The sequence below is a fragment of the Lathamus discolor genome, chromosome 5 (assembly GCF_037157495.1).
Source record: "Lathamus discolor isolate bLatDis1 chromosome 5, bLatDis1.hap1, whole genome shotgun sequence".
Classification (NCBI taxonomy): domain Eukaryota; kingdom Metazoa; phylum Chordata; class Aves; order Psittaciformes; family Psittacidae; genus Lathamus; species Lathamus discolor.
In genome coordinates this window covers 86,104,265-86,248,443 of record NC_088888.1, presented here as the reverse complement: position 1 = coordinate 86,248,443, position 144,179 = coordinate 86,104,265, and the positions used below count along the sequence as shown (strand labels likewise).

Below are 144,179 nucleotides of genomic sequence, written 5' to 3'. Positions count from 1 at the left end.
GAAGAGATGCCATCCAGAGGGACCTTGACACGCTTGTGAGGTGGGCTGATTCCAACCTCATGAAGTTCAACCATGACAAGTGCAAGGTCCTACACCTGGGTCTGAGCAATCCCAGGCATGGCTACAGATTGGGCAGAGAAGAGATTCAGAGTGGCCCTGAGGCGAAGAACTTGGGGGTGCTGGTCAATGAGAAAATTAACATGAGCTGGCTTCAGTGTGCCCTCGCAGCCCAGAAAGCCAACCGTATCCTGGACTCCATCAAAAGGAGCGTGACCAGCAGGTCGAAGGAGGTGATCCTGCCCTACTCTGCTCTTGTGAGACCTCACCTGGAGTATTGTGTGCAGTTCTGATGTCCTCAACGTGAAAAGGAGATGGAACTGTTGGAACAAGTCCAGAGGAGGGCCACAAGGATGATCAGGGGACTGGAGCACCTCCCGTATGAAGAGAGGCTGAGAAAGTTGTGGCTGTTCAGCCTGGAGAAGAGGAGGCTGCATGGAGACCTCATAGAAGCCTTCCAGTACCTGAAGGGGGCCTATAGGGATGCTGGGGAGGGACTCTTCATCAGGGACTGTAGTGATAGGACAAGGGGTAACAGGCTAAAACTTAAACAGGGGAAGTTTAGATTGGATGTAAGGAGGAAGTTCTCTACTGTGAGGGTGGTGAGGCACTGGAATGGGTTGCCCAGGGAGGTTGTGAATGCTCCATCCCTGGCAGTGTTCAAGGCCAGGTTGGAAGAAGCCTTGGGTGACATGGTTTAGTGTGAGGTGTCCCTGCCCATGGCAGGGGTGTTGGAACTAGATGATCTTAAGGTCCTTTCCAACCCTAACTGTTGTGTGATTCTATGATTCTAAGGTTAACCACGCATGTCTTTGTTGCATTATTTGTTTTCCCTCCAAAGGGTCCTTAGTAACTGAAAGCACAAAGGGAATATTTATTTACTGTTCCTGTCTGGCTCAATCCCACCTTTTCTCTAGTGACACAATGGTCTAAACATTTCTCTAAATCTAGCGAACAAATGTAAAAACAACAAAAACAAAATCATTTACCCTCACTGAACTAATTCTTGCTGGGTGTTGATAAAGTATCTCTGCTTTGGGTACGAAAGCAGTATTCAGCCTTCTCCTCTGTGGTCATGCTGTGAACTCTCTCTAATCCTGAAAGACAAACAAGAAAAACACCTGAAACTCCCATTTCTGAACTTTTTTCTCTACATCCTTTTATAAGCCACAGCTGTTCCTTCCAGAGCAATCCTGTTTCAGGTGGCCAAATAGGGCTGCAAGGCAAGCAGATTCACTGAAGTTGGCTTTGGTTAGCATCAAAACTAGCAGTTAACATTCAGATGAGGATTAGCCAACTGCCCTGCATGCCAAATGGAAAAAAGAGATGAAACAAACTGTTCTATATTCACATTTGAACTTCACATCGTATATTTCTTCCAACAGAAAGAGAGCAGAAGAGAAAGGAGGGGACAGCCAAAGTTGCATTAGCTTAGGTCTCAAAGCTGCAGTTCTCTTGAGTCACACAGGAAGGTACACTTTCCACTATGGAGCTTCTCAGGCAATTTACAGTTACTGTCATTTACAGATGTAACATTATAGAAAACACCCAATTTGTTAGAGGAGCTCAAACCTACAGACTTGTTCAGAGCATACTTACAGCCAAAGGTCAGCACAGAAATATTTGTGAGATTCTTCTGGTGTGTGAATACCTGCTACAGCTGGTACAGCTCATGCTTGATTTAGAGCAGAGACTCAACTGCCCATCTTCCACATCTACAGTGAGTGTTTACTACTATTTGCTATTTTTCACTGGCTGAAAGAAACCCTAGACATTAGCTACCTAAGCAGCTGGCCTGAATTAGGTTTTTAACTCCAGCAGAAGAAACATAGAGGAGGAGAGATCTAGATCTGGCACAAGCACATCAGATTAGGAACAGCACTGCAATATTACAGTTCTTTAAAAACACAGACCAAGATGAATTTGCAGCAGCTAACTCTACTAGCAAAACACAAAAGAGAATCCATGTTTAGCATTTAGCCTGCAGAAAAATTACTATTCCTTTTAATATTATCAGACTCATTAAGCCTTTTATTTGGTTGAAAATCCAAACAGAAACGAACTGAACTACCTTGCCAAAAATCTTTGTCAGGGAAGCACAAATAGCTGCTATTTACAGATAACATAACAAAGCAAGTAGATTAGAAACATATTTCTCCCAGAAAAAAAACCCTACATAGGAGCAAAATAAAAACAAAATAAAATAAAAAAAAAAAAAAAGCCTGAAAAGAACAAAACCAACTAGTTTATTCCAAGATCTGGCAGTATTTTCAATTTATGCAACAAGATGGATGTGTGCAAACAGAAATCAAGACTTCATGGCTTCCAGTTTTAGCCTCTGAAAAGGCTTAGCCAGATGAAAAGGCAGTTCAGTGAGAAAACAAAATGCATCAGTTTATCCCTTGATTAACTCTCTATGATTGCATGGGTATATTGGAAAAACACAGATTGCTGTCTTATTCAAAAATTATAATGTGATCACTGAATTAGAGATAATGTTGCAAATCATCCTGATGAAGAAGCAGAAATGAAGGTCTACATTTGATTTTAAACCTGACATTTTTTCTTGATTCTTTTGCCTAGTCAGACAGCTTTAGTTCTTTCCTATGTAGATTTATAATTAACAACTCTGTAATTCGTAGCATATTTTCGTTATTTTTCTCACTCACAAGGACCCACATGCAAAGCACAATATATTAGGGATAAGATAAAGCTGCCATATTGGGGATCTAGGGACTATTTTCATTAGGAGGTGCAAACATTCAGTGTCTTCCCACACCTGTGCAATTACATCTTTACACAGAGCAGACACCAGCTTGCCTTGAAGTAATAATTATCCCAAAACAGAAAGCAGAAAAATCAAAGCAGCTCTAGCTTTCTGCAGCATGTGCCAAAACATTGCCCTGTGTTGAAAATTACTGTCTTTGTAAGGGTCAGTTTTCTTCTGCAAGTTTCAACCTGACTGCAGCAAGCTACTTCAGGATGAAAAATCGAAAGAGTTTTTAAATGCAACTCATTAGAAGTTTACTTTAGACAGCATTTTTTGTAAAAAGACTGCAAAGCTATTTTGTAGGAGGTTTTATTTGTGCAGTGCTTACTCTAGCATACATACGTAATAAACCACTATAAGCAATGGCATAGACTGACCTTTAAGCTTCACAAGAGTCATACTGAACAAGAGCTGGTCATAACTGTATTTTTAATTGCATTCCCTTTTTAATTACCATTTAATCAAACAAATGTCTTTTATAATGCTGCCCACATCCTCTTAAGCAATCAGTGCACTTTTTTATATATACAACCTTACCAAAAAGGTCACAACAAAAGTAAGCCATTAAGTTATCACAGATAAGCCTGGAAGTAATTATGTAAAGCAAAACAAATCCTGACAGATGAATTAAACAAATCAAAGTTCATTGTTGAGAAGGACTAGAGCCTGACCCAGTAACCTCCTGTGTTTGTTCCTCAGATTCCATGAGAAGAGAAAAAGAGGTCCTCAGAAACCCAAGATAAGAAAGATTAGTATTAAATATGTTTATTAGCATGGCAGTCCTTCATGACCAAGGAGCGTTGGAGCCCATCGTACTAGACATTGTAGAGCTAGAGAGCAACAAGTATACTGTCGTCGTCAGAAAGCCACTCTACTAGTTCACCTCAAATTTACCCAAACTAGAAATTATCTGTTAAAAATGGCATCTTTTAAAAATTTCATTAGGATAACTTAAAAAATTATTTACACAGAAATTATTTCCATTGCATGAACTCACAAATGTTCAGAAAACCTTTACGACACACCTGCACTGAAAGGTACAATAGGTTTTAGTTTGTTTAGATCAATAAGTTGATTCCAGGAAGTTAGTTTCAAATGATGGAAGATTTTCTGCTCTAGGATGTTAGATTTTAAATAGTAAAGACAAAAAAAAAATCAAAATTTTGTACACCAGATGGCAATGTATTCTTAAAAATGGCTGAATAAACTTTTTCATGGAGATCATTAGAACATTGCTGCCTTTTTCCAGTACTATGCTGATTAACCTGTCACTGGGAAAAGAGACCAACCAAGAAGACATTAATCCACCTGCATTGTTGAACAAATTTGACTCTCCACCTGAAACTCTTAGCAGAGACCTTTTTTTCCAACAGGGTAGAATTCAACTTCCTCTTTCTAAAGGGCAATTTTTAGTATTACATACTCCTATTGCTTAGGGTGAGATTTTTGGATATATATGAGCCATTGTATCACAGGCACCTTTTTTTGAGAATTTTTAGAACAGTCAAATGAAAAAGGATGCTCAGAACAAAAACCTGTAGTAAAACAGCATTAGTGTTCAGATGCAAGCCAGCAAGTCTACAGGGATTCATCTGACAACATTCAACCTTGTATTAAACCCTGTTATCTTCAAAAAGTTGTCAAAGGAAGGTAAAAGCCTAAAACTCTCCTTCTATGTAAAATAAGAAAAGTAAAGCTTGCATGTATTTCTTAGCAGTAACATAGCTAAAAGCTAAGCCACACTGACACAAACTTTGCATGGTAACTGTGTTTCATAGCCCTAGAAATAGTGGCTTTAACCTAAATTCATATAAGTATTTAACATACTACCGTAATGATTAAAACTGTTTCTCACAGAAATTCCTTTCTGCATCTCTATGCAGTGAATTGTTTTCACTTTTGTTCCTTCAGCAGGGAAGAAAACTGAAATGAGTCTTTAAACATACTAATGAGAACTATGCCAGTCCCCATGGAGAGAAATCCAAACAAATGTGTTCCAGCAACTGAAATTTCACCATCTCCAGACACAAACATTCCCTTACAGTTCATATGATCTTTGTCTCTCAGTAGCAGGGGCTTATGTGTCATCAGACATTCAGCATGAACCCAAGCTTTTTTCCAAGGACTTGATCAGATACAAGCTTTCTACAGTCTGGGAAACTTTCTGATTGTCTCTTCCAAAGGTCCCATCTTAGTCACCCTGCTGGAAGCCAGTATTAATTCAGCTTATCACAATAGCTCTGTTGAGTGTGTGGGTTCCTGTTTTCCACCTTTCATCAGCTCCACCCAGCTAGACCACAGACCCACTTGCTACAGATTTGTAACCTGACACATATCAGAGTCTCATTCCAGAAGAAATCAGAATTCCTGCTTTTTCCTTAGGGTATTGCTGCTCAGAGAATCTTGTGTCCCTGGTGTTATCCTGAGTCACAGCACATTCCACTCGTTCATTGAAGAGCTGCAGGTCGCATTTTCTTCCTAATTTATACACAACGAGTATGGGGTTTATTGCTACTCTTGCTTCTTGAGGGATGCATTGCTTTCTGGTTGTTTCAGCTTCACTTAAAAATAAATCTTTTCTACAAGAAAGCCTTTGCAGGCCACTATGTCCAAAAATTCTTCATACACTTGGGAATGTAATGGACAATTGTAGGCCACATTCATTTATCTTAACTTTTGAAATGAAAATCATGGTTGTGTGCTTGAAGTTAGGAGGACAGCATCTCTCTGTACTCTATGGGCAAGATTGGGAAGGCCATCTGAGGCTCTTGAAGGATTTTAGGTGACATGATTTGCTTCTGAAACTGCTTTACTAGTAATCAGTGTCTGTTTCATACGTGTCGCGGTCTAAGTCCAGTCAGCACCTAAGTACCACACAGCTGCTTGCTCATTGCCTCCCTGCCCCAGGTGGGATGGGGAGGAGTCAAAAAAAAAAATACAAAAAAGGTAAAACCCATGGGTTGAGATAGGAACAGTTTAATGATAGAAACAATGTAAAATATAATAACAACAGTAACAACCTTAAGAAGAGAAAGAGAGAGAGGAATAAAACAAGCAAATGAACAAATAAACCAACAACAAGTGATGCACAATACAATTGCTCACCACCCACCAACTGATACCCAGCCTGACCTGAGCAGCAATTGGTCCCTTCCAGGTAACTGCCCCCAGTTTATATAGTGCGCATGATATGCTGTGTCATGGAATACCCCTTTGGATAGTGTGGGTCAGGTGTCCTCTCTCTGCTTCCTCCCAGCTTCTTCTGTTCCTCCTCACTGCAGAGCATGAGACTCAAAGTCCTTGATCAGGGTAAGTGCTACTCAGCAACAACTGAAACATGGTGTGTTATCAGCATTGTTCTCAGACTAAAGTAAAAACTAAAGCACTGCATCAGCTACTGGAAAGAAAATTAACTTTATCCCAGCAGAACCCAGGACAATCTAAGGGTGTACACTTACCTCTTTTCCAAAACTCCTGAGAAATATGTATAACTTGAAAGTAAATAGTAATGGCTATAAGGGAAAAAATAAATCAGGCAAAGAACTGTGAACCTTTCACTCACTTGGAAGATCAGATGGTGAATAACTCCCTCCTGCAAATGTCTAGAAAATTAAAATCTCACCAGCAACTGAAGTGCTCAGCTATTTACAGTTAGTTTGAAAGTGTCTAGCCATATAAAAGACAAGCTATATGAGTAACCTATGGTTTTGATTCAGTAGTTGAACTCTTCCCCCCCAGCGATACATACAGAGATGTGTACACCACCTGTTTTGGTTAACTCCCCATTTTGTTATGGGGTTTTCTCCATGTTGCCCGCACAGTTTACAAGCTATCTTGCTCCTGACATGCCCTTAGGTGCTGACCAACCAGACCCCCTTGCTCCTCCAGGGCCTTTGGGCAGAGTGAAAGTCACTCTAGGGACGCTGCAACAGACTGCATGGGTAGGATCTCAGCAGCTCTTTCTCTCTCTGTGTATTCTAGTTCCAGGTCATGTGAAACTACAGGAAATAATTGTAAAAAAAAAAAAAAAATCTGCTAAGAGTGACAATGTAACTTTCAGAATATGTCAGGCACCCTCCAAATGGAACAATCGTGGGACTAAGTTAGGAGTGATTATCTCTTTAAACTCATCTTCCTTTCAGAACTAGTGCATTCCAGGAGTCATATACCAGGAACTATTGTTAAGGTCATGATGTACCTCTCTCAAGTCATGGCACACATGCAGGAGCCACAGGTACACACAAAGATAATCCTTTAAAAAAAAAAAAAAAAAAAAAAAGAAATCAAACCAAAAAAATCCATACCCAAATAAAACCTTATGATTTCAAAAACATGCTCCTTTTTCTCCATTTTTAGCATATATTAACAAACATGGTATTTTTTTCCCCTGTTTCTCCTTCAAAATATCTCTCACAGTTATTTAAAAATTGGGCCCAGAAAGTGAATTGTAGGGGATGCCGTCTCAGTTTTGCTAACACAAATGCTAATTCTTCCTGCTTACTTCAGTCAATAAACAAATAACTTTGGGTTTCATTGGTACGAGGAATTATGTCTTACAATTATTGACCAAAAGTGCATTTAAAGAATGAATTCTATGTGCCTCGATAGTGGAAATTACATACTGTTTTCAACTAATTTATTCATATGTTGTCCATATGGCTATAAGTTTTAAACCTGTCCTGGACACTTACAAATATTTTTCAATAAATCCTCTATGTTATTCACCCTCTCTACTCTCCCTAATACTGGGATTTCTTGATTTTTGTTTAAAAGTTATATATTTTTAAAGTGTCAGTTATACATACCATTCCCTCTATGCTACAATAATCTTAAGGGATTTTGAATACAATTTTGTCTTTAGGTGTGCAATCAGAAACCTACCAAGCCTCAAGGGGAGTCCAACTTCTGTTTTCAGAGAATAAAAAATTAAATTGTTCATATATTTGATTTTAATAGAACAATATGCATTGTAAGATTTATTTATCTTCTAGGTTATTTTTCAAACAGGGAAATACACATCTATTAACAGAAATTAAAAAAAAAAAAAGTACATACGGTGAGCATTGTGTGCAAATTCAGTGCAATTCCACTGGTTGTGAAGCACATACAAAGAGTCTAGGTCAAAGAAATAGAAGCTGAGCCTATTTTTAACCCAGCTCTAGCTACTTTGTCCTCATATACTTGTAGCAGTCCAAAATAAAATCTAACCTCTTACATAAACGGGCCAGAGTCCAAGCCAATATTTTCCTCCTATTCTGCAACATTTCTGACCCCATAACTTGCTTCATAAAGCCCTAACATACATAACCAATGCTACAGGCCTATTAAGATAACACACAGTGTATTTTCATTACAGCTACCTGTGCAGCTATAGGAAGGATATACCTGAATCTTAATCTATTCCACTCAGGTACTCATTACAGTCCAACTATAATGACAAGAGAGCTTAACTTAGATGGCAAAACCTAGCTGGGAACCTGCTTAAAACTGCTGGCATCTGATTAATACTGCCTTCACTGTGGCTAAGGCTGTTACTGGTACCCAAGCCAATTAGTCTAAGCAAGCTCAGCTGTGCCTGCACAGGCAGGGTTACATTTTAATGGCATGAGGATTTTTAATAGTTTGATCATGTATTTGAAAAGTACTGGGGAATAACTGAAGCAATTGTTGAATGAAATTCAGAAAGCTAAGAGTGACAAGTTTATACTTGTTATAGCATTTCTTCTTTTTGAATTTCATTTTTTTACCCTTACGCTTCCTCCAGGTAACTCTTCTCAGTGAGCAGACTTTGCCAGAGAAAGAAAAATAACCTGGCAAAGAAACTTATGTGATGCCATTATTAAAGTGGGTCATGGCTCAGGTAACATCCATTCAGAATAACTAAAGCACTCACCCAGTCCTCCCATTGCAAGTCCATCTTTTCAAGGGTCTGAAATTGGTTGTGAAAGGTTATTACTCGCTGTTGAGAATGTGGGCCTTTTGCATCAGGTCCTCGCAAATGGAGACTCTGTAGAAGACATAGAACCTGCACCTTCATAACCTGCCTATAGTTTCATTTTATAGCACATGGTAATTAGTCTGTACCAAAGAAATTACCATCATCTGTAATTTACTTCACCTTATAATGATCAGATGCATTTGGTAGAAAGAGAAAACTGTATACTACTGAAATACATTATTTTAATACTGTAGTGAAACTGTTTATCATGAGGTAAATGGATAGACCCAAGTGTGCAATGACAGCTTTGGAATATGGTATTCAGCAATTTCCATTTAGATAAAACAATGCAACATTTCCTAACTAAGGAACAAGGTTTTCTTTATTTCAGAAATCAGATGTTGAAGAGAGATGATGTGATGCATTTAACACTAAAAAAACCCTGTTGCTTTCCCAGTAGATTTTAGGAAATGATTTAAGGACTATACTGTACTACACTGTGAATTGTAGTTCATCTATCCTGATTCCTCTGACCATTGTGTTTTTGAGAAGATCTGAAAACCAGGCTGTAAACAACTGTTTATTCTATCAACAACTGAGTTTATAGAAGAGTAGTCTTCTTTGCTAGTATTCTTTGAAGCAAAAGAAGAAAAAAATTAACTGGAAATTATTTTATATGTAAAATTTAAGTTAAATGGTACTGACTAGTTATTGCACTCTCACTTCCTAAGTTTGCAGTAAATCATGGCAGTAAGTTCAAATGCTTGAAAAACTTCTAGAAGGAAGTGCAATTTCTTATTAACTGAATCTCATGGTCCATGTGAATGCTGTAATTTCCCCTCTTTTCATTTCTACGCTATTGTGAGTTCCCTTAGCACCTGCAAAATAGTTTGCAATGCTTCCCTGAGCTGAGACCTGCAGGGAGGAAATTCACATCACCAAAATTCAAGCAAATGGCTTTGTTTTGCTAACATCTGTATACAGCAAATAGAGAGAAACAAGCACCCCCAAAGGGCAATTCTGAATAGGAGCAATGGATTATCTCCTATAGTAGTGTCTCTCTTTGGCACAGGAGTCAAATTTAAGCTTCTCTTTTAATACTTTTCTTTCTTTTATGGTTTCCTAGATATGGGAGACAGCCCTCTAACTTAGGGAGATGCCTGCAGTTGACAGAATAAGCCATATGTCACCTCTCAAAGGTTTTCTAGTAATACAGATTATATCGCGTTTTCATGGCTTCAGCTCAAGATACTTTCACTGTTTAGCGATATTATAACAGTCTTTGTCACAACCATGTAAAACAATATCTCATTTTTCTTTACAAATAAAATAAGGTGTTTCTTTGGGCACCTTTTTTTTTACATCGATTGTTAAATAAGTGTTCAATATAACGAAAATTGAAAGAGGATAACACATTATAATGAAGCCAAGTATGTCCCTGTAACAATTTCATTCTAGTCTTCAAAACCCAGGTGAAAAGAATGACCTTTGTCTACTGCTACAATAACACTAGTTCTGGAATCTTTCTCTAAAAAATGTGTAGGATTGCTCTGCAGATATAAGTTCAAACAACAAATGGTTTGATATAATTTAAATCAACTTATGGTGGTACAGGGGAAAAAAAATAATCAAAAACCTGTATTTGTCCAAATCTTTTGTGACATTCCTGACATGAATAAGAGGATCTAGCTCGTCAAAATTTTTCTTACCTATCAGGCACTGATTTCTTTATTAATGTAGGGTTACAGTTCCTTATATCTTTATTGTGCTGCATAGGTAAAAAGCTGAAGATCTAAGCAATCAGCAACTCCACTGAAGTCAGTTTACCTGGGAAAACTTTTATTACCAAATAAAACATTCTTAGTAACAAAAGTATTGATCCTGATGCTCAGGGGCATGGTTTGCTAAAGTCACCCTGCAACACAGCTGTTAGTTCTGAGCTCTTGGCCAGAAAAAGTGATCCTGAAAACTGTGTCACATTAAGTACGTCACGTGGGTCAGACAAAAATGTTTCTATGCTGCAAATCAAGGGTTTAGTGCATAATACATTAACTATACATTGTTAAACACAGAGCAATGGAAACTTGCAGTTAATTTGCAAAGTAAGGGAAGAGGAAGACCCTACAATAAACACTTGTCCACTTTGTTCAACATCATCAATAAATGATCCAGCAGTGCAGTTCCTATTTAAGAGTATAATGTTCTTACATATAGTCTCATGACAGAACAAGTCAAATAAACTAGGGGCCACTACACACTTCTCTTGTCTCCTGTCACTCTTCTCACTGATGTTCACATATAACCACACGGGCCTACTGCTGGGAATACCTATTGTCCAGGGTGTGATCACTTCCCAGGGCAGTAAAGAAATTAGTGTTATCACTCAGCAGAGAACGTGTTTTGCCCATAACAAGTATTTAAGAACCAAGAAAAGGAAGTACTTTTTCACACAACACGTAATTACATTTTGGAACTCTTTGCCACAGGATGTTGTTATGGCCAAAAGCACAAATGGAGTTAAAGAAAAGATTAGACAAATTCATAGAGAAAGGGTCCACCAGTGGCTATTAAAATACGATGGTCCAGATGCTGCCTCTATCTCAGGAAATCCCTAAGCTATTGATTGCCAAAAGCTGAAGAGAGAGGAAGGGACATATAACAGCTAGATAAGGCTCAGTACTAGTGTGTTATTCTTTTGTCTGGATATTTGTGGGGGGAAAAAAATCAGTCTAATATGGTATACTATCAGTCCTACCCAGAGACTTTCGACTGGGAGGTATCCAAAGTTAAGCAAATTTGACAAAGATCTCATCGAGTTGGTGGAAACAGGCAGATCAACAGAAGACAGATTTTTTAAATGCCTCAAAGCTGCAGCATCAGCTCAGATTTTGTTAAATATCTACCCAAGACACAGACATGTAGGAGATCCAGCTGCATTGAAGCTCTTCACTGAGCTATGTGCAATTATAATTTCTAAATACTGCATAACCTATTAAAATAGTAGTGAAGCATATAATGAATACTTCAACACTCAATGAAGATTTAAGATCACATAAAAACCCTAAATAATCCAAGCCCCAGAGTCAATCCAGCTGCTAAAGTGCAATCAATATATGCCATGAAACAAAGCAAGGAGAAGAACCACTCTTTAAAACAGTAAGAAAAAAAGCTGTTTATATTTGAAAGTCAAAATATACATTTTGCATTACCATTCATTTGCAGTCACATGCCATAAAGTCACATCTGCTCCAAATGTTCTATTCCTTCTCTTTGAACTCTTTTGAAATGTTTCCTTGGTCTTTTTAAAGGAGTGTAAAAGTGGACTCAGACAACCAATTCAAGATCTGTTTTGTTTCTTGCCAAGATTGCCTTCCAGATTATTAAGAGGGCCTCAAAATTTAGCTAAACAAAATAATAAGTGTTGGGGAAAAAAAAAAAAAGAAAAAAGATTCATGTAAAAAACATGTTTCTTGGCAAAAAAGAAAGGAAACTAATAGGAGACAAAGGCAATAACTGAATTACTTCCTTATAGAAATAAGCATGCATGAATGTCAACACTGATTCCTTGTAGTCAGCACATACAATGTGAAATTATTGTGTTGTACAGTATACATGGCAGACCACTATAGACAAAACCATTTGAAAAAGTCAATGCTGGTTCACGACTTCACCTTTTATCCAGCAAAACATCTTCACGGCATTCACAAGAAAGCTGGAGAGTCTACAAACAATAGAAATAAAAATCTGCCTTGTTAGAAGTTATTTCCTATTGGGACTCTAAACCTGAACACAAAGAATCAGTATAGAAAGACTACAATACTTGGGCAGGAAACCATCAAGCCTATGGGATCACTTTTTGGATTGACTTTGATTTCAGTACATTTATTTCTGAATCTGAAAATTTCTATCCAGTTGTAGTCCAAACCCACAAGTTCATGTTTTAATATTACATCAGAAGTGTCTTATATACCGCCCAACCTACAGTATTTTAGAAACGGAAATAAATCAATGAGAAAGCCCTGAAGACTAAAACTTATTACAAATGGCTCAATCCTAAAGCTTTTTCTTGTAGTCTCACTAAAAAATTGAGTAAGGCAACTCGTGTTCAACTGTGAAGGCTCTGAACACTCTAGGGAAAATGAGGAGTGGATAATTGTTGCTAACATATCATTTACATGTTGTGAGCTATTCCCCACTGGCCATACTGAAGGCTGCACTAATTCATGGCTTCAGGCACAAAAGAGGTGAGGACTCTGGATGCTAACCTGACATTCAGGGAATACAGAATGTCAAGACGTGAGATAGTAAACTTTTTTTTTTAACCAAATAACAAAAATCATCTACAATTGTCTGTCAGACAATCTATTTGTCAATACAAAGAAAGCTTTCTTAGTGGAAATATAATACTGAAACCGTTTTAGGAATATAACCATTCCAGTGCCTTGAGGGCCCAGCGAGTGCGTCGCTACATGTGCACAAGACAGACAGCTGCAGTTTCATGCCAGTACCAATTTTCTTGCACTTCTACACTACAAAACTTACATCCCGCTCCAACTCAGAAGGAAATGTCTGATTAAGACTCGAGTCCTTAATATTCAGCAAAAGCAGTACTTAGGGGAAACCACACATATGTCACTAAGATGAATATCTGCTAAGATACTCCTGTATCATTTCACATTGATTTCAAAAGAATTTCTACTTAAAGTAAAAGCCCATCAATTTCCAGTTCTCCAGCAATCGTATAATTGCCTGATGTAAGCCTACTGGAGTCTACTTGAGTCTTTCCAACTGCTTTAATATGTCTGGGGATGAAATATATCAAATGAACTGACTAGGTAGTAATGCTAGAGCAGATTGCCTATGACTCCAAATGAGCTTCCTGTCAGTTTCCCACAACTCTTCTCCCCAAACAGCTCTCTGATTAGGAAACAGCAACAGCTACACTCTGCTGACTTTGTAAAAGGCTGTGACTACCATGCATACACTGTGAGTTGAAGGCTTTGTTTTGATAAGTGTTTGAAGGATAGTAGCTTAATTATTTTCCAGGGGCTTATGTTATGAAATATGGGATTAAAATATTTAAGTCAAAAGCAAATGTGTTTTACATTATTTTGTTTCTTAAATAAGACGTCTCTAAAAAGGAAAACATTTTCATTCTTTTCACTAATACAAGTAAGTCAATTCATTTGTCTTCACAGGCATCCAGTGCATATGCAGACATCACTGCACGGTCTTGGAAGCCAAGTATTCTTTCTTTTGGAATAAATAATGCATTTAAGATAGTGAAGGCTGTGTGGAGATCTCATAGCAGCCTTCCAGTACCTGAAGGGGGCCTATAGGGATGCTGGGGAGGGACTCTTCATCAGGGACTGTAGTGACAGGACAACGGGTAATGAGTTAAAACTTAAACAGGGGAAGTTTAGATGGGATATAGGAGGTTCTTTCCTGTTAGGGTGATGAGGCACTGGAATGGGTTGCCCAGGGAGGTTGTGAATGCTACATCTCTGGCAGTGTTCAAGGCCAGGTTGGACGAAGCCTTGGGTGAGATGGTTTAGTGTTAGGTGTCCCTGCCCATGGCAGGGGGGTTGGAACTAGATGATCTTAAGGTCCCTTCCAACCCTAACTATTCTATGATTCTATGATTCTATGAAATTCTGAATTACAAAGAACAAATGCCAGAATAAAGTTTAAGTAAGTAACATTATCAGAATAGGTAATCTCATCATAAGTACCATTAATTTAATACTGACATTCCTGAGTCACGTGCTGGATAAGAACTGAAGTACTGGCCACCTATTCCAGAATATTAGCAGAGGTGACTCTGTAAACTATGTTTTCTGCCATTGGGCTTATTTGTTTGAATATTAATTTTACTCAAGTAGTCTCTGTATTCACATAAATCAACAGATCGGGGAGCACCTTCAACAATTACATTTAATTGCACCCTCAAGAAATCTTCCATTCATTACAGAGGGCTCGTTTTAGGCAAGGTTATATAATGTACAGTTTGGGTGTGAATATGTGAATAACAAGGTAAAGTCAACTCCACCAATGGGGAAAAAATGCAGATTATGAGATTTTCAGCCTAATGGGATTCCATACAAATATTCAAGCCTATATACATCCCTGTATGCGCCTGTAAACCTCTCAAAATCTGTTCTAATAAGATGAAATGCCATTGGATGTCAGGCTTCTAAAGCTTATGTCCCACTTATAAGGAAATTTCAACTGTGCTTGCATTCAGTTTTTTAGTTTGTATCCCAAGACTGACTTTAAATAAGTATAGAACACTTATTGAAAGCATTTATTGATTACAATCCCAAATCCTCAGAATCCAATATTTTCAAAGAAACATATATTATCCTCGATTTAAACTGAAGCAGCTTTCAGTATCACACACTGTAATTATTCTCACAGAAGCTACGAATCAACATTGCAAAGTTACTAAAGAAATACTGCATCTGCATCTGAGAAGTTTTTCACAAGCAACTCATAAAGCAAACAGAAGGATGATGTTCACATTAAAAAAAGCTTGAGAAATTTCCATTGCCTTCTGTTTCTGAATTAAACTGTGCCAAGTCAAAAATGCCTCATCTTAACTGACTTAAACTGGAAGACAAGAATTATCACTTACATCTATACCACCTTCGTGATCTCTATGTCTGCTACCTTCATGATCCTTAATGCGTGCTTTGCACCAGCTGGTGTCTTCCCTCCACACTAGCAGCATAATAATGCATATTTGCCCCAGTTCCACAGGTCCTTGTGCCTGCTCACATGCAAGCCTTTCCACTCACTCACACTAGACACATCATGGACTTTTACACAGACTACATTTTAGACTTCTGGGGTTTATTTTTTATTTCAGGAAGCGTTTTCAGGCTGAGCTGAAAGCCTCCAGTGAGAAGTCACACAGCAACGTACCCAGGGGGACAGTATTGTGGACTTCTCAGTTGCACATGCTGCCTCAGATGTAGGTCTTCAGTCAAACTGTCTTTTGCTGGTTTATGTGACCACTCTCTGAGCAAGAAACATTTTAACATGCCAGAGGTAAACCATTCCAAATGCTGTGTTCGAGAGAACTGCATGTTCCACTCCAAAATAGATCTCAGATGTTTTCTAGCATGTGTGCTGTGCTACGTTATTTCTAACTAATGTAGGAGGATCATGGGTAAATTCATACTGACAGGGTAGGTGTACGATACATATGCTTGCCCATATAGGCACAGAACATTTTCAGATCACAGTGGGATCCTATTAGCACATCATCTCAGTTTGCCAGAAAACTATTATGTTGCAATGAATCCCTGAACCTTGTTAATTTTACAATGCAGAATAGAAGAAAATTACTCTTCAAACTCTTTGCTTCACAGAAATAAGCAAAACCAGCTATTACTTTTAGTTAAGATAAGCATTTTTTCATTTTTTTTTTCCATAGTATGCACATTCGTCAGCTTCAGATTCCAGTTACATAGATCCATTCAAATAGGATATAAAACTAGGAAAAAACCCTCACACAAGTCCACCAAATTCTGGCTGAATCAAAGTAAGTTTTATATAAATATTGTCCCAAACTATAAATTATTCTAAGGCTTGAGCCAACTCTAGTTTCCAGAGTACTTAAAACTTGGCCCCAACTTGGTGGAATATGACCAAGAATCACCAAAAGATTGGCAAAACCTCGGGAGCCTGGCCTGAGAATATAACAAAAGCCAAAATCCAGAGCGGTTCACACTGACAAGGTGTCAGTGCATTTTAATGTTACTGAGAGTGACTGCCTCTCCATGTACTTCTTTATCAGATTGTAACTTGTATACATCTGAAAAACATTAGTGGAAAATGATCGCAGAATGGTACCATAAAATACAATGTTTAATCAAAATAGGGTAAAAGCCTTCATATGACAAAAATAGGGCTTGTTGCAATTATTATTATTTTGGTTACAAATGAAAGTGTCATGTTTAGAAATACCAGAAAACACAGCACATCTGGGATCTGAGTTTCTTCTCTGTGCATAGCACTTTTAATAGCTCTCATTCCATGATTTCCCACAACTCCTTCTGCACATGCCTGACTAACAGCGATGCACAAAGAGGCTACCTGCTGCGCATCAAGTGATTCAAGCAGCTTTGCTGTGTGATACAAAGTAGCTGGATGTGTAAAACCATTGGTGTAAACTCAATCAGGTACTTGCATTACTAAGGTACTAATATCCAAGCAGGTCATTAAGACATACTGTAGCTTTAGCATTGATCAGGTCAGACAATGTCTAGAATATCTAGCAATTAGATGGCACTTTTTAATTCTTAGGTCAGAAAAAAATCGTACATAAATACACTGATTTTAGACTGTAGAGAGGAAAGTGAAGGTGACAAAGTAATTCCAGAGTGGAAATTTAGCCTCTGAAGTTTGTAATGCACTAGTCATGGGAATTGCTTAGTTAGGGACATGATGAGAAAAGAACACATATAAGCAAAGATTCACATAAAATAGGCCAGTGGTCAGGACTGGCTGACAAGAAGTCCCACTAATTTGGAAAAGGAATGGAGTCACAGTCATTTTAGTGTGAGTTATTTTCATAAAGAGCATCATCACCTTCACTGTTCCATCATTATGTACCCTTCCATATCTTTGAAAAAAGATATGAATTAATTTTAATGACAAAGAGATTACATAGTCTCTTCAGTTTGGACAGAGATAACAAAAGGCAGATGTGTTAAAGGTCCATAGAAACATGAAATATGTAGAGAAGTTGAATAGAGAAGCACTATTCACTGTTTTTCTTAGTATAATAATCAGGGAGTACCCAATTTATTTACCAGCCAGAAAGTTTAAAGCAAACAAAGGAAGTAATTTTTAACACATAATTAAATTTCATGCAAAATGAAATTGTGGAACCCATTATCACAGGATGCTGTGGAGGTCAAAAGTCCGAAGGTTACAAAAGGCATTAAAAATAATTATTCTCATGGAGAATAGATCCATCAGAGGCTACATAGCATGATAGTCCAGAGCAGACCCACAGTTCAGGAAATGCTTACAACCACTGGTTGTCATGAATGAAGAATTTGTTACAGGACACTGAACCGGTTAAGCATACTCTTTCTATCAAACTATAAAGAATCTGCTACTGGTCACTGCAAGGCACAAAGTAATAGGCATGATGGACAGATGATCTAATTCAGTATGGCATTACTTATATTCTTTTCTGCTTGTTCTATGAATGAAAAGTAAATACTGAGTAATTGCCATTTTGACTTGACAGAATCTTAAAAATGAATTTGATAAAAGGCCGTACAAGATGCACAATAATGATCCGATTCTCTCTGGAGCACCAAGGCCTGAAAAGTGAATAGTTCCCTTTTTCTTCTTGGTTACAGTTTTCTTCTTGGTTAAGAACTCAAGAGGAAAAATCTGTGTTCCTTTTATGCTCCTCAAAAACAGCACATTTTGAATGAGCTATGTATTTCTCTGCCTAATTCACATAATCAACTTCCAAAAGTAATTTTTGTGCTTTTCACTCTAGTAGTAAGGATTTGACTAGCTATCTATACCATTGTGGATTGCAGCATCTATCTTTAAAAGCAGGTTTTCCTCAAAGAACCCAATGACATGTCTGAAACACTGACACATGTTGGAGAGTGCCAAAGAAACAGACTATGCTGCATATTGCCATTATTGCAGGGAGCATTTCAACTGCAAAGCAGTATATTTATAATTACATGTTTAAAATAGATATTATAAATGAACTTAGAGCACATAATGTTAAAATACAGCCCAAGGCTACAATAAAGTGTCTTAGTAAGGAAAGTTCCAGTTCTCCTTACCATGTTTACAGAAAGAAGTGCTATGTTTTAGTATTAGGCAGAAAAGTAAGTTTCCATAGGCAATGAGTATAGCAACAAGTAACAAGGTGCATTTTGGTAGCCAGCACATGTGGTAGTTCTATTAGCTTGGAGTTTTCAAATAAGAATCCCCAGAGATCAGCTGCACACAGGAGCTGCTTAATTTTGTGTAAGTTACATGTACTTTTTTCCAATTCAGCAAACTGTGCAAATAATTTGGCTAGAAATTAGATGGTTCCTGGCAATTTTAAGTGCTTGGAAGGACATATGCTAAGTAACTTTTTAGTTTGTTTTGCCCTTAATGTATTTGAACATTTAAATGGGGGAGGGGAGAAAAAAGAATAAAAGAGAGAAAAATTAGCAAATATTAGAGTATATTACAATAAAATAATTGTCAGTGTAATAGCTAATAACCAATTCTGATCAATAAGGTTATTTGCAAGTTCTGAGGACTTCAATGACTATAATGGTGTTCTGAGATCACCTTTTGATTTTGATAGATGGATGACATTGCTTTGTTCCTTCATGGTTAATTTGGAACATTCTATGACGAAACTACACTATGATGTAAATTCTTGCAGATTAGGTAGGATACACTTTGGTTAATAATTAAAGGTATCAAAAACCAAACCAGAAACCAAAGCATTTTGCTTCTTTGTCACATGCAAATAGTTTTACTAGTAGGATACTAGCTATTGCTTTGGACAAGAGTAGCTGTTAGTGTCACAAGTAGATCTGAGTATTCACAATATTTACACTTGATGTCCTGATCTGGCAGCAGCAAAGCTAAAGTAGAAGGGCACTAAATGTAGAGAATTCAATGTAACCAAAAGCACAACTGGTTCAACCAGCACCAAATATGAACATGCTCTAAAATAGGTTTGTACAAGCTCACAAAACACAGACATTTGTAGCAGATTGCATACCCCAAGGCACATTTTGTACAGGAATGTGTGGTGTCTATGGAACCGTTCCAGAGTATCTATTAGTTGCCCAGGGCTAGGCTTAATCTATTTTCCTCTTCTCTCCCCTCCCTCAAGAATACCACAGCTAGAAAATTAGATTTGTGTGAAGGGACTGTGCCCTCCAACAACGTAAAAGGTCAATAAAGGGAAATGTTCCTAACCAATCATCTCCATTACCTCCGCCTTGATTAATGCACTGGTGATGAGTGGGTTTATAGCAATAACTCAGATTTCTGTTCCTACCATTGTCTGTTGCTCCTGGGCGTCTTCTCTGCTTTCGTTTCTTGTCCCCTCTGCATCATGCCTTTAACATAACCAGTATTTCAGCCTCTTCATCAAATGATAAGAATCTATAAAACATCTATAAAAATATACTTTTTGGGTACAGAAGATTAATAGAAAATAATAGCTGCTGCCATCACATAAGATAAAAAGTACTGTCCATAACTAAATGGCCCCAATAAAGATTTTGATCTAACTTCAAAGTTAGATCTAACTTGACCTAACTTCAAAGTTGGAGCTCCTTTGACTAGAGAGACCAGATGACTTCCAAAGGTCCATTCTAACCTGAATTATTCTGTGTTTCTCTGTCCTGTAAAGAGATCATGGCTACTAACATTCACTAAAACTGCCAAAGGTGAGATCCATTTACATTAACCACTTTTTTGTATGTATTTTCATAATCACTATTTTTTAAGAACATACTGTAGGTTCCAATGAGCATTTCCCTCTCTGAAACCACCTAAAGAAAGCTGTGGTAAAAGAAAGAAAGTGAAGAAGCAGCTGCGGAGGAGTTTCCTGTCAGAGTTATGGAACAGGAAAATGAAGATCACAATAATATGCTAGGACAAAACTGATGTAGCCTCAGTGTTTCATTGCAGGCACTTTTTTGGCAAATCTTCCACTACTTTTATGAAAGCTGTGTGCAAATAGGGATTCCAGTAAATATAAGCATGTACTGATCAGGGTATTTTAAAGACTGGGTCTTCTATCCACTGAAGTTCAGGAAGGAAAGGGAAATAAAAACATCCATTACAAGAGTTGCTATTCGTATACCCTCAAAGCTTGAGAAGGAAGGGGGCAGACTGAAACATGAGAAATATACATTTGCATGAAGCAGAAAAGATCGGAAGTGTGAAGGCTGTAGGTTATCTAGGGAATCTGAAGCAACTCCATCAGGAGAGAAGGAATGTGGCTGCTCCTTGGGCAGGAAATGCTGCTTGCTTAGCCCCATCAGGCAGTGCCAGTAACTGATTGCTATCTTGGTGACCGATAAGGAATCTACCCTACTGATTAAAAAAAAAAAAAAAAAAGAACCACACCAAAATGCCTTAAGGACTCTGCTGCTTCTTTGTAGTGATGCTTATACATTTCAAAGAGCGTCGCTTCTGGGACTCAGTACTGAGGAAGCTGGAAGAATGGAACTGCTGACTTGTGAAGTATCAAAACATGCAAAGGGCCCCATATCACTACAGAAAAGCTGCCAGGGCTCATCTGAATCACAGACTACTCCAACACATTACTAACTCACACAGGCACTGATGGTTCCTCAGGGACTAAAAGTGAACAGATCAGAAGTTACTAGTGCTGGAGGCTTAGATTATAATCTCCTCAACTCTTTGATATCTGTGAAAAACCTTGGACAATGACTGACCTCTTTTGGATAGTACGATATATACACATGCTTTTGGGGCTAGAAGGACAAAATAAGAGGACTTAGCAGAGAGAAGAGAAAATATACCCTGTTTATGTGTATACCTATTCTGGTAGCACTCTGGCTTCATTCACTATGCTACAAAGAAACTGCTGCATAGAGACGGTGTGACACCCAAAATCAAAGGAAATAAACTCTTTTGATACAGTCATCTGAAACTCCTGAAGAAACTTCAGCCATTGCTGATTATTGATTAAAGTGGCATGAAAATCAGAAGGAAAAAAAAAGAAAAGGTCACTTGTCAAGTTGCTGAAGGTCTCTGGAGTGTTTTCACTTCTGAACTGTACCTCGCAAATCTTTGGAAGAACATCACTCGTCATGCCAGGGAATTTTCTAGCAATTCACTGACACGAAAACATTCACTAACAGTGTTTAACTTTCCAGTGCAGATTCAGCTGGATAGAAGGATTTGTCTTTCCTGCTTTTAATATACCTCCAGTGTAGGTGCTACTCCCAACAACAGTAATCCTTAGTACTCAGTAAACAAAACCAGGCACTTTTAGAAAAGTTTTAATCTAACATAATTTGGTTATTTACTTTAAAATGAGAAAAAGTCACAGCCTATTTCTCTCTCCTGACTAGAGATGATTATAAGTTCAGCTACAAATGTCTGCATACGGATTTCACATGAAAAACAATCTAAGTGTGATGAGAAAAATCTTGGATACCATTACGATTGACTCTTATATTGGATTCCCAGAACTTAAGGCATAAGCAAGTCAAGGACGAGAATCTAGAAAGCAATTCTTGTTAGGGTGACCATGAAGATGCCAAGTCATTACTCCCTGTATTGATTTCAGACCATTCCTGCAATTTAGCAATGCCATTTTGAATTACAGTCATGATTTTTCTAATGTCTGCCAGTTGTCTGTCTTCTGCAAACATCTTGTTTTTCTCCAGTGCCAAGTACAGGTCACACATGAAAGGTTAGAAAGGCACCAACGCCAGAGGAGGCTGGTTTCACCTCACTGATACATCACCTTAAGAGCCAGCTACCAGAAATATTTCATTGATTCTAGGCTTCCGTACAAGTTTTGTATCCACCTCACAATCAGTCACACTTCCTAATGTCTTCATGACAGTCCCATGTTGGCCACATTAGGAACTGTCGTGGTTTAAACCCAACCACAAACCTCGTTCACTCACTCCCCCCGCTTCTTGCCCTCCGCCTGCTCCTGGAGGGACGGAGAGGAGAATCGAAAAGAATGCAACTCCCACGGGTTGAGATAAGAACAGTTTAGTAACTAAGGTATAACACAAACCACTGCTGCTACCACCAATAATAATAATGATAAAGGAAATAACAAGGGAAGAGAATACAACACCTCAGCACCAGCCAACCGATAACTCCCCCCACTCCCCACAGCTGAGCACTGACCGATACCTCGTCCAACCCTGCAGTCCCAGCCATTCCAGGTCACACTCAGTTACATCCTGGGCATGACGTGCTGTGGTATGGAATACCTCTTTGGTCAGTTTTGGGTCAGGCGTCTTGTCTCTGCTTCTTCCCAGCTTTCCCTCCTCCCTGGTAGAGCATGAGGCTCAGAAAGTCCTTGGCCAGACCAAACATTTGAGCAGCAACTGAAAACATCAGCATTATCAGCTCTCTTCCCAGGCCAAAAAATGAAAACATAGCACTGCACTAGCTCCTAAGAAGGAGAAAAATGACTGCTACTGCTGAACCCAGGACAGGAACCTACATAAGATAAGCTGTATCATAAATGATGTTTCCTTTTGTTCATTTGAATAGTTGTTCTACGAAGGAATGATATCAGATTTGCCTGAGAAGATGTCTTATTGACAAGCAATGATTTGCATTTTTGTGATTTACTATTTTCTCAGAAAATAGGCCCCACTCAAAGCTACCTTTTCTTCTATGTTAAATGTAATTACTTTTTGCCAGTTCTCTAGCATTCCCTAAACTTCCACGAGTTTCCCAAGAAGAGCACAGTGATTCAAATATTGCTTCATCTTGCTGCCTACGTACACTCTGTAGTGTCATAACATGCTATATTAATTTATCTGAATATTCACTGATTTTTCTCCTTTTGTGTCCCATATTCTTATTAAAATTTATAATAAGTGCAATAAAACATTTAATTTTGACTGAACTTTCTATTAACCTAGTTTTCTTTTTTTTGTCTCTTGATAATTATGTCTTTGAATCTTCACCTTTCTGATTTTACACCTGCACACTTATGCCTCACACTTATGCCCCTTTTTAGAGCACAGAAATATGCCATTTCCTGCTTTCAGTGGGATTTCTTCAGTTTTCCAGTCCTTGAAGAATACTTTATATTTCCTGCATCTTACTATATTTCCTTTTTTAATCTGCATCAGAGTACCATCAGGTATATCTTCAAAGCACAGAGTATACTTCTTAAAGATAAAATTGACATATTTTATGTATATCATTTAAGGTTCTGAAATACAGAAGAAATATGAAGGGTTTCTTGTTTAAAGATGCTCTCTGAGATACTCAAAAGTCACTTGACTTGGATGATAACATTAATACTTTATAGCACATTTGGACTGTGTAACACAGAAGTCACAAAGTCTCCATCATGGTTATTATTTTCATGCTTTCATAAAGTTTGTGTAATTTAAGCATGCTCTTGGGAAGAAATAGAAAAAGTATGAAACTTCAAGCAAAACAGGATATGACTATGTGACTGCCAAAATATTGGCAGAAAATCCATAAAGAGTAACTATGGAGTTTCCTGAGTGATTAACAGGACAAAAATTAAAATGCAGCTACGAAAATATGTAACAAGCACAGTGTATATTCAGAATGGAATAGAATGGAAAAATCCCTCTCCTCTTCGCACAGATCTCCTTCTACTTCAGCTTCATCAAGGAGAACATTTAAATAGGAGGACTCATTAAAAATGAAATAAAAGGCTGAAAAAAGTTTTCAGGTATGACACAGACATTTTAAACAGCAAATCAGCATCTTAGCAAAGAAAGAAAAATAAGTATAGGTGATTATCAGAAAAGGAAAAAATACAAATATTCAAAGTAAGAAAATTAGTTAAATAATTAAATGAATATCCAATCAGAGGAAAAATATTAAAATTTTAAACGTAAAACCAGATCAAGACAACCAAAAATCATTAATAAGAATGCAGATAAGGATGATCATGGGAGTGTAGCATGCCTGAATCTTCAAAGCTTCTCAGCAAAACTCCTTGCCACACTGAAGAAAAGGAACTATCATGCACTAAGAGAAAAATTCTCCTAACAGATAAGTAATTGGTTAAAAGAAAGAAAGAAAGTTAGTAATAGATAAATACACCGAGATGGGGAGAATCTGCTCTCAGGCCTTTTTTGCTGCTCAACAATTTCAGAAGTTATGTGGAAAATCTAATAAATAATGAGTTCACAAATGTTGCCAAGTTCACAGATGACACAGATGTACTCAGGACCAACAAACCTAAAACTGGCTGACTAGAGCAATAAAACATTTTCACTAGAAAGAGTTACCAGGCAATTAAGCTGCCTGAGCATGAAAGCCATAATCTAATAAGTGAAAAACTAATCCTAAACCCAGATACAGAAATGTGTGTCCGAATTTCTTCTTCTCAAAGACCCCAGTCACTTGGAATATATTTGTGAAAACATTAACTCCAAGCTCAGCCACAGTCAAAAGTCAAATATGGTTTGGAATAACTAAAATAAAAGAAGAAAACACATCAGGTAACAGTAAACATAATATAGAAAACATAAAACATGCATCATGCCATGACATCATGCCTTTTAGGATATCATACAACTAGGAAAAGCCCAGGGAAAGAGGGAATGAAGATGATACGGAAAGACTCCTGTACAAAAGACCATTAAGTAGTTTAGGGCCTGAAAAAGAGATATTTGAGGAAGGATACAGTAGTGCCCTACAAAATCATGAACAGCATGGAAAAGTTGAGCAGTTTACTTCACAGAGTTTAGAAGTTCAGTGAGGAAACCATATCCAGTTTGGAGAAAATGTGGGGGGCTGGATGAGCAAATGAAACAGCTGAGTGAGAAACCAGACACAAGCAAAACCACTCTTTGCAGTTTCCATCACAAAAATGATGCCTTTCATTGTCATACATCTCTTGTTTTGCCAAAAAAAAAATGAAGACAAGAAAAGGGGGAGAGGGGAGGAAGAAAACTCCAACTACTAAACCCAACTGCTTTTCATTTCATGTAGATTCTGTCTCATAATTAAATTATAAGTAATAATTATTTATCTCTGCAACTTCTGAACTAGTTTTTTCATGTGTGTTACTTAACAAAGTTTTGGCGAAGCAGAGAAGGCTTTGGGCCTTCTGACTGCCTTTTCTAATATCTCCCATTTGTATATACATATGCATTTTATTTGTTTGACTGTAATGGGTTTATCTGCTTTGTTGGCTTCCCCTTATGCCCCTTTTCTTTTGTATTTTTTTTTTCTTCAAAAGCTGTGTTTGATTTTTCAGGAATGAAAAAACACCAGGTTGTGAACCAAAGGAAACAATATAATAGTCTTTCAGGATGGAATTGTAGGAGGAATTTTATAGGAGGACAATTATAAACCGCAGGGTGAAGATTTTTGTCTTTTATGCATAGAACAATTTAGCTCATTTGAGCCCAGGCCCAGGACTGGAACTGGCCAGAACTACAAAACAAATAATTGAGTGTTTCAGTCAAACATTCAAAGAAACAAAACCTGCAATCCTGAAATCCCCCTTAGCCAGCCCATGCAGAGAGCAGCCCAGCCTCAGCGCTGCCGCACCTTCTCCTTTGAAGTTACCCAAGCATTTAGACAGCAGTGGCACTGCTTCTTAAAAGCAGATGTGAAGTTGATCTGGTGCCCAAATTCAAGCCTTATATTCACGTCGTGGTTTAAGCTCAGCCGGCAAACCAGGAACATGCAGCCACTTGCTCACTCCCTCCCTTTCCTCCCCCCACTTCCAAAGGGATGGGGAGAAGAATCGAAAGAATGTAACTCCCACGGGTAAGATAAGAACACTCATAGAATCATAGAATAGTTAGGGTTGGAAAGGACCTCAAGATCATCTAGTTCCAACTCTCCTGCCGTGGGCAGGGACACCTCATACTAAATCATCCCACCCAAGGCTTCATCCAACCTGGCCTTGAACACTGTCAGGGATGGAGCATTCACAACCTCCCTGGGCAACCAATTCCAGTGCCTCACCACCCTAACAGGAAAGAATTTCCTCCTTATATCCAATCTAAACTTCCCTTGTTTAAGTTTGAACCCGTTACCCCTTGTTCTGTCACTACAGTCCCTGATGAAGAGTCCCTCCCCAGCATCCCTATAGCCCCCTTCAGATACTGGAAGGCTGCTATGAGGTCTCCACGCAGCCTTCTCTTGTCCAGGCTGAACAGCCACAACTTTCTCAGCCTATCTTCATATGGGAGGTGCTCCAGTCCCCTGATCATCCTTGTGGCCCTCCCCTGGACTTGTTCCAACAGTTCCATGTCCTTTTTATGTCGAGGACACCAGAACTGCACACAATGCTCCAGGTGAGGTCTCACAAGAGCAGAGTAGAGGGGCAGGATCACCTCCTTCGACCTGCTGGTCACGCTCCTTTTGATGCAGCCCAGGGTACGGTTGGCTTTCTGGGCTGCGAGCGCACACTGAAGCCGGCTCATGTTCATTTTCTCATCGACCAGCACCCCCAAGTCCTTCTCTGCAGGGCCGCTCTGAATCTCTTCTTTGCCCAGTCTGTAGCTGTGCCTGGGATTGCTCCAACCCAGGTGTAGGACCTTGCACTTGTCATGGTTGAACTTCATAAGGTTGGCATCAGCCCACCTCACAAGCTTGTCAAGGTCCCTCTGGATGGCATTCCTTCCCTCCAGCATATCAACCGGACCACACAGCTTGGTGTCATCGGCAAACTTGCTGAGGGTGCACTAAATCCCACTGTCCATGTCAGCTATGAAGATGTTAAACAAGACCGGTCCCAACACTGATCCCTGAGGGACACCACTCCTTACCGGTCTCCAGCCGGACATCGAGCCATTGACCACAACTCTTTGCGTGCGGCCATGCAGCCAGTACTTTATCCACCGAGTGGTCCATCCATCAAATTGATATCTCTCCAATTTAGAGAGAAGGATGTGGTGTGGGACTGGTCCGTAATTCCCCGGGTCTTCCATTTTCCCCTTCTTGAAAATGGGGGTTATATTTCCCTTTTTCCATTTGTCAGGAACTTCACCTGACTGCCATGATATTTCAAATATGATGGCCAGTGGCTTAGCAACTTCATTCGCCAGCTCCTTCAGAACCCGCGGATGGATTCCATCAGGTCCCACGGACTTGTGCACATTCAGATTTTTAAGATGGTCTCGAACCAGATCCTCTCCTACAGTGGGCCCAAGGTCTTCATTCTCACAGTCCTTGCATCTACCTTCTGAGAACTGGGTGGTGCAGTCAGAGCCTTTGCCAGTGAAGACCGAGGCGAAGAAGTCATTCAGAACCTCAGCCTTCTCCAAATCCTGTGTAGCCAGTTCTCCCGAAATCTTCCTCAGGGGGCCTATGTTGTCCCTAGTCTGGTTTTTATTTGCTACGTACCTGTAGAATCCCTTCCTGTTATCCTTAACATCCCCAGCCAAGTTCAATTCTAACTGGGCCTTAGCTTTCTTAACCTGGTCCCTAGCTTCCCGGACAACATCCCTGTATTCTTCCCAGGCTGCCTGCCCTTGCTTCCACATTTTATAAGCCTCTTTTTTCCTTTGAATTTTCCTCAGCAGCTCCTTATCCATCCAAGGAGGTCTCCTGGCCCTCCTGCTGCACTTTCTTCTAGCTGGGATGCAGCACTCCTGAGCTTGTAGCAGGTGATCCTTGAATAGGGGAAAGGGACCTGGGGGTCCTGGTAGATAGGAGGATGACCATGAGCCAGCAATGTGCTCTTGTGGCCAAGAAGGCAAATGGCATCTTAGGGTGCATTAGAAAGGGAGTGGTTAGTAGGTCAAGAGAGGTTCTCCTCCCCCTCTACTCAGCCTTGGTGAGGCCGCATCTGGAATATTGCGTCCAGTTCTGGGCCCCTCTGTTCAAGAAGGACAGGGAATTGCTTGAAGGAGTCCAGCGCAGAGCCACAAAGATGATTAAGGGAGTGGAACATCTCCCTTATGAGGAGAGGCTGAGGGAGCTGGGTCTCTTTAGCTTGCAAAAGAGGAGACTGAGGGGTGACCTCATCAATGTTTACAAATATGTGAAGGGTAGGTGTCAGGATGATGGAGCTAGGCTTTTTTCAGTGATATCCAGTGATAGGACAAGGGGCAATGGGTGTAAACTGGAACATAGGAAGTTCCACGTTAACATCAGGAAGAACTTCTTTACTGTAAGAGTGACAGAGCACTGGAACAGGTTGCCCAGGGGGGTTGTGGAGTCTCCTACACTGGAGATATTCAAGGCCCGCCTGGACAAGTTCCTGTGTGATGTACTGTAGGATACCCTGCTCTTGCAGGGGGGTTGGACTAGATGATCTTTTTAGGTCCCTTCCAACCCTTGGGATTCTGTGATTCTGTGATTCTGTGAATATCAACCAACAGTCTTGGGCCCCCCTGCCCTCCAGGGCTATAAGATATAACACGAATCACTGCTGCTACCACCACCAATAATAATAATAAGAGGAATAACAAGGGGAGAGAATACAACTGCTCACCACCCGCCAACCAATATCCAGCGTGACCCGAGCAGTGACCTAGCCCTTCTGGGTAGCTGCCCCCAGTTTATATACTGGGCATGATGTGCTGTGGTATGGAATATCTCTTTGGTCAGTTTGGGTCAGGTGTCCTGTCTCTGCTTCCTCCCGGCTTCCCCTCCTCCCTGGCAGAACGTGAGACTCACAGAGTCCTTGGTCAGAGTAAACATTACTGAGCAGCAACTAAAACCATTGGTGTTATCAGCTCTGTTCCCAGGCTGAAAGTCAAAAACACAGCACTGCACCAGCTACTAAGAAGGAGAAAAATGACTGCTACTGCTGAACCCAGGACACTTCACCATCCGTGTGTGGGCACAAGAAGGTGGTTTTGGCACAAAACAGCTTTGCTGGCCCCACAGTGGGGTCTGCACCTGGCCCAGTTACCTCCAAACAACTCAGGTGCCCCAAAGGAGAGTACCATGCTCTCAGACCTCCCCACCCTGCCCCGGGAGGGGGACAGAAACTCCCCTCTCTTCCCCACTTGACAGCATGTGCTGTCAGTTCCAATTCTGGTTGTGTGGGAGGCGGCATAAAGGCAGCAGGCTCGACCTAAGGATTCAGGCTCCAGGATGCAGGGCAGTAGCAGCAGAAGATATGCCAGGAGCCCTCTGACACCAAGAAAGTAGATAATCAGCACATTGCATATTTCTCAGCTAGGGAGGATTTCTGGGCTAGGTTGTCCTCTGCAGAAATCCTGCTCCAACCCTTATTCCAGGACCCCACTACAATCATGTCTGCTATTCACAATCTATCTCCTTCAAAGCCCATCTACAAGTGGTCTACAGCAGCATCCATCATGGCCCAGGCAACAGGAGAAACATCTAGAAATCAGGAAGGAGTTTTTAATTTCTTGTCTTGAAAACACTCAGCTCCCAGCCAAAACACCAGCTTAAAAACTATTCATGAGTGCTGTCACTCTTTAACTCATGCCACAATGTTCATATCTGCATCAGGGAAGAAGCACAGCACAGCGCTCTGACTTTTAAGACATTTAACTGCAAGTACTACAGTCACTTCTCTTTTCAAAACCTGCTTCTGCAGGCAATGGACATTCAAACATATGTAAACTTCTGTGGGAGCAGGAGTAGGATTTCTACTGTCCCATAGACAGCTTCTGGCTTGATGCCCCATAGTCTGGGCTGTACAGGTATTCTCTTCCTCCTGCTCTTTGCAGCTCAATCAAGCCCTTCAATCTCAAGCAGGAATCAAATGCTCAAACCTGTATTTTGGAGGAGTGCTTCAAAAACTAGCCCACTTTATAGGAGAGGGAAATGGCAGTCTTATTTGTACGTATCAAGAGAAAACCTTCACATGGCTAACTTCAGATGTGACTAACTGGATGGATGTTTTGCCCTTCTCCTTTACACCAAACGAGTTGCCTCCAGGGCAGAATCCAAGGCTGATCTCTTCCTAAAACTTTCCCTTTCAGCACACTCTCAACAGCTCTTTACTGGCTCAGGAAATCCAGGTACTGGCTCTGAAGGCAGCTTCTATAGGCAACTGTCTATACTGTATCTGGTTCAATTCCCTTCCACCCCTTAAACCCCATTCATGTCATCTCTCTGAGTGATTATACACACTCTCAGAGTGGCATGGGCAGTGAGCTCAGAGAATTTTCACTTCTTTGGATGTTTTCACTTCAGGCTGTTTTCCTGACTGCTCAGTGTGAACCTCAAGCTTTGTCTTCGGTCAGTGTGGAAAAAAACTTTCTTCCAATTTTAATCCAGCCCCTGCTTTCTTTTAGTTATACCATCTGATTCATGGTTTCAGGGACTCAGGCTTATACATTTACTTGTAGTATGAGAAGATTAATTCATATGCCAAAGAAGTAGGAAATACTTGGTTACTGATTAGCATCCTCTCCTAATTTGAAGAAATGTGTTAGAAAACCAGCATAATAATTACATCTAGAAAGGCAAATATCCCTTCAGACCTGGAATTTACCCTTTCCTTACATGACAGACACTTGCTGTAATGAGAAGCAGGGGAACTATGCCTGCAGTATTCCTTCAGCTGTAACTCTGGGAACGTTTGAAGTTCTGAGGTTTCAGGACAGGCTTTTGTACGTGCTTTTCCTCTCCAAATTCTGTGTTATTTTTCACAATGAAAGCATACATTCAGTCCTAAACAATCTGCAATGCTAAATTGCCACTGTCTTACAGCCATCATAACTTCATGTATATTGATTTTGGTGCCATCTTATGTTGAATGAGCTTTCAAATGAGGAAGGTATTGCAGAGGTAACTTGATCATACATATTAGAACTGGTTATACTTTTTTTGAGTTAAATGAACATTTCTGAACTGCTTAGAAATGTTTGCATATAAAATTAATGAGCTGCATCTCTTTTCTGAGTGAATTGAACACTTAGGTAAAGTACAAACACAAGAAACTGTCTTTGTCTTCTGTACAGACAGAGCTTCAATCATCTTAAGCAGTTTGAGAAGCCCGTTTCATGGTGAAGTACATAATTTACTGAATATGTACAGAAAGGTGAAATTTTAATAGAGCTGAAGTTCATTCACTACCTTTTTTCACAATAAAAAGAAGGCAGAGAACAGGTCCACCTCATCAAATAGCATTTTCAGGCAACGCGTAAAAGTGCTTCTCATGGTACCAAAGTCTCTTGAATTATACTTTGTCTGAACATAGTTTAAAACCAAATATTATGTTTTAAATCACAAAGGAATTTCTCCCACAGTCAGGTAAGTCATGACCAATACTGGAAGAAGGGGAAAGAACTTGCCTCTCTACTACATGGAGAATTGCTCATTAGAAAGTTGTTCCTAGCTTTTTCTAGGAATGCAACCAAACAACTGTGCAGCTCCTTCAGGCATCTAAATCACTAATTACACTTCTGCTTATCCACCCTTTTTTTTTTTTTTGTTTTTTCCTGTGACCATTGTTCTGTAACACTAAGCATAAGGCAGAGTGAGAAAGTAAGAAAGATAGCATTATAGTACAAATAGCTGCATTGGAATGGTTTCTTTTGTTTTAGAAATGTTGCATTAAAGCAAAATCACTCTTTTAGTTTCAAGTAACTTGTCAAAGGCAGATGTCAGTATCTTATTAACAAAATTCTTCACAAAACCAGGGCTTCCAGGCAGACAATGTATTTCCAACCCACTGTTTCTAACCTTTCTGATTCTCAGTTCTATCATACGGTGGATAAAGAACTGGCTGAATGGCCACACACAAAGAGTTGTGATCAATGGCTCAATGTCCAGCTGGAGACCAGTAATGATCGGTGTCCCTCAGGAACCAGTGTTGGGACCGGTCTTGTTCAACATCATCTTTGTCAGTGACATGGACAGTGGGAATGAATGCTCCCTCAGCAAGTTTGCCAATGACACCAAGCTGTGTGGTTCGGTTGATACGTTGGAGGGAAGGAATGCCATCCAGAGGGACCTTGACATGCTTGTGAGGTGGGTTGATGCCAACTTTATGAAGTTCAACCATGCCAAATGCAAGGTCCTTCACCTGGGTTGGAGCAATCCCAGGCACAGCTACAGGTTGGGCAGAGATTCAGAGCAGCCCTGCGAAGAAGGACTCGGGGGTGTTCGTTGATGAGAAAATGAACATTTTCAGTGTGCGCACACAGCCCAGAAAGCCAACCACATCCTGGGCTGCATCAAAAGGAGCGTGACCAGCAGGTCAAAAGAGGTGATCCTGCCCCTCTACTCTGCTCTTGTGAGACCTCACCTGGAGTATTGTGTGCAGTTCGGGAGTCCTCAACATAAAAAGGACATGGAACTGTTGGAACAAGTCCAGAGGAGAGCCACGAGGATGATCAGGGGACTGGAGCACCTCCCGTATGAAGATAGGCTGAGGAAGTTGTGGCTGTTCAGCCTGGAGAAGAGAAGGCTGCGTGGAGACCTCATAGCAGCCTTCCAGTATCTGAAGGGGGCTATAGGGATGCTGGGGAGGGACTCTGCGTCAGGGACTGTAGTGACAGGACAAGGGGTAACGGTTTGAAACTTAAACAAGGGAAGTTTAGACTGGAGATAAGGAGGAAATTCTTTCCTATTAGGGTGGTGAGGCACTGGAATTGGTTGCCCAGGGAGGTTGTGAGTGCTCTATCTCTGGCAGTGTTCAAGGCCAGGTTGGACAGAGCCTTGGGTGACATGGTTTAGTGTGAGGTGTCCCTGCCCACGGCAGGGGGGTTGGAAGTAGATGATCTTAAGATCCTTTCCAACACTAACTATTCTATAATTCTATACAGGGTGATAGCTTTCTTTAAAAATTAGTATGGAAATACAGTAAGAAGTAAAAGGTGGTTAATGGTGAAGTAATTCGTAAAACTAATTGTTTCTTTTTATTCTTCAATTCCAGTACTTGTTTCAGAAACCTTGTCTGGAGCCCATTGAAGTTTGATGAATCTGTAGCTGATTTTTTTCAGCACTGAATTCCTATTACTGAGCACCATGTGATCTCATTCACCGCTGATTCCGCCTAAAAGATTGAATAACTTTGTCCTAGTTTTTATTTCAGAGGAAAATTTGAAAGAAAGAAACAAAAAACAATAAAAAGTTTTCATTAACAGTTATACAAGTATATGAGATTGGCTGCTTGTGTTCTAGATCACAATTATTATATCTGTAAAAGCTGGAAGCATTTGTAAATGTTTCTTCAGTTTCATAAATTTGTTGGCTGGATTATTTTGTTACTGATCTCAATAATCTCTGTGTTGACCAGAAGTTCAGAGTTTAGCTTTGTTAGTTGGTGGTTTGCTGGTTTGTTTGTCTTCTGTAGAAAAGGGCCTGGGACTCGGCTGCATCGTCTAAACTGGTATTTTAAAAGAAAAATATCCTTACTACAAAATATGATGTCTCAGCGATATCTTTAATTGAACACTTTCACATAAAGAAAGGCTTTTGCATGAGTAGAATATAATTTGCTAGTGAAAACCACATGAGAATTTTATCCCAGCAGAGAAGTTTGCAAGTTTGACAGAGCTGTTATAAACATTGTTTCCTACATACAGCTGGTAATATTTATTCTGCTCTTTAGATGGCCACAAGTAAGGAAAGCACTTATACATGTCCAGTTTGAAGCCTACAAGTGCTTCCAGGACTATTAGCCCCAAAGAGTATACTCGTACACTTGCATGTACAGACGTAACCCATCAATTCAGTGATCTGAAGGATGAGCAATAATGAAAATAAGGAAAGGAAGTAATTTCTGTGGGCTGTTACTGAGCTATCAGATATGTGAGAAGACCTCATTCCAGCCTCTTGCACAAGCTGCGCACTGGCCAAGATTCAGGTATCTCCAAGCCAACCATATACCACATATATACAGACATTGCATGTGGGCAAGTGAATTGAGTCCCAGGTGGGTCATGGATGGCCTTCTGAATCTAAACAGATGTGAAACATCTCCTGGAGGCCAGGCTGGCGCACTCCACATACACAAGAACTGCAGAACAGAAGACTGACAGAGAAGAGATACACTGACCTCACTTGTAATGCAGATATGAAATTAGAGAAATTATAGAATCATAGAATAGTTAGGGCTGGAAAGGACCATAAGGTCATCTAGTCCAAATCCTTCATTTAACTTGAAATTTCTCCCACAGAATTAGGCAAGTGATTCCAGAAAGACTCTGAAGAACAGGGAGAGAGGGGAAGTGGAAAAAATATATGTACAAGAAAAATGAGCAGATGAGGTCTAAAATCAACATGCCAAAGTGCACAAGCATGTGTCTTTTGATGATCCAGCATGGCAAACAAGTTGCTGAGCATCAGGGATACACTGGAACAACTCCCATAACCGCAAAAGAATTCCCATTAGTATACTTGCTATAAAAATTAATTTCCATTTGTCAACACCCAGTGCCCAGGGCTCTCAGGGCACTTCAACATATGACAATTTGTTTAAACATTTGTTTTACACATTTAGATGGAGGAGCATTTTGTTATGTATGTATAAAGCTCTGCACAATCCAAATATTTTTACTGGGAACTGAAATTTCACTTCTTCCAAACACAGTATTTCTCTACCTCACACAACAGATGGAGTAAATATAAGAAATGGCTGTAATGCTAAGAAAAGGTTCTTCTCAATTCTGGAGAATTTATAGCTGATGTTAAGATTTTTCTACTTGACTTCCTTGAGGTCAATGGTACATAATACCATTAAGGTTTACATTGCATAATTTTGCAAGGAATAAATGTTTATATCATCTTCATTGATATATAACAGAGCATTCTCCAGACCTAATGAAAGTTTCTTCTTCACAGGCATTTCAGTATTAGAATTAACTACTGAGTTTGACCTTATTTTTCTCTAACATGAGCTCTCTACTCAGGTTATCTATTATTCCCATGGTAATAAACTCTTTCTGAATATCTTGATAGAGTTTTTAATTTGAGGGTGAGAAAAGGAACTACTCCATTATGTCTCAGATAATCCACATTATATGAAAGGCAACTGCATTACCAGAAATGACAGCATTTTCGGACTACATTCCCAAAGGTTTATTTAAAAACTTTAGAACCTAAGTACAGAATTGCGTGGGAAATGCTTTTAATTTCACAGAGATGTAATATTTCAAGACCAAATTGTTTCATTTTCAAGTTGAAGTTAAGAGTTTACAAATTGAACACACAAGCCTTTGTCTACTCATTCTCATCAGTACTCCAGGAACTGGCATGGAGAAGCAGAGAGGACTTTGCATCAATTGAGTATCTTTAGTGATTTCAACAACTCACATGAGAACTCAGTTCTCACACAGCTGGGAGCTATTGGCATTCTGTCACACTCACAGAGGAACAATATCATTCTTTATTCAACTGCTGAAGACCATATTCAGTTTCCATTTTGACAAAAGATCTTGCTTGAACAAAGAAAAACCTTTAATTTGAAAATATCTGCCTAAAATATCTGCTCAGGCACTTACTTTGGTACAGCTCAGGTAACAAATAGTAGAAGAAATTCTACATTGGGCAACCTGTTCCAGTGCCTCAGCACTTCTATTGCGCATTTGTCACAATTGTATATTGCACAATATAACTCATATTGCATAAATATATTGCAATTCATTAATGTGCACCTAGTTACAGCTCTATCCAATTCTAGCTTGTTTAATAAAATAAAAAAAACAACATTCAGCTTCAATTTTTAAGCAGGAAGGGATATAAATAAAGGTTTTGAGCTGTATTTGCTATATCTACATTGTAGAAAACAGAATTCAAACAGGCAAGAAGTTTATTCCTGAGAGTAACTGTTTTTACTACCAGATTCTCCCACCTCTGGTAACTTTTCTACTTTCTGCAAAGTAGAAAAGAGCAGTGCTCCCAGAAAGGTGAAGGTTTCCCCTGTTGATATCTCAGAGCTCCTTCCCACCACACAGCTAAAGACAACACTGGATATGTTGAGCCCTTCTGCTAGCAGATCAGTTACCTGCACCTCTTGCAAGCAGTCCACTCCCTCTCACACAACTCAGCAACCAGGTAAGTCACAGGGAGGATGATAACATAGTGGTAATGGTATATGTACAATGCTCTCGACAGCCAGGCCACAGCCTGTGCCTCTTCCAGTAACTCGCTTTATACCTCAAGACCCAAGGAAATACTTGGCTTTTGCACCTCCTATTTACAAGAACATTGTAAGAATGGCAGGAGAGACCGAAGTAGAAGGAAGACGTGGATAAAGATACACACACTCAGTACATTGTGACACAGGTTAAAGAAAGCTGAAATGTAATTTAAAAAAAGAAAATTAAAGTGAAATTTAAAAAAAAGTAATTTGCATGAAGAGGGAAAAAAACCCAGAACAAATAAAGTATCTATCACATGAAAGAAATTAGAGAATATACTGTAGGGACCCTGTGAATGGACAATTTACATGTGTGTGCCTAAGTAGATAGGCCATGGGTGATGTGGGAGAGGAGAGCAGAAGGAAAGAGAGAAGAAGCCAATAAAATCATGAAACTTCCATGGACTGCACTTTGCAGGAGATCACCATATAGATATAACTTAGCCTTTAAATGGTAAAAAGAAAAAAAAAACATCCATCCCAAAATGCAAAGCATACATCCATTTTCTTGGACTTCATACTGTGACTATTAACGGCATAAAATTCATAATTTTGATGGAATTTGCCTCTCTAGTTTTAACATTGTCCTTCTTGCCTTCTACTCTGCTTAAAGGCTAAGAGTTAATCTCCAAAAGAAATTAGCTAGGTAGCAGTTATTTTCTCTTTTATAACATCAATGTTGCTTCTCTAATCACCTTCCTATACCATATATAACTAGGAGAAGAGACAAGAAGGTTTTGCCTATTTTTTTCTCCAGCTGACTCTGGGCAGCAGAACATACATTTCTACAGCAGGTATTTTGTTCCTGGCTAGATGGCTGCACAGCACTCCCAGAGATAGAGAGCCTACACTGTTCCAGCTACATATGTAATATATGCATATAAAATATTCATACAAAGTCCACAAGGAGAAAGATAGCCACTATTTATTAGCTGTTATCCATTTTCTCAAGTGATCTGTAAGGCCGAATAGTTTGCTATCAACTTAGCTGAAAACTAACTCTTCTGCAAATGGAACACTTATTGAAGGCAAACCTGTCATAAGCTGAATATGCATCAAAATTCTCCATGTGTAGTCCTGCCACAGAGCCATTCTTTGTTGTCAGAAACTTTTAACATCCCAAAACACTTAGTTCTAATTCCTATTTTCCACTTTAATGCTTTCACCCTTTTCCATTACAGCTGGGAACTTAGTTCAGCTGTAGTACATTCAGCAGCAACACCCCCAAGCCTGCTCGGAATTATTTTCTCATGATTCTTATCATGTGCAGGCTCAGCAAGAGCTCAGCTCATGACAGTCAGGAGCTGGAGTCTCCCCTCTAGGAGTCACCAGAATGTCCACAGCCATTATCACATTCCCTCTTCATCCGGTTTTTAATAACTGATGTTACAGTGGTCGGGACTATGCTGTCAACTTCTCAACCTGTCATAGTGATACACTAGTAAGTTACTATCAAAGTATTATCCCAAGGCTTCTCAAGCCTTTGTCAATATTCACATAATGCGAAGGCATCCTTAAGGCAATGGTGTCATTGTAAGGAAATATGATATTGATCTATTTCTATGGTGAGCTTTATAAAATTTACCTTCCCATGGCAGACCCTGCTTGAGTTTACCCACCAAACAAGTGAGTTTTCCTACTTATTACCTACTATATCTACCTGTCAAAGGAGCATTAATAGTAACTTTTAATAGCTATTTACTTTTGGTACTTTGTGGGTACCACCAGTAACTGCCAGTGTATCAGCTCAACTAGTATATGGCAGCCATTCCAACAAACACGCGTGTGGACAAAAGGTTTGATTCACAGTTTTGCAGCAATCTGTTTCAGTGAATACGGTAAATGAATACTGAATTCTGTGTGTTTCCCTTAGCTTGAGTAAGAATGAACTGCCTGTGAGAAAGCTGATGGCTGCTGGATTCCTGGGTGTAAGAGATGCTCTGGTGCAGGGGCAAAAAAGAAAGCATGGAGGATTTTATGAATGCCAGTTCAGCCCCTTCCTTTAGAAGGCAAATGAACCCAGCACAGATGGCTTTGGATATTCAGTACAAGATTTATGTGACCACAAAACACAAAGCCAGATTCTTTTTCCTCAGCTCTAGGTTTGGAGTTTTTTCTAAGAAGCATTGTAAAAGGATTTACTATGTATATAAAAAATATTTCTTTAAACTTCCATAACACAAAGACTGTTAAGTGCTTTCATTTGCCTATCAATTTCCGAAGTAGGAGTTAGATAGTATCAGGCTGGAACAGTTGTTATGATCTCTTGAATTCTCATCCACAACTTTGGTCCCAGCTGCTGGAGATCCCTGGTGCTAGGCACTGACACATTTGCCTTGAGCTTTCACTTCTGGGAGGTCTGTCACTTCATATCAAGGGGGTGTTATACCCATAGGGTAATTTCTCATAATTTTCTCTGAGGACAGGGAGAAACACAGTTCATTCAAAATGTATTATATTCGAATACAGGAATAAAGTGAATGACCTTTTCGTTCTCCTTCATTTACTACCCAGGCTACTGTACTGCTTAAGCCAGTTCTTTCTTCAGGCTCCCTCTTGTCTATATTAAAGGTAGCATACACTCCCATGTCAATAAGAGCTTCACATACCTTGAAGAGTCATGTTCCAGTTAGAAGAGAGCTTTTTATTTTCCCCTTCCTCTCTCAGCTAGCATTATATTTTTCAACAGCTCAAGAGAGTTTTTTCAAGACACAGTTTCTAGGCATTATTGCCTTATTTGCATCACAGTTCATATGTAATTTCAATGTCATAGAGATACCATTGATTTTTTTCATGCTTAAAAAAAAAGGAAAACCTAAAAAACAACAAATGGAACACTCTCTGGAGTTTACGAGGTTACAACATTGGAAAGATACTTTTTGCAGGCATTATGGACATACAATGCCATAACAGTCACGTGGCTAAATTTTTTGATGAATTCTCACCTACCTTTTCCTTAAGTGGAAGAATACTATGTACTTTTACCAGTGACAAGAGGAAATTCATCAAAAAAGCGTCAGAAAACCAATACAAAGCACTTAAATATTTCTTCAAGTCTATGGCAGATAACCAAGGAACCTCCAACCTGTCCAATATACCTTCTGGAGAGCTAGCTGACTAGCCAGACCCATTTCTGGGAGACTATCATTTAATGCTTGCGTCTTTTGCTAAAAAACAGAAGAATAACACAGAATAATACAGTATACTGGATCATCACCAAAATATTTCTTTGTTACCAAAAAAGCACGTTATGCAAAATGTGCAAATACGGGGAGGGGGAAGCTGCTCGTTAAGAAAAACTCAGGAATCACATTGTAATGATTTTCCCATTGTAAAAATGGACAGTCAGATGCACTGATAAGGAATTTCACACACCTTGAGGAATTAACGCATCTTGAGTTTTCTGTGAAATGAGATTCTCTAGTTCTGAAAGATGCACAGCCACTGATTCTCTCAGCTCCTCCTCTAAGAGGCCAACCAACCCTGAAATATGCTGTCTACACCTGAAGCTGACACTGACACCAACACCTTGGCTCTGAAGCAGTAGCAGGACTGTGATAATTCAGTTCTTCTTACAAGACAACTAAATTTTATTTTTTCTTTTTTAATTGGAAGACTATTGTATCTTTCAGTTAAACTGATGAAGAACTGAGAACATTTACATGTGTATATGTGTATACATATACACATACACACACACACACCATATATACATGTATATATATATATATATATATATATATTCACCAAATAAACCTTCACACGTGGAAGCCATCTGTGACATCTGGCCTTTACTAAATTATATATATGTGTATAAAGACACATCACTCCCTATGTATTTACTTCAAAATTCCTCAAGAAGATCATGATTCTCAAAGGTGCAAATGGCTGAGCTCCATACACCAGTAATCTTTCATTAACAAACTGAGTTCTTACAGTAGTAGTTTGCGATGCTGTACCTTTATGTCCAAGTACATGCCTCAGTATCTAAGAGGCAATAGTAATCAGTGAGCATAGTTAAATGGTAAGTTTTAAATCCATTTAACAAACACACAGATATAATGAGTTGAAGCCATATTAAAACTTAGTGTAGTTCCTCTACCAACACCAACAAGCATCAGACCAACCAGGCAGTGTATTTTTTAACTAAAGGTTGGACAGCAAGATGCTACTAAAAATAAGTCCAGAAATTCTTTTTACATTTTGCCCTCTAGCTTAAAAACAAGCCCAAGATCCAGTTTTAAAGCCTTATCATCAGATGAGTAAGTAAATGTCAGAGTCTGTCATAACTGTTTCCAGACAATATCTGGTAATTAAATGGTGACATGTTTCATGGTGTTGTTTGTTTTTTTTTTTATTGGCAGCTTCCGATCAACACCCACAAGAGCTAGATATAGTTTTCATGAATAGTAAATAAGGGCCTTTCTCCTGTGGGTCATTACTCAGATAATACTCAAGTTTATACCATTTGCTTAACCTCTTTAGAATTAGTTGAATATCTGGGAAAAATACTCACATGCTCAACTAAAGAATCCAATTAAGACATGGTCTCATCACATACATTTACTCTATAATCCCACTATATCAAACAAAGTAAAAAAATAAAATGATTGAGAAATCAGCTAAATTCTGAATTGATAAAATCTGATAAGGAGCAATAATCTAAACCACAGGTTCCAGCTCCTTTTCAAACTGGCAACCTGTCACTAGTGGGGTCCCCCAGGGATCGATAATGGGCCCAACACTGGTTATTATCTTAATAAGTGATCTGGAAGGTAGGATCAAGTGTACACCACATTTTTAAGGGTGGTGACAAAGATGAAGACTCCATTTTACAAGGAATCACACGGAAAAGATGAGGGGTAATGAGCACATTGCTCCTACAGAGATTCCAGTTGGACAGAAGAGGAAAATTTTTCACAATGAGAACAATCAGCCTTTGGAGTAATCTCCCCAGGGAAATGATGGATTCCCCTACACTTTTAAGATTCAGCTGGACAGGGTGCTGGGCCATTTTGTCTAGACCACAGTTTTGTCTAAATAGTTTGAACCACATGATCATTGAGTTCCCTTCCAAACTGGTATTCTATAATTCTGTGATTCCATGAAGATACAATTAAGGGAACAATAAAATTAATAAAAAAATAAGGCAGATGAAAGGTATTCAAAGGGAAATACTGGCACAGATAAAAAGTGGATTGGTTCGAGAATAGGTTTTTAGATCAACAACACTGTCTTCTGTAGTGAGCTTGCCCATGCTAACAAAGACTGAATCAAAAGAAAGCAAGATCAGAACACAGGAATTAGTTTGGAATCAGAACAGTAAAAACACCCTGTTATTTTCTACATGAAGGAGTCCTGGTTTTCAGTTTTTATTTACTGCAGTTCTGACTTGCTCTTTTTTTCAGGAAAAAAAAAAAAAAAAGCTTGCCTCCCAGGCTTGCCAGTCACATGATACATCTTACTGGAAAAGGCATCTTAATGTGGATTTAAATTAACATGCAGTGTGAACAGCTTCAAAAAGTTCTACAAACATGTTGGAATCCTGATACTTTCCTGACCTTGCAACGTGTTTCACTTCCAGCTCCCAAAAAATAAACAGTGTGAGAGTGAACACAGCAAAATAAGAGGTTCCTAGATTTTTTCTTCCACAAATTCAATCAATGCTTGTTCATATGAACGAAGCAGGAAGGTGCTGCTCCCAGGGTGTTTTCTCCAGAGGAAATGGAAGGACACTGGGCAAAAAACCCACAGCTGTAAGGTGGAAAGATGCACGGTGGAGGGATGCAAGGCATCACTCTTTTCTGTGACACAGGACACAGGCAACTCTTTCAACTGCTCATCAAACTACCATCAGTTCTTCATAAAATTTTATTTTACCTTGAATGTCAAGCATATTACCAATCTCTGATAGCAAGACAACAGAAAAACAACACATTAGAAAAAGCCACTTATAAAGCGTCGGTTAAGATCAATACAAAACTCTGCCTTAATTTAAGAAACAGATTTTAAATTCTCATGGGAATTGTGCCTTTGCTCTTTATGTAAAAGCAAGCAATACACCTCATTAGCAAAGCATACAATGAAAATTACACATAGCTCGTTTAAAATGCAAAAAGAATCAGCATAACAAACACTGCATCAGCCAGCAGTTAGACCTTTCTTGTAAACCTGCTTCTCCGGTTTGGCAACTGCAGTCCTTGGGGAGAAACAGCAAAGGGTATATAACTTAATTACACAGAACCGTTACATCGGGGTTATGCAAGCATTTTAAATATTTATCTCGGTCAAATCATAGCTACAAGTCAGCTATAACAGGTTTGGGGGGGCGAGTTATTATTTTTTAATGCTATTTTCATATAAATTGAATCACCCACATGAAACCTTTTTCACCTTTTGCAGCTGACAGTACCATTTTCAATCAAAACTTGGCCCTACTGAACCAGTAGTTTTACCCTTGCACTTCACCTTGGTTTTAAAGCAGAGTTGCATGGCAAATAGGTGATATTGCTTCCATAATAAGTCCAAATATTTATCTTAATTTATAAAACTCTGATATATGCTTTTGCTCACAGAACACTGAGCTATGACATATGAAATGTACACAAGCCAATAAGATTCACACACACACGAAGTCAAAGCCAGCCACATTCTTTTAAATATTGTTTATGTTGGCTGCATGTGAAAAATTTCACAGTAATTTATACCTGACCAATACCAATTAAGGCCTAATCCTGCTCCCAGTGGTGTCTCCAGCAATTTTGCAAAGGACTTCAGTGGTAACAGGAGTATGACGGGACATAACAGTATGACTTAAATACTAAATATCAAATACTATAGTGAATTTTACTTGTATTAAAACTGGTGATCTCTTTAAAACCAATAGAGATATAGTTGATGCAAGTTGTAAAAAATTCTTTGAGTTCCTTTTCTAAAGGATTGCATAACCTTTGGGATCCTTATTTTTAATGTTAATAATGTCTGAAGTACTTTTGTTCTGGCTTTTGGGATTATTGCTGGTCACCTTCCTGAGACTTGAAAGACCATAAAAGACAAGCACCATACCTATTCCTCTAAATTATTGTACCACAAATTAATAATTCGGTCCCTTTCTGAATGGATCTCTCCCCACAATTACACTAAAACACAGTGATGGGTCACACATTCCAGGGGGTCCAACTGGTCCTGGAATTCCTGGACTGCCACGATCGCCATCTTTACCGGGCTGCCCACGCTCTCCAGGACGTCCTTCCTTACTCATACCTGGTGGACCTTCAGGACCTTAATGACACACATGCAATAAAAAACTACATTATACAGTATTTATATTAAAATGAAAACAAGAGCAACCATGGACCCAAAACCCCCCAGCACTTTGCGAAGTGTATAGATAAAGAAAACTTCATTTTCTAAAAAAGACACTTCTTGTCACAAATTGCTTATATATTTACATAAACCACATGATACCTTATTAAGACTTTTTTTCTTAAAGCACATGGAAAACACTTTAAATAAAAATAGGTTTTAAAAGGAAATATAAACATCTACTTTAGCACACTGTTATACTTGATCATATAATTGGGAACCACCACGGCATTAAGCAGTGTCCTCCTATTTCTATTCATTTCTCTGCCTTTGGATCAGGCCCTAATATCTCTTCCAAAAGCTCAACTTTGCATTTTGCATGAGTACGCAATTGTTGTTAGAAAGAACATTTAGAAATGCGCTAGAACAGTTAGAAATACACTATGCGGTTAGAAAGAACATTTTCCTTCACTAAGCAATGTTTACAAGTCACATGATTATATCAGGGCTCAGTTTTCAAACAGTGGCTGGCTTCAAGATCCATCTATGAAGAAACAGCAGTCTTGGATACCAATCTCTACTAGACCTATCTTATATTAAATAATGTGTTTTATGACAATTTAAAGGGCATGTAAGAGACAGAAATTAGCCATAAAACATATATGGTAATTAAGATGTGTAATAACTATCCCCTTTTTAAAAAAAAATTATACCAACACTTTTTCAAAACAACTTTTTTTTTTTTTTTTTTAATTTTCAACATGCACTGAATCTGCACATCTGAACCATCAATGCCTCACCTGGAGGTCCTGGGGGGCCTTGGATCCCAGGAGCCCCAATTCCTTGATTTCCTTTTGCACCATTTTTCCCTGGCAGTCCTGTGAATTGGCAAATACATGTATATCCATCATATTTGAAAAATCATGGCAGTCAGGTGAAGTTCCCAACAACTGGAAAAAGGGAAATATAACCCCATTTTCAAGAAGGGGAAAATGGATGACCCAGAGAACTACAGACCAGTCAGTCTCACCTCTGTGCCTGGCAAAATCTTGGGGCAGATTCTCCTGGAAGGCATGCTAAGGTACATGAAAAACAACAAGGTGCTTGGTGACAGCCAGCATGGCTTCACTAAGGGGAAATCCTGCCTGACCAATTTGGTGGCCTTCTATGATGGGGCTACAGAACTGATGGACAGGGGTAGAGCAGTTGATGTCATCTACCTGGACTTGTGCAAAGCATTCGACACTGTCCCACACAACATCCTTGTCTCTAAATTGGAGAGACATCAATTTGACAGGTGGACCACTTGGTGGACAAAGAACTGGCTGGATGGCCGCACTCAAAGAGTTTTGGTCACTGGCTCAATGTCCAGCTGGAGACCAGTAACAAGTGGTGACCCTCAGGGATCAGTGTTGGGACCGGTCTTGTTTAACATCTTTGTCGCTGACATGGACAGTGGGATTGAGTGCGCCTTCAGCAAGTTTGCCAATGATACCAAGCTGTGTGGTTCGGTTGATACGCTGGAGGGAAGGGATGCCATCCAGAGGGACCTTGACACGCTTGTGAGGTGGCTGATGCCAACCTTATGAAGTTCAACCATGACAAGTGCAAGGTCCTACACCTGGGTCGGAGCAATCCCAGGCACAGCTACAGACTGGGCAAAGAAGAGATTCAGAGCGGCCCTGCAAAGAAGGACTTGGGGGTGTTGGTCGATGAGAAAATGAACATGAGCCAGCTTCAGTGTGCACTCGCAGCCCAGAAAGCAAACCATATCCTGGGCTGCATCAAAAGGAGCGTGACCAGCAGGTCGAAGGAGGTGATCCTGCCCCTCTACTCTGCTCTTGTGAGACTTCACTTGAAGTAATGTGTGCAGTTCTGGTGTCCTGAACATAAAAATGGAGTGGAACTGTTGGAACAAGTCCAGAGGAGGGCAACAAGGATGATCAGGTGACTGGAGCACCTGCCGTATGAAGATAGGCTGAGGAAGTTGGGGCTGTTCAGCCTGGAGAAGAGAAGGCTGCTTGGAGATCTAATAGCAGCCTTCCAGTGTCTGAAGGGCGACTATAGGGATACTGGGGATGGACTGTTCATTAGGGACTGTAGTGACAGGACAAGGGGTAACAGGCTAAAACTTAAACAGGGGAAATTTAGATTGGATATAAGGAAGAAATTCTTTACTGTAAGGGTGGTGAGGCACTGGAATGGGTTGCCCAGGGAGGTTGTGAATGCTCCATCCCTGGCGGTGTTCAAGCCTGGGTTGGACAGAGCCTTGGGTGGTATGGTTTAGTGTGAGGTATCCCTGCCCATGGCAGGGGGGTTGGAAGTAAATGATCTTAAGGTCCTTTCCAACCCTAACTATTCTATGATTCTACAATGTTACGATCTTTGCACACTAAGAATATTTTCATCCAATGAATTGAAGTCAGCATTTTGTAATACGTCTTAAATAAAAAGACGTAATAATTCAAAAGCAAAAAGTGGGATGTAAAATAAGCATTTCTTTGTAACCTGCACATCATAACTGGGCTCTAAATTATCTTCATTTCTACTGAATTAAGAGGTGATTTAGCACCTGTTACACACACAGCCACTATGAGTTGAGGGAATAGATGAAGGGCAATTAAGAAATTTCCTGTCATTGCCTTTTCATTGGCAAAGTTTTTGAGAAGTTCTATGAAGGAAGTTTAAGGTGTTCACCACAGTTCCTGTAGAAGGTGGAATATATAGACAATCATCTTTACAACATATGGTAGAATTAAATCTCCACCAAAGAAACACTGAGAGGGGCAAAATATGTACTCTCTTACAATGGCAAAAAAAAAAAAGTTTCTTCATAGAAACAGATATCTCTTTTCCCAACTCTAACAGAAGAGCCAGAGCTGTAAGTGCCAGCTCCAGAGGATATCTGCACATTCTCCTATTGCAGATGAACTTATAAAAGCACTGCAGAAAAATCATCATTACATCCAAAATTAATTTGATGTGCTAGGTCATAGTTAATAAGTCACAAAGAAACCAAATATTTACCAACCATTTGCCTGCCAACCTTGGCACATTACTAGTTAGGTGTATTTCATACAGTTTTCCTGATTATTTTGATACCATAGGAAACAGAGGTGATGCTGGGACCAGTTACCAAGTTACGGACTTCATGAAGTCTCTTGGTCTAGTTGCAGAGTATATATGCATGCTTAAAGTCTGCAAATACATCACAGAAATCAGCTGGAATGCTCAGGTGGATGATTTACCTGAAAGTGTAAATGTTAGCTTTCCTAAAAAGAAATCAGAATATTTAAGAAGAGCATGAAGGAAGGGGTAAAAGTCTTTGTCAAATAAAAAGAGCAAAAGGAGAAAACCCCAGGAAACCAGAGTGAGCATAAAGTTTGTTGCATGCCAAAAACAAGCCTATAGGGTAGCAGATAGTGAATAGCCAGAGAATAAATACTGTTCTTTAAAACAGCAGAAACAGACATTTGGAAGAAACCAGAAAACATGGAAATGTTGAAATCCATTTGATCTATACAAAATAATCTAAATGCAGTTAAAAATATTTATGTGAGACTAAGAACTCTCTAAAATGACCAAAACAAAGTTTGACTATAGCAGAACTGAACACTAGCTATCTCATTGCATTCTTGTATTTTATCTTCTTCTGACATACATTCTTTGTAAGAGGTGAAACATTCACACTGCACCATGTACTCAGTTATACTTTGTGATACCAACCCACCTCTTCTCTTAGATCACCCTGCACTAATCCCATGCGAAAACTCAAAGCAGAAAACAAAGTCATAAAGGCCATTAGCACAATGACACATGCACACAGTACCTCTTGTCCCACGAGCCCCAGGGCGACCCGGGATGCCCATCAGCCCTGGAATGCCATCATTTCCTGGTAAACCAGGAAACCCTCTTGGACCTTCAGGGCCTCTTGGACCTGGTGGTCCTGGAAGTCCTTGGGAAGTGCTTTGAGACTGACAGTGGTTACAGTTTTGCAGCCTTCCACTCTGGAGGATGGCAGGCAACTGGGCTGGAAGAATTAAAACAAAAAAATTGCTTAGAGTGTTGGAACAATAAGATATAAAAATATTTCCCCCTAGTCACTCATACAAGACCAGCTTCTTCTCTTTAGAGAATATGATAACTTTAGGAAACAAGATGGTAAAGTATGGAACCTGTGGAATACATTTCCACACCTGTAGAAAAACTATCAATCAGCAATGTCAATTTTACTTTCAAGAAAGTATCTTTATAGAATCCTAGAATAGTTAGGGCTGGACAGGATCTTAAGATCATCTACTTCCAACACACTTGCCATGGGCAGGAACGCCTCACACTAGACCATGTTGCAAGACGCTCTGTCCAACCTGGCCTTGAACACTGCCAGGGATTGAGCATTAGATGATCTTAAGGTCCTTTCCAACCCTAACTATTCTAGGATTCTATGATTCGCAACTTTCTTGGGCAACCTGCTCCAGTGCCTCACCATCCTCACAGTAAAGAAATTCTTCCTTACATCCAATCTAAACTTCCCCTGTTTAAGTTTCAACCCGTTACCCCTTGTCCTATCACTACAGTCCCTAATGAAGAGTCCGTCTCCGTCATCCTTGTAGGCCTCTTTTGAAACTGGAAAGCTGCTATGAGGTCTCCACGCAGCCTTCTCTTCTCCAGGCTGAACAGCCCCAATTTTTTTGGCTTGTCTTCATATGGGAGATGCTCCAGCCCTCTGATCATCCTCGTGGCCTTAAATGTATATTTATTTATTATAATTATATTTGTATCATAATTATCAGAAAACTTCTTTAGCACTTTAAACAAGGGAAGAAAAGAGGCTTTCAAACTTACTTCTCAGCACATCTGAGCACACCTGTCGAATAAATTCTTCTGAAAATTCTCGTGCCTGAATTAAACAGAGAACAGTTAAAAAAGACAGTATGCATTTGTTTGGGGGCTTTAAGACACCCAAAATGACGAGTCTGAGGTCCTATACATACAGGTTTTCCATCTGATCCAGGTGGTCCCGCGGGTCCTCTATCTCCCGGCTGACCTCTGAGACCAGGAGGTCCAACCAAACCTGGCAGACCAGATTCTCCTTTTTGACCGTTGATGCCTCGAATGCCTGGATCTCCTTTCTCACCCTTCTAGAATGGAAACCAATGAAAAGCCAATCATATCTTCACAGACCATGGGGAAGCTAGGTAGCACCAAGCACACAAATTCTGAGAGAATCTTCATTGATTATCCTCATGAAATTAATATAAGTTGTCACTGAAAATTAACTTGATACTGATGAGATTATCTGACTTAAATTTATGGAAGTTTTCAGCTTTTTAATAACTGCGTCTGATAAAATTATTTACCAAATATAACTAGAAATAAACCAGCTTTTGCTTGTTTGTTTGTTTTTTACTTTAAGGACCCATTTTACTTAATAATTAATAAAAACTAAAATAGTCTTCTTAATTAACATATAGAAAGAAAGGCTTTATTCATTTTTTTGAGAATTAGATAATTTGTTAGTATGTTAACATCCTTAGAAGGTTGGAAAATTAGAATTGAAATTCTGGCATCACTGAAGTTCTTGGCAGACTTCCTGTAATAATCAAGACTTTTACCCCATGTTATTAGCATATAAGACAAAGGAAAAAAGCAGGTTTTATTTTAGTTAGGGTACTTACATATACATACGACTAATACCAACTGTAGACCATTTGCTTCACTGGTAAAGGTTAAAATACAATTGGAAAATATTTTTATTATCTTCATCAAAGTAATGGTTTTTCTATGCATGGAATTAGCTATTGCAATAGTTCAAGTGGAACTCCTCTCTGTGCTGGAGCCAACAAACCATCAGTACAATGCAATTTGGTACAGGATCAAGACTAAAGTTAGCATACTATGTTTGCTCACTGTTGTGTTTTTTCTTTCCATTTTTGCACAGCTTCCGCATAATGTTAACAGTTGCTTCAAAATTTTCTTTCACCCTTTCCGACCATCAAAGATGGAATTATGGAAATAAGGCAGCAATATGGCAAAACTTATTGAAGCAAATAATGCAAATTTAAGAAGCACTCAGGCAGTCTCCATAAACTTACACTGATTTTTAAGTTGTGGTATTTATACTATTTTGTATCATTCTGTATAGTACTTATCAAAATTATTTACATCAGGAAAAATCCAAAGCTTTCTGGCTTGATCTGAATGAGTAACAATGCTCAGGGCTGTCCACATGACAGGGTTGCAAGCTTCAAATTCGGTATTGGATTACTCAGTCGGATGCAGACAGACAGGCACTAAAGTAAGGCAAGTATTTTTAACTCTTAAGAAAAAAAGAGAAATTATACAAAATGTGACAGATGTCAGTCAAGGGACTAAGAGTAGTGCTGGAAAGATGTTCTACCAGTAAGATGGCATGCATGAACTGAAGAGCAATCCATACCCTCTTCCCACTTCAGAAGTTCTACACTACCTCAGAATTTACTTTTTCCAAGGATGTATACGTATTTTATTTCCTGGATACAGTCCCTTTGAGTGATGTAGTCATAGAATTTATACTCTTAGTTACACCATGTAGATTTGTACTTGTTCTTTTCTATTACATCATTAGAAATGTTTTTTTCATTTAACAAAGTCAGCAAGGCTCAGAGATAAACATATGGAGCAGATGCAGCTATCTAGGGCTATACTAGAGACTATATGTGCTGGGATCTGAAAATCATGCTGTTCTTGTAGCCAGAAGTTGTTTGCTTTAATTTTAATTACTTTTACAGCTCCGGACTATGTTTACATAAAAGACATCTGACTTCCAAGCTGATTTATTTGGACTAAATATTAAAAGGCCTAGAAAGCATTAAGAACCAGTGAAATATTGTGAAAGTGGCACCAACTGTAGAAAAACATTACAGGCAAGAAACCAGTATAGAAACAGCAGGACAAAATGCTGGAATCATCAGCACAACTGCCTGCAGAACTTGCCAAAAAGCAAATTAAACTGCTGATGGAACATTTTCTAGAGTATACCTTGGTCTTGTAACACTCAGCCACATCCCATGTGTGGCACTGTTTTTTGACCATTGCTATTAGCAAAAAAATATAAAAAAGAAAGAAAAGAAAAGCACTCAGTAAGTGCTGAGAATTACAGAGCGAAGAAACTTTTCTTTGAGGAGTCAGAGTCCAACAAAAGACAACATATTTTATAAAAGTATAAACTCATTTTATAGGCCTGATAAGTAAATACCATGGCATCATTGTATCTTAGCATAGAGTAAGAATTATTATTTATTTATTATAAGAATTAGTAGTATTAAAATGATTTTTCAGAAGTAATTATTATTACTATGATTTCTGATACTTAAAAAGGCTAGTTCTATAGTATGGAAATAGGATTGGGAACATACATTTTACAGATTTACACATAAACTGCAAAGAAATGGAATAATTTTGTAATACTATACTTGTCATTACAAAATACTTACCTCTCCTTGTTCTCCACTCAATCCTTCTAGTCCCTTTAGGAATTAATAGGAAAAAAAAAAAAAGTTGAGCCAAATTACTTGAAATAAAAAAGACAGTATTTTTGTCTTTTGTTTTCAAGAAGTAATCACAAAAGTCAATTTTTAAAGATTCTGTGATTGCTATTCATACAAAAAAAAAGCAACTGTATGGAAGGATGGAAAATGTATACCGTGGTAAATTAACACTTTAATAATACTTTCAATATCATATACCAAAAGGATAATTTGGGAATATATCATACATATTATAAACACATAGACACTATATAGACATATAGACAAAATAAATAAAATTGTATTCTACCAAAAGGAAACACTTGAGTTTACCTGTTTAATACCATCTCACTTGGCAGAAATCAAGTTCAATGCATTTGAAATGCAAACCCAGTTTGAAAGCCAGATTTTGCATGTTGGCAAATGATTTCAGTGTCATTTCTGCCACATGGTTCAATGGTGTTATTGATTAAGTTCCATGGTAAGACGGTAGTTCATTGCAGGCTTTTTCACTTTTCTGATATACTGTTATGGACAAGGGAATGCACCTTTGAGAAGTCCTGAAGGTCTGAGAAACCTTGGAAAGACCTAGTGCTGTCTACCAGAAGTATTTGAATGACTGTTTTTTTTGGTTGCGGACCAAACCAGATAAGCATGGGAAACAATTTTAGACCAAGCATGTATTATTTTTTCAGCTTTCTCCAGAAAAAAAAAAAAAAGGAAAGCAATTCAGTTTCATCATTTTATCTAAAAAAAAATTTAATGTTTTCTTTCACTTTGTTTTATGCTATGATTAGAATAATAAATATATGAAAAATTTCTCCATTATTTGCAAAAATGATAAAACAAAGTTTGATTTGTAAAATGTTAGAGTTGGACATTACATTTGGTTAAAATCAGTGACTAGCCTTTTAGTTTAAACTATTTCTTAAAAAAGTATCTGCTCAGCTTTACTACTGGATTCCTGTCAACTTACATACCCCTGAGAGTGATAAAATTAGGCTAACATACAGCATGGATCTCCTGCCCATGCCTCAGTGGAACCAGCTCCTTCTGGCTAGACAGGAAGCTGTATCCATGTTGTAATTCTGAAAAAAGCAACCATGACTTCCTTCCAAGTCTCATTTTAGATATGTACCTCTGACAAATACTTCTTTGTTTAGACATGACATAGACGATGGAGTTAACAAGTATTTATAAATACTAACAGTTATTTGCTGTTGTGTAACAAGATAGCCAACTATGACACAATTAGAATACATTGGCCCAGAGTTAAAGAGAAACAACTGGATCTCACTGATTTTCAGCTGAAACAGGAAACATCTGTAATTTATGAGTGCAGAAGATGTCAATAATGCTCCCAGTATAGTCTAGGAGGTAATCAACTACATGGAAGAGTAGCATGGTACATGTAAAATCTTAACAACCCAAACATCACTCTTACAGCCTTGCCACAGAAGCCACTTCGTGCTGTTATCTGCATTTTATATTTATAGCTTCATGAAAATTTTCAATGTTTAAGGACTTCATAAAATAATCCAGAAAAATGTACTTCTGGTCTGTTTCTCAATATACATCCCAGAACCACAGAAGCATGTAGGCTGGAAGGGAGACCTCCACGGGTTCAACTTCTTTTTCAGAACAGATCCAGCCACAGCAGGCTGCTCAACACCCTGTCCAGACAGGTTTTGTCACAGCCACTGTAAGCAGCTTTCTCCAAAAGCAAAATGCTTCTCCTGTATATCAAGCTGGGATTTCCTGCTTTCCCACTTGTGCCCATTTCCTCTCATCCTTCCACTGTGCACAGCTGAAAAAAGTATGGTTCCATCTTCTCTGTGTTGGGTTTATTTTAAACATATTAAGGTTATTTAAGAGGAAATTTATACAACTATGTAATCACTTTATACATAACTACATATCACCTGATGCAAAGACGTATCCTTGTTGATGGAAATAACCTTAAGAAACAAATATGAATCACAGCTCTCTTGAACGAGGACTGCTATTAGAACAGTACCTGTAAGCCTGGATTTCCTTGTCTTCCCTTTTCTCCTTTCAGTCCCTTCACGAAAGAAGCACATGTTCTTAAAATACACATTTATCTGGGAGACATAATTAAACTATCAAAAATAACACAAACAGGTTAAAATCTAAAATCTCATCCTAAACCAGGCCAAATCAATCTGAAAAGTTACTCTTTAAGAGTTCAGACCAGAAATTGCAGAAGGATAAAATTTCTACTCTGAACACAGAGGAGCCAAATTAAGATCTGGATTGTAACACGATTATTTTTTTGTTTGTTTTAGGTATTTCCATGACTTTTAGATAACAAGGTAACTCATTAGAATACAGCAGGTAGGCAGTTGCTACTGCTCAAGCAAACCTTCTGTGGAGCTTAGCCTTAAAAAAAAAAGCTCCTCAATGAACACCTCAGACTTGTAATACGAGTATTGCCAGATGGTTTCGTTAGAAACAAAGTTGAGTACCTGCATACCATTTTCACCTTGGTTTCCTTTGTCCCCCTGTAAAATATTAGAAGTCTCCATTGTAACTTGATCCATCTCAGAGATATGTAGTCTGTGTTTTAACATAGTAAATACAAGAGATGCATCTAATAGCTTTTATTTATACTAGTGAAAACAAATCAGTTTGTCCCCATGTACACAAACACTGAGAAAAGTACAGAAAGTTATACTAAGAAGGGAATCTGTCACAGAACTATGAAAAAGAAAAGTGGACACTCATATACCAAGTTCAAATTACAAAAATACAACATAATGAGGTGGAAAATCCAGCATGATTTTATCCACTCAGTGTATGGGAGTGAAAAGGATGTAGGCACGGAAGAGGAGCAGTATTGCTGATGGGTTAAATTTCATCTGAAAGATAACACTACATATGCTTGCCTTCACCCATACAGAACTGAGTATAAATAATTTCTGTAATACTTATTATAAGCCCATTGAATGCAGAAGTTACACATGACATGCCAAAGAAAAAATATCTTTTTCATCAGAAAAAAAAAAAAAATTATATTTTGCTCCAGTTCTTATGGAAGGCTCCACAAAAGACTGTACAATAGACTTTAGAGACGTGGCACTTGCTAGAAGATATAAAAGTAAATATAGAACCATGGATCATACTATTAGGTACTATAATTCATAATGGAAATTTCATTAATACCCATGTCATAGCATTTTATGTTAACAGATTCTTCATTTAGGCCACTCTCTATGAAAAATAACTTTTCCCACAGAATGGGCCTTCCAAAATATACCAACTATTCTCTAATAATAACGGCGTATTTAGGAAAAGGAGTTCCTTTAATGATGATCACTTGTAAGAAAATCACTTCCAATAAAACATGAAATTAATGTAAAACCGGAAAGAAACCTTACCTTTATACCCTGGGTACCAGGAATACCTGGGTAGCCTGGTTCACCTGGAGCCCCTGGTATTCCTAGTTCTCCCTGAATAATACAGTAACTGTGTCAGTGATGTGCTCTGTAAAAACATATATTTCATGTATTCTCAATACAGTACATACTTTGGCTACGATATTTTGAAATTTTGTAACTGAGGGCGATTGAAATGTCTGAAGAATTCATGAAGGGATGTTGAATACAGAGAAGCCACAAAAAGGACTCCTAACTCTAAGCTCCAGTTTCCAGTATCTGTCTTTTTTAATTGCCTTTTAACACAGTTAATATTGATTTTTCAAAATTACACAAATAAAACTATCTGAAGAAATGGCAATGTTTGCAGGTTTGAACTTCACGAACAGCTGACTTACATTGCCTAAAATCTAGTATAAAATTAGTAAGAATCAAATGGATTCTGATGCAATTTTATTTTAAATACTGCTTTATATTGAAATAAAATGCCTGTAACTGATCATGGAAAAACATGGAAAATCATGGAAAATCAGTATATAATAGAGAAGTAAATTAATCCCTTCTTTAACTACAGTACTTACAGATTCATATTTACCTTGGCTCCTGGTGATCCTGGTTTCCCCTGCATTCCAGGTTCTCCTTTATCACCCTATATAACAATATAAGAGTGTGGCTGATATATCCATGCGTTTTGTCACGTGTGGTATGACTAGCAAACAAAACCAGACACTGCTGGGAAATTTGCTCTTGAAAATAGGCACAGGTAGTGACTGAAAGGCTAAAGTTATGCTCCCTTGCATTAAACCTGAAGTTTCAACTTTCTCACAGGAAAGATGAGATGCGGATGACAAAATGTGGTCTGCCAGCCTCTGCTCACCTGTTCCTTCTCTACTTGCCTAATTTCCCTTGCCCAGTCATACCATGTTCGTGTATTGACATCACATTTCCACCATCTTATTTAATAAAACTCTGAGAAACCTCAGACCTGTCTGAGCCAAAATACGTATTTATGTTTTGGCCTATGGAATTAGGAATATACTCAGGACAAGGATTTTCATTAAAATCTAAAAATTATTGATTACTTCATAATGCTTTTGCTTAAGAATGAGGTTATTAAGAATGATTCAGAGAGAATCAAACTGTATTCTGAATGAGAGATACAAAGCAAAAACATCCTTCACAAATGAAAATGAAGCTAATTAATTTTAGTCATTTCATAGGTATTCAATCTTCTTGACAATAGCAAACATTGACCACTTTGAGAAATGTTAGCTTCAGTATACAATTTTAAATAAATATGTACTTTTGGATATAAAATTACGCATGTGTGGAAATTGAGCTAAATGTAAATACAAAATTCAGGAAATGGATTCTAGATTCCTAAATTTTCTCTAGGACATAAAATTTGGTGCTTACTGACCAAAACTCATCTTGGAGCAAATTAAAAGGTTACACTAACAGATCTGAATTTCTAGTATCTCTTTCGGTTTCTGAGAACATGGGTCAAATTAATTCTTGCTGTAGCTGCAGTGCAATCAAAAAAGTTACATCTGAAATAAATTTGGCTCCTTGGGTGGAAAAAGCAGCACATAACATTTTTTAACACAATTAAAATATAAATAAATGTAACATAGGCAGAAAGTTCTGATGTATACTGAGAATTATCTGGCTCCCAAGACTGCAGAACATTTTCCAGGACTCAAAACTGAAACGATGTCTCATGACTATTTCTGCAATTGTTCCAAACCTCATGGGATGACAGGCACCATATATTGAGCTATATTAAGCTGTCTTGAGACTGATCATATATGGTAATACAGGGAAATCATACAGCAAATCACCAATATTTAATATGCAAAAAAATGAGCTGCAAAATCCTGATGTTTTGTCATCTCTAAAGCAGTCATTCATCAAATCACAAGCAAATTAATACAAACAGTTACCTTAGGCCCAGGAGCTCCAGGTAGACCAAATGAGCCTTCTGGTCCCATCAAACCCTATTTATTTGTGAAAAAGACAATGACATTTCTGTACTAATCTAGAGGAGTAATGTCATCAGTATAGTGTAATAGTATGATTAGTATTAGCATTATATTACCATAGTGAAATAAGTAGACCAGGAAACATAACGTCTCATCATATCGCAATGCAGGCTGTAGCTCTGATACAGCACAGTGGATTATTTAGACCTTCTGTGGCCTAAGGAAGGGCTACTGTGCAATGGAAAAAAACATACAGGAAAAAAAGCACAGCGCTGCCATGAAATACTCCCGAGAGAAAGAATTCTGCAACTCAAAACCCTGTCTGTGTCATCTAATCTTTAACATATCCTTAATATGCCCTTAGCTATAATTGAAAGTGACACAAGAGTTCCTTAGTTTCCATGTAGGGTTCCCAAAACCAGCAAAAGCATATGTGGCATTTCATAATTCTCTTCCTTTTTTCTGACTGTGTGTCCCTCAAAGCTGCCACGCTTTGACTGCTTTAGCAAATTTCATAGAGGTTTATTGGAGCAGTTAACTTGGGGGCCACACCTTTGCAACTTCTGCAGAATCTTCAGGATTGAATTGTTCATTCAAGAACCCAATAGCTTGACACTTTGACACATGCAAAAAGCTAGAGCATTGCCACAATAGTCCCTTGGACTCTTCTCATGGAAACATGGTGATAAAGCCATATTTAGTTTTCTTTGTTCCACACATAAAATAAGAGGTACACTCCGAAAAAAGATCAGCTATAAGAATGTACTTAAGACACAGCATAAAAGAAAAGTGTAATAACACAGAAAGTCAAACAATTAAATAAGCCTTGGAAATCTAACTTCTCAGAGGATTTTGGCAATGATTCTAATTGATAGTATTTTCAAAAACTACTGTTCTTATTGTTATTTAATCTTTGCTTTCATACAGAAAAAACCAATCACCTTCTGTATAGTCCTAAATGTTAGGAACTATTCAGTTCCATGAAGTTTCTGAGGTCTGCTTCCACTCATACCCTAAGAGACAGCATATTCCCATGAATCATTTGCATGTGACCTATGTTCAGCACCAGCTTTGTTACAGCAAGCATAAGAAAATATTTATTTGGTTTGGAAACAAACCTTGATTACATTAAGAATGCCTGAATGCACTTGCACATCAGACCTGCTTCTTCACTTGTTCTCTTTTTATTTACATAACAAAATAATGTTTTATTCATTCTCATTTCTCTGTAAGGCTTAATTCAATTTGGCTGTTTTAAATCAGTTCTCAAGTTATCTATTGACCTCCTCACTTCTGAAATACAGATGTCTTCATTATGTGGTCTTTTCTGTATTCTTTGAATGATACCTTCCTTTTGCAAAAACCATTGTGAAATTATTATTTTCTTCTCCTCAGGTCCTGTTCTGTGCTCCTTACTAGTACATGAATCAATACAGAAAAACAAGCACAAGTTTGGGGAGGGACAATGGGAAGGGGTGAGAAATGCAATTAGGGGATTTCTGGCTCTTTTCTCATTGCCATGTCAGTGTTGCTTTGCGCTTCAAGCTATGTAATACGCTGGGAGCCCACCCTGTAACAGCTCCACACTAGATCACTTCCAGTTTATGCACACACCAGCCCTTGGATTACAAACATGATAAATGTTCATCACAAATGTCCCTCATTCATTTACCTTACATAAAGTAGAAATACTGTGTGGACAGAATAGCTTTTGCTTTTTTTTTTTTTTTTTTTTTTACTCGGATGTGTCTATATCCATGTTAACCTGCAAACATACGCTGGAGATGGCAAATCAGAAAATCTATTTAGCATAATTAAGGATCAGGCATACATCTGCAGAAAAGGGAGAAATAAACCCCAGAGTTGTCCTGGCTTCCTTTCCTGCACTTTCATTGCTAGGCCATGTTTAACGTATTTCAGTTTTAAAACTACAGAAGACAACTACATGAAATCAATACACTGCAAGAAGAAAACTCTGAGATGCAATCCAGGAAAAGCTTAAGAACTTTATCTGAACACTAAGGCATGTAAGATTAAAAGAGAAGAGCATGTCCTGAATAAAAATAAATAACAATTCAAGGACATAAAATGTAGCAATACACCCCATTTTCCAGAGCTGACACTATTTATGTGGCAGATAAATTAATAAATTATCGATGTTGGCAATGTAATAGGGATAGTTATTACTGAAGAAGAACTTGTTACTCAAGAATTTTCCCAAGGTATTAATAGACCATCCACAAGCTTTCCATCTGTTTTTTCTGGAACAAACATATTCAGCCTGACTAATACAAGGAAAATCCTACTATCTTTTCTGGTTGAAATTCCCTAATGTCATAAAATATGTTCAAATATTCCATGCATCAATTTCCTACTTACTTTATCAGGTGACAAAAGATACATTAAATGAGTTGACAGGAAGCATGAATAAATTATTTTCAAGAACCAGATGTTATTTCTCTAAATAGAATTTGAAGAAAACATGTTAGAGGAGTTACTTGAATAAATACATGCACTTTGGAATCCCACAAGGCTTTATTATAGCTGATGCCTCAGGCATTTTGTTTAACTTTGCTCAGAAAGAAGTGGAGAAAAATTTTCCAGCAATAGGAAATAAAAATGGTTAGAGGCACAGGTGAGAGATTAAATGTGCATGTGTTACCTAGAAGCATGGAAATTTGAGCTTCTAGTTCAGCGACTGTTTTGTCCAAATTTGGTTTAAACAACTGCAGTTACTGGTTGTCAAGGAAATTTGCTCTTTCCAGAGAAGATCCTTAGGTGGCTGAAAAGTCCTTTAAGTTCATTAAAGGAAAATTAACCAATGCACTCAACTTTATACAAAAGGGCTTCTGACAGCCGTAATGTAGTGGTCATGCCTGATGCTGTCAGGAAACCAACAACTGCTGGGTGGATGCAGGGTAACCTAGAGTGAGAGTAGCCCAGAATTTGCAAAATCCAAACTGGTTTAAATCTCTCCCTCCAACCAGGGCTGCACTGGTTTTAACTGATCTTATACTTTATTAAGGAACTGAGAGCATTGTGAAAGAAGAGAGCTCTTCAATACATTTACAGACATTCATATGCCTGTATATGGTCTTTGTATAACCTAGAGTTATCTAGAGAGCAAGTTTACGGGTCTCTCCTTTCTCTGTGGTTATCTTCAGAGATGGAGGAGAAAGCACAAACCACATTTTTGCCCTTCTGAATGTTTTTAAATGAAAAACAATAAAGCAAAGTGAAAAATCAAGAAAATAAATAGGAAAAATTATGAGATATGTGGACTGTACAATTTTGAAAAGTCTATTTACGCTCTAACAACTTCCTCAGCTTCTTCAAGAGATAATCCACATATGCATTTGGATTACACATGACCAAGCAGTACTCGGCACGATCAGAGCACGCTAAAGATTTAAGAGTCCTTTGTAGAGTCAGTCTCAGCATCATTCTGACAAATGCACAACTGAAACCAAAAGACCACTTTCTTACTGTGACTTCAACTCCAGAGGTGTAGAACTCTAACAGAAAGCAGACTGTATTTACAGTGGAAAGAAAACAAGAAATTTTTTTTTTAAAACCCCATTCCTTAAAAGTACATCAAGAACAAGTTTGCCACTACTGATTCAGTATTTTAAAGTGAAACAGAATGACAGCATGCTCAGGACTCATGTGGCTCAGGTATCTGACAAAACTATTGAAATATCTTCCCAGAAAAGAAGAAAAAGTTCATGTTAACAATGAGGATGCTTAATAATGGAACCATGTAAGCATTGTTGAACTTCCATATTGAAAAAGATCATTTATTTTTAAGGCAGCATATGTTCAGACAATTATGATGTTCCTACTAATTAATGCAAGATCTCTAACTAGTTTTATGCAGCTGTCTCTTTTGCCTTTAAAATTTCGATTTTGCGGTCTATATGTACTTGCACCAACCTCCAGAACAATTATTTTACTACTATGCTTTCTAAAGGACACAGAAATCACCCTACTCAGACAGTAACAAAGATGCAGTAAGCTGGAATGGCTAAAAAGAATGTTTATTTTCTGTTTCCTACATTCTAAAATCAAAATCTCTCTTTAACGAGTTTGAAATTTCAGTGGGCTCTGATATACTCACAGTCTTTGTCAAAAGAGCGCTATCACTAAAGCATCCTGAAATTCCTCTTCAGAAATCTATTGCACACTGTGACAACAATTAAGTCAGTCTTACCTTTCAAATAAGACTGAGTACTTTCAAAGTTAATTCAAAGTTAATTAATTAAGAGACTAAACGTGTTTGCTGAACTTCTTTTTCAAATGTGGAGTCAGAAAATCATCAATTTTAAAAGAAAAGTAGGTATATAACACTTTGGGAGAATTCAGAGATTAGATTTAGTCTGATCATATTTGCCAACCTGAAAATAATGGGTTGCTACTGTACTTGCCATTGCTTGTTTGCATATGAAAAATAGAGAATGACAGCATCCAAATAATTTGTTCATAACACCATTTGACATGTCATACATACATACATACATACTTACAGTATCTCCTGGTGACCCTTTTGACCCAGGTTGACCTGGTGGTCCAATTTCACCCTAAATGTTTTCACATAAGGAGGAGAATTCTGTGCTTAATATATGTATAGTTGACAAGTTTCTTTAACACTCCTTAATTATGAAGATTTATTTACTTAGGATTATTTCTCAAAGTATTATAAACTTACTTTTAAATTATTCATTCCTTACTTTTGAATTATTCATTCCTTCTGCAACAGTTGATATAAAACCTAATGCAAGATTTTCAAACATGCCACAAAGAATTTGGAATTTGCATGTCTCCATTCATTTGCAGCTTGATTTGATGTCCTGAATCTCCACTAGGAAAACCCTCCTCTGAGCACAGACTAAACCTTACTTTGGAAATGGTACATGTATGCACAGGTTTTAACTGTGTTTCGAACTATTAATGATACCTTTTGTCCTTTTGCTCCTTGATTTCCAGGGATTCCAGGAATTCCCTGAGGGGACAAAAGAAAACCTTTTCAATATATAGAATAGTTTATCCAGAAGATAATATTTAACAATGCTACCCCTTCATGTCTTCATAAATGTAACACTGTCATATGACTGAGGTTCAAAATATGGGCAGGAAATAGAAAATTCAGAAAACACATAAGAGAAAAGAGCTTCAGCTAGCAACGTGCAAACTATTTCATCTGGGGGTACCATGAAACACTAATAGTTCAGTCACTTCCCAGTTCTGTCACGCCAGGAGTCCATATCTGCCGCTGGGCAGGCTCACATGCTCCTGGTTGCCCACTAAAGCTGCAATGCTTTAGTGAAATCCCTGACTGGGCCAGGGAAAGAAAACACTTTTCATTATCCACAAGATTTCCCACATAAGATGGAACAAAAGTCCTGGTCAATAGACCCACAAGTAAAAGAAATCCTATTTTCCTATATAACATACATGATCTTCACAAAACAACAAGATGATAGCTTCCACCCCCATAAATACTTGAACATAAATATTCTGCCATTTCTTCACAGCACTGCTCATTTAGCTCTACAGTATATGTCACAGTTTTCTCACAGTGATCATTTACTTGAACATAATTCAGATTGAAAACAAAACTCCATTTTTATTTAAAACTGTAGTCTACATTCAATTAATCTATTTTTTTCTCTCAAGTAGCTCTATTCAGATTTACTGGACAGATACTGTTCTTATTTGTACCACAAGAATTTGGCTTACAGACTTTACATTTTAATCTAATATTGAAATGAATATGCTGGTGGTGAAAAAGTCACCATCAAAACAAATGCATTGTGTGGACAAATAGGAAAAATAACACGATTGTAACAACCAGGAATAATCCAATAGTTTCCATATGGATTACATCTGTGTAGTGCTGGACTGGAAAACATAGTTAACTGTTTTGCAGTTTACACACAGCTTCTAGTTAACAATGACCACATCAAGCAGAAACAGTTCATTGGTTAATGGCACATGAGTTAACAAAGACATCCTGAGCACTTACAGGTCATCAAAATTCCAATGTACCTATCATTGAAAGATCAAAGAATATAATAAAAAGATTTGGAAAACAATGCCTCATTCTGAGACTTCTACTCACATTACATATCATAACTTCTTGCTAAACATTGGTCCGAAAACACCTTAGACCTTTTGCACAAATAAAGATGGAAAATGGGGCATATTTATCACTACATTTAGGAACTTCCAGACCTGTCCCTGAGTTCTCAGTATAATTATTTAACAGTGAATTTCTGGAGCTGTAAAACATAAAACAATTGCAAATATCTGTACCTGTAATACAAAACACAACTTCATATATCCTGCAAAAACTCCCACTAGGCAGCAACCTTCTCATACTGAAATGATCTACCAAAGCTTTCCATGGTTACATTTCTATGCTATTTGCAGGACTCAGACAAGACAGTTCCACATACTTATCCAACACAGTGAATGATTTACCACTATATAAGCATACCTAAAAGAAGAAACACAATGTTCTGCTGAGCTGTGTTCAACTTCCTTGGCTATAAGAAATTGCTGAGAAAAGACATTTAACTTCACCTTTTTATCGGTAGCAAAGAAGGATAACACTCAAAGAACAACTGTAAACCTACATCATATTTCCTGTGTGGGCTTTTTTTTCCCTTTGTGCCCTTCTGACTGACTCTGCACTATTGAAGCACATGGAACTTCTGCTCTTATTTCACCGGGAGCTGGTCCAGACCCTTAAAATTCTCTTACGGCTCAGTGACATTCACTCAGCTAAGAATGAATCTATCACTTATGTTAATGTGAATGATTCCCAGAGTACATGGGGTGGAGATTTTCAATTATTCTCCACATGTCAATTGGCACAAAAGGAGGAGAATGGAGTTGCTAATTTGGTCATAAAGTATTTTTTCCCATGAGAGTTATTTTTCTGTATAGCTTCTATGGTTCAGTAATTACAAAGACTAATGTCTGTAGGATTAGCTCCAGCATGCCTAAAAAATTAAATTTGGTTTCCTTCTTATTATCTATTCCCAATCTATTATTTCCTTTTACATGGATAATCTGGTTACAACACATGGAATTATTTGTACTTTCCCAGAAGACAAGGTTAAAAAGTAATTTAGATATCCTGATTTTCTTTCCTAGCTTGTAGTTCAAAAGCCAAACCAAGCTTTGGAAATGTGTCTTGCTCCTAAACAGAGACTTCACGTGTAGTACAAATCCTCAGATTTGAGTATTTTTTTCTCTATCATAAGTAATAAGGCATTTTTATTATAAAGTTATGTTTAATAGGATGATATTACCTATACTGTCAAGGAAACCTTACTCTATCAAAAAATGTATTCTTACTTTAAAGCATGAGGCAAAACAACTAGTTTTACTCCATTTTGTGAAGAGTATATTGTAACTAATATTATCACAAACGCCTGTGTTTAATCAAAACTTAATATGAAACAGATTCATCATGCAAGTTTTCTGCCACTAAGGGAAACACAATGTTTGGAACTACTACAGATGGGAAAACTGCCACCCACTGGGAGTAACAGAATCAATGCTGTGGAATAATTCACGATTCACTGGCCTATGGAAAAAAAATTGCCTATGGGGATGTCCTTTGTAAAGCTATCAAGCAACATTTTGTCCATACGAAATAAGAAAAAGGGCTTGTAATTTGAAATCTTCTTTCCTTTGTCTTTCCAGAAAACTTTTTTTAAATTGTTTGTATTTATCATATATGCATATTGGTTATAATACCAATAAAACACAGCATTACATTTCTAGACAGAACAGCTAAAAATCAAAGCATCTGCTGCACTGTAGTGATTTCTGTCCTTATGTAAGTTGAGCCATCTTATACTTCTAAATCAGTTAATTTGGTCCCCTTTTTTATTGCAAGCCTTAATACTGCCTTGGTTCTTCCAGCATCTTTCTCAATTATCTTAATTTCATTTAAATGCCTTCCTCCTTTCTCTCAAATTTTCCCTTAAATGGAAAGTCTTCCCTTACCCTGTAGAAGCATGTAACATTATTCATTATTTTAGCTTAAATCAGCAAGTACTACAACCAGATGAAATATAGAGCCAGCAAGATAGCCTAGTGAGCCTAATTTGTTGGTTAAAAAATGTGTCGATTCTAAAGACTCTCAATTGCAGTTTTATCACACACAGCTGAGTTTTAATGTGATCATGTATCAGTCTGGCAGTTAACCAAGATTTTTCATTTATTGAGACACTGCTGTCTTTACCCTTTATTCAGTCTCTTTTGCTTGTTTAATCTTCTATCTTCCATCCTGTGCGCACCTAGAAGCCCATCAGCTTTCTAAACTCGTTACAGACCTGGGAAGGCTTTTGCAGGGGAGCCCCAGGACCTAAATGTGACACTTGAATGCTACGTAGGTAACTGAAACCATCTCTGGTGTCACTGAAGGTGCTGTGGGATACCTGATCTAACTTCTTACCCTTTGAAACAGATGCTGCAGTCATCCTCATACATCTCAAATGGCTCTCAGTGGCAATGCCTAGGTGACCAAATCCCACACACCTTGATAACTTATTCTCTGAAGCAAAAATTCTCTCTTTCACTCCCACCTTTCCTTTTCTTTGCTTGTTTGTATATGCCTGCTGTGATAGGTCTCTATAGGCTCAGACAGCAAAAGCTTCTGACAAAGTCTTTATATTGGCTAGGAATCACAAGGCATATAAATGTAAACAAGGATATCTAAAGGTCAAAGGAGCTATGGGTATGCTTTACTCGCAAGAAATTGGAATGCTTAGCCAGGGGTCTCACAACTTCATTGCAGAATGAAGCTCATCTGAGTAGGCAATTAAGTCCCCTGACAGAGTCTTCCTCAGTGGCAGGCCCCACAGCTAGGACTTCAGAACACCCAAAAACATGAATTTGTTTCTATTGCGATGATAAGCTTCACTAACAACACTTAAACATTTATATATTTATGCAATTCTGTATAAGTATTCTATTATATCCCAGCTTTAGCAATTTAAATAAATCTTCCATTCTTTGATAATACCTGGCAGATACAATGGATTTAACTGTAAAAGAAACATGGTTTCACAATCCCTGGAAAATTTTTCTTGTAGCTTTCATTAATCATGAAATGTCTATTTTTGTTTTGGGTAATATTAAACAGCTGGATTTTTTTCCATGCAGCCCCACAAAAAATCCATTAAGTAAATTGCCTGAGGTCTTATATACAGATCAACTAGGTATAAACATTTTTACATAAGACATAAGCTACTTTCCTTAAAATACTTTTTCCACTTTTTCTAGTATTATGGATTATTTGTATCTCCCTCACGCTTAACTTTATGCCTGCAAACGGAAACCATGCAGAAAAACTTTTTCCAGAAAGAAAACAAAAATTATTTTACTCCTAGAAAGAATATTTATTACCCTATTCTATTATTTCTGCTACTGTCTATAATATTACCCTTCTCTGGAGTGGTGCCTGGTAGGACATAATTTTTCAGTACTGGCTGATAGCCCTACATGGAAAATTGGAGCTTCTAGACTAAAGATAACATACCCATTATCACAAAAATTCTATCTCTGGAAGATGCAAAATTATGGAGTATCTCTAAAAGCTTCTTTGCTATGAACAAACTGTTTGCAATCAATTCCCCAAACACGGAGAGAACACAAGCATAATTATCTTACTAATGCTTTATTTTCTTGGAGTGGGCATACAAAACTGTACTCTTTCAACATACTGCTTTAAACTCCTCACTGAAAACAGTACATCTGGACTTATTTTGTAACATGTCAAACATTTGATAAATACTGTCTAGGACAAATCACTGTGGAACAGTTTTTCAAACTATCCATTATTTCAACATTAAGGTAAAAATACCTGAAATTATTTAGGTTTTTTATTAAAAGATATCATAATTTAAAAAGTTATAATAAACAATACCTCCTGTTTACACAGTGACACCCTCTCAAAAAAATGCAACAGCAATAAAATGCAAGGTAAGCACAGACCCTTTATTTCAGAGGTCATTATCGGGGGGGGGGGGGGGGGGGAATCTACAATCTTCTCTACTATTATTGTTGAATATTGGTAAATATTATTTATTTTATGCTTAAAATAGTATTTTTTTGAGCACAGTCAGTAAGGTAATTTTGAGGATTATCTCATTTAAGTTCTATGATTTTTAAAAAAGTGGATCCATTAATTAACATTTAGCTTTTGTTAAAAGATGGTCACATTCCAGGCTGTGGTCCATTTACACAACAAAACTTCAAACTATTTCCCTAATGATCATTCATAATTGAGGCAGTGACACAACCCTTACAAGAGACTTCTAAATAACACACTGAGAAACTGCAATCAGAGTTTTAGTCTTAAAAAGTCCATAGGTGCTAATTTTGATCCTACTCTTTCATTCAACAGTGCAACTGTTAAACAGGGTCAGCTGAAGGATCAGGTTTAAAACAGACAAAAGTCAAGACTACTGATAAAAATATGGTTTTTTTTTTCTAGTGTATACAAGTTCTTTGAATTATGTTTCAAATGGCTCCTTCCACTCTGAGTAATCTGCAATTTTGATTCTTGGAAGACACTACAGCATGTTACATGAACAACAGCAACAGAACAAGACTCACAGAAGATATCTAGATGCTCCCGTGATCCCTTTAAATGCCTGAAAAATATGACTGTTTATGTGTTACTGATCCTTACTTGAAAAAGCATACTTGATGATACATGAGAGATTTACTGGAGATATGTATGAAAGTACAAGTCAAGCCATAATTTGGACGAAAGTACAACAGTCAAGATACCTCCTAAAAGATTACAGCAAATACTTGGTAATCCTAACAGAATGATTTTGATAATGCATAAAACATTCTATGGGAGAAAGTAGCAAAATATACGTAAAAGATATGCATCTGCTGCTACTGAGTAGTTGGAATTGATGACAAAGAACAATAGGCTAAACACAAAGAAGCATTCCCACAGACATAACAAGCATCCACCAGACTAGCATAGCAGCTTTAAATTAAATGCAGAAAAGGAAAAAGCATTACCAAGATCTTTACAGTTATATGACCAGAGTTTGCAAACACATTTTCTGGCAAATCAGTTATTAAAAATAAAACTCACACACGTTAAATGTGGAACACAGTGACCCCTTTTGCATTGCCAACAACACGGACCTTGGGAAAACTGCAATTTGAAAGCTGGAAATACTAATAGAAAATGAAGAGTGTGCATATCCTGTCACAGGCTGAAACTGGTGTCACTGTTTCTTGTAAATATCCTGCAAAATAATATGAGTATCAGACTTGTTAAAATTTTGTGGATCCAGACAGAACTGGAGCCCCTAGTCCTGGAAGGGACACCACAGTGCCCTGCCTCTACCTGCCATACCAGGCACTAGCCTTACAGACACTGGAAATTGAGACCAAATCTGTCTAAAAAGCTTGCACTGCTTTCTAACAGCTGCCAAACTGACCCATATTTAACACTTACACATAAGCACTGATATTCAAGCAGTTACATGCCTTCAAAATGCTTTATAAGTTCTCTACTACTTAAATTATGAAGAAAAGCTCATGATGGGTCAACACAATTCCAGCACCTTCAACACCTAAGAGAAGGCAGGCTGAGGACGGCAGGGCCTCCTCAAAGGGCACTGACTGCTGCCCTGCAACTTGCACACAGTACACAGGGCTGTCTGACACTGCAAGAGTCACAGTTCTATTCACATAGGTCACATGGATGTGGAAGAACATGGTTTTCAGCCATCCCCATTTCCTGTAGTAAGTTATATTAGCAGTGAGCATGTTAAACAACAAATCATGCATTTTTTTCCATATGGTGTATACTGTGAAATTTGTCACAGATTGTAGCAAATGAAAATGGTAAAAATCTGTTCCAGAAAGGACTGTAAAATTGCTAGAAAATTGTTCCACTGCTGCTTATTAAGTAGGATGGGCCAGCATGCATTTTTGTCTAAGGAAATCCCAGAAGCTCTGACAGAATCTGTCAGTAAATAAGAGATGAAAAAAATCCAAAACATTTTCTACATACTCCTATCCTTGTCAGAGAAGAAGTTCTGTGATCATTCGCTTAGTCCAAGTCTGCTTGGTAGTTCTTATCTATTTAAAAAATAGACTAGGAAAGTTGTGCAGAGACTGGGATCAAACCCTTCCAGAGGACAAAGAGGAAAATCACACCTTGACTCATGTAAGAATCACTAAATTTAATTACTAAGACTAATTACTACAGCAGAAATTAATTTGCACAATAAAGGTCAAAGGTTGTTTCTTAAATTAATATTTTTATAGTCCATTTCTTTATTCTTGGTCTTAGTGGATCTAATAACATTAATTTTGCTGGTCCTGTAGTAATTCCATAATGGTCCAACATGACTAAAATGCGTCAAAATCCTAAAGTCAATTTTTTTAAGCTTAGTCTAAGAACAAGATCCCACAAGCACTGTATTCCTTGTGCTTCATTAGCCCAGAGTGCTACTTCTTTTTTTGATATATAAACTTTTTAGAACAATGGCTGTACACAAATATACATTTATTTTTTTTAATTATCTACCTTAAAGAAAAAAAAAGAGGTTTGTCAAAACATACAGAATCCTGAAGACTTCCAGCACAGCAACATGCGCCACAAATGAAAAAACATGTATTTTTGTCATGGCGGGGCGAGGGGGCGCTCAGTTTGAGGAAGAGAGGTCTTACATCCTCATGACATTTTAATTTCAGCAGGAACATCGATTAAACCTTGCAAACAGATTTAAACTCACTCTGATCAAAGACTGCTTTTTGTTTCCTTCTAGATGGGAAGCCAGCTTGTATTCAGACAAGAATCTGACTCACTGTATTGTAAATACATAAACATTACTAAAATGAAAACATTAACTGCACCAAATTTCCCCAAATTTGCTAGCACTGTACCTACTCGAGTGCCTGAGACTTCCGTATCAACTTCTCAATCTTAAAGATCTTTGTGGACAGGAACTGTCTCATTGCTTCCTGAACAGAGGTGAACCAGCTGATCTCAGTTACGAAACTATCTTTATCATCTTTACAGCAGGAATATTGAGTATAAGCAATGCTAATGTGTTTTCTCTGATGAAAGGATTTTTAAGGCTCACGAATACTGCAGATCTCCCTTACTTATCTTCACTTTTCCCATTTTTACACTACACAGTGTATCTTGAATAATTGGCATAACCCTAACTGAGCACATTGCACAAGAATCATGCAATGCTATTGATTGTGAAGAACACAAGGAAGAAGCATGACAAGAAACTAGTTACTTTGAAAGCCCAGCTAGCACTTGAACACAAAAACAACATAGAAGCCCTGCTTTAAGTTGTTCTCTTGTTTTTCTCTTCCTCGTTTTCTGGAAGGGTTCAAATTCAACTATCTTTAACTAATCTGAAAATCTAAACTGTCTAAGCCAGTTAAAAGAAACAGGCAACTTCAGAAGGAAATGACCTCTTCTATTTGAGACAAGTACTTCATGATGGGTGAATAATCCCATCCAGGTATTGGTTTCATATCAGAGAATAACCATATGTTACACAGGTATAGCAAATTTCCCTGGGTTGTTCCATATAGTGAAGAAGAATCATGAAAAGCAAGAAAACTGCCTACCCTATTACTACCCTCTTGAAATTGTATCAGAAGAAGGAAAGTCAAATATCCTTTTGGTAATCCTCTTTCTATTTGTAGTTAAGTAACTCACCATAACTATGTTAAGAAGCACAGAACAGAACAGTAATGTAAATGAAATCAACTAAACCAATAAATATTTCTGGTTGCTACATTTTAACTGAGTGTCAGCCTACTGCCTATGTTTGGTTTCTAAGCACATCAATCAGCTGAGCAAAGTTTCTGTTTGGTCTCCATTGTCACTGGAAACTCCAGTGGATATTTACGTAAGCTGTAAATCAAAATCCTACACTTCATTTAGGAAAGGAAGATAAAAATATTTAGAGGATGCATTAAAGGCATTCAGATGTCTCTTCTTTTTATTATTCTCTAGCATGAACACTAATAGAGACACAATTCATACCAAAAAGAAGGCACTTTCCCTAAGAACCTGGAATGCCATATACCTGTGCTCTGTGGAGCAACAATTAAATGCACCTAGGAATTTGGCTTTGAGCCATACTAATAAGATGCGAATCAAACACTTCATATTACTGTTATGTTAAAATGCAAAGATACAAATCCATGACAATTGATAATGTGTGTGCCTAAACAGAAATCACACTGTGAAGCATTAGCTCCTGTAGCATTGCCCATTACTACGTGCAGTTACCAATATACAGTTTCAAAAAGCTTAGTCTGAATTTTGCACTTGTACACCACAAATGAGGGGAGAGAAACCCTACACACACTCTGCTTTTATTCACCACAAATGATAATTTTAGATCTGAAACTTTATTGTCTGACAAATATTTACAGATTGAAAACATTTCCATTTTGCATCATATGCTAAAACAACACCAAAAAAAAAAAATCTATCTTGATTTTCCATAGCTTGCTTCCGAGACCTGACAAGATGAAAGACCACAGTAAGCACAGTGCTTAGGGACTTGCCCCTTAGGACAGGCACATATTAATCATATATTCATTCTTTTTTTAGTCTAACACACTCTAACATAAATGACACTTTTTGTGTGATTGAACACAGCTGCTGAGCAATAATCTTGAACACAATTGCTGTGAATTACAGATGAAAGCAATACAAAAATTACATTCCTATAAGCTTGTAAACTAAATTAATATATTCTATGCATTGTATTTTTGCATAAAATCTACTGTCTGGTTACTTGTAATTAATAAAAATAATTTTAATTCTATCAGTAGAGATAGTAGAAACTATTTTATTTATACTTTATACATATTTTATATCCTACCTCTAATATGTGTGAAACAAGATACTAGCATAGACAAACACACAATTAATAAAGCTGGCATTGCTGAAAAAATATTTAAAATATCTTGCATATTACTTACTTGTAACTCCTCTGCTACAAGGCACAGATTAGAAGTTTACTCCACCGGTTGTCAAATTTTTTTTTTTTTACAAAAGAACTTTTTTTCAATTTTTCAGTCTCTCTTCCCAATAGACTACAAAGATGTTACTCCAATGATTTCAAATACTCTGTCATATCATACTTCAGTTAAAAAGTGATGCATAGATGACTAAATCAGGCCAAAAGATGATACCGCCACCCAATAGTTGGCAGTGCTATTGGGTGGGTACGTTGGCTTCCAGAATTTAATTTAAATTCATGCGTATTTCACTATGCATAGTGATCCTAGACATAATGTTTCTGCTGAGGAATAGACAAAATCAATTTTATTAAATCTTATTTCCAATGTACTATTTATATTACTGAAGGATTTGACAGCGTCTTGAAGTGTTCCTTGAAAACTGTGGGAGTTAAGAAGAAAACTATAAGGCAAGAATAATGGAGAGATGTTGCTGTTTCAAGATTTATCAGCACATGTGAAACATTGTTTACTGAAAGTATGAATACCAACTTTCCTGGCACTAAAATGGCAGATGTCAGCCCAACACAACATATATCAGTCAGAACATTCTCTTCAAGAATCTCCTACTTCAGAAAAGACTTCAGAAATGCCTTTAGGTATTACTAGTGACATCAGGTGGATCCAAAAGAATGCAAATGAGTCCTTTTTTCAAATATCACACGTTAAAGGAAGTGAATGTTAATCACTTAAGGCATACCTACTTCATACCAGTTTTACTACATAACTTTCAAGATCAAGTGCCTTGGGAGTAAAGAAATTCGTGATAAAGAACAGAGTTGTGTGGATTTGTCCACTCAGCTCCTCAAAAATGTCCACCTCAGAAAGTCCAGTAATTTTTTAGAAGATTTTTTCTTCAGTCCAAGCAGTAGCATATTAGCTAATACACTTGAAATGTATCCGTACATCATTTGCTCAAAATAATATAAACCAACTCATCAGAAATCCATTTGGATAATAATGAGTTACAGTAAACTGATTTTTTTCCTACTTAAAAATACATTAAAAGTCAAATTGTGTAGCTATAATGTTAAAATACTAATAAAACACCTCTATAGAAAGGTCCACTGTCATATTAACAGTAAGAAAATCTCAGGTTTTGCTAGAAAAAAGGTAGTGATATTTGTAAGCATATGCATATTGTGCTCTCTGCAACTGACGCAGTCTCCAGTCTCCGAAATGCAACAGCATTTAAATGAGCAAACATTTTTATGTATTTTTGCGTAACATTAGCACAAGAGGGGCTATCTGATGTGCACTGTATACACCCATACTGCCAACTTAATTCACTCAGTTTCATGCTGATTGTGTAGACTCCATCTTAGGCAAGCTGAGGACATGATAGCTGAAGGCTGAAGCTGCAGCTTGAAGTGAATATAATAATTTCCTCAGTGGGAAAAACCACAGGTGGAACATGTGTGTTACTGCTCTTACTCTACAGACAGTATAAACTTATGCCAAAGCACTTATTCTGGGAATTAAAGATCACTTTCTAGTATATATAACTAATAAGTATAGTATCAAGTTTAAAGTCTCGTCATTAAAATTTCCAATAAAAGTCCAAATTATTTGAATGCACAGAATAAATTACACTCTTCAGAAGAGTTTGTGGTTTTGTGTAGAAACAGGACTAGCTCACTGGAATCACTAACGGAATCTGAATAAATAAGCACTGCCACTAATTTTGTGCTTAGTTACTGCACTCTTTTAACAAAGCTGCACCATCAAATGTTTGCGGCAGGAAAATTCTTTCAGAATCACACTGATTTAATGTATTTTTTTAATTTATACAAGATTAAAAAACTGTTGAGAGATATTTTAATAAACAACAAGCATCTGTTTATTGTAATACAGCTCAGCTAGTCAGCAGGGAAGTTTTAAGTTGTAAAACATATTGATCAGAGGTATTTCTATCACTATGTTTTCAAACAAGCTACAGTGGAGGAGGAATGCTGGTATGTAACTTTTATCAGCACACAGAACTGCCAGCATAGCCATATAAAAAGGTCGCTACAGCATACAAGCATAAAAGAGACTGAGTACTGTTTATAACTATTTATAGCACATGCCATTCATTCGTAATCGGCTTACAACTACAGCTCCTTTAGTTCTTCCTTATATTTTTTAAGAAATTGCCTCTGTTAACACTGCATCTATAAAATAGTCTTAAAGAAATGGCAGCAAGGTATGCCACCTTTTCTCCACTTGATTTTCCAAAGTTAACAGATTTGAATTAGCACTAACTGAAAAAAAATGCAAAAATAAGTTTCCTAAGTCTCTGTAGACAAAATAAAAAGGTACACAATTATAGACAGAAGATAAAGATACAAGATACAAAGATACATAATTATAGAAAATTAATATAATTAATTTAATTGCATAGTGTGTGAAGACAGAAATTTAAAAATCAGTAATCATGAGGAACGAGCAGAAAATAAGAACTAGATGGGAGAGAACTGTTAGTTTTACAACTTAGAAAAGCAAGCATTATTTTCCAAGTTCCATTAGGTCAGTGGGTCCAAGTTTATTACAGCATTTATTGTGGCCCCAGTCCAGACTGAACTCTATGGGAATCTTTCCATTTACTTCAATACACTTTGGATCAACAACTATGCTGTCATGTCTTATATCATTTTAGTCGACTGGGAATAACCGAGTAGTTCAGACTAGTCTGCCTGAAGTTTCAGAAGTTTTAATTACTTGCTCTTTTACAGCACCATTCTCATATTTTTCTTGTTAATAGCAATTAACTGCTGAAAATGTAGTATGGAATGAATTTAGCTAAAATAACTTGTCAGTCACAACAAAAAAGATAACCCAGGTTGCACACAAAGTCTGTTAAAAATGCATACACCTAAAGCGGACCTAAAAGTTATAATTCACAGGAAAACCTGAATTCAGTCTAAAAAAAATGCAGTTGAGTTTAAAGAAAGTACTGTGTAATGATTATTGAAAGCATTGTGCTGTCAAAACTGTCATCTCCCCCTTCCTCAAGTGGGAACAAGACTAACAACATCTGTTATAGTAGATCTGGTGATTAGAAAGTCATCAACAAGACTCTGCCCTGTCTATTCCAACAACTCAATAATTAGAATAAGAAATAGAGAAACAGTCACTAAAAAACTAATTCAACTAAGCTAACCTATTTGTAAAGAAATAATGATGTATGGCATATGCCTACCAAAGTCTTACTGCATCGTGTGTTTAGGTAGGAAAAAACACCTTATCACCTCAATTTTACTTTACACATGAATGTATTTAAAGGCCAAAGTCTGACTTTTCAACAAAGAAATAAGGTATTCTTTTGAGACCCACAAGACATTACTTGCAAAGCAAATACTATTTCTTACTTCTCTTACGATTGTAACACTGACACCTTTGAAAAGCAGGCCATCAGAGTTCACAGTTCAGCTGCTACTACAGAGGCACCTCAGACTAGTGGAAAAGCATGATTTTTTTTTTAAAGATGAATAGCAGCTTTCCTCCTAAACAGGCTAGCATAGCTCTGACACTCCACTGTCCATTCCAAAGATTTTGACTGTGACTTTCCTTTCATGAATAGTTCAAAACAGTTATGAAGTTTTCCATTATTCACAGTCCCATCCTATTCCACGGGTAGCTGACTGCTTTTCCTCTCATATGGCCTACTTAACCAAGTTAAATATAGAGAAATTATGTTAAAATTACTTTCTCATTCTGCTGTAGACTCTAACGGGTACTTGAACACCTTAAAATTTGCACATCTCAACTGACTGCATTAGATTGATTATCTTATCAAAGATGTTACTCTTTCCACACCATTCATTCATTTCACATTTTTTACTCAAATATGGTGGTTGTGGTGTTACTTCTCTCCTTGGTGAATTTCATGAGAATACACACATGCCTAGAGGCATGAAAGGACGTAACTAATGTGAGAGAAATGTTTTTGCAGCAGGTAAATAGAGGCAAAGTAGAATTTTTCAAAATTTCTGTCATTCTCAAAATATTTTCTCATTTACATATCAGTTTATGAAATGACAGTGATATGTGTAAAGCTGTAGTGAAGAAGAAAGCTCATTATAATTAGCTACACTTTCATTTTAATAATTATTTCCTATATGATTATTATGACTGGCTACCAGGCATTTGTTCTGAGAACATCTCTAAGGAACACTGTCATTATACAGATAGAGTTATTAGTAGCTCTGTGTTTTGTGTCTGGTTTTTCATTGTCTGTCTATACAAAAAAAAGACAAGAGAGGCAACAGTGAACTCCAGACTGTTTAACATGCCGTCTTGCCTCAACATGTTGCACTCTAAGGGTTCCAGTAATGACAATTTTTTTCGTAGAGAAGAGTTCTGGGAAACTGTATAATAATGGAGAGTGGGGAATATAACATGGCTCACAGGAAAAAAATACCAAACAAACAAAAAGCTTTTGTTCTGTATATTACCATACAACTAAGTCAAGAATTTTCTTTCCTTGGTTTCTGTTTCTATTAATCTCAGCATGGCCATAGATACGGTAGAATTACATTAGCTTTAGGTTTGCTTTCCAAACATACAGGATTCCTGGCTATACCAGTTTTATGTTCTATTCTAAAAATTTCTGCTTTATGAAGAAAAATACAGCAACTTCTGCTGAAATTTCTATACCCTTAGTGTATCTTGAACACGTTTCAAAAATAATTCTGCCATATTACCCTAGCATAAAACACACATATTTTACAGAATGCATTGATCTAGATCTGGCATTCCTGATGCACTTATATCAACAGACAAACCATGAGTACAGGTGTAACAGCAGGAGTCAGGTCAGAAGCCGGAAGCCATGTTATGCTGCTATCACTGGCAGAAACGAGGCCACATGAGGTCTTGTGATGTGACCTAAATACTAAGGGCAAATTCTACCATGTAAAGTGTTTACAGCTGTGTTTCTGAAAAATATGATTCCTGGAGAGAGAACATGAGCAGTTGCAAATGTTCAGATATATTACTTGTGGCAAGACAGCATATGCTAGGCCTAGAAGAGTGCTATTAATGTCCTGCCAGCTTCACCCACAAGCACTGACTGCAGAGTTCCCATCTGCATGATTGTAAACACAAGAAGTCAAACACGGCTTCCACTGAGACCAACCTCTGACAAAATTCTACCTACGTTAAAAAGGACAGCCAGTCTAAAATTAAGCTAAATAAATCTTGACTGATTCTACCACTTAGACAGTTGGCCCCTCAAAAAAATGTATTTATCAAAGCAGCCTGTCATCAGTAAGATACATGACTAGCCATTAAACTACTCGAGTAACAGCATGGCCTATTTTTGCCATCACTAAAATGAGCTTGATTACTAGTTCTACTAAATACTATCTAAATTATTCTGCCCATGCTGTCAAACATTTTTCTTACACAGAGTGGGTAGGATTGGGATGGTCTGGCTAACTTAAGTTCCAAATAGCACTATTGAGGGAAAATAACCACATCACTTGGAATTATTTACTTAAGCTTCAGAACCTACTTTTTCCTGTTCATAAATCTGGGGATTAATAAGAGTAACAATATTCCAGCAAGTATGTTGTCCAGAAAATAATCACACCTCTCAGAGGCTGAAGGCTGAGAGTTCAGTTGAGCTGCACTCTCCATCCTAGGCAGTTGCCTTAGATGTTGTCTCAAGATGCATTCATTTTGACAGCACACTCTTTTTATTCACTAAAGCAACAGGGATCATAAGATGGCTAGTGTTATAAAGACCAAGTTAGACATAGTCTAATTTATTAACACTAATGTGGTTGAATGGAAGAAATAAAAACTGTTGCATGTATGTTTGTATAGGTGGGGTATCCATGCAACCTGCTGAGCTGTCCTAGGGACACAGCTGCATCTGGCTGGTTAACTATATGGAGTCATACAGTTCAAGGCCTTTCTTGGTCTTAGGCAACCTATTTGGCTGTCACCGGTAGGGTTCAGCAGAGTTTAGCCCTTCTTTCCCAAATCAGTGCCCTAACTACTAGGGTACGGCACCACAGAAAATCACACTGAACTGCACAGAAGAGGAGCAGAGAGGATGCCTTTACTCATTATACATCGAATACACATTGGAGGAACAACAGAAACAACAAAAGCAATAAACTGCACAAGAGATCCCTCAAAGCCCCCGCATCCAGCTCACTTTTCATCAGATGAAAGTGAACTACCCTCTACTTGAACAGGGCTCCCACGTATCCCATGGCTGAGGATAGCTTTGATTATACACAACCCAAGCACACACTTCAACAACTGCTGCACAGAAGTGCCCTTTGCTCCTCCTCCAGGTTCTAAATAGATGGGAGCACCATGTTTGCACATACAGTCTGGTGCTACACCAGCAATACAGGCAGATGAGCAGGTATAACTAGGTCTCTTACATTTCCTACTGGCTACCTTGAGGCAATTTCCTGATCAGCATGTGTAGACTTCCTCCTCTTCCAAAGAAATTCCACTGATTACAAATTAATCATATAGCGCAATATGGCTTGCCATGTTAGGATTGTGTAAATCTTTTGTTGTTGTTTATATATTGGAAGTTTTCCTGTATATTATTTTATGGTTATTTTAAAAGACTTCTTAGTGATTTTAATATCTTAAGTCTGACATTTCATTTGGCTCTAAAGCGAAAGTATGGGACTTAAGTGATATGTTTACATTGCTGTTACAAATGTCACATTGTGAAGCATTTATATTAATTTTAAATAAAAATATATTTCTTTAGTAGTTATAGGTCAGACTTCACCAAAGCTTCTAGATCAGAAAGAGAGCTTTTAAAGTATCAAATACTTTATTCCCTAGGTCAGGAATTACTTCTTCCTGGTTTTTAGATTATAAAAAAAAAAAACAACAACAAAAATAAAAATCACAGTGACTAGATAACATTTTTTCTAAAAATGAAAACAGACAAAACAAGGCTAGGGACAATAACAGAAGTCTTGTTATTATCTCAACACATTTCTTATGGTGTACTAACTGTATAGAAAATCCCATTGACTTGTATTTCATGGGGTTTAATGAAAATTCACTTTCAGTTTTTCTTACATCTGAAGATACCATAGACTGTAAAAGGTTAATACATCTCACAGTTATTTGTGGCAGCAAAAGAAGAAAAAATAAAGCCAACTGAGCGATTATGTGTGTTCTTCACTTAAGCCAGCCAAGTGGAAAGAAAGTCTCTTGGGAATGATTGCCCAGTGCTTTGCAGTCTACTCAGAGTGTTTTATGAGATTTGGGGGAATACACACACACACAAAAAAAAATTAAAGAGCTTGGGAATTTTTCAGCTGGAAGTGTTATTTCCACCTCCCAGTTATCAAAACTCTCTACTGGATTTCAGTACCATATAACACATACTGCCTCTCTTTACATTCAGTACCACAAAAAAAATCTGAATGTATAAAGCTGTATCTCCTTATCTTCCAAATTAAAATGTAATTCAGAATATAATTCATCTGCAAGGCAGTGTTCTACCAGCTGAGCCTCATTTACTGCTTGTAAGAAGAATTACTGATGGTTTGAAGACAGCTGGCTCTCCCTCAACACTCAAATCTTGTAGCTATTCATACAGATATCTAGACTCTCCTGCTATTTCTACAGATATCTTGGCTCTCCTGCTTCAAGCAAAGTCTGGTGGCCTTACAGAGCCAAACAAGGAAACAAGGAGGACAAAGCCTAGTTATCACATATAAAGAGGAGGAAAAATGAGCTGCCCTGACGAGCTGCCCAAACACCAGTAGAGGAACAATGTCTTTGGAAACAAGCAAAACTAAAATGCATCAGCATGTTCTCCAGCTAAGCAAGAACAGAGATACAGATAACATGAACAGTGTAACAAGATGCCAGGAAGTAAACGGCCAATAAAACCAGACAATAGAGAAGAGAATGTAGACAGGGTAAAAAAAAAAAAAAAAAGCTTTAAAAGTGTAATTAACAATTATATGAGAGAACATATACAGCATTGCAGAAATGAGAGTTTTGCAAATGCCCAGCATCTTTCCTTGTGTAACTAACGATCAATATCTAACCATACCATCCTGTCAATAGGAAAGAAGCCAATAATGAGACAATCTTATAACATATATACAACTTCTTTCGATTCTCCTCCCCATCCTTCTGGGAGCAGGGGGGAAGAAGAGAGCAAGAGAGTGAACAGCTGCATGGTTCTGAGTTACCAGCTGGGCTTAAACACGAGAGGTGTATTACAGCAATATAGTTATCTTTTCTTTTAAGGCATTTTTGACTTTAAAGCTTGTTTATTTCTTTTATTAAATCCAAATTTAAAGATGAGCTCCAGAAAATAAAAAAGCACTTTTACAAAAATGGACATATCAAACAATTCAAATCAACACGGATGAAACAAGAAGTATAACATCCATTAACTAAAAAAAACCCAAACAAACCAATCAGTACATCAGGACATGATAGCAATTTAATTACTTACGGGCTCTCCTCGATGTCCTTCTAGGCCTGGAGATCCAGGCTGTCCGACTTCTCCCTTTGAAATAAAAGGGACTGTTCAATGCAACATAAAAAAAAAAAAAACAAAACCCAACACGCTTCATTTGCATAACAAAACCAATTATTTAAAATAGCAAATTATTATTTTCAATATAAGCAAAACTCAAAAGCAATACACACAATCAAGGCTTCATCAACAAACATCTCTTAAAAACAGTTTCAAACACAGTAAGAAGTGTTGTCAATCTCATATTCCCTCATGCTGTGTCCAGACAGCCCTCAAACAGTTTGCAAAAAGAAATGAGAGACAATTAATTGTCTTTTGAACCAGAGCAGCAACTACTGGTTGAAAAAGCATATAAAATAGTAATAAATTGCTATTTCTAATTGTTAGTAGAACTAACGGTCTGAAAATTATTACAAAGCACTTCAGAATCCAGCAGTACCAGATATGATCAAATCTTTATGTCCTTACTCAAAATATGTATGATACAAAAGACGTATGACATCAAAAATACCTTGAAAAATTGAAGAATAATTCCAGTAATAAAATAACATAAACCAAATGCAAATAAAATATAATCTGGTAATAATTAACTTAAAATTACAAAAAAACAGACTTGACGTAACAATGGGTAGCATCTGGGTTTCAAGCCATGATTTTTTTCCACATTCTTTCCCAGAATGAATATTGTAAGAAAACAGGAAAGCTCCAGCAGAAATTTCCTTCAAAGACAGCCTGCTTGTTACTGCTTTGAATTTGATTACAGACCCAGTATGAAGCAATGCTTTATAGCAAGCAGATGTTGAAGTCAAGCTGACAAAATGTTTGAATGAAGAATATGGCTTTTGTTAACTATTGTATTATAAGATGAATAAAAACTAATGAGTATGTCATATTTTTGTACTACAGTAATTAAGGGAATAGTCAAGAAAATATCTTTCAGTTTAAATGTGCACAGGTTCACACAATTAATATACTGATTATAATTATCTGCATATTCTTTACAAACATAAAAAACAAATCAAAATATTTTCCGAATTCATGTTTTGTCAATACAACACTTCACTCTAAAGGGCCACCAGTGATAGATAAAAATTTATGTTAAACAACTGCAACTATTACCTGTTAGGGTGGTGAGGCACTGGAATCGGTTGCCCAGGGAGGTTGTGAGTGCTCCATCCCTGACAGTGCTCAAGGCCAGGTTGGATGAAGCCTTGGGTGGCATGGTTTGGTGTGAGGTGTCCCTGCCTATGGCAGGGGGGTTGGAACTAGATGATCTTAAGGTCCTTTCCAACCCTAACTATTCTATGATTCTATGTTACCAAATACCAGAGAGGAAAAAAATGTAATGTGTAACTATTGTTGTATACTTTCTATAACACCAGAAAAGGAATTTCTCCATGAACTTCACAGAGATATCTGTGTGTATTTATATTTATATTTTGAAAATAAGGTTGGATTCATCTAAAATAAGTTCAGATAGGTAACTGAGGTCCTGTCAGAGCCAAGTCTAGCTAAGACAATTCATGGAAGCTTGTTTCAGCTGACCAGCCAGCAGGAGCTCGGTTTCATTGCCTAGACATAGACATTTGATCACATTTGAGATACATTAGGGTGTCTTGTGTGAGTGTGAGGTACTGGCCTTCCATGGAACTTTTACACTGCATTTGTCAGCACATTTACAATGCTTTGGACACTGATGCATCTCAAATGCACTGAATGCTTTTCTGTAGGCAACTAAAGTGGTAACTACAAGTCTGCCTTCTCTGAGCTGAATTGCTCCCCAGACTCCACTGGTGTTACTGGTTAGGCCACCATTGACTTTAGTGGCAACACAGGTGGCTACTACAACCATAGACATAAACTTAGCTGAGTGTTTTAAGAATGTCTGTTAAATTGTCTTTACCTGACATATTTGCAAGTATCAGAGATACATGCTTTTGTAGATACATAATAATGACAAATCGTAGGCAGGTATTAATGGGATTTGAAGATCAAAATGAAATTAATGTAGAAGTATCCAAAACTAAACCAAGTAACAAATAAAGAAAAAGTCCTTGCATGGCATAGAAATAATCTGCTGTTGATTGCCTATGCTAACCACAGAAATGAGCAATAAGAAAATATTTCTTTTCTGTAATTAGTATTTACTTCTTTTACTAGTGCATTTTAAGGGTGCAAACTTCTGGGCAGTTGAACCCCTACCCCCCCTCCCAAAAAAAACACAAAACCAAAAAAAAACCCAACCAAACAAAAAACCCCAAAACAAACAAAAAACAAATAAAACACAAAAAAAAAAAAACAACCAAACAACCAAAAAAAAACCCTGACCACAAAACAAAGAAACAAAACTACACCAATTTGTCATAAAATAGATTTATTCCATGACCTATTATTACAGTGTCATTAGGCCTTCAAAAAAGAACAAATAGGAAATACTGAGTTTACCTACCACAAAAGTTGTTTCATATGTTTTTTTTAAAAATCTATTATTTTAGATGTATTCTCCTAAATAATGCATTTTTGAATTGCAGGATGATTAGTTATACATTGAAGTTGGGCAACTTTTAGCTGTAGCGTTGTGTGTAACTCTCCCATTTAACTTCAAATTAAGATGACTACACATACTTTTCTACCTGAAGTTGTTTAGAGATACATTAGGGATCTAAGAACCTATTACAGTGAACAGGGGCTTGATCTAGTTACCTAATTACAAATACCTGGTCCTATGTGAGGTGCTCTAAGGCAGCCAAGGCTTCTACATCTGGTCTGTAGGTGCCACCTACAGGAGACCTGTGTCTTCCTGAAATAAAGCTTACAGGTCACCTGGGGTACCCAAAACCAGCAAATAGATTGCAAATTTATGAGTTGATCTCATAAAAGTTATAACAGGTAACAGCAGCTGAATTACTTTTACTAATGATTTTACTAATTCTATAATTTACTTCAGAGGCTCTATTTATTCCACTTCTAAGAGCTTGATTCATTTGTCAACACAGACAGTACATCTATTTCCTGCTGCAAATAAGGATGAAATATTTTTCACCATGAAGACAGTCAAGGAAGGAACAAACTGCCCAGCTGTTTAGCCTTCATCCTTGGACATTCTCCAGAAACAGCTGAGCAACCTTGGATGGATTCAGCACTGTCTCGTTTGTGAGCAGGAGGCTTGTCCAGGAGATGTCCCAAAAGGTCCCCTCCAGCCTGAGCAAGCCTGGGATCCTGTTGGATCCACCTCGTTGGCAGCTGCTGCCTGGAAGGGTTTAGGTCTCTCACAGGTCTTGTGTCACATCTCCCTGCTGCCTGCAGGTGTCATAGATACCCCATTGTATTCCCAACTGCTTTAGACAAGCATGGTCACAAAACAGAAGGCCCAGATCTCCAACTACAGCAAATAGGAATTTAGATAAATGCACTTAGAAGTACACTTGCATTTTTAGACATCAAAGGAACATTATCCTTATATTAAGCAGCCCTAAATCACCACATTTTTATTATTAAGAAAAAAATTATAGGAACAAAGCAGGTGTTAAAAAGCTTGTTTAGATCAATTCAACCTAACATTTGCATCACATATTAATAATCTTTTTTCTTGTGAACTTAAACTGGTACTGCTAAAATCCATCTTTTCATCAATTAGAACACTGCCCACAAAACTGAGTAAACAAAACATCCAGTGAGCTCACAGACTGCAATACATTATGGAAATAATAGATACTGTAGCCTTTTTTGCAATAGACATATATTTAGTCCACGTGCAAAACTGTTCTAAATTAAAAACAAAAGGCACTGCGTGCTGAAGAGAATACAAACATAAACACAAATCCAATCCTGAAGGTGTTTTCTCCTTTCACCCAGCTCCCTTTAAAAGTAATAATAATATTTTGATTACTTCCTTCTTAACTGCACACAACGGTTATGTTCTGAAGGGAATGCTTATAAATAAATCTCATTAACAGATTCACAGAGTTAGAGAAACACAAACAGGGTAAGGGAGACAAAGTATAAACGATCTCTGATGATCATTAATACACTCTTAATAAAAGCTTTGCCCCTGCTCACAAGCCAACTGAAATCAATGACGTCTGCCCACTGACCGCAGTAAATGTTGACATTTCCCAGTAACTCATATCATTTTAATTTCCAGTAATTCTCCACAGAATAACCTGGGTGTATTTAGACCAACAGCAAAGCAACTGAAGACTTTGGCAAGATACAAATATACATTTGCACATACCTTGAAACCGGGACTTCCTGGTAATCCATCTTTCCCACTTCTGCCAGGATCTCCCTGTGGAAACGGTTAACAGTCATCAGCAGGTGAATAAACAAGCAAAAGTAAAGGCAAATTGTCTTAACATAACTTACAGATCGTCCAGGAATTCCCGGAAACCCCATATCACCTTTCTCTCCTTTTGAACCCTGAGAAATACAAAAGACAGCAAAAAAAAAAAAACCCCGAAGTAACTACCACTGTAAACTCAGTATATTTGAACTATCATTCATGTATGCTATTTCTAATTTTGAAAATGTATAGAAGATCTGTTTCTTTCTTAACACAGCCAGTAGTCAATTAATGACTAACCTCCATTACAGAAACATACCTATGATCTAAAATACAGAAATGTGAACAAGAAGCTTCTTTCAAATTGCTTAAAACTCTAAACTAATACATGAAGAAAATATAGGGACAGGTGAAAATGTAACTGTTAACACTGCATGACAAAAATATGCTCTCTGAAATACAAATATTTACATACAAGCACACACTGTTTTATATGAATTACGGATTAAACCAACATCTCTCTTCCAGGCCGCTATCAGCCTCACTCCATTCATCTGTTCTCTTCTCTCTCCTTACTCCTCTCCCTCTCCCCTGTTTGGTTGTGTTGTTCACGTTCATTTCTGTGTATTAAAAAGCACAGACTTCTTTGCGATATAATTATAATATAATTATTACTTATACCCCATATTAAAGACATAGATATATATTTAAAATATATTTATAAGGATTTTCATCATAAAATCATAGAATCACAGAATGGTTTGGCTTGGAAGGGACCTTAAAGATAATCTGGTTCCAACCCCCCTCCCATGGGCAGAGACACCTTCCATTAGACCACGTTGATCAAAGCCCAGTCCAACCTGGCCTTGAACACTGCCAGGGATGGTGTAGCCACAGTTTCGCTGGGGAACCTGTTGCATTTTGAGTTATGTTAAAATAAATTATATCAATCCACTAACAGAAGGATAAAGAGAGTTCTCAAAACACTCAAATAAGCAGAGCATGAGTTTAATATTACTAGACATAAGCAAGGTGTTTTAATTTTTGTCTTTGTTTCTCGCTATCCAAACCTACCTTACTTGTCAATAAACTAAATTAAGTTTCCCCAAGACAAGTCTGTTTTGCCCGTGACAGTAACTGGTAAGTGATTTCCCTGTCTTTATCTGAGCCCACAAGCTCTTACATCTTCTTTTCTCCCCCTGTACTCTTGAGGAGGAGGAATGAGAGAGTGGCTAGGGGAGCATTAGGCAGGCAGCCAAGGTCACTCCACCATAGATACCAATACCATTTTGCTTACTTGCCTTTTTTCCATATATTCCCGGCACTCCTTGATCGCCTTTAGGACCCCTTTCTCCCTAGACAAAATGTGCGTAAGTTCATTTTTAAAATAGTAGTTATATACAGATATGTATATACCCAAAGTATGCATATGTGTAAAATGAAGCAGGCAAAGAGCTCAATCTGATATAAAAAATGTACTCAAGACAGTAATGCAAATTCTGAATTTTCCAAGCTCTCCTAAGGGAGAAGCCCAAAATGTCCAGTGCTGCTGGTGAGACTATTGACAGCTCCCAGGCTTTATGCTTCCATTTTCAATGGAAGGCACTTGGAGTTTCTGGTCGCTTCAATATAGGTAGACACCTAAGTGAAAATTCAGTTATTTAAAAGTGCTGTAATCTTCTGAAAACCTTATATGAAAACTTTAAAACACAAATTTGGAAAAACTAGCAAATTCAGTTGAGTACCAACACAGAAGAGCCAAAGATATGGTTGATAATGGGAACATAACACATAAACTCACTGTGTTAGACCAGAACTATCCTTCAAAATGCTATCACTCAAATTGAATGACTTCAAGGCTTTCATTTGTCATGAAGATGATTCTAAGTAGTACCAAATCAAACTCCAAAATGATTACTAAAGAATCCCATGGAACAGAACAGAAATTAAAAAAAAAACCCACACAATTTCCATTGCTTGATATGTACATAATGAAGCCTCATGGCATGTATCTTCCTTCAGTTTGAGCATCACATCATTTTACGTAGGTCATCAAATGCACCTACCTAGTATTGCATATAAACTTATTTTTCCTTTATGTTAAACTATACAGTAAGCTAAAATACATGAATATTGTAACAACAAATATTTAATTTAAACCTTTGGTGCTGGCATCCCATGTAATCCAGGAAAACCGGGTAGTCCACGGTCACCCTAAAAGAGTAAACACACCTTAAATCTTTGTATCTAAAACAGTAGTAATATACTACAATAATACTCATATTCTCAATGATCAGCAAATAGAAGAAGTTATATTTCACCATATCAACTACATAACACTGGTATGCTCACCAATGAGAGTTTGTTGATCTTTAAACAAGATTCAATACATACAAGGGGAAAAAATATATCACTGAATTTATTAGAATAATTTTTACTGTAATCTTTCAATGAGGTTTACAGAGGTTCAAAAGCAGCAATTTAACTTTGACAAAAGGAAAAAAAAAAGCTTGAAAACAGGTTTGAAAAATCTCTGTAGAGATTTTTTTTTTGTAGAGATAATTTACCATCCAATTTTGTAGAGATAATTGTACCATCCAATCCTAATTCCCAAATAATAAGGAAATTCCCTAAATCTCAGATGGCTTTGCTCGTACCTCTTACTGAAAATATTAAAGTCCTACTGACCTTATCAAATTTCTCAGCACTTACTCGAGAGGAGTGAGTATTAAAAAATAAGGTATTACATACTTTCTAAAAAATAAACAACATTAAAACAAAATACACTGAGAAAACAACTTTGGCACTTTGACAAATGAGTTCTCATTCCAGGGCAAGAAAGAATCCACATTGGTAAAAGCAGTTGGTAATTGAAAATACAAGCCAAAACATCAGTTCTTCTTATTGTTCTCACAGGTTTTATAATAATTGATAATAATTTGTCACTACCTGACTTGAAATAATAAAAACAAGCTTAGTTGCTTGTTTCAGTAGAACAGGATTTACTTCATGGATAACAAAGACCCAATCACCAAATCATTTTTGGATAATCACAATGTTTTCTCTCTGTTAATACCTACCTTTACATGGAGTAACAGATTTCAATTTGTTTAATATATTTCAATCATAAAGGAGTAATAGCAGATTATGCTCAGAAAGTTATATTGTATAATATTTCAACTTCTAATACAAAGGATAAGAGAAATCATGTCTCTGTTTTATCAAAACCATTCATGTATAAGTCACATATTCACAGGAGACAGGAACATGACCACAGGAATGATAGCTTGTGGGTTAGTATCAAAATATCACTCAATAAAAAAGTACTGAAAACAGGCAATGGAAATGAGCTCAAAAAAAATCAGCGAAGCTTATAAAATAAACACTTCATGCATCCGTTGCTTCTTAATGAAGAAGAATGAAGCCTCAATTTCTGCTCAGAAGTGGTGATTCAATTACTGGATAAACCAAAACTGGAAACACTTTTAAATTAGTTGCTACAGAAACTTTACAAGTAACGGGATGAAATTAAAAGATGAAAATTTGGGATGAATCATCAGGAAAAAAATTCTAATGGCAAGACGTATTTTACAGTGGAAGAAGTTTTCTAAAACAGTGGTGGAAGCCCTATTTCTTGGCACATTTTAAACAAGGCTGGACTGAGCATTAGGAAATATTCTAACTGTCACACCCTACACTGCCAGGAGAATAGAGTTTTTCATCATCAGTATCTTACTTTCTGCACATGGCCCAATACTGAATGATTAATTAGATTAACATCTAAGATCAATTAGATTAAGATGCCTAAATCCAAGATCACATAAGCACATTTTTCAGCTCTAATTATGCATTTGAGAACTCTGCTGCACAGTGAAGAATTTAAGGATATGTGTTTAATATTAGGAACTTTAGAAGAAGAAAATTTTACAGTAAAATCTGTTTGGAAAACAAGTGTGCATTTTACAAAATAAAGTCTTTGTTTTTTTAATAAACCAAAACATGTTTTTATCATAGTGAAATTAGAACATTTCTAAACAGAGGGCAAAAGTGTGAGAGAAGGGTGGACACAACTATTTACACAGCAATGAGACTTGCCTATAGCCAGTGGATAGTTTATTCACTGTGTATACAGGAGGTCCAGATTCAACTTCATCATGATTACCAGAAGAGAGTTATATATAAGCTTCCACATCTGTCTGCAGCCACAAGCTACTGGGCACACCTCAGCTAGAATTTTCTATAAAAAGGTTTGGTTTCAATTAGTCTGTGTTTTCTGATAAAAAGTTCAATGCAAAAATTCCTACCCAGCTCATCTGGATGCTCACTTAAAGAGAAAAAGGGTGCAAAGAGATAGAAAGAAACTGTTCTGACAGATGTCTCTATCGTGCTTACAGGTATCCATATTAAGATACGTTTTCTAAATATAAATTATTCAGTAGAATAAAAGTGTAACTGGCAGTGCTAAAGCCTATATAAACCCTAATAAATGAAGCAGACCAGGTTCAGAACTCAAGACACATTCTAAATTTAGAATTCTCATACCTTCCTTATCATTTTTTTTAATAAACAGTTCTCACAGAAGCCTCATGTGAAAATATTGATACTGTTCAGCCAACAATATTGAGCAATATAACCAAAAATTATAAACGGTAAGAGTAAATTTATTTTTTTTTTATTTATTACTTTTGGGTTTGGTTTTACCTTAGCCCCATCTTTCCCCGGCTCTCCCTTGACACCTGGTAAGCCACGTGGTCCCTAAGAGAGAAAAAATTAGAATCAGCTCAAATACTAACTCAGAGAATGAGACACAGAAATGTAACACAACATGACCTGCAGAATGATGCGTCAACAGGTTGATCATATCATTTCAGTAACCAGATATGAAATAAGAACCAAGCACCAAATATATCCAGCACGCTATCATAGCCCGTTACTAAGAAAACCAGCCTGTACTAGGTCAGAGATGTCACAGAATCACAGAATGGTTTGGGTTGGAAGAGACTGTAAAGCTCACCTAGTTCCATCCCCCTGCCACGGGCAAGGACACCTTCCAATAGATCAGGTTTCTGATCTATGTTTCCCATCCAGCCTGGCTTTGAACACTGCCTGGGATCGAACATTTACAACTTTTTTGTGGCAATCTGTTCCAGTGTCTCACCAAACTCCTACTAAAGAATTTCTTTCTAATATTCAATCCGAATCTACCCTCTTTTAGTTTAAATCCGTTTCCCATTGTTCTGTCACAACGTGCCCTTGCAAAAAAGTCCCTCTCCAGCTTTCTTGCAGGGCCCCTTTAGGTACTGGAATGCTGCTCTAAGCTCTTCCCTGAGCCTTCTCTTCTCCAGGCTGAACATTCTAACTCTCTCAGCCTTTCTTCACAGGACAGGTGTTGCAGCCCTCATGGCCTTCCTCTGGACTCACTCCAACAGGTCCATGTCCTTCTTTATTTTGGTGGCCCCAGAGCTGGATGCAGTACTCCAATTGGTGTCTCATGAGGGTGGCACAGAAGTGAAGAATCACCTCCTTCAACCGGCTGGTCACACTTTTTCTGATGCATGTCCGCTTCCTTTGAAATGTCCATCAGACAGCTTTCACATATGTCATGTTGCAGGCTTGTTCTTGGCCCCAGCATGTTCTCAGATGTCTAATTCAACAAAGTAATACATCCTAGACTACACAGCTAGACTGGATCATGCCACAAGTAAAATATAGCACAGGTTTCCAATAACTGTCTCAGTAAGGACTACTAAATTGATACATTGAAGAATGAAAAAGAATTCTCCTCCATCAGTCTGGGCATTATCTGAAACCTTCTTTTGAACTGTGGGTAATAAAACACGCTGAGAAGGCTTCAGATTACTGTTAGTGATTCTCAGAAAAATTGAAGGAATTACTATTTGGCTTCCAGATCATCTAAGCTCCAGCTGAATCCTGCTCCTACAGGCCTTACCTAGCACTGATTAGATCTACAGTCTAATTGCCATTCTACCTACAAACCCCAAAGCCATGCGAATTCCAAAGCAATTCCCCCAAGGATGGCCCCTGACTTCAGGTCATCATTGCTTGAGCCCTTTTCATTCCCCACACCTCAACTCTCAATGACAAGCAATGGATACTGGGAAAGAGCTGGTGGGATTTGACTCAGATTTCCAAATTCATGGCATGAAACTAAAACTTACTTGAACCCCTGGAGTCCCTGGGATACCTGGAGTTCCTGCTGATCCCTGATATCCCTAAGGAAAAGAAACCAAGACTTGTAACTTTTTGTAAGTTATATTTACTAATTTCCAAACACCTATTTAAGGAAAGAAAATCTTCCTTGTTACTAAAGCACTGTAGGCACAACCCTGTCATTTTGGGTCACAAATTTTAGTAAATGCTATCCTAATTATAAATTTGAGATTCAGATTTCAGTTTTTATCTCTTCATCTGAAGTCTGCAGACTCCAAACTTTATGCTAAAATCTGTTATTTTGGAACTGCTACATAAGAATGTGACAAACACACTAGTTTATGTCCAATTGGGGGGGTGGGGGGGGGAAAGACTCACATACGTAGACACCTTCTCTCTCTCTCTCTCTCAAGAAACATGTCTGAAAAATGACAGGACTTTTAAAGGCTTATTTCCAGTTACAGGCATAAGCGTTAACAAATAATGCACGTTCTAATACATTATGCAGCTAGTTTTATAATACCTCTAAATTAAAAAAAAGAAAAAAATAGTCCATTCTCAGTACTAAGCACTTAGCCATGAACTTCAAGATATACAACAGGCTATGCAAGTTTAAAAAAAAAAAAACAAATAATGTGATGACTGGGACTACAGAAAGAAATACTAAATAATTCCTGACTTCAAAAGAGAATTTCAGGAACGCTTTACTAGAAACCAACACTGTCAGAACAAGAGAACATTTGCAGAACCCAAAATATATGCCTAAACTGTTCTGGTAGACTGAATTCAATGAGTACAGCTAAGAAAGACCGTTTTTTATGCAAAATTAACAACTGCTTTAGAAGAATCTTTTAACAGAGGAAAGTAACTGAAGAATAGGAATTTTACTGAGCTGTATAAAAAAACATGTCATTCCAATGGACAAAATAGCTACAAAGAGGGATTTTTTTCAGAACAAGAGGAGAACTTGTCCTATAAATCTCTGAGACTATTTGGCTCAGACTTTTCAACAGAGAGCCCAAACTGAATTTGATAAATCCCATAAAATGAATGGACTATCCAATTTCAAATACCCTGAATTTGATCTTGATTTGAACTGGAAGAACTAATAATCCTATTTCTAAATGAGTTTCAGTCTTAAATATAGCACAAAATTTAATGGGGGGATTTCCAAACAGGTAAAAAGGAGCTAATAGAACCATTTTAGTACAAAGAAGGCAATGTGTATGTCTCATTTCTTCTTTAAATCAGTCAAAGCTTCCTGAGATAATAAACAGAGCTAAAATTATTTGCTTGGTTAGATACAAGGGAGTACTTGCTGTGCCCTCTTCCCAAAACACATTTGAGCAGATGCCTGATGAGCCAGCTGGTAATGGTTAGTATAGAAGTAAACAGAATTCTAGGTCTCTGTCATACATAGATACTTTATCAAGCATTTCATTTTTAGTGCTCAAGGCAGTTCTAGAGAAATCAGCTTTAGCTGTAAATGGTGCAGCATTCCCAGGTTGATTACAGGCCTCCCCGGTAGCTGAAACAATTCACCAAGCCAAAAAAAATTACTTTTAAAAGTTTATCTTTTTATTTATTGAAAGTAAAAAAGTTTGTATTACTTCCTGTAGGATGCAATTCTACATAAATAAAACTTTATTTCACAGTCTAGATTTCTGAAATGCAATTTCCCTTCCTTTTACCTGAGTAAGGGAAGAAGCAGAGAAGGACAATTTCCTGGCTGAACTGAATTTCAAAGTTCACAAGATGAATGGAGGATGGAAGAACTTTCAGCTTACAAAACTGCATATTTAGCTCAGAGCTGGATCTTGTAATGTAATTTTAAAGCAACTCAAACTCATTGTCCCTGTGTTTGTTTATTGGAAAGCTGGAACAGCCAACATTCAAAAGGAAATCCACAGAAAGTCACAAAAACAAGAATCACCATCCAGTACAAATAACACAGCAACTGTTTGCACAAGATAAAGAAAACCTTCAATAAATTATGAAAATCAGCTTTCATAAAAACTGAGCACGCTTTTGTTTCACTACTCCTTCTCCAGTAGGGACCATCAGTCTACATACTAACTGCTACAATTTTTCTGCAGTTCAGTCAGCTGAAATCCTCTTCCCTTAACCTTGAAGCTCTCAATAGCAGTACGTATGTGATGTACATACCTATGCTTTGGGAACAGTTGTGACATAGATGACATTTTACATAAAAGGGACATAAGTGAAAATTGCCTTTTCAATTGTCACAGATGAGTTCAGGACTGAAGATAAACTTTCAAGTAAAGTGAAAGCACCAAATTCACCACCAAAAAGAAAGAATTCTTTTTACTGGGACTTTGTCTTCTGTAATGGACTCTTCAGAAGACACACAAATGATGTGGAAAGTATTCTAGCTAACCCTGAATTTGATATTCAGTTTTGAATCTAGCTGCCTGAACACAGACAGCCTTTTGAGGTTCCTTAGACAGCCACCCAGTGTTAGAAGATAGTGGCACAAAATATGTGGGAGGCATTCATCTTTTTGAAGCAGCAGTGTGGGAAGACAAAATACTTTACAGCACTAGAATCCACACCTCCCGGGGTATATTAGTCACATATCCTTCAACTAACACAGGAATTTAGACACCCAGTAACTCTGTGTACACGTAAACACTAAATGTAGGTGTCAAACTCAACCTCAGCTATGTTCCATCAATGTTGTCAATCAGCATTACTCCCCAGTGCTTTCTTACTCATTATTTCACATTCATGCAGCTGAAATCAGGATTATACAAAATCTCCCTCTCAATTTGTTTTGGGCTGAATAATACTGATAAATTTCTAGTGCCTGAAAAATCTGTAAAGGTGAAGTGATAAACAGCAAGACACTGACACTTTAGTTTTGTACCAAATGGCTGGATATTTAAAACAAGAAACAAAACAAAAACCACAGATAAAATGTAACTTTGGAATGTTAAAGAAAATGGAAACGATTTACAAATAACTGTAAAGTAAGAAGTTGAACAGACTTCTTAGGCCAAAGAACTTACATAAAGGACAGTCAAATTAGCAACACTGTTATCATCAGTGAATAAGAGCCTTGCTGGAAAGCAAAAGTTAGTTTACCTGTAACGGAAAGAGCTGAGCAAGGACATATGACAAGTATTAATTCCAAAGAACCGTTAGGTGCAATAGCAGAGTAAATCTTACAGGTGTATTTTCAATGCACTCACCTAAAGAAAAAAGTCCAGGCAGCATTCACAGGTGAATTGTATCAGAAAAATATAAAATACAAATAAAAATAGAGGTCATATTGATAAGGCAATGACAACTGCACTGCATGCTGCCTCACTGAAAAGCTTTTGGAGTCACTGAACAACATAAAGGACAAAGGCATGACAACAGGAAAGCCAAGGGAGAAGTAAACAAGCTCAGCTTGGCTAGGAAGTAACCAAGGATCAACTATAATGGTCTAAAGATATTTAAGGACTGTAAACACTGAGTAAACAGACCTATTTAGGGTGATGTAACTAAGCATAATGAAATTCAACTGAAAAAGATTTTACTTGATGGTAGGAAAACGTTCTGACAGAGGGGTCTGCGGACTTCTTGTGGAAGCCTCTTCAAAGTCAATTTGAAACGCAATTATCTAAAGCATTAGAAGAGAAGTTTCCAAACCCTTTTCAAAAATACATTACATCTTAAAGGACAGAAATTCTTATTGCTGTTCAGACAGGGATCCCCACTTACACTCAAGTTTGCAGTCATGATATGACCTTCTCCCTCACTGGCAATATCTAACTAAAATCCTGCAATGCAACAGAAATATTAGAATGGACTTCCTGTATTTGATTTGTTTCAGCCTTTGTCTGAGAAGTTGTTTATCATCTAATGTTTTTGCCTGATGTCCTTCCTCCTCCTTTTCTCAAGGCGCTTTTTTCTGCTCCCACCCCCGAACAATCTTCTCTAACACCTCACTGTGCCTGTACTCATATTCCTACTGCTTTTTTTTTTCCCCACCTCTTTGAACATGTGGATCAGTTGAGCAGTCCTCTCCAGCAGGTCTGTTTAGACCCTGTGCCTTACTGCTTTCTCTTAAGCAGTGGTAACTCAGGAGCTCAGAACAAGTGTCATCTCCTCTCTCCTCCCTCCATTAAACAGCATGGCCCTGTAGAAGGGCTTCTCGTGGTATCTGCCTCTGCAAGCTATGAGAACTGTCTCTGCAGTGAAGCCCCTCTGTCTACACATATCAGAACATGAAAATGAAGGGTAGATCCAGTATTGGATCACAAAGATAACTAAATGCCACTTTTACCCTCCAATATAAATTTAGGGTTGACTCTTCATCGAAGATTTGTAAATCACAAACATTATTATGGGAGAAGTACAAAAAGCAGTTTTTGTTGCCTTGGATGTTGCCTTATTTTAATTTTTTTTCTTTTTTCTTTGTTTTCTTTGGGCCTCTTTAATTAATTTGATTGCACTTACTTCCACTGGCTACTCTGTCATCTGCCAAGGCTTTCATAGCTCAGAGCTGTTAGCAGTATATTTTACTTGAGAATGATGTTCTGGGCTCAAATATCACAAGAGGGGAGAAAAAAAATCCATGAAGATTATTAAATAAAAGGTCATAAATCAAGCTTTAAAAGTTCCTGAACTTCAAACTTCTGGAAGATGCGATGATGTACCAAGGGAGTATAACTTCCTGCTAGCTACTTAGGTACTTATCCTCATCATCTACCCTTGGCTTCTTACATATGATTATCTTATGAAGATAATCATACAGTCTTTTGTCTGAAATGTATACCCGTACGCAACTCAAGTTAGCATCAGGCTTCGCCCTGATTTCAAAGTAGGAGGTCTTGGTGAAGCCATTACATGATTGAATTAGAATGGAGTAAACATATTTCCTTTCAGAAGAACAATGTCACAGTGTGCTACTGAGGAATATTTATTTTTCTGAAATCGAGAGAAACATTTTACAGCTCAATTAGCAACTATGTCTGTGAAAGTTTCCTGAGAAAAGTAGCTGCAGAGTTTATATCAACTTAAGTCCCCAGACAAACCATCCAATAGGACAGGTAATCCTATATATACATGAAACTATAACCCATTTTTATCCAAAAGTACTTTTGAAATACTTGGCTATTGCCATTACACTAAGTCCATCATAAAAGATTCGGTCTTCAGCTGGTTGCCAAGTATTAGTAAACTCTAGGTAGTACAGCTGCAATAATGTTCTATAGGGCTTTTTTAAAAAAGAAATATTGGAATGATTGGAAATTACTTATTATGTGAGGGGTTTGAAACCTTATGAACTATGTACATGGGTATATCTGTAAAGTCAGTCTCACCAGATTATTTTTAAATTACTTATTGTTTGTGGACACTGTAAAGACAAGACAAATGGTTCCAAACTTTCCTCAGTGAAGCTAGATGGAATACTGGAAAATTGTCCAGATATGCTGGCCACATGGTTCAAAGTTCAAAATTGTCAAACAAGTGTATTGTTTAACTGCTTTCAGCAGACTGATAACCTATCCCCTCTATAAACCGCAAGTGATCACTGCATAGACTCTGTTCATTTATTTTTCCCCTTGAGTTTTTCCCCAGTACATATAAAGTATCTTTTGAAATAAAACAATGGCTTTGTGACTGCAGTCAGGAGGCTGAGCATTCCCAGGGCCAGCAATCACTCCAGCTGCTTCTTTCTGATAAATAATGCCAGTTAAAATGGGTTCCAGTTTACTATTTTTAGCCCTGTGCTTATTTACCACTAGGATTTCTCCTGACATGACAATGTAATCATTTCGGGTCCCAAATTACATTTTTGATTGAAAAAAAAAAAAAGTATTTTATTTACTCATAATGCTTCTCACTTTTATGCTTTTCTCCAGTTACTTCGATCGACCTTCTCTGTATATATCAAAGTATGGAAAATAAATAGAGCTGGCAACTAATGAGAAAAAAAAAAGAGAATCTATAAACAGAACTATTAAAAGAAAAATAATTAAAGAATGGCTGAAAATGAGTCATGTTTATGTTCACCTTCCCAAATATTAGAGCAAACAATTGTACTAACAGCAGGTGAACAATTCCTTTCTGGGAATATTGAAGATATTCATGGGAATTGTTTTGAATTTTTCTGTACTGAAACAAAGTTTTACAACAATCTAGCTAGCCCACAAACAATAAACTAAATTTTCTTTGCTCTTTTACTTTAAAAGTCAGTTACATATAGTAATATAAATGCATGCCTAAAACCTTTCTCAGAGGAAGAAACATTTTGTTGACCAGTTATACTGTTCCAAGAAAATGAATACCAGATAGGAAAACTGGAATAAATTTAGAGAACATAAAAATGCGTTTGGGAACAGAGAAGTCTGACTTTCCAAGAGAAGCTTTTCATGCAAAAATCATTTGACTAAACACTGACTACACAACTACCTGTAAGCCTATTGTGCTGTTTGAATGAAGATCTTGCTTTTCAGAGTTCCCAAGGGATACAGCTAAAAAGATCCATATAAGCAAAATTATCTCTAAGAAGGAAAATCACTGAAGGCACATAAAATGCAAAAGTTTATATTAGCAAATAAATAAGCAAAACAGAAAGAAGAAGACAGTTAATCTGTTTTCCTGCACAGTGAATCTAAAGGGTGTCCTGTTGTTCATGGCTAAAAGCTAGCTGGGAAAGCACTCAAAAATCTACTATAAGGAACAATAATGTACTGGCCAGAGCTGCAGATGATCTAATAGGTTTGCAATTATGTCCTTACAAAGAACAAGTGCAAAAAGCTACAGCTTATATTTCAAAGAAATTAGTTAACAAAGCTATACGATTGAATTGTAAGAACTTCAAATAACATACGAACTTCAATTCAGCAAAACAGTAATATTTCTCAATTAGTGGGGCTTTCTGATTCTCTGCAAATTGAGATGCTTTTGTTAACCTTTATGTTCACTGAATGCCCATCTATGCACATTGTGATCCACTCACAGGCAAAAAATCATAAAAAACATAATTGCCATATAACAAAGCTACAGAAAGACCAAATTATTTCTCCTTCATGATTCACACTGTTAAAAGTTCAAGGGCTTATGAGAAGATATATAGCATTGAAGTAGGAGCCTGTTAATAAAAGTATGAAAAAGTCATAATAAATTGTTTCTAAAACAATACTGTTGCAGCTGACTTGACACTTCAGAAATAAAGCCTTAATCTTTCTAAGAGAGAATGGAAACTGACAGTTCCTTACCAAAATCCAGCCCATCCTGGCTTTACAGTATCACTTTATTTTTCAAAATACCACAGTAGAATTAGTTAGGAACTTAGTAGGAATGACATGCTAGAGGTACTAAATTTGGTAAGCAACGACAGATTTGGCAAAGACTTGTGATTAGTTACAATATCCTCATGAATCTTTCCACAGGACAGAAAAATTACTAAAAGTGAAGTTGAAAGGTCCAGTCCAGGCCTTTTTTGCCATTCTCTTAAGTCTCCCTAGTTTCTCAAGTGTGGACCGAAATGCCCCAAAACAACTTAATATCCCTTAATAACCCTTCTAAGTCTCAACCAAACCCTTAGACCTTTAGTTCCCTTGTCCATAATACAATGTTTCTTTCATAAATGATTTTGCCTTCTCTGCACTCATCCACTTGTATCTTCTAATGTTTTGGAACATCTTATATTTTCATTCTTGACAGTATTTGGGACTCAATCCTAATCGTATTTTCTGTGGATTTCAGGACATGATGCTTACCTTCCCTTCTACTTCACCATGGAGATCTCAAAATAACACTACAACCTAAGGACTCAAGCATAAAATGTAATCCTCACAATAAGAATGAAAAGCTACAATGAATTAACAATTTTTAGTATGTGCATGCACTTTTGTTTTCCTGGTTTTGGTATCCAAGCAGAGAAATTATCCTCTTTTCAGAAGCAAGTTAATGCTCCCAATTGTCTTTTAAATTTTTGTCTTTATTTTTCTTTTTTTTTTAGTAAATATATATAAATTAATATAATTAAAATAGCTTCTAAAGAACACTAAGCAACATCGGAAGCCACATTCTTAGAAACATGGGTGGTCAAGTCTTACAACTTTTGGCCTGCCTTCTCTTAACACAGATACACACCATCACTTCGGTGATACAGATTGCAGTCTGTTAACAAAACCTCACTCAACAGGGAAGCTTGTCTGTCAATATCTTAGAGATTTCCAATCAGATTCAGAGATCTAATATACTTTTTAATGAAACCCTAGGCTATTTTTATACACTTCTTTGCTTTTATTACAATTTTATTACAATAAAAAATGGTAACTACGAAGACCAGACAAGCCATTGCCAAATATGCAGTTTTTATTTTAGGGACATATGTTATTCATCTACTTTCTTCCAGTCTTTACCATCCCTAATAATGAAATGCCAGGTTAAAAAGTAAAACCTAGGATAAGGGAGAAATACAGGTATTACATACTTATGTATGATTTAATACATAACATTTAGAACTGCAAAATGTTTTTGCCTTTAACATTGTATATACATATATACATACTTTGATGGACTACTCGTGGCAGCCTAAAAAGAAATTAAATGAACCCATATTAAACATGAGAAGCAATCCCTAAAATAGACAGGATTATATCTGCCCAAAAGTGCCTTCTAATGCAAAAATTCTTAAGTAGCAAAGACTGAAGGTCAGGTGATAACTGCTGCAAACTGATGCAAAGACTAACAGGAGCACTCATAGCCTGTTCTCCGCTATGCAACAGTGCCTAACTCATGCTGTCATATTTACAATATCTTAGCTTGAAACAAAAACACTATGAATAACATCTTTATAGAATTGCTACATTCAGATAGCGCTCAAGTGATATTCACGGTTTCAAAGAACGGAGACAAAATCATCTAAATTCGAAAATCAGGTATCATGTATTTTCTCCTGTTAGTTTTGTTTTTGCAATATATGACTAAGTTTTTAGTACTCACAGGCTTACCATCTGGACCAGGCTGCCCAGGATAACCATGATTCCCAGGCTGCCCAGGGTCACCCTATGGAGAAGCAAATACGTTAACACACAACAGATATGAAAGAGCATTTTAAAATTAGCATAGAGCAACCTTTGCCCTGATAAATTCCACAAAACAGTGGCTGCAAGCCCTGATACCTGGTATTGAGGAGTAATTCCTACAGTAAAAAAGAACTGATCTTGTAACCCTCTCCCTGGGAAAATTCTCCCTAACTTCTTGTGCAGGACTTGGAGAAATGAGCTCACACGCAGTCACAGCACAAGTATGGCCCAGCACCTCAAATGCTTTAAAGCTTTTTAACATCTGAACAGAAATAAAACCACTTTTGACCAAACAGACGAAAAAATAGTTATTAAACCCTTGTTAATCTTGTAGTCCTACTCTGAAGAAAACACTCATCCGCTTTGGCTCTTAAAGCAAAAGCACTGGAAAGGCAGGAACCAGGATCAAAACCTGCTAAATACTAAACTCCTCTCCACATACTTATTTTTTTCTAAAAAAAAAAAAAAAAATCTATATAATCCATTAGGTTTCATCTTATAAGCCTTTTGCAATTATTTTGATAACCTCTGTTATGACCATGTTTAATGAAAATTAAAATCAATTCCCCAGGCTTCATGTTTATGGTAAGAAAGCAGGAATTTAACTTCCACCTCAATATATCCTCTGAATGTATCAAAGTTCTCTGTTTATTTTACTAACAAACTTGATTTATGCCAAGCAAAATCCAGTAAGAGCTGATCTATGGAAACATTTTACTTCTACAGGAGCATTAAGCAGGTGCTACGTTCTTCAGCCTGAACCATCAACAGGCCTGCAGGTCAGTTACAGCTGCAGAATTGTTATAAACAGGATACAAAACCAGCTTTCAATGTGACTATGAAAAAACATGTTTTCACATATAAACCACAGCAATGTAATGCTGAACTAGATGAAAAAAGGATACAGGATGTCTCTTTAGAAAAGCATAACAGGTTATCCAGAATTATTACTGTCCAAATTAAGAAGTCCAGGTTTGAAATTAGAGCAGAAATAAAATTGCTTTCAAATATACTATCTAAACTATGAAATATTATGTCTTTAACTTGAAAATGTTAAAATATCAGTTACTTCTATTTTTTAATTGTTTTAATTTAATTAATTTTATTGTACTCCATTAGTATCACAAATACACAAATTAAGTTTATAGTTATACAGCTCCAAAGTCAGGTATTCAGAAGTTAAGACATACTGTTAAAATAACCTATACAATTTTCTGAAATTTTATACTCCTTTCTACTTTACAGGATGTGGCTTTAAGGTTTTTTAAATGATAAATACTGGCTTCTCTCTTTTTTTTCTAATATGCTAAAGAGAAAAAAAGGTAAAAGACCACAAAAATTCCACCATATGAAATAATCTCCATCTTGTGGATTCCAATTCCCTGATTATAGTTACCCTTACCATTGTAGCAAAATGCCCTCTGAGTTGATGTTGCTGCAGCAGACTGTTAACCCCTTAGATAATGAGAGTAGAGGGGGTTTAATAATTTGTTTAATGAGAGCAGGTTGGCAATTTCTTGTCCACCCTTGGAATGCAAGCTAGTCACTCTGGAAGCACTGCTTGGTACAGTTATTGAGAAAAATAATACAGCAAAGTTCTAGGGATTTCAGTTTGCCGCGTTAGACATCTGACACTCAAGTCTGTTTCTCAGTCCTCCACCGACATTCGAGGCAGTCATCAGAACAGCTAAGGTAGAGCTCACCCAGTAAGCATCTAGTCCATTCTTTGTTAAAGAAGTGAAAAAACAGCTCCATTAAAACTTCCATTAGCAAACCATTTCATGCTGAAGTGCAAGGAAACAAGGATTTTAAATCCATGAACATTTTCCTTAAAAAATAAGATAGATTTGTGTTACTATGATTTATGGCACCACAATGTGGCCTTGAGGATTCTAATCATTATATTCATGCACTGGAAACCAGAAGCAGGAGAATTTGTCCACTGCTTTTTTAATCTGTCTGACTGTGACTGGCCAAGACAGACTGTACAAGAAAAAGATTTAAAAAAAAAAAAAGATGAAAAAAAAAAAAAATCATGTATGCTCAACAAGATGGAATGGAAACTTACTTTGGGGCCTGGAGGTCCTTGTTTTCCTGGAGGGCATATGCAGGGGGCAGGCGTTGAGCCTACATCACTAGGACCATTCATGCACTACCAAGAGTGAAACCAGCCATCAATACATATGGCAAAAGCATTCAACAAATGTATCATAACATTATACAAAGATGATTTTTCTTCACTTGTGTAGGTCCTGCCTCTGTCTCCTTTGTTCCAGTGGAGCTTCTGCTTACCTGAATATTGCCCTGAAATTGCATGCATGAATTCATCATTTTATCCAGAAGAAAAACCAATAAAAAATTAAGTACTGATACTGGGCTGATATCTGAAACTCTATTTGCTTTTCCACAAGTATTTTGTCACACAGTTTGATAATTTTAAATCTGGCAACATGCAAGACTCTTCTCCTAAAGTAATTGATATCAATCACTTGAAGTCTGATCAGTTATCAAATATAACTATTTAATTGAAGTTTGTAAAAAGAATCTAATAAATATTATGTAGAGCATAATGATCACAACTGATGGGCATGCTATTATGTGTAGCAAGCTTGAAAATATCTTAAAGCCAAAGTCTCCTACCTCCTGGGCATGTGCCCCAGCTAGGCAGCTACCAAAAGAAAGGTGGGGCATGGCTGCTACGTCCATCTCCTGCAAGTCACTAGTCCTGGCCCTCAGGGTGCCCATCTTCCAAAGACCACTAGATGACCTTCTCCAAACTATGCTCCCTACACAAACAGCAGTAAACACTAAACCTTGGCAAACCAAATCACCCTCAAGAGATACTTTCTAAGATTTTTTTAGGTATTTACTTCTCACCACTAAGACCACGTGAAACCTCAGTGTTTTGCCAAGGCAGGCAAGTGAAGAGCTATTAGATCAAATCCCATCAGCCCTAGGTCAAGCACCCAAATTTACATGCATCTGTACTAAATGAATTTTTTTTTTTCACCAGCAAATTCTTAGAGCTATGGAAAGGCAAAATCTGAGAACAAAAGATACAAAAAGCAGACGTTTTTATGTACTATCTAAAACACTTTCTAGAACATTTTAATCATATTTTCTGAAATAATGCAGATTTTTTTATAATGCTCTCTGAATGTCGCTCTTTCTCAAGGTCAAATGATAGATCAAAACATAAATCCAAGTTTCCTTTGCAACTGAACCAAATGAAGGCTAGGGGACCAAGAAGATGTTTAGGGAAGCTGTCATATCAATCCTCCAAACAAGCTCCCCTTCAGAAAGCACCCTTTAGCATGATGCAGGTAGCAGCTACCTGACTGTGCATATTCCCATGCATTTTGCAACGACATCCACCCTTGCAAATTAGAGAAATTAAATTGAACTGGGAAAAAATATCAGATCATTTATTCTAGTAAACACGGGTTTCTTCAGAAAACTGATTTTTAATTTGTCTATTGACTAGAGTTCAACTAATGAAAATCCAGCTCTTTGAAGCTTAGCAAACCTCTGTACTCTTTTCAAAACAAAGTGTAAATTCCCTAGAATAAGTTTATATAAAGTCAAATACTACCTTAAACTGAGTTTGAGCAGTTTATGATTGAGCCTACCTCTCCATTCTGAAACAAAAAGAAACACAGTTTAAGAGTACGGCAATATTTGTAATAAGCAACATCCATTCATTTGAAAACACTACCAAAACCAATCATAAATTTAGGGCTGTAACTGCCAAGGAATTGTAATTCATAATTTTACACTCAGACTTCAGTGCAGCTGCTATTAATATATATGAATTTCTAGTTCATTTAATTTGAGTCTTTCAACAGAAGCTACCGGTAGCAATTTTTAAAAGGCAATGACAAAACTAGAATTAATACTGAACCATGTAAATATTTACACACGGCATGTTTAGATTTGGGTCAAACCTTCTGACAGGAGTAACCTCATTAAAAAAAAAAAAAAAAAAAAAAAGTCCTCTGCTTACTCATTCATGTCAGAGAATGTAAAATATTTCTATAATCTCTGATCTCTGCCTAAATCCGGCATCTGGGAAAACACACAGCAGCACAGAGGCAAGGCCAGCTTTTTCTCACGTTCCTGTGTGACTGTGTTAGACTCTGCTATTAGCTGAATTGAGTTTTCCAATATCTGCAACGCCATTGAACAATCCATTCCCAAATATTTCAGCATACCAACCATGAAATTGTCTGTCTTAATGGTTTAGTAGGCACCATTAGCTGCACCGTGTACAGAAGCTTTCTAATTCACAGTCACCACGGACTTCATACACAGTCCTATGGAGAGAGACAGCTTCCTCTGTATTCAGTTTTCAACTTGGGCAACCTCTAGAGAAGGTTATCTTCCTCCACAGATCATACAGGGAGTTTAAAATTAATGTGGAGCCATGTATCTTCAGGAAAGAGGATGAATTCAGGCTGTAATTAGTACATACAGCCCCTGCTTAGTTTAGGAGCTTTGACACAACTGCATTTTGACAGAATACACCCACAAACCACATATTCCGCTTTAGAGATCATTCAACATTTTTATTTTCTGACGGAGTCCAGAATTTCATGGGTAAAGTCCAAACTTAATTCACAACAACAGCAAGTGAAACTAAGCTGGCAAAAAGAAATCTTTTTGCTTGGACTTCTTGGCAAATCACAGAGAATGCAAGGCAGGATGGACTTTTTAGTGATTCTTTGTGAAAAAATCTCTTTCATTTGTTTACTTTTATAGCCTACTTCTATTCTGTAAAGAATAAAAAGATACGTGGTGCAGTTAAAGAGCCAAATACTAAATTTACTTCAGGATTTAAAGCTAACTTCACAAAGGCATTCCTGAATCCATTAGTTCTTGACACACACAGATTTCAGAACAGCTAATAATTCAGCCAGCTGTTTGTTACTTAAATGAAAGCAGCAAGTTTTGAAAAGCCCTAATAAGGGTGCTGACTGCAACAGACACAAATAAATAGAAGAAAAACAGATTAGCTGGGTGTCTGGGCAAGTCTGACAAAAAAAATAATGCATCTGGATGTTGAAGATTTACAGGTCCTATTGTCAAACTGGCTAAATGGACCTAATGATAAATCAAATCACAACATGAACAATATGGATTTACAAAGTAAGACACTGGTGTCTGATTATCTTTAGCCCAGTTTGTTTTAGACACCGAACAAAGGAGGACATTTTGAATGAAACTTTATGTAGAAAATAATCTCTTGATTATATTTTGATATGGGAGATGAATACTTTCAAAAATCTGGCCCAAACCCTGTGTCATGAATGGTTTCCAAATCTGTTTGCATGTGTTCCATATTTCACTGTACAATTAACTGCAAGTAAGAGGGCAAAGGATCGATGGATCCCCATAAGCTTCCTAATTGTGCACATGAATCATAAAATCCTGATTTTATTTTCATCCTATCTACAATACACTTCATGAAATTTTGGCAACTTTAATGAGATATTTACAGATACTTCTGATAGGGAAAAGTGACTTAAAAATATAGGTTTGTTGATTATATTAAAAAATCTCAGGTTTTAAATTACCTGACAAGTAGCAAGAACTATACCAGGTAAGTTAAAAAGTAATATTTAAAGTATTTTACCCTGCTGTAACCTAGTCGTTTTCTTTAAGCATTTCAAATCTTAAACTGTAACAGAAGATTCCAAGATTCTTCTATACTGCAGTCAAATTCCTACCGTCAAATATCTAAGTTAAAAAAACTTCTAAAATATATTTGTGCAAAAATAATGCTGAAAGCACACAAGTTCTGAATCAGTTGATATTGCACATGCAACAAGCATTTGTTTGCACCAGCTGAATATGACTTATTTTAAGAATTCGCCAAGTCAGCATTAAAGCGATTTCTAAAAAATGCCAAGTAGTCCTCAAAAGTTCATTTATCATACTCACAAATCCCGGGATCTCACAGATTGTTTCTCGATTATTTTGCTCTGGGTCACAGTAGATTCGCAGTTTTTGTATATCAAACTATAATTCAAAACATGAAAGACTTTTTTTAGATAAAGTATTCATTTTCTGACACTGTCAGTTTAAACTATGTTCTTCTTAAACTGTATCTTCCACAAGTATAGAATAAATGAGCAAAATATTAAAGAGAAAGAGAAATTGGAAGCTCTGTGTCCCCCCTACAGTTAAAAATCAAAGATGCAGAAACATTTTTTGTCAGACTACTTAAAATGATTATTACATGCAACCAATTGAACATTCTGTAACAGCATTATTTAAAGAAATATAATCAATCCAAGATTTTTGTTTCTAAAATAATAGAAATCACCCCCCTAATCCTTGGCAATAAATCCAAACACGCACAGCACGAATTACACTGGCTGCCAATATAACAGGGAAACAAGTTACAACAGCTCAGGCAAAACCAACCTTTCCCATTTTACCTTAAGAGTCCTTGGAAGACGTTTCTAACACTGACCTGCCTCTACTAGATGTAAGATTAGTAAGTGTTGGTGAAGCATCGGAAGGCATCCCTGATGCTTAAAAGAATTTCATTTGGAGTTCAGCTGTATAACGTAAAGCTTTAAAAGGCAACCAGTAAAAACACAGGCACCAGGTAAGCAAAAGTTTGTGCATTGTGCTCTACAGCTATAGTTAAAAAAAAAAACCATATCATTGAAGACAGCTTTTCTAGAATAAATTATCCTTAATCCAAAGAGAAAAAAGCCATTACACTCATATGAAATCATAGCTACAAGCTGGAGCAGGGAAAGCACAGAAAATGGAGTCTGTTAATACCATGCCTACTGATATATGTTTTCAACTTTAAACTGTCTAAAATTCACAATACTTCAGTATGTACACAAGTTCATCAGCGCTACACTGGCAAGCACTGCAGCCCCTAAGTTCCTAATTAAATCAAGAACACTTGCAAAATATCACCAGAAAACATCTGAATCAGAACACAGAAAGAGAATGAATGTTCACCAAAGAATCTCTGAAATATATTCTTGTATCATACTTTGCATCCAATTTAAAAGTATTTCTTTCTTTAAGGGTTTCCAAATACCTTTTCATTGAAAGTATGTATGCATTTTCATATGAAAGTGGTATGCAGGTTCATTAAAATATTTCTCTATAATCATAGTTTGAATAGAAATACCCTGGCAAAGTTTAAATGTTAATGCTTTGCAGAATGCATCACAGACTGAGAAAGTGGAGAAATGAAATATGTTTTTTAGATTATAAAAATCATCTGGAAACATAAAATTGCAACCTGAGGCAGATTTTCTACTTTTCTTCCAGGCCACTATCAGATGCGGCTTCTCATACAATTCCACATTCCTAAAATGCTTTTATTTTAGATAACATGTCTAGCTACTAACATTCTTTAACTCAGTAACCATATTACTGGGAATCTATAAAAGTCCCATTTCTGCAGTGATTTAAGCGAAAATATAAGGCACAACAAAAACAAATAACTAACCCTCTAATCCTAGAATGCACAAAACTATGAAAATGGGATTATCCTGCACAGAGAAAATGCATGAGACAATTGAGTACAATTCTGAAATCTCTACTTTTCTTGCAATAAGTGCTTGAAGTCCCACTAGAAATCTGTGACAAACATTCAGTAGTTTTCACAAAGGGGTACTTCAGTATACAGACAACGTCACCACCAGGAATGCTGAGTCACACACACAGTGCATCATCCAAGTTCCCATGCACTCTTTAAGAATATGATAATAATAGAACTGAAGCCTGGCTACAAATACATAAAATTCAGGAGTAACTAAGTAAAGACATCTGAAGAGAGTTCTTGAAGATGATGCAAAGAGCATTAATATATTTTAATGGTAGCAGTAAGGATCATGAAATGAGTGTACAAAAAAAGCATACTTTCAAAATAACTAAAAATAATACCTATGTAATTCAGTATTTCTTAGTATTGTTTCCATTACTATCAGTCTAATTAGTTATTACTATCAGTCTAATTAGTCATTACTGCATTGCTATAAATATAAGAAAATTATCTATTTCACCAGCATCTAGAACACTGTCAACATAGCAGTCTTCACTACAGGACTATGCAGCCTTTACCAATACAGCCTGAAGTTTTAACCAGCTTTTTGGTGTCTGCAAAGAGCTGAAGGCAAAAGAACTTTAATGTTTCTCAGAATAGAGGAGATCCTTGGTGAAGGGTTTTCAGGGGGAGTTTCCAGCACAGCCAGATCAGTGACAGTTTGAGTATCAAATATTTGCAGTGTGACAGAAACAGAGCTGATAGTACTTTTCTGACAGCTAACGATGAGAAAGAAACTTCATCAAAATTTTGTTCTCTCCCTCTTTTCCAGCATAATCCATATACTGATGGAAGGAAATAACATGCGATGCCAAGCACAGAAGAAATCCTTGCTTTGAGACACTATTTCCCAAATTCAGGGGACTACACTGCATCAGATTTGAGTTTCAGTGAAAACTGAATGCTCTTTGAAATCAGTGAGGCCAATTAAGCATCCAGTACACAGAATGTCCTGAATCTCCCAGTCACCATTTATGTTCCCTTTTAACTATTAAAACTTTTGTATATCAAATTTCAGCCCAGTGTAAATTAGAAGAGTAAGTTCAAGAAAACAGAAGGGACTAATGCAGTGTTAACCTACAGCAGAATTTCTTTATTATTGAGTTTAGCATATGTTTACCTGTACAGTTTCCTCCTTTCCAGAATACTTTCCTATTTGGGTTAGGCCACTGATGTAAATACCTAAAACAGGATGCAATGGCTTTGTTTCAATTTCTTGGCCATCTATATACAAAGTTACAGAGTCTTCTGTTACCAAGAGACGAAGTTGGTGCCAGCCTTCATCAAACAATGTCTAAGAAAAGAAAACAGAATTGTTTAAAACTAAATGTCTTCAATTTAAATAAGGATAAAACTGCATTTCAGCACTTAAGCTACTGCTAGTGGCTGAGATGATCAATGTTCCAGGTTTCATCACACAAAAATTTGTAAACCGTATAGGCAAAAACTATTTGCCAAGTAATATCATAATTGAGTAGATAATATTTGGTAATCATAAAAAATAATTCTGAAATAGGAATTAAACTCACATAGATTTTTTTCAGTTTATGACCTTGAACATGCACAAACATGTATTTGCTAAAAATAAGAAACCAGAGGCGTTTTTTTCCAGCAATGGTATAATGTCTTGAACACTTCAGATCTTAAATCATGGTGAAACAAATTGTTACTTAAGTCTTTCTACTTAATCTCTTACGAAAAAAAATGAGACAACAGACATGATATTGGCAGCAAGAATCACAATATTGACATGAATAAACTAAATATTACATTCATCATCTCACAAACATCAAACTTCTAAAGCTCAAGATTTAAACAAATAGCATAGTTCTAAAAGTGTTAGGAAATGAAAGATATCTCAACCTACTTTATAAATTAAATTCAACATGCCGTCTTCTGGAGCTGATCTATTAATTTCAAATACAACCTAGCACTTTAGCCTAGACTAGACTAGATGCTTATCTTTTATATGGCTAAATTTAATAGAGATTAATCCCACACTAAACTGGTATACATAAGAGTAAACTAAAACATACATCTCTCAGTCTTATATATCTTTATTACCTTTTGAGGACATAAACAGAAATTAAGATTACGTCACTCAATAGCATACACCCTTTGATAGCACCTCTGTTTCTATTTTATCTTCATTTGTAGATTGGGGGTTTATTTATTTACAATGGCTCTCATTACAAGATAAAATAAAAAACAGGTCAGAACAGATAACATTTCAAATTTTCCTGAGTAAAAGAGATAAATTATCATGGAGCTTTATTAAATAAAAAGTTTCATTAAAAGCACAGTGACATTTATGATGTGTTTGCAGACATACAGCTCTAAAAAGGTCATAAAATTATTTTATCCGTAACAGCAATGCAAACATGGAGAAACACACAAAAAAAAAAAAAAAAAAAAAACAGAAAGAAAGGAAGAAAAAGTCGTCTTCTCATGGTGAATGAAGTTCATGGATACCTGGGACTGCAAGAATAAGATTGATTTGTCACTGGAGCTGCAAGAAACAGACAAATAAAAATTTTTGAATTTACTTGAAATTTTCTGAATTTTCTAACAATTTCCAGTAAATCAAAAATGCAAATGGTGCTTTCTTAGAAACTAAATAAATAAATGATCTACAAATAAGTATAAAAAGGCAGAGGAAATTTGGAAAGAAAAAGTAAAATTTTCCATCCAATAACACAGTGAAATATCTCTCCCTAGCAAAAGCTTAGCAAGGACCTTCTCTTGGATAGTCCTTCTTTCTCTGAGGATTTATATTTCAAATTCCTTCAGCCTGATGTGGAGTAAGGATTCAAATGCAGGCCACCACTTACCAGAAAAACTGAGCCCACTTGGCTATGAAGCACACCAGTGATAGATCTTTCCCACTCTTTTGTCTGTTGAACCATCCCTCTTTGTTCACTTAAACAATACTATCTGCAGTAGGAACAGGAATCTGTGGGCTGCACATTCCTATACTGCTACAAATACAGGAGTAGAGACATTCAATCTCCTTCCCTCTTGTCTCACCTGCAACTGAGACATTTCCTTACAAGAGCTGAATACGTCACTGGAAATTCATAGAATCATAGATTAGTTAGGGTTGGAAAGAACCTTAAGATCATCTAGTTCCAAACCTCACACAAAACCATCCCACCCAAGGCTCTGTCCAACCTGGCCTTGAACACTGCCAGGGATGGAGCATTCACAACTTCCCCGAGCAACCCATTCCAATGCCTCATCATCCTCACAGTAAAGAATGTCCTCCTCATATCCAATCTAAACTTCCCCTCTTTAAGGTTGAACCCATTACCCCTTGTCCTGTCACTACAGTCCCTAATGAAGAGTCCCTCCCCAGCATTCGTACAGCCCCCCTTCAGACACTGGAAGGCTTCTATGAGGTCTCCACGCAGCCTTCTCTTCTCCAGGCTGAACAGCCCCAACTTTCTCAGCCTGTCTTCATACGGGAGGTGCTCCAGTCCCCTGATCATCCTCGTGGCCCTCCTCTGGACTTATTCCAGCAGTTCCATGTCCTTTTTATGTTGAGGACACAAGAACTGCACACAGTACTCCAAGTGAGGTCTCATAAGAGCAGAGTAGAGGGGCAGGATCACCTCCTTCGACCTGCTGGTCACGCTCCTTTTGATGCAGCCCAGGATACGGTTGGCTTTCTGGGCTGCGAGCACACACTGAAGCCGGCTCATGTTCATTTTCTCATCGACCAGCACCCCCAAGTCCTTCTCCTCAGGGCTGCTCTGAATCTCTTCTCTGCCCAACTGTGCAGAGTTATTCCCAGAGCTGTGCCTGGGATTGCTCCGACCCAGGTGTAGGACCTTGCACTTGGCATGGTTGAACTTCATAAGGTTGGCATCAGCCCACCTCACAAGCGTGTCAAGGTCCCTCTGCATGGCATTCCTTCCCTCCAGCGTATCAACCAAACCACACAGCTTGGTGTCATCGGCAAACTTGCTGAGGGCGCACTCAATCCCACTGTCCATGTCAACAGCAGAGATGTTGAACAAAACTGATCCCAACACCGATCCCTGAGGGACACCACTCTTACTGAAGAAAGCTTTAATGAGAACCTCCAGATTACACTAGAAGACAATAAAATTGGTTTGCACAAAGAAGGGAATCCCTCGAATGAGAAAAATAGGAGCCGAAAGGAATTTTTATCAGGAGAGCTAGACAAATCCAGATTGAACTGTCTTTTTGCAAACTTGCATTTACTCTTCTGAAGAAGTAACTTCAGTCATTGTGAATTATCAAGAAATCTAGACACTTAACAAAATCTCTCTCTCTATAAATGAACTGTTTTCATTGGCATTTCCTAGTCTCCATATCAAAGGCAGAAAACACTTTCCAGTGTTTTCTATGGTAATCAAAGAGCTGTGTCAAAAAACGTCTCTGTGATTACCTGCTGGAAACTACTGAGTAGAAAGCACCTGCAAAGCATTTACAGTCATGATCACCATGGACACTCTGGAAATATGGATAAAGCACCTCCCATCCATTTTTAAATGCCTAAGCAGCCAGAAATAAGACCATGCATTTTAAAAAAAAATCAAGGGCAAAGGACTAATGTGTACTTAAGTGAGTATTCCAGCACAATGACTTACTCCTTACCTTTACAGGAGGTGCAGCAAAAGTAATAACTTGTGTGCCATTTATTAAACTTGTTGTAGTGAATGATAATGTTTTCTCTTCGCCATTAACAGTGACTGCTATTTGTGGTCTCTTATCCAGACTGAGAATTCTCCACAAATCCCATGTCTTTTTTACTTTAAATCTTTGAGTGGAAACAAACACATAGGATGGAGGCAGACCTTCTGGAAACACATTCCTAAGTAAGGATGAAGGGGAAAAAAAAAGACAGTACTTGAACATAAGTATAAATCTTAAAATAAGTCTCACTTTAAGCAAACAAAAAGAAAAAAATCATACTAAATTTACAAGTATATTTATAAATTTAAATACCTTGTCAATTCTGACAGATCAACACTTGAGGTAACTTCAAAAGCTTTTGCATTAGTGCTTGGTATTTGAATTCTCTTTTTAACCTTTTTCTTCACACCTAATCCTACAAGAATGTCAAATCCTTTTTCATCTCGAGCTGCCACTGGAATTCTTGTCGGACAAACAGATTCTGCAAAGTAACAAATGCAAATACAGTACAAAAATATTACTTAGAGAAGTAACTTCCCATTTACCTTTTTTTTTGCCTTTTAAGAAATGAGAATTGAGAACTGCCAGTTCTCTCAAGTGTGAGAGAAGTGACATGCAGAATCCTTTGAGACATGAAACAATAACACTGAGTTGTCATATTTTACTGCAATTACGTTCACATACTGTTTTGAATTGTTACTCATTGCAGTTAAAAGGTATTACTGTATATGACTAATAAAAAATTGAATTTAATTTCTAAAATTCTATGGTTTCAAAATGCTAAAAAGTTACAGAACTTAATTTCCACAATGCACTAACAATTTGAATTCATCCAAAATCCAACCCAAATTAAAAAACAGGATTGAAAACAGACAAAGGTAGAAATATCTACAACTAACTTTTTAATTTTACTTTGCTCAAAATGGACTCTGATCTATTTTGTCTGTTACACTGAAATCTGCTTGAAGCTGTTCTAACTGGACAAATATTGTGTGAAGTATTTTCTGTGAAAACTAAAGTTAGCTGAATGTCATCTCTGTTTAATTCTCTTTACACAAAAAAATACTAGGCAGTGAACCTAAGTTGTCTAAAAACAAAAAGCGAGAACAGTGAAATTTAATGCTAAAGCCAACACTGTATTAGAGTAATAAATCAATAAAAAGAAACAACTTTTTATTAAAATTATGCTAAACTGTTTACTATAAATACAATTTTATAATTCATTTCACATTGTTTCTTCAGAAAAGCATCAGTTCATAGAAAGGGAAGAGGTTAAGAATACATTCCAAAAAAGGGGTGGAGAGTGCTCTCATCTCCATCCTTACCAGCCATGGGCTGGAAAACTCATTTGTCAGGGAATTATAATCTCAACAGGTCTGTACTGGCTTCTCTTTACAACACGAGCAACACTGCATGACTTCCTTTCCTAACCAACCCAAGGGCACTCAGAAGCTACTCCATTCTGGTGGGGGAGGCAGGATATATAAACTCTTAAGAAAATCCAGCTAAGTGTCTGCACAGAGTACCTATGGTAGGAAAGGACAATTCACCCTAAGGGAAGATGCCACATGTACCTGGGGCAGCAGTAAGAAGCCACATACATTCCCCTTAGTATTCTTTTTCTCCTCACAGCAAAACACTACCTGACTCGCAGATTGTTGTCATGGAAACATTTTCTAAACTCATCTATTTGAAAGCTGAATAACGGTCACACTGCCAGTATTAATAGAGATTACAGATAATCGCATACACTGACATGAAAATGAATGGAAGAATCTATTACCAGTTGCAGTATTAGAAATTTGATGTAAAAATAAAAAAATAATTGCAGAACTAGGATTACTTTATATGAGAGGGCCATTACTCTGGATCAGCACCAAAGTAACTATTCTAAACCAATACATTACAAATTAAGCATATGTAAAATTATATATTAAGAAACCATTCTTTATTTCTAATGGCACACTGAAAAATTAAAACATTCCCAGTAAGACAGATATTTTTGGGACCTTCTGGATTATCTTCAGGCTGGATTATTTTGATACATACCCATTATACAGGATGCAGAAGTCACTGGCAAAATTAAGAACTGTCTTTCATAAGAAATGTGTTTCCCATGCAAAATATCAGTCACAGCAGCTCTCTAGCATACATTGATTTTTTTTCCCCTTTTAGAGTTTATCTAGTTTTCAGATGCTTTATTTCTAGTTCCTGAAGCATGAAATAACTTTTTCATGTTAATTCCCAATATCCAGCACAAAGGAACTTTTCTTAGAATCCTCCAGACATACTTCTGAGGACTGCATTGAGTAATGTTCTTAAATGCCTGACACACAAGCTTTCTGTATTTTTTCTAGAGAATATTACTACAGGAACATTTGACTTCTAGAATGTTTAAGGATTCCTTTAGTCACATCGTCCTTACTGGATGACAGGTCCAGCAGGTTTTTTCCCCCTGCCATACTCTAAAACCAACATGAGAGCTCCCAAAAGGCACACCAGCGCCCTCCATCTACAAGGCTGTAATAGCACTACTCACTACATGATCCAGCAAACCTCAGCATCCTTTTTTCATGAAGGAAATACTGCCCCTATGCTCTTATATCCATATTCATATAACAAAGTTAAAAATGCCACAGAGTAAAGGTCAGCAATTTTTTAGACATTAAAATAAAGACAATCAAGAGAGAACTGCAAAATATTCAGGCAGTTTCATGTTGTTGATCACAGTCAACTCATTGCTGCTTTGCCCTCATGGAACTTCCTCTTCCAGAGTCAATATGAATCTTAACAACATGAATAAAACACCACTCAAATATAAAATTTCCAGTTTACTAGTCTTTCAGTTCACCTGCTAAAGACATTGTGGATAGAAATGAAGCTGTCAGCTGGCTTTGATCGCTCTTTGAGAGAGGCATCTCAATGCCAACACGAGTAAAGAGCACAACAGAAGAGAGTGGAAGCAAAGGGTCACTTAAACAGTAAGTACACTTCTGGGTATGTAGTCAACATTTGCAGATTACTGATATGAGAGTCATGTCAAATACCACGGCTGAATTTCAAAGGATACTAGTTAATTCTGAAAGCAGAAAACCCATCTTGATGAAATGTAATATCACTTCTTCTAAACTTTATTTAAAGAAAATATTGTACTTGAGGAGTTTCTCCCTGCATGTGGTTCTGTTAAGGAATTTAGCTGCACTAAGCTGATTTAATTTTTGGACTGACCACCTTGACGCATCAGCCACAAGGAATTATTATGATTTTCTTAAGTGTAGCAAGAAATAAACACTATTATCCTCAGCATAAGTATCACCATATTTTTTCAATGAACTCCATTCTCAAAGTGACAGCAAACAAAATTTGTTTTTCATTCTTACTAAGTGCAGAAATATGGTACAACTGAAATACGACTTGCAGCAATTTTTGGTGATAAAACATGTACAAAATAGCGCTAATAAAGATTCATTGTATCACAGAGTCCTTCTGAGTGATATATTTTAGAAGCAATTTGCTTTTTTATATATATGGAAAGCCATTGTTACACAAAGTTATCAGAAAACTCCATGCTGTAATGCTGCTAGCATTCTAAAGCTAAAGAGTCACTTTACAAAGTTGGTCTTGGCTAATTCTTCTATAAAATCCTTCTAAAAAAGCTCATAACAGATTGTTACAAATCCAGGCACTTTTGCCAAGAGCTTTTTTTATATTATTTTTTTACAAATACTAGCTGAAGAACTCCTGTTTGTAATGATAGGCTGTCCCCTCTACTGTCAAGAAGAAATGCTAGATTGTGGATCAGCATCAGTCACACCCAGGAAAAGGATAACGTAAGCCCTATATTCTCAGCACTATGAAAATTGCTCAACTATTACAGGGTTTCTAAATTTTATCAATGCAAAAAGATTGAGGGTTTAGAACATAATCCTACATGCTGTGATTGAATGCACACTGTGTTAAAGCACCATAACTTTCCCAAATATACCTCTTGGTTTCATGGATAAAATAATGTTTTGGAGTGATTTCTGCAAACAGGATCAAAATGAAAGATGGTAGTAAAGATTAACAGGTGTCTTAGGTTACATTAATAACACATTCTGCTTATGAAATAAGGAAATACAAGCATATGACTACATTCTGAACACCTAAAATATTTTATAATCCATTACTTACCTTCACAGAGTTTCTGCTTTATAACTTCTTTAATTCTTGATATTGCAATATAATCTTCAACATAAAATACGTAAGTTGATGAAGGCTTGTTGGCAATAGCTTTAAGTTCATCCTCCTCAATTTCTGAGCCAACACCGATAGCAAACAAAGTGATTTTATTTTTCCTTGCTTCTGCTGCTACGTCCTTGACTTCATCTTGAGACTTTCCATCAGTGAGAACAACTGCTATTTTTGTTAAAAATCTTGAAGATTTTGCAAAAAGATGGTCAAAGGCAAACTGAATAGCTCTTCCTGTTCTTGTATTTCCTCCCAAGTAGTGTATTGACTCCATTTCCCTGATAAGGTTCTCATTGGATTCATGAGTTCCAAGGGGAATTTCAAGTACAGGGTAATCACTGTACTGGACGACTCCAACCTGAATAAACTTTGGCCCTATGTCAAAATTTCTTGTAATATTGACAAGCCAGCTTTTGATTATTTCAAAGTTTTCTGGGCCAACACTGTAAGAGCCATCTAAGATAAAAACTAAATCTGCTGGAGCAGTTCTGCAACCTTTAAAAAAAGAAATCAAACAAATACTTTAATGAACTATTCCACCTTCTTCTTCCACAGGAAATATTTTTCATATCAATTATTGTTTGGATTAGAATCAAAACTGACAAATACATTCAATTAAAAAAAAAAAATCAGCAGAGTTTATCAAAGAAAACAAGACTGCTTCTGCAAGCCACACAAATACAGCTTGTTATCTGAAAACCAAACCATTTTCTTGTTTTACATTATCACCGGAAATGATGATGAAAAATTCTGGAATTCAGTTCCTTAACTGGTAATTGTATTTCATGCAATCAACAGAGGGAAATACATTTTGGGTTTTTTCCATATCTCTTTGCAGAGATGATAAACATTAAAACTCATTTTTGTTAGCAAACCAAGTACACTGCAGAGAAAGACTATAGTCTGAATGCTGCAGAATTCAGCAGTAATATCCAGTCCTTTTACAAATATATTTTAATTGACTTCTGACACTGCCACATGGCACTTACAGAAGTAGCTATTATAAAATCCTGAGTCTTGATAGAACGTTGCTGGTAGCATATTCTGATTTTAGTAGAAGAAAAATGATCAGTGAACAAGCTCAACCTCCAGAATATAAAATCATGCAAGAATTTAACAAACATAATGTAACTGCATGACGATTCTGACATAGATTCAGCTCTCCTAGATGTAGTCACTTATAAATGGAACTTTTAGACTAAATTGCCAACTACAGGCCATGGACTGACACAAGCATTTCTATAAGACAATCCTATCCATCTCACATACACATTGTCAGATGGAGGGAATAACTCTCAAGGGAAAGAAACACCTTCCCCTGACTACAAAAGGAGATTAGATAACTACTACATGAGGTGCCAAAGAGATGGCTGAAACCAGGAGAGACTATTTTGATCCCATGGCACATGGGATCATCGGGGTTGCCAAGTACTTGTGCTTTCTGTTTTGTGAAAGGCTGCAGCTCCACCACAGGAAGGACAGCTTTGCCTTGTCCTGACATCTGTCTACAGACACTTCTGGTTAAATCGAGACTGGAGCTTTACAGTTCCATCTGCCCCTGTGAGCATTTATTAGACACATAGTGAAATAAAGATATCCCCTTTGTAAAGCAGAAATAAGATATTTAAATTACTTATCATATATTGCATGACTTTCACCAGCAAAATTATAATGCAAAAAATCACAACAGAAGTGTACATGCGGGCCTGAAAATGGATACTCTTATTTTAAGGGACACTTTGAATTTGCTCTTATGTGAAATATAAAAATCAAGACTTACTAGCTCTTGTTTCCCCATCTTCAGCTGAGGTGTAATCACGAAGTAGCAGAATGAATAGCATCTGAAAAAATGTCACGATCTGTGCCATTTGTACTGTATCTTCAATCTTGAGATTAAACTAGATGGAAAAGAAAATACAGTGTTGTTATACTGCAAAACAAATCCAACCTTCTGTGTTTTTAAAACCTATGCATGAGGAACAACTTTGAATCAAATCTGCAAGCCCAGATGTAAGGCCAGCCTGCAATGGATCCAAGACCCAAAAAAGTGTGAGTCAGGCATGCAAGTCCAAAATTGAGATTCTAAATTCGACAACACTCATCTTTCCACTGAAAGATAACTTTTCATCAGGGCACATTTACATACTTCTCCTGCTAGGTTCATACATGAGTAGGTTATATAGCCAGGGACAGAGAACTACCTGTCAGGGTCACTAATTTAAGTATTCTACATTTAGCCAGAAGACTAAATATTCCTCTTCTCTCTACAAGCTTTGCTTTGTCAGTCATGTTAGTTTTCATCTACTACACATTAGTTTATCACTAAGGTTCTTGAAAATTGAAATGCCTTCCTTGAATAAGGCTAAGACTCCTTCCCTTTTCATATCTTTTTCTTCTAGTCTATGTTAGTTTCTAAAAATACACCAAAACACAATTCAGCATGCCTATTGTAAGTACCTCTTAAGAGAAGAAATAGGTAAATGGAAATCAGTAACCATTTTATTTTCCAGGACTAGTCAAGTGAGTAAACTGAAGAGAACGCCATTTAATCACTATAACATACTGAGCAGCCATCAAGAAGCCAGTAAGCTGTTATCTGCAACAAAATTCTACAGCAATTAAACATAGACCTTTCTCTTTAAAGATGCATATATCTGACATGATGTTTTTAGGAAAATGTTTTTAGGGGAAAACAGATTACAGAGTTGTGGGGGCAAGACAATAACAAGAAGAGAGGCAGTAATTTCAATGTCATGTTCATTTCTAGTAGATTCATGGTCTGTATTTGCCAAATAGAAAATGTGCCACAAAATCAGTAAGTTGATTTACTCTAGCTTTTCAGTCAGCTGCTTTGCTTTTTCCACTGTTTATAAAGCACTCATTCCATTAAGAAAAAAAAGAAAACCAACAAAAAAACAACTCAATCTTAAAACAATCTCAAGAAATTCACAAAAGGCAGTTTCCAGGAAATGCTACTCCTACCTAATGTAATCCCCCAAATTAATCATGCAAAATCATAATTATTATGCTATTAAATAGCACCTTCAGATTACAGATAATTGCAGGGTAACCAAGGCAACACCGTACTTTGTTATTCACACACCTTGCATCTGAATGGGTGAGAAACCAGATGAAGCACTGGGGTCTTTGGGATAAGGTATAAACACACTGTTTCAATGATTCAACACAAATACTGGGATGTCAACTTCATTTAAAGAGATTAAGTTACAGTTCCTTGTCCCAGCTACTTGAAAAAGGATCTGTTTAAACTATGAAATTGAGTAATAGGCATGTAATACATGATAAAAACTTACCATAGAAGTGGAATATTTACATTGATTATGTCAAACTTGATGGTTTTTAAGAGTCATCATTTTAAAATCACTTTCAGTTTTTCTCATGGCAAGTGTTTACTGAAGAGAAAAACCCATCTCTCACTATGCCAAATTGAGCAATACCAAAGAAATTAAATCTATGTGGGAATTTGAATAGAGGACAACTAATGAAGGACAACTGCATTCTTTGAGAATTTCGGAAAAATGTCAGCCTCTAACTCAAAAAAAAAAAAAAAAGAAGACAGACTACTGTAGAGAGAGCTGATATACATCAAAAAAAACCCCACAATGCTGGCCCAAACAAACTAGAAAACCTACAGATACCTCCTACAAACACCGCCCCCCCCCCCCCCCCCCAAAAAAAAAGGCTGAAAAAATTATCATAGAATCACAGAACAGTTAGGGTTGGAAAGGACCTTGAAATTGTCTAGTTCCAACCCCCCTGCCATGGGCAGGGACACCTCACACTAAACCATGTCATCCAAGGCTGTGTCCAACCTGGCCTTGAGCACTGCCAAGAATGGAACATTCACAGCTTCCCTGGGCAACCGATTCCAGTGTCTCACCACCCTAACAGGAAAGAATTTCCTCCTTATATCCAATCTAAACTTCCCCTGTTTAAGTTTAAACACATTACTCCTTGTCCTATTACTACAGTCCCTGACGAAGAGTCCCTCCCCAGCATCCCTATAGGCCCCCTTCAGGTACTGGAAGGCTGCTATGAGGTCTCCACGCACCCTTCTCTTCTCCAGCAGTCCCAACTTCCTTAGCCTGTCTTCACAAGGGAGGTGCTCCAGTCCCCTGATCATCCTCGTGGCCCTCCTCTGGACTTGCTCCAACAGTTCCATGTCCTTCTTATGTTGAGGACACCAGAACTGCACACAATACTCCAGGTGAGGTCTCACGTGCGCAGAGTAGAGGGGCAGGATCACCTCCTTCGACCTGCTGGTCACACTCCTTTTGATGCAGCCCAGGATACAGTTGGCTTTCTGGGCTGCGAGCACGCACTCATAAAGAATAATCTGATAAAGAATAGTTGTGAAAAAGATGACTGAGGAAAATATCACAACAATACATTAAGTAATTGTTGGTGCTTGACATCTCTGTGGGTGTCTAAATGGTTATTTATGTAACATTCTTAGAATCTGTGTAAATGGAAAATAAAAAAGCCACAGCAACATAGTGACTTCACAGTATCGGTCTTCACTTTTCTTGCAAATAAAACAGCACACTGACTCTATAAAATTATTTTAAGAACAGCACAAAATTTGTACATGCTTCATGCCACAAGCAAGAGCAAGTCAGGTCCTGCTTGCTGGCACAGCTCTCCTTTTATGAACAGCTGCAGAGGCCATTACTGCCTTCCTTAAAGGACATTGCCCCCTTTCACCTCTGTTCACCCTTTCACAAACACCCAGTGGCACCTTCAGGGGTGAACCCTCCAGATCAACAGGAATGAAAGAAGCTACATGGAATAGGAAGATGCTGGGAGGTGGCTGGGTGGGGAGAGCAGGGGGCTGGAAGGAAGACTTTTGCCTGTGAAGAAGGAGGTGCTCCACAGAAACACCAATACTTCACCATGGGAGAAGTACATGTGAAAGCAGTATTTAACGGCTGTCCTGGTGTACAGAGAACGCCAGGGAACCTAGTTTAGGAACAGAGCGGAAAAGTCATGTCAAAAGCACTGCCGATAGGAGATGAGGGATGTTACAGGGGAAAGTAAGTAAAAAAGTAAAGTAAAAAAAAAAAAAAAAGTGAAAAAGAAAGAAGTAAGGAAAGGAAAATTCATGGGGATAGGCAGTGGTGTGCTCCACCCATATATCCAGGAGAAATGTGCTGTCCTCTGAATTTTTCAGCTTTGTGTTCTCCTTCTATCACTCATCTGCATTCACCTAATTCATCTTTCTATTTTAAACAACAGACTAAAAATTAATGGCACACCCCTCATGACACTATTGGTCAACTCTCACCAAGTTGTCTTAAAACTCTGCAAAACAGGAACCTTGAAAGTAAAAAAGGTAAAACAAGAAAGAAGAAACATTTGCAATTTCCTCCTGGTCCCAGCCCCATCTACCCAAAAGGAGTGAACTGCTGTTCGTACAGCCCTGGCCTCACATGAGAGGCATATTCAAACTCACTCTTCCTCCATTGGTAAGAGAAGCAGTACTGGGAACACCTTCACAAGCTATCAGGCATCAGTGCTGGGGAGCACAGGAGGGAATTACAGGGCAGGAATCATCAATGTCTCACTTCTCACAGGGAAGAATTTCCATTCTTCACCAGTGAACGCTGCAGCAGCCTTCAGTGTGTATCTTTAAAGACATTAAAGTAATGAAACTAACGTATCAGAGCAAGGTTTCTTTCAGTGAAAACCATGCTCCAAGTTATATTTATTGAAAAGAATCAGTAAAATAATTGGCAGAAGTTTGTCTGATTTGCAGAATCAAATTGTATTCCCTCAATGGATCAATTTTTCCCTCTGTAAGAGTCCTTCTGTGTTTTATTTACGACACTGCTTGAAAATTCTGAGATACTGAACTTGAGAACTTCACTGGAAGTATAAAGCCAAATAGCTATTCAGTAGTCCATAATGGACTTATTAATGGAAACCAAAATTAAAAGGATAAATCCAACACTTAAGCAATCAGCCAACAAGAATTCCAGGAATTGTCCAGTGTTCAATTTAGTTGAAAGAAAATAATAATGTAGCGCTGCATTTTTAACAGTCAAAAGAGATGCCAAACCAACAACTCCACAGATCAAACTCCTGTGACACTGTAATTACAGCACAAGCAACAGAAGTGTACTTGAAATAACTAACAGAAAATGCTTGCCCAAGTGCCTCAGTGAAGGGACCACCATTAATACCAGCGCAGGACTTTGCCATTGATGTTGCCAAAAGCCAAAATTCAACACTGCTGATTACGTCCTTTCTATCTCCAGGCTTATTTTAGAGAAACAGAGATATTGCCTCTATGGTGGTCCATGGAAGTGCTCACTGCTTTCATCTCCGCCCTTGCAAGCTTTCCTGGCTGCTATGAGAAGTCAATGGTCCTCCTGCCAAACTGTAGCTGCTGGAGCTATAGTACCTGGGTCAGATTGCTCAGGGAAATGCTAAGGGATGGTAAATCTGTCCCAGCACTGCATAGACAGAGGGATATGTGATTCACACTTGCTCCTTATTTACTCCACATCTACAAACAGTAGCCAGGACACAATGATCCTTACCTGCAACGCAAGATGATTCTATGATTTTATGACATTATGCTAAGCTGGAGGGAGAGAAATAAAAAAAAAAAAAAATAACAATTTTTTAGTCCCTGTCTTCTTCCAAATTTTCTGTTACGATTTGTTTGTGGTTTTATGAAACACAACCAGAAGAAATAATTTATCAAATTGCTTTCTTAGTACATGGAAGCTCATGGAAGAGAAATCCATACAGGCTTACTAAATAAGTACAGATGTTGCATCCAGCAAAAGTGAAGGGTTGCAGACTGGAAGAGTATTAGTGGAGAAATAGCATATGTACTGCTGTAATTTTCAAGGCATCCCCCATGGTTATGTCATTTTTCCACCGTAAATTGGACCGTGCACTGCACCCAGAGGCTTTAGAATTCTGGAAAAATTTAAAAGCAGTAGGTTGATTGCCACAGGGTGTCAGAAGCAAGCCTTTAGCTATCCCTCAACTCCACAAAACCTTTTAAATTAGAGCTGCAAGGGCCTATCAGGCAATAACTGAGACAGGATACTGGGTTTGGTGGGCCTTTAGTGTGACTCATTATGGCCATTCTTCTGTTCTTCATTGTATGCTTTTTATCTTTGTTTTTTTACATGCCACTTTGATAGCAAAAGGGATGTTTAGAGTGAGAGGAAACAGTCCTCTGAAGTAAAATTGTCTGTCTTAGAGAGATCCCAAACAGCTTATTTTGCTTATCTGGCCTCTTCTCTGAGACCCTGAAATAAGAGGTTGTGGAATACACCAGCTATTTTTGAGTATCTTTGAGACTTGCACCTCAGGCAAGTTTCTGTGCATCTCAGAGTAAATGAAAGATAAAACCATAGCGGTGCGACTAAACATCAGCCCCTTGAACCATGACTCACAGGGCAGTAGTATAAGACCCTGTTCTCCATCAAAGCAGTTAGCAGAGTATTTTTTCTATCTTCACCAAAGGCCAGAAGAAAAAAGGTGTACTATAATTGGCTGCACCCGCACATGTCCTTGTGAGTGCATGGTGACAGACAAACTACAACCTCCCCAGTGCACATTCAGTTTCTGCCACATATGGGAGGAGAACTCAATAAAGTATGGAAATCAGTGACATAATGACTCACATACATGATGTGTCATTTTAGGCAGCTTTAACCAATTGGACAGTTCCTGTAACATATTTCTTGCTTTCTTCTGGGTGCTGCAATTTTGCTGTGCAGCAGCATTTGCACTAACAGGGCCACTGAACACCTCCAACTGAGAAGCAAACTGGACCCATGTTTCCTACACAGTGGACATGTGGCACAGCCATTACTGAAACCAACAGCTTCTAGTCAATTTTTGATGAATTCAAGGCTGCTGGTGTGTTAGAGGTACCAAAGGCATGTAACTCCCAGAACAGCTTTGATATGCACAAGTACCCATAGGTTCAAATGACAACATCTCATGTATCCATGCACAGCAGAAGAATTTCAAAACTAAATTTTCAGTAGGAAATTTAGGTGCCTAAGCAGTATTTCCACGTTGCTTTTAAAATGCCTAAAAGCAGCACCTTCTGTATCTCAAAGGCAGTTTACTGATGCAGTCTTTCCATACCCAGCTCCAGCTTTCCAGCACCCAGACAAGCATATCATTTTACTCTTCCCAGGAATACTCTCTGAGGAAACTTTCTATTCAGAGCAATTTTCAGTGTTCAGGAATAAAAAAACATTTGCTCTTCTTCAGTGCAGTTCTTTTACTATTCAAACTGCAGAATGGGGAGGGGAAGTGGTGGAGGAGCAGGGATTTCCTTCTTCTGGAAGCCCTGGCTTCTCTGCTGCATAAAGATTTCTTCCTGAAGAACCACACTGAAGAGACATACTGAAAGGATGAGTTCCTTCACTTCCTCCCATCGCTAGTTACTGCCTAAGAAGGAAGCCAGGAAGGGTATGATTTTAACCTCTTCCAGCATTCTGAGAAAATAACCGGACCAAAGGTTAATATCTCACCTTCCAAGTATAAATTGACACTTCTCTCCTATTACATCACTGTATAAACATCTCTTAATTCAACCAGAGATCATTAGGTTTTTCCTACCAAAAAAAAATAAGTATTAAAACATTACACCAATGATTGAAAGGACATACAGGAGATACTTTGCATTCCTATAACCTACACAATACTATAGAAACTGCATAGTAAGAGAAAAGCAACCCTGAAAATCCTGATTTATATACATTAAATAATGTGGAAAAGCAGTGCAACATTGCACCGCCTTCTTATATTTGATCTCTCCGTTTTCAAAATTAACAGGTTGTACAAATAAAATGTTAGGGCAATTTAACTGTTTATTCCTAACTTATACATATCAGTCCTAAGCATTCAAAAAGTCTATGGGGTTACTCCAAGCCAATTACTTTTATCAAGTAATACATGTGAATCTGTGTTTATTTCACTTGGATTTGAGTCCCATTCTGCATTCTTGTTTTCCACATATGTTTCCTCTTCATTTATTTTTCTTGGTGGGCACAACTGATGAGGTTATTATACTTAGAAATATTTACAAGAATAACAGTATTTCCTGGGAAGGGTAAGGTTACAAAGACACTGTTAATTTAGGCTCAGTTTACACACATACACATATATGCATACACACATAAATAAATACAAGATTGCATATAAATAGATAAAATCTCCAACAGTGACAAGTACATTAGTATTTCCCATACCATTTCTTTCTTTTTCTATGTTGGAATTAACTATTTTGGCATAATCACCAGCATAATCACATTCATACCAGGAATTTTCTACAACAATAAATATATGATTGCAGAGTAGTTCAAATGAGCTTTTATTAAGAGGGGTCAAGAAAGAAAATTATGTGTTTAATTACACATATTGTGAGGTGGGGTTTTTTCTTTTTTTTTTTTTTTTTAATAGTACTAGTACATCAAGAATGAAAAGTAATTGTGAAATTATTCCATTCTGGTCTATATAAGAATACATGGCTATACAAAGTACCCAGAGTGCAATTTGATGTGTTTTATTGCTTAACCCTGAAATCAAGCCAAAAGCATTGCCTGGGCTCCCTTAAGAAGAAAAGGTTAATGGGGCTTTTGTTTGGGCTTCCCCTTCCCTTTTCCACCACCTTTGCTGTCTTTCTTTTCGCAACAGTGGCAAGGGTAAAAGCACAGCTGTGTTTCCCCTATCTCTAAAAGTCTAAAAGCCTACCTGACAGACAGACTAAAGAACAGAGATCTCCACACAGCTGGAGAAACACAAGAAAAACAGTGAGAGCAGATGCAAGCAAAGAAAGACCTATTGTAGCTGAGTAAGTGAAGATACCAAGTCCACAGCTGCAGTAACGGGAGCTATGCAGGGTGAATGGCAAAGCAACCTGGGCTAGCTGAAGGAGAATGTCCAAGCACCGACAGAAAGTGAATGAATACTGGAGACCTCAGAGAAACAGAAGCATCACATCTTGACTGCATTTGCAAAAAATCAGTTTCATCTGTCTCTGCATATACACCTGTGGTCCCCCAAGCATGCTCCTACTGCTCAAACATGGATTTTGGATTTCTCTCCAAAAACTCAGTAAAGGCACCAACAACCTCTTCAAGTTTATGTTTGGCATTTCACTCCTTTGTGCCAAAGCCACAAATTAAATCTCTCATTAAAAATAGCTGACTTAGCAGTCAAAAGAGTATTGCCCAAACTACTGACAAAGGAAACCACTTTGATCTTCACTCCAAAAGACATTTTAGGGGGAGGTAAAATAAAATTAAATAAATAAATAAATAAATAAATAAATAAATAAATAAATAAATGAACAACGAAGGACTGGTAGTTTAAATGAAACTTCTGAAACATTATTACAATTTCCACTGTTAAAGGTATTCAATACAAACAAAATAAACCCACAGGAATTAGTACTGCATGGTAAGATTACATATTTATAGTTTATATATATATATATATATATATATATATATATATATACTCTGCATAAAGTATTATGCAGATTATGTAATACTTCATGCAGATCATATAAAGGAGCAGAGAGGATTAAATAAATTATATATTTCCATCAGATTTCAGAAAGAAGGCTTTGTATCAACTGCATAAAGGTTTTAAACCAACTTTGATGCTGTACATGAAAGACCAAAGCAGTTGAATATATGTTATAACCCAAGCAAGAAGATACATATTTCTGAAAGCAAAGAACCTTCTTAAGTGGCATGGCCTGACTGTTTATTTTTCACATGATTCAGTAAAGCACAGCAAATCCACAGACTCCTCCAGTCTATAGCAGAGAAATTTGCTCTTCATGCGCCAAGATCTGAAGTCACAGAAGGCTTGTATTTTTTTTCTGGCACTTTGTACTTTGTTGGATTTATTCCCATTCCAAGAGGATGCTGTGCCAGGTGCCACCAATTAGTTATTATAGGTTAAAGAGAAAGGAGGCTTACCACAGCACTGGACTGATACACGACTGATTGGAAAACAATATAGGATGAGCCACTTATGTAAGCAACCACAGTTGGCAGTTCAGCGCTCTGCCTGCAACGAATGAATTTGAGGTCTCCCTGGAAACCATGATTTCATTCCGTCTGTGAAAAGCCCATGTTGTTTTTTTCTCTCTTTATCAAGCAACTTGAGATTCCATAGAATTTTCCCTCTTTGGACGGACCCAAGGAAAACAAAACAGCTAATCAATAGGATAACATCTGACACTCAAATTGTACAGTTGAAATTAATCCAGCATACAATAACAGCATCCTGCATGAGAGATGTTTGAACTTACTCCTACAGGAAATCAAAATGTTCAAATTTCACGTGTGCACATGCATATGTATCTATGTTACGAAAGAGGGAAACAAAAAATGATCTAATACAAACAACTACCCTGAGCAATAGTTTCGGAGACCATTTTGTCTGAGCAAATGAATGTAGACTTCAATTGGGCCAGTGACAACTGTTGGTAAACAGAAGGAAAACAGAGATTGTGGCACATAATGGAGTAACTGGAAATTATATATCGTAATTATAATTACATATAATTATATGTAATTTAGTGGTGAAAGCACTATAGAAATTGGCTCAAGTCTGAGAGAAAGCTACAACAATCTCTAACAAATGTTCATAGAAAGAGGCATAAAGGCAACTAAAAATGGAACCAATCCAAGTAAGAATTTCTAATGCAATTTGAAGACTACTTGACCAGAGATAAACAGAATTGCTCATCCTCTACTACTGAGGGCTCAAAGTCTTGAGAAAAGCAAGCCATCCCAGGATTCAGAAACCCTTTCAGTGCTACTAAATTCAGCTAGGTCCTGACATGCAAGATACACATTTCTACCAGTAACTCCTCACTTCCTTCTTTCTATTCCCCTAGCCTTTATTTTCTTTCCACCTTTTTATTTTTGTTCTTCACTTTTTAAGAAAGTGAGGGTAGGGCTGGCTTAGCTACGATGTTACTTTGCAATGCAATGACTGCAACATCTGCTGTGAAAATAAGGGAGCAGTAGAAAGAAATACACAAAAGGTGATTTAAAATGTTTGCTAAGTGAAGGAAAGAAGGAAAGCCTATGGGCTGTGTTTGCCTCATGCAAGTAAGGGCCAACAAAATACAACTTCAGAAACAGAAGTTATATTTTCTGTCTTATCTTTTTCTTCTATTTGTCTTGTTTATCCCTCAGAGAGGTTTGGATTCCAGCATCAAGTACAATGGATCAAGACCATTAGTGCTATTATAGAATCATAGAATGGTTTGGGTTGTGTCCTGGGTTTACCAGGAGCCGTTTTGCTCCTTCTTAGTAACTGGTGCAAGCTCTGTGTTTTGACTTCCAGCCTGGGCAGAGAGCTGATAACACCGATTGTGTTACTTTAACTTTAAATGACTTTAAAGCTCATCTAGTCCCAACCCCCCTGCCATAGGCAGGGATAGCTTCCACTAGACCAGGTTGCTGAAAGTCCAACCTGACCTTCAACACTTTCAGGGAAGGGGAAGCCACATGTTCATTGTCTTTTTCCACAAATTATACTTAATGCTATTCTCATTGTTAATTAAATACTGTCAAATGCTGGAGGATAGAAGGATGATGACCCCTGTTTTAGCTGAGTGTTTCAAAACTTTATTTGAAAGCTTGGTCCTTTATAATTCTTTGACTGTCCTCCCTCTTCTTCCCCCATTTCCAGAAATATCAGAAACATTCAATAAAAGGCTAAACAGATTCAGGTTTGGTGTTTTTTTTGTTTTTTTTAAATAGCAATCTGTAGCCATGGGGAAAGCTGGTTAAAGCCTCTGTCCAAACTTCAAAACTTGACCTTATTGTTTTATGATACAGAATGAATGGATGTTTTTTCCATTTAACTTAGCAGAACAGTCTTTAGACTACACATGAAGGTATCATGAAGTATACTCAAAACACCCAATTATATGTTAGCATTTTAACAATGATATATGAAGTCACTGACATCAAACTGAGAAAATTCGTATGAGATAAATTGACCAAAAACGAATTTAATTTTACCAATTCTATGGTTTTGGTTGGGTTTTTTTGTTTGTTTTTTTTTTTTACTTAGTCTTCTTTTTACTGAAAAATTTAACCAGTCATTCAAAGGAGGCTTAATATTTTAAACAGGTTTTTGAGGGAAGAAAACGGAAATTTAGCACATGCATGCTCAAAGGGAAAAACATAAACATTTGCTTTTTCGTGTATATCCAAAATTTGGTACTTTGAGAAACGCTCACAGTTCCAGAAAAAGTATGATCCCATGGAAAATTTACACACTTAGCTGCTTTGCACCTCAAGAATACTAAACATATTCCAGCACGTACTCAAGCTCAGTTTCTTTACAATGTGAAGACTCTGACAGCCTGCTACATGAAGAAAATTATTTTATTACAGTCATAAAGTATAAAACACCTTCATGTTTTTCCTTCAGTCCATCAAGCAACTAAAGACCCAGTAGCTGCACAAAGGAGTAACTAATGAACAGGCAAATGACACCAAGGTTTTGCAAAGGTATAAGGTGGGGAGAAAGCCAGGACCTTCCAGCACTACAGGTCTCTATGTATTCCCTCCCCAGAAAATTCCCATGTATTCCTCTGCTTTCAGCTTTGTTTCACAGCGTACGACCCCTGCTACCAAAACCCTGCCACACTAAACCAATACAACTTCAAACAATCAAAACATACTGGTGTGTTTCACCACAGTCCCAGAGCAAAAGCATATATTGAACTGAGGGGAGTAGCACGGATACAAGTCACTATGAGAAGACTGAGAGGAAGGCAAGATATCTACAGGACTCTATAGGACTCCTGGGGCACGGGGAGCAAGGATGAGGAAGCTTCGTGCAGTCCTGGTCTATACTGTTGTGGGGCTGTGGGAGCCTAAGTGGGAAACAGGAATAAAATCAGGGTTTCTTCCTCTCTCCCCTACCCCAACCTCCCTACCTGAATGCAGAGAAAGCTGCTGGGAGACCTCAACTGCAAAAGTTACTCAAATCTGGACTTAACAAGACGCTAGCCAGCCTACACTAACTGAGTCTGCTTTGAGCAGAGGTTGTACTGGATGATCCCAGGAGGTCCCTTCCAACTTCCATGTTTCTATACCTCTGCAGTTCATTTCCAATACCCTTCTACTCACTTTTCAGAATACAGTTTGCAGAGCATTTGCCCCTGTCCCTTAGGTACATTACCCTACTGCCACAGAGGACAGAATGGGGCTTCAGGGGAGTCCACTACCACCCCTACCTTGACCTCTCCTCTTGACAACAAAACCAGCAGACAGGCAAGTAATCAGGAGACAAAGTTAAGGTATTGAGTACACCCAGCAGCTACTCTCCCCCATCACACACACAGAATATGCAGCTGTATTCCTGCCTGTTAGATACCTATTGAGTACCTTCCAGTTTGAAGTCAGCAATGACATCTACCAGCTCTTCAGCTTTCAGTTTTCAAAGTGGCCTCTTATTGCCTGTGATTTTTGATACTGGTGGATTTCACCCTTTCATGAGTAACTCCAGCTCTTCTCTTTTGTTGTTTAGGGTCAATGTTTGCATTAAAGTGTTAAAAATGTGCCCTACATGTCTTTCTGTGCTTGAATTTTCACGTATGGTAATTCATAGTTGGATACATAGCTCTGTATCTGTATCATAACTGCCTAGCTATCACCTTCTTGTTTTATGTTGAGCCATGCAGAGATACTGAGGAGTAATTCTCCCACTACTAAGCTATCAGAACCTTAAGTACCATCTCATCTTTCCCTATGAAAAACCCTGAGCCCTGTAATACTGCTATAACCATCTACCTACAAGATCTTTCTTTTTTTCTTTTCTCTTGCCACAGACAATCTGTGCTATAGGCCACTTGTTTAACATTCAGACTTTCAGGATTTAATAGTACCATAGGAGTACAAATCCAAATGTCCAGGATGCCATGAGAACCACACTAAAGTCCAAGAGGTGTTTGTTTTTACAACAGTCACAGTCATGCAAATTTGTTATGCGCTTGGAAATTCTCAGAAATCTCAATGTTCCAAACTGCAAAAAAATTATTTCTCAGCTGTTGCAATTCCCCGCAACCTGGCACTGCAAGGATGGAGTGGGGGTGGAACACAGCATCCTGTTTCATCTTGCAAGGTACAGCACATCGGAAGAGGGCAAATTCTTTCCTCCCACTCTATAGCTATGAAGAAATCTTCAACATATGGGTCAGAGGGTCATCTGGGCCCCAGAGATGATATTTGCTACTATACTCAGCAGTGATCCCAGTCATTAGCATTCATCACCCACACACCTCCTAGGTTTCCAGGGAACTAGTATAAACAAGGCACTTTTCCCCCTGTTTTGAGCAATAATTAAATATTACTTTGCATAAAGAGCACGCTACCTCAGAATACTCTGATAAAGTACATATTTTACAGTATTATAGCACATACAGTAAATAGCTGAAGACTTTTCCATTCTGCGTCCTTCATGCCATTCCACTTGAAATTTTTCTGTTCAAAAGAACAGAGCAAACAGTTCTGCCCTTTATTTCTTTTTTTACAGTCGGGGGCCTAGAATTTGCTAGTAGTTCTGGAGTATCACACTTCTGAATCAGCCACCTTTACTTAAGCATAAATGAGTGTATAACTTACCTTTCAGAGAAGGCCCACAAATTTTAAAAAAAGCAGATTTTACAGTATCATAAATTTTAATACATGGTTTTCAAAAAAGTGGAAGGAACACAATGCTATTATTCATGCCAGAAATTTGACATTTCTGAAGATGCCAGATGCACTTTCAGACATAACCCAGAGTTATTCAAGTTGAGATGGGCTTTTTTTTTTTTAAGTGTCAAACTGGTACTCTTAGAAAAATGGGTAGATCTGGGGTTTGTTTCTTTGTTTATATACAGGAGGGAATTCTAATATACTCAGTCTTCCCAAGAACACAAAATCTTGAGCATCACTTGCACTATTTCAGAGCAAACACAGTGTTCCCAGGGTTTATTCTGGCACTTGAAGCTAGGGATCAAAGCTGGACAAAAGCACCATGCTTGCAGTCTTCGTGACTTCATATAAAGAAGGCTTGCAGAGATAAATTCATCTGTTAAATGTCAGTTCAAATCTGCATTTCTTACAGTAAATGAAAAGCCATGGTTTAAAAGCATTACTAGCACAGATTCTTTAGATCATGGTATTCTGCAGCCTCCCTTTTGGAAGTGATCCTTTTTAATTGTATCCAATCCGTAACCTTTTGTAAGCATTCCTAAGAGTTTGACCATTTCTCACCAGATCACTAAAGATGCTGGAGATAACAATAGCAAGTTTTTACATTTTTTTTCTCCAGTTAATTTTTAAATACTCAGTGCAAAGTAGTTAGTTACAAAATGAGGTGTTGTTATTGCTCGTCACAGTACAAACCAAAACCTCCAGATTCATCAGAATTCAATGCCTGCATTTATGCTATGAAGCACCAACATAAAATCATTTCATTCATATTTGCTCTCCATGATGCATGAGATTCATGTTTATTTTTATAGTGCTATTAGAAACACTAAATTGTGGGATTCATAAACTGTCAAACATATTGTAAGCCAGCAGCATGAACAACAATTAAACCAACACAGAGCAAGATAAATTAAAAAAAATACATATATAGAAAAAAAATAGTTTCATAAACAACTTATCAACATATAGTAATAAATAATCTGTTAGACAACATACACAAAAAAAGAGATCAAAATGGATCCAGCTGAAGAGTTTCTAAATGTTTTCCCTTACATATATGATGCTCCCTGTCTGTGGAGTTTGTTTTATAGACAAAGTTTTAGTAGACTTAATTAACATGAATCAAAAAAGACAGGTTCAAAATTTCATGAAAGTTTATTTCTATATTTCAGTCCTCTAGTAAGCTAAGAGGTAAGAACAGGGTACAATTAACAGGCACGGAACCCTCTGTACCATATGGCAACCTCCTAGTGGTGCAGGGTAGACTGGAGTCAGGCACAGCCTTTGCTGGGCAAGTCTTGTCTATCAGTGCTATGGAGCATCACCAAGTGAGTGTCAGAGAGGCACTTCTTCAGCTCTGCTCAGAGACATCTTGCACAGCAAAACTCTAAAGAAGCTACTGAGTACACTATTGCTCAAAGCCATATGCACTATGAATTATTAATATTTTCCACAGTATAAAAATATTCTCTACTTCTTTGCCTATCCATTTTCAGGAAGGAAAGGATGACTCCTCTTTAATTAAACAAGAAAATACGCTAATGATTTAAAGCGATTACATGTTTACCGAAGGCGTCGATCTTCCATGCTTGAGTTCTATTATGGTGTTGGTAGAGTGGAGTTTCCAGGATGAAATCACCATATAACAGAAACTACATATCACTTAGATTTCTGAGCAGGCTTTCATTGCTGCAGTTGCCCAACTTTCCAAACACACCCTATAAATAATTCTGCAGGAGCAGAAGACACCTATTACCCCAGCTCTATTTAAAAGGAAGATAGAGTGAACTGGGAAACTAATCCAAAACTGCATGTGGTCAAGTATCAAGGAGCAGAGAGAATCAGCTCTTCTGCAGAGGACCAAAACTTTTGCAAAGGAAATGGTCTGTACTGGACAGCTCCAAGGCAGTTCTGCTGAACACCTTTTTCTTGCTACTTCAGGTACCATCAAACCATGAACTTCTGGTTACCTATAGTGAGTACTTGGCATAAGCAGGTATACTTATGCATACACAAAGAAGAAATCTTCTTTTGCAAGAAATGCCTCTTCTGAGGGCAGATACCTTGTTTAAATCAGATCAGAAAAGAAAATATGGGATAAAATAAATGGAATGCCTTTACTCTTCAGGAAATAAAAATTAAGCTTTTTTCTTGGTACTGCTTGGCTTCCTCAAAGACAAGTATGTGCTTCTGAAAATTAGGTGCAGCTGTTCTCTCTTTTGAGCTCCTTAGAGAAATCCTCTGCACCCTGGCTTCTCCCCCTCTTTTGGCAAAATTTGTCAATGTTCGTTTCAGCTGAGTCTCGAGCACACCATGACCATGTGGGCCTCTTTGCACAGCAAATGGACTTAATCACAGGGGCAAACAATTACATTCCTTTCTCCTCATTTGAAATTCATTAGGGAATAACAAACATAAAACTCCATTGTCTAGGGCCTTAAAAAAAAATAATAAAAAAAGAAATCACGGTTACCCCTATTCAGTAAATCTTCCTTCCTTTCTCCATCCCTCATTCTTTTTCATGGCAGTAAAAACCAAACAACTCCTTTATCGCTTTATCTTCCATGATACTGCAAGAGTATATTTCTCACGGTTTAATACATTGACAGCATTTAGACAAGTTTTATTATCAGTGATTTCTCATGATTTGTGCAATTCTAAATGGGACCTGAAGGATTCTCAATTTTGCTTTTCAGGGATAGGAAAAATCTCCTCCAGGTCTCTTAATTGCCATCATTTCCCTGTTCTTTTTCTTTCCACTTTCAGCTAGAGCTATTCAAAAAGCTATATAACTTACTTGGTTGGTTTGCTTATGGTTACCTTTTGATCCTTGCTTTCTCTGCAAGTGGCAGAGTTTCTGAAAGACAAAGACTTCTTTTCAGTAGGTGGGAGTTTCCACTTCCCTCTGGTAAGCAAGATAACTAGGGGACTTGTCTCTACAAATTCCCCTCAACATATTAACACCTTTTGTTTTTGCATTTCCACCTAAAGTTTCCTTTGGTTGAAGTTTCTATGAAAGGCTCCGCTCTTTACACAGTTCCAGTGTTCTTGGCTGTATTTTTCCACACTGTTCTATTTTAGGAGTTCACGGTAAATCTCATGGATTATCTGAAAAGTTCTCTCACTTCCACCTGCCCAGTTCCACTCCCTCCTAGTGGAAACATTTTAAACAATATGTGACAACTAGACAGATACCATTCCACTTGGGAAAAGAGGGCACACAGCTCCTTAGCAAAACACTAACATTCAGTTCGACTTGCATTCCTCCAGGAGAAGACTACTACTTTAAGTCCTGTACTATCAACGCCAAGATTTTAAGAGCTAGAGACTTCCATGTCCTCCTCCCATAAGTAATCAGTCCTCTAAATAAATGGAACTTCAGCATTATATAACTTTCCCCTGGGGTTTTGACTTGGGCATAAAGTCTAATCTCAGACAGACTCTCTACAAAGTGCTTTTCTGATTTGAAACATTTCCCACAGCCAAGGAAGGACTGAATTCACGACACTAACAGTCCAGCAATGGTCCATTCCCTTTTTCAAGTCATATTCTGCATAATTCACCCACTAATTAAGTTATTGCATAGATGACCTGCTTCCTCTTCACACAGAACACTGCAACAATGCTTACAACGATTAGTTTCTTCTCTGCCTTTTTACTTAACTGGGAATATTCTATCATCTCTACTTGCAGTGAAGAAAGGGGAAATAGTAGGAAACCAGGGTTAGATCCCAAGAGCAAGTAAGCAGGAACATGCTGATCTGGTCAAAGAGAGCTGCAACTAAAGGAAAAGACATTTATTGAAACAGCCTTGCTTAGATCTCTGTCCAATAGTCTGTCTCAACCAGAGCTCCAACAGAGCCATCCAGGAGATTCCAGGTGGTTAAAAGACTAAGAAAAATAAATTACTAAATTTGGGAACACTGAAGGCAGTAGGCACTTCTCTAATTGCACCTATAATTTGAACCTTTTAAGTGTCTGATATCAGGAATAGATATCAGAAATAGAATTAAAGTACCACTTCATACATCTTCACACAAACGTACACATTATACTGATAATCTAGAAAGCTCATCACGGAACTGTGTGGTCCCTTCCTGGCAGCGACCCTGCTAGCTTGGCAACAGTTCACAGAATCTGGCACAATTCAGTGAAGCACAGGTTATACCACAAGATTTTAAAAAGAGCTCAATAATCTGGGATTTTAATAAACTGTTCTGTTGTTACAGCTATGTAATGTTATCTTGACCTCTCCACATAAGATACTGCAAGCTCTTGTGGAATTAAGGAACTCATAACAGGGTGAGAACTGGAATTACCTATTGAGACCAAAAGAAGCACAAGGTGCTCTTGAAAACAAAGACTTCCCAAATGTCTGTTAAAGGCTGAGCTGTTATATCAACTGCAGCACTCTTATGTATCTTCAAATCACCTTAACTGGGCTCATTTTTATACGCTGCAACAGTTTTCATTGAAAAAAAAAAAAAACCCAACAAAAAACACCCCCACCACCACCCCCCAAAAAAACCACCTTTGGAAATCATTAATTCTATTTAATGAAGAAAGTACAGATTGTTATAAAATATTTTGGAAAATACAAGCTGGCACGTTTAAAAATTGTTGGCTTAATCTCACACTAGAGCTCAGGGGTTTTTTTTTCCACTTTCTGTTCATGTAGGATATAAATGAGTCCCAGCAAGTTAGAACATGTTTAACATCACCATGGCTCTGAAGATTTACACAAAAGAAAGGGGAAAATAATTGGCAGTTTGGATAATGCAAATCAATACCATACATTTGATAAATTGGACTAAATACCAAGAAAAAAAAAAGAGAGAGCTTTGGGTAAATGGTCTTTAAAACACACAAAAATGTTCTGAGCTAACCAAGCATCACTGTTAATGTACACTGCAACCACAGAAGTTGGGACATTCTTCATTCCAACAACTCAGTTTCCCCTTTTCAGAGACAACTTGGATAAAGATGCTTTTCTAGAATGTTCCACAGATAAAATCTTTCAAAAAATAAAAAATAAAAAATCATACCAGTTTTGTCCCATCAGTAAACATACAGCATGCTACAGTTGCTTCAGCTGTAGATACACCATGTCCACATACACACATTTAGAGCCCTCCGAGATTATCTCAACTTCCCAATTAAAACATACAAAGCCTCAATGACATTTTTATTCAAGGTCTTCTACGCATACACACACAAACCTGCACACCTGTAAGCAAGCAGTCCACTTCTGCCAGCAGATTTTACCTATGTCAAAGAAGATGGGGATGGCAGAGCTGCATCCCAAACCACTGATCGGCATCTCCTATTTACACATCACTTCTGCCACCATCTCAAAGGGCAGAGATGAGTGTACATACCCCTACGGCACACTGCCATACCCCTGTGCTGTACATCTCTCTCACATTACACAGGACTGCAAGAGAAGCAAACCTTGCTCTTCAAGGTCACTGAAGTGCTGTCTTCCACTTAGCTCTCTTCATACCGCCCTTTATTACCTTCCCAACATCCAGACAAAATGACACTGAGATCCCAGCCCTTTTCCCAAAGCCTGGAAGAGGCAGGAGAGTTGGCAGGGGCTAATGAACAGGAAAAGGAAAACTGTTAGCTGGAGGAAAAATGAATGGCTGCAGAGGTGATAAGAGGCACCCACTGCATGGGACAGTAGAGAAGACAACGAGAAGAGCAGGTCTGGATGAAAATTGTGAGGGAGTAAGAGAGCTCCTGCTGCCACAAAGCTTCCACAAACCCTCATGGTTCTAAAAATTCCCTGAGCCCTCCTCGCACCTCTCCCCGCATCAGTTCCCAGAGGACCTCCACCCCCAACCCCACTGCCAAAAGCAGATGGCCCTTACAGACACTTCTCAGCCCCTCCTGCTCTAGGAGAGCTGCAATTGATCCCAGCCCCTCCTTGCCTTACCCCCTGCAATCTCCAGAACCCACTCATTTTGCCACATCAGTATTTATTTCTTTCTATGTTGCTAAGATACCCCCAGCCCCTCTTTGTTATTACTTCAGTATCTCACGCCTCAGACCAGAGCTTCAGAGCAAGGTACTGCTGGAACTAATCATGGGAGAAAGAAAAATCTTGGAATAAAAAGCTGAATTGCGAAGAGGCCTTAAAGTACTAATATAAAAGGCAGAAATCTAGATTTTCTATGTACTAATGCAGTAATCTTAACAGACTTACTTTGAACTCACAGAGACTTGAAGAAAAAATGTAAATCTCCCTGGCATAAATGATAGTTTTATTTTTCACCACATCAAGTTCAAACAAACTTCCCTGCAATTTTTGCATGTTCTTAGTTATAAGAGAATGTGTCTCATTCCACTGTCTGTGTGTTTTACTTAGAGCAGCTATTAACTTCTCACTATTTAAATCCTGTTTTATTGCAGCATAAAGGACACTGATAAAAAGATCAATTACTCAATCCAACATTGAAATGATATAAATCATGCAAAATTCCAAAAGGTTGACATGTATTTACTTTGTACTCTTGTTTCCATTCATAATATTATTCAGTATGATCAACACTGCTCAGCTCCCTGGTTTCTATCTGCTGTTAATCACGAACAGTGTGTCTGACATCTACCCTAGAAGGCTAAATCAATCAGTGCTGCTTTAAAACAATGTCTGTGCAGATTAATGGTAGCTTAGAAAAGTTTCTTTTGTAAGTCTCACAGTACCCCAGAAACTAGACAGAGGAAAAAAGTCTTTCAAGCCATTCTGTCTATACACCCCACCCCACCCCCCGAAAAGGTCTGAGTTTTCTTCTGCCATATATTGTTTTTTTCCACTGCCAGTCCAGCTCTAGTTGAAGCAACACGAAGCCTGGCAGGACCCAGCCTATTTTCATGGGCAAAAGCAGGGAAGAAACACTAAGCCTTGACTGTTTTTTGGTGGGGTTTCTTTTTAATTTATTTAACAAAGCAATATGTATTATATGTATAATATGTAGCAACCTCTTTAATAATTTTCTGCTTTACTCCTATATTTTACTCCAGACGATTAAAGTTGGCTACTTACAAGCAGACCACGGCTGACGGAGCCTTCTGCAATGCAAGGATCTGTGTGTGGTCACTGCTGGGGCTCAAGGACATGCACTAGATTCTCCAGGCAGAAAAAGCACATGGAACATCAAACCCTGTACCCCTACATGCTCCAGCACAAGCTTGCCAAGGACGTCCTGCAGAAGAACAGAATGCTGAACCACACACATCTTTACTGCAAAACAATGAGACCTTGTTGTTTTGTTTAACTGGGGGAGATAAACTCTCCAGCAATCTCCTTGGGACCATCGCCCCTGGATAAATGGCAAAGCTTGCCTTCCAGTTCCTGCTGGCTCACCCTAAAGCCTGCATCCTCTGATACTTCAGATCACCACTACTGTGTTCATGGGTAGATTTCACGCATTCAGTGAATCTTTGAAACACGTCAGGGCCCTCATAGCACTAACATGGCTTTACTGGCCACTTCCCACAGCCCAGAACCTCTTGTCAGTCCCCACCTTGTGATGCCACAGAAGGGCTGGTCTACAGTTCCTCACTGCCTTACCCAGTCATGGACCCTACCAAGCTGGACCCACACACAGACCCGCATCCCAGCCTGTCCCCAGCCTGTCCTCAGGGAGGTCCCAATGCCCAAGGGCTGAGACTGCCCCAGTGCCCCCGGCCGCCCTGCTCCTGGCTGGGGTGGTGCGACAGGCCCTGGCTGCCAGGCCCTGCCCTGATGGACCCCCCATGGGGAGCCCCTGCTGCTGTGCCCTGACAAAATGCATCCCTTCAGATGATTCAGAGGAACTCCAATGACATATAGGGCAACAAACTGACATCAGAAGTGATAAACGCAAACCAATGTATTTGGTAAGGTGCAGTTTAGTTTCTTTGAGCACTCTAGGGTACCACACTGCCATAGGTGTGATGGGAAGCAAGGGAAGCAGCAGAAGAGGAAGCAGCAGAGGATGTCTCATTAACATCATGTCTCCAGTGGGGTTACTCGGCTTTACTGGACTCAGCTCTGGTCGTGCCAGCTCAAAGAAGAGAAAAAAAGGCAGAAACAAAGACATCTCAATAACGCAGATGATTAAGAGCATTAAAAAGGCCTGTCTTGTAGAGAGACACTAGGAAGATTCAATCAGGTTTATTCAATGCCTCTCTAAAACAGTAAGGGCAGAACACAGGGACACAAAATAATAAGCGACCTAGAAAGAGAGGTTAGGCCTTGTCTGTTCCCACTCTTACAAAACAGCACTGTTCAGAAAACTTAGGTGATCCTTTTTTGGACTGTGAGGCTAATTTCACAAGCAGTTGCTGAAAGCAAAAATTGTGGCAGAATTTTTAAAATAATTAATATGTAAATGGATAATAACAATACAAAGAATAACTCATTAAAATAATAAAACTTGAGCAAAGCAACAAAAACCGCTAGGTAATGAAGGTAAGGGAAGAAAACACCAAGTCTCATTCCAGCCATCTATTTCAGATGAGCTAATAATTAGACTTGGCAAAAAACATGTTTAATGCAGTAGGAAAAAACTACACTTTTCGGAGTATGTTTAAGAACTGAATTATAATCCAAGTAATTTCAAAGATTACAATCAGAGCCAAAATACAGATAAATTAATTAAACTGAAGCAGTTTTGCCTCATGGATGCCTGAGAGGCACCTGTATTACCAAGGACCTGAAGGGAGCAATGTGATACAGTTTACAGAACTGTACTTTGAAACTCAGCTCCAATCTCCTAACATTTACCAAAAAACCAATTTACTGCTTCTGATGGTGCCAAACCAAGATGTGATGTTCTTAATCAGATCATCCACCACTGCTCCTATATTTCAACTGCAAACGCAGTTTGAGCAGAAGGAAGAAGAATCATAAAAACTAGTATAAAAGTTAGACAGGTGAGTGAAATATTATAAATGGATTAGTGAGCCACGTTTACCTTACAAAGCCACTTCTTTGACACGCATGTTCATCACCAAGATTGTGGGTTCACAGTATTGTCTTCCTGGTAGCCTCTGCCACCCCTGGAGCTTGTAAGGGACCTGGCGAGATCATGCAGTCTCTCTCACAGTACAAAGGCACAGTTGTCCTTGTCTTAAGCATTTCTGCCAAATGTATGTCAGATCTGATCTTAAAAAGCTCCAGTGAAGGAGATTCTGCACCTACCTGGACAGTCCAATGCTCAATTACCTGTACAATCAGATAGGACTTTCACTACCACTTAATGTAATCTCTCCTACTGCAGCTCAGCATGCTGGTTCTTGTTACATCTCCACTGAATGTGCAGAACAGTTTCCCGCCACTCTACAGCAACCAATTACACAGTTGAAGATTGTTATCACATCTCTCATCAGTCTGCTCTTCCCCAGACTGTAACATTCCAGTTCTTTCACCATTTTCTCATATGTTATGTTTTCTAAATCTCTGATCGCCTTTGCTGCTCATCTCCTACCTAACTGGCAATACTCTGCTGCAACTGCGGTGTCCAAAATCCCAGACAGTACTGACCAGTCACAACTACCAAGAGATGCCATCACACGCGTGCAACAGTCCTATTATGCATCCCAGAATGATGTTTGTCTTGATTTTGCACATCTTTAATATGTTGTATCCTATCAAAGTTTTTATGCTGAAAACTAAATTTCCTAAGGAAAATGCTTAGCACCGTTCTTATAAATATTTTGCAACAATTCTTCAGCGTTATGGATTCGAATAAATATTTGAGAGATATATAATAAGCATCCCACAATCAATACAGTTTAGGGAAAGCTTCCATGTAAGTTTACTAAGCCTACTATACTCACAAGGCTTCCTCAGGCGCCTGAAAGGTGGAAGACCTTCAGAATCAACCAGTGGACTGCTCTTCTAGCCTGTGAAATCCTTGAGTCAGAGACCAGATCCTTTTAGCACTGTAAGTACCATGCACATCTAAGCATTACACAACTGCAGAGCAGTAATCAGAAGCATCCCACAAAGCAACTTTTTTCCTTCTAGGTATTGAAACAAGTACAATTGCAGCTATTATGAGCCCTTCTACTATTGTAAAGTCTGAACTCCACGCCACAAACTATCACAGAAGTTAACACACAAAGTTAGCTAATTCGTTTCACGCGTGATACAAGAATAAAGTAGATTTCTGTATGGACAGAAGGACGTAGCATGACATAAATGATTCCATCTCGTGCCAAAAAACAAGTGAGGGTTTCACGCCAGTACAACCCTCCTGCACGCACTGCAATCACATTGCCACCAACCCACATCACTGACACAATACACTTCAAGCTCCCCAGTAAAAGCGGGGCACACATCCCCACATCGCACACCAGCGGCTCTCTGAGCACGCCCGTGCTCCGCTGGCCGGGGGCCTGTCCCGGTCCCTCTCCGCCGGCCCCGGCTGCCCCTGCAGCCGCTCCGCGCAGAGAGAAGGGAGCCCCGCGGGGGTGAAGCGCGGCGGGCAGCCCGCCTCCCCCCTCCCCGCCCCTCCGGGGAGCCCCGCTGACCTACAGGCTGCCGCTCGCCCTGCCGCCGCCGGCCGCACCTGCCGAAGGGCTCCACTCGCTGCGACGCGGCTCTGACCCCCGCCCGCTCGCCCGCCGGCGGCCCCGGCCCGCGGACGCCCGCCCCGCCCCGCTGGCAGTACCGCCCTCGCCCGCCCCCCCGCCTGGCCCCGCGCCCCGGCACGGCCCCGAGCCGAGCCCGCCGCTTCGCTGCGCCCCTCTGACACCTCCCAGGCACCCGCGAATTGCGCGCCCTCTCCGTCCCGCCTGGGCCCCGGCAGGGTCAGATGGGCTGACCGGGTCTAGAAGAGCATCCGTACTCCGGGGTCCGCCTGGAATTAGCAAGGGGTTCGGTACGAGAGGGACAGACCAGTAGCCTAAAGTCACTTGGTGATGATGGACTGTTCACTTCAGAAGTACTTGGTTTGGGGAGTTTACTGCAAGATTATTTGGCCACACATCAGCACTCCTGTTGTACATGTGGTTTCACGCTTCCTGAAGCGATGAGGGTAAATTTAGACTAGATGTAAGGAAGGTTTCTTTACTGTGAGGGTGCTGAGACACTGGAATGGGTTGTCCAGAGAAGTTGTGAATGCCCCATCCCTGGAAGTGTTGAAGTCCAGGCTGGACGAGGCTTTGAGCAACCTGGTCTAGTGGAAGGTGTCCCTTCTCATGGCAGGGTTGGTAGTGGATGAGCTTTAAGGTCCCTTCCAACCCAAACCTGTGATTCTACGAATGTGTAATTCTGTGCTGTCCCACAAGCCTCCAGTAACCACCACATAACCCTTTCAACCACAGCCACAGTACTACCACCCATACCAGAGCTCAGGTGCAGAAGTCCTTTTCTGTCCATGCAAAACTATTCACACTTGTTACACCAATGCCTCCCTCACCTTCACTGGACAACCTTTAACGTGAAACCTTTTTTGAGGATTGCTGAACAGCTGCGGATTTTTTCCTATGTTAAAGAGCCTCTAGAAGAGAGGCTTTTGAGGGATGGATTCTACATAGGAACTGTCATAAGGTAGACAACACCTATTTTAGCTAAAAAAAAAAAACCAAAAAAACAATGCATTGTGACTCCTTAAATATGAATGATTTTTAACTTTAGATGATGGTCTGTTTAACAGTTGTGATTCCTATGAATGAATTTAGAAACATTGCAATGCTATATGTATAAACTTTGCTTTTAAGAGGATCTACATTAACTAATAAAGCAGGGGTGACGATCACAACCTTCATATAACTTCAATCCATCAGTGATCACCCAGTTTCACTAATAAATTTTTTGTCTAACTTAACTTACACAAAACATGGGATCAGAATGTAAGTCTTCTTAGCCCTCAGGCTGGTCGTGTTCAAGGAAATGTTGCACAAATGTGGATGTGAACACAGCCCCCAATAGATCATTGCTTTGCCATAATGACATTTATTCTCGCATGAAGACACTCCTAACATTAAATTATGAAAATGGTAAATTTTTAGCTGATTATTTGTCAATAATATTTGATATTTCTCAGATGGTAAGTCTGTAGAGGGGGGGAAATATTAACAGTCTTACGTAAAGCCTAAAAGAAAGTATGGTGCCCAGTGGGGACATGCAAAAGAGAAATTAAATGAAAATTCAGTCTAAATTCTAAGCAGGAATTGTGTCCAAATTAGTCATTTTGAGGTCTCTGCTACATTCCCATCTTGCTTCGGGCAA

At 37.8% G+C, this 144,179-nt stretch overlaps 1 protein-coding gene across 1 annotated transcript; it reads right to left on the bottom strand.

Annotated features, from left to right (window-relative positions):
* Positions 1 to 42,374: 42,374 nt before the first annotated feature.
* Positions 42,375 to 142,562, bottom strand: COL21A1 (collagen type XXI alpha 1 chain). Its single transcript, XM_065681486.1, has 30 exons — positions 142,478 to 142,562; positions 117,994 to 118,111; positions 116,157 to 116,708; positions 112,296 to 112,464; positions 111,945 to 112,161; positions 108,442 to 108,615; positions 105,683 to 105,760; positions 103,372 to 103,380; positions 101,811 to 101,894; positions 99,660 to 99,722; positions 90,698 to 90,751; positions 89,220 to 89,273; positions 86,679 to 86,732; positions 85,820 to 85,873; positions 84,602 to 84,655; positions 84,471 to 84,524; positions 80,213 to 80,266; positions 61,664 to 61,708; positions 61,233 to 61,286; positions 56,671 to 56,724; positions 55,323 to 55,376; positions 54,731 to 54,802; positions 53,819 to 53,854; positions 53,350 to 53,394; positions 51,300 to 51,332; positions 48,819 to 48,965; positions 48,670 to 48,724; positions 47,654 to 47,854; positions 44,625 to 44,702; positions 42,375 to 43,800 (listed from the first exon to the last, which is right to left on the bottom strand). The coding sequence occupies exons 2-30, from the start codon at positions 118,079 to 118,081 to the stop codon at positions 43,613 to 43,615; spliced, it is 2,874 nt and encodes a 957-aa protein (XP_065537558.1). The 5' UTR covers positions 118,082 to 118,111; positions 142,478 to 142,562; the 3' UTR covers positions 42,375 to 43,612.
* Between the last annotated feature and the right edge of the window lie 1,617 nt (positions 142,563 to 144,179).

Excerpts from the sequence above, each read along its gene's own strand:
- COL21A1 (XM_065681486.1), bottom strand. The coding sequence starts at position 118,081 with ATGGCACAGATCGTGACATTTTTTCAGATGCTATTCATTCTGCTACTT. Across the intron at positions 112,465-116,156 it reads AAAGCAGAAACTCTGTGAAG|AATCTGTTTGTCCGACAAGA; the intron begins GTAAGTAATGGA and ends GTTACTTTGCAG. Across the intron at positions 53,395-53,818 it reads AAGGTGAAAATGGTATGCAG|GGACTGAAAGGAGAAAAGGG; the intron begins GTACTCAACTTT and ends TCTTTCGTGAAG.